The sequence below is a fragment of the Hordeum vulgare genome, chromosome 7H (assembly GCF_904849725.1).
Source record: "Hordeum vulgare subsp. vulgare chromosome 7H, MorexV3_pseudomolecules_assembly, whole genome shotgun sequence".
In the NCBI taxonomy this organism is placed as follows: domain Eukaryota; kingdom Viridiplantae; phylum Streptophyta; class Magnoliopsida; order Poales; family Poaceae; genus Hordeum; species Hordeum vulgare.
This window is the reverse complement of record NC_058524.1, coordinates 162,668,995-162,813,173: the sequence shown is the minus strand read 5'-3', so window position 1 is coordinate 162,813,173 and position 144,179 is coordinate 162,668,995. Positions and strand designations below refer to the sequence as shown.

The following is a 144,179-nucleotide window of genomic DNA, read 5'->3' as shown; positions in this document are numbered from 1 at the left end:
GCACTTTTCAACCAAAGTGGATTCATATCCAGCCCCATAATCATTAGGTTTGACACAAGAAAACAAAGATTCAATGGGAGTCACGCCAAGCACTTTAAGATCTTTGTGATTATCATCACGAGAACACGCCTTTTAAGCCATTCATGTCTAGCACAAATTTGGGCGGTTCTTTCTTGGCTCTCAATCATGGAAACACGCATAGCTTTCAAAGTTTTATCCATGTTGATATTGGGAGGAGCACATCTAACTTTCAAAGCATCAACATCATAAGAAATTATATCAACGCTCTTAGCCAAATCGTCAATTTTGAGTAGTTTTTCCTCTATGGACGCATTGAAAATCTTTTGAGAGTTGATGAACTCTTTGATATTACTCTCTAGATCAGAGGGTAATCTATTGTAATTTCCATGAGTATTGTTGTAGGAATTGACAAAGTTATTAGAGGAGTTACTAGGAAAAGGCCTAGGAACATAGTTTCCTCTAAAAGCATTGTTGTTGCCAAAGTTATTCCTACCAACAAAGTTAACGTCCAAGCTAGCGTTGCTACTCTAAATCAAAGAAGACAAGGGCATATCATTAGGATCCAAAGGAGTACTTCTACTAGCAACCAAATTCATTAACTCGTCCATCTTAGCACTTAACGAGTTAATTTCTTCTATAGCGTGTACCTTCTTACTAGTAGGTGACCTTTCAGTATGCCACTAAGAGTAGTTTGTCATGATGTTGTCTAAGAGCTTTGTGGCTTCCCCTAACGTGATTTCCATGAACGTTCCACCTGAGGCGGAGTCCAAGATATTTCTAGAAGCGAAATTCAAGCCAGCGTAAAAGATTTGAATAATCATCCAAAGACTCAAGCCATGAGCGGGACAATTTCTAATCATTAATTTCATTCTCTCCCAAGATTGTGCAACATGTTCATGATGAAGTTGTTTGAAATTCATGATATCATTAAGGAGAGAGATCATCTTAACCGGCGGAAAATAATTGGATATATAAGCATCTTTGCACTTATCCCAAGAATCGATACTATTTTTGGGCAAAGAAGAAAACCAAGTTTTTGCGCGATCTCGCAACGAGAAAGGAAAAAAGCTTCAATTTAATCACGTCATGGTCCACATCTTTTTTCTTTTGCATATCGCAAAGCTCAATGAAGGTATTGAGATGGGATGCGGCATCTTCACTAGGAAGGCCAGAGAATTGCTCTTTCATAACAAGATTCAGCAAAGCAGCATTGATTTCGTATGACTCCGCACTAGTGGCGGGAGCAATCGGAGTACTAATAAAATCATTATTATTAGTATTCGAGAAGCCATGAGCGGGGTTAGGGTTTCCAGAATGGTCCAGAAATGAAGATTGATATATAGGATGGTTTCATTTGGTCACCGGAAAGTTTCGCGCAATTCCGGTAGTGTACCGGGAGTGATGAATGGGTTCCGGGAGTTCACCGGGAAGGCCCCACCCACCCGGGAGTGAGCCCAAGGCCATAGGATGGCGCCACAAGTCCCTAGTGGGCTGGTGGAGTCCGCCCAAGGGGCCCATGGCGCCACTTAAAGGGAAACCCAAAGAGAAAGAAAAAAAGAAGGGGAGTGCTACGGTAACAAAAGTCCTTCCTTGGCGCTAGGAATACTTCTTGCTACTTCTCTTGTTTGTGTCGGTTTTTCCCTTCAAGAGGAAAGGGTGATGCACCACAGGACCAGTAAGTATTTCCCTCAGTTTGAGAACCAAGGTATCGATCCAGAAGGAGGTTCTCGTCAAGTCCAGAGTACCTACGCAAACACAAACAAGCTTACACCCAACGCTTCAAAGGGGTTGTCAATCCCTTCAAGATTGTTTGCAAAAGTGAGATCTGAAGGCGGAAAGTGCAACGAAGTAAAAATGTAAGGCTGAAAATATGGTGTGGAGTAGACCCTGGGGGCCATAGTGTTTACTAGAGGCTTCTCTCATAATAGAAAATAATAGATCTGAAGACTCAAATATAATTCATAGATAATCTGATCACAAATCCACAATTCATTGGACCTCGACAAACACACCGCCAAAGAGGATTACATCGGATAGATCTCCATGAAGATCATGGAGAACTTTGTATTGAAGATCCAAGAGAGAGAAGAAGCCATCTAGTTACTAGCTATGGACCCATAGGTCTATGGTGAACTACTCACGCATCATCGGAGAGGTCATGGTGTTGATGAAGAAGCCCTCCGTGTCTGAATCCCCCTCCGACAGGGAACCAGGACGTGCCCCAAATGGGATCTTGCGGAGACAGAAGCCTGCGGCGGCGGAAAAGTACTTTCGATGATCTCCTCATTTTTTTGGTATTTTTAGGGAATTACCCCTAGGTCAGGGGGCGCTCAGGGGGCCCATAGCCTGGATGGCGCGACCTCCCCCCTGGCCGTGGGGTGAGGGTTTGTGGGGCCCCTGAGGCTCCCCTGCCTTGGCTCCCAAGCTTCCCGATCTTCTTCCATTCCAGAAAAAATCTTTTCGGGGATTTTCTTCCGTTTGGACTCCGTTTCAAAATCTCCTCTGAAAGGGGTCAAAAACATGGAAAAAACAGGAACTCGCACTTGGCACTGAGTTAATAAGTTAGTTCCAAAAAATAGATAAAAGGCATGCAAAACATCCAAAGTTTGACAAGATAATAGCATGAAACCATCAAAAATTATAGATACGTTGGAGACGTATCACACCCACATATCAAACTATCAAAGTAACGAACGTGAATCGTATGAACATGATGAAAACTAGCATGACAGGAATTCCCGTATGTCCTCGGGAGCGTTTTCCTCCTATAATACTTTGTTCAGGCTTGTCCCTTGCTACAAAAGGGATTGGGCCACTTTGCTGCACCGTTGCTACTTTTGGTACTTGTTGCTTGCTACGAATCATCTCACCACACAACCACTTGTTACCGATAATTTCAGTGCTTGCAGATATTTCCTTGCTGAAAACCACTTGTCATATCCTTCTGCTCCTCGTTGGCTTCGACACTCTTGCTTATCGAAAGGACTAGGATTGATCCCCTGTACTTGTGGGTCATCAAAGGACATCACCATGATAGGTATCCGTGTGCGTATGAATTTTTTTGTTTCCCATGCAACGTTCCCCAACAGTGGCATCATGAGCTAGGTTCATGCGTAGATATTATCTTGAGTAGAACACAAAGGGTTTTGTGGACGGTGATGTTTGATTTGCTTCCCTCCTTGGTCTATTCTCGATTCGGTGGTATTGTTGGATTGAAGAGGCCCGGACCGACATTATTCGTACGCTTACGGAAGACTGGTTTCATCGATTGACATGCAACCTCGTTGCATAAAGATGACTGGCGGGTGTCGGTTTCTTCAACTTTAGTTGAATTAGTTTTGACCGAGGTGGTCCTTGGAGAGGTTAACTAGCAATTTGCACATCTCTGTTGTGGTTTTTGCGCTAAGTAAGATGTGATCATACTAGATACCCATAGCAGCCACGTAAAACATGCAACAACAAATTAGAGGATGTCAAACTTTCTTTTGCAGGGTATGCTTGTGATATGATATGGCCAATGACGTGATGTGATATATTGGATGTATGAGATGATCATGTTGTAATAGTTAATATCGACTTGCACGTCGATGGTACGGCAACCGACATGAGCCATAGGGTTGTCTTTAAACTAACGTTTGTGTTTGCAGATGTGTTTACTATATTGCTAGGACATAGCTTTAGTAGTAATAGCATAAGTAAAACGACAACCCCGATGGCGAACATTGATGGAGATCATGATGGTGGAGATCATGGTGTGGCGTCAGTGACAAGAAGAGCGTGCCGGTGCTTTGGTGATGGAGATCAAGAAGCACAAGATGATGGCCATATCATGTCACTTATGAATTGCATGTGATGTTAATCCTTTTATGCACCTTATTTTTCTTAGAACGGCGGTAGCATTATAAGGTGATCTATCACTAAAATTTCAAGATCAAATTGTGTTCTCCCCGACTGTGCACCATTGCGACAGCTCGTCGTTTCGAGACACCACGTGATGATCAGGTGTGATAGACACAACGTTCACATACAACTGGTGCAAAATAGTTGCACACGCGGAACACTCGGGTTAAGCTTGACGAGCCTAGCATGTGCATACATGGCCTCGGAACACATGAGACCGAAAGGTCGAGCAGGAATTGTATAGTTGATATGATTCGCATAGAGATGCTTACCACTGAAACTATTCTCAACTCACGTGATGATCGGACTTGAGTAAGTGCATTTGGATCATGTACCACTCAAATGACTAGAGAGATATACTTTTTGAGTGTGAGTTCTTAAGTAATATGATTAATTGAAACTAATTATCATGAACATAGTCTAATGGTCTTTGCGAATTATGATGTAGCTTGCGCTATAACTCTACTGTTTTTATATGTTCCTAGAGAAAATTTAGTTGAAAGTTGATAGTAGCAACTTTGCGGAGTGAGTCCGTAAAACTGAGGATTGTCCTCATTCCTGCGCAGAAGGCTTATGTCCTTAATGCACCACTCGGTGTGCTGCACCTCGAGCGTCGTCTGTGGATGTTGCGAACATCTGACATACACGTTTTTGATGACTACATGATAGTTTAGTGTGTAATACTTAATGGATTAGAAGCAAGGCGTCGAAGACGTTTTTGAAAACGTCGCGGAACATAAGATATGTTCTAAGAGATGAAATTAAGATTTCATGCTCGTGCCCTTCTTGAGAGGTATAAGACCTCTGACAATATTCTTTGCCTACAAAGTGAAGAAGAAAAGCTCAAATCGTTGAGCATGTTCTCTGATTGTCTGAGTACAACAATCGCTTGAATCAAGTGGGAGTTAATCTTCCATATGAGATAGTGATGGTTCTCCAAGGTCACTGCCACTAAGCTGCTAGAGCTTCATGATGAACTACAACATATCAAGGATAGATATGATGATCCTTGAGTGATTCGAATTGTTTGACACTGCGAAAGTAGAAATCAAGAAGGAGCATCAATTGTTGATGGTTAGTAAAACCATTAGTTTCAAGAATGGCAAGGGATAGAACGGATACTTCATGAAACGGCAAACCAGTTGCCGCTCTAATGAAGAAACCCAAGATTGAACCCAAACCCGAGACTAAGTGCTTCTGTTATGAGGGAAACGGTCACTAAGGCGGAGTTACCCTAGATACTTGGTAGATAAGAAGGCTGGCAAAGTCGACAGAAGTATATTTGACATACATGATATTGATGTGTACTTTACTAGTACTCCCAGTAGCACGAGGGTATTGGATACAGGTTCGGTTGCTAGGTGATTAGTAACTCGAAATAATAGCTATGGAATAAATGGAGACTAGCTAAAGGCGAGGTGACGATAAGTGTTGGAAGTGTCTCCAACGTTGATGTGATCAAACATCACACGCTCTCTGTACCATCGGGATTGGTGTTGGACCTAAATAATTGTTATTTGGTGTTTGTGTTGAGCATGAACATGATTGGATCGTGTTTACTGCAATACGAGTATTCATCCAAAAGGAATAATGATTATTCTATTTGCTTGAATAATTACCTTCAATGGTTTATAGAATCTCGATCGTAGTGTTACACATGTTCATAATATTGGTGCCAAAAGATAGAAAGTAGGAATGATAGTACCACTTACTTGGGGCACTGCCGCTTGAGTCATGTCGGTATAAAGTGCATGAAGAAGCTCCATAGTGATGTATCTTTGTACTCACTCATTTTCGAAACGTTTGAGACATGCAAACCATACCCTGTTGGTATTAACACATGAAGAAACTCCATGCAGTTGGATTGTTTGGACTCACTTGATTTTGAATCACTTGAGACATGCAAGTCATACCACATGAAACAAGAGAGTAACTTGTTGGGAGTAATACATTTTTGATGTGTGCAGTCCAATGAGTGCTGAGGCACGTGATACGTCCATTTTGCATCATGCTTTGATGTTGATATTTATCGCTTTATGGGCTGTTATTACAATTTACGATACAATACTTATGCCTTTCTCTCTTATTTTATAAGGTTTACATGAAGAGGGAGAATGCCGGCAACTGGAATTCTGGTCTGAAAAAGGAGCAAGTTTGAGATACCTATTATGCGCAACTCCAAAAGCCGTGAAAATCAACAGGGAATTATTTTGGATTTTATGAAAAATACTGAGCGGAAGAAGTACCGGCGGGGAGCCACCAGGAGGCCACAAGCCTGCCAGGCACGACCTACCCCCGTGGCCACGCCTCGGTGGATTGTGGGCCCCCTATTGCCCCTCCAGCTCCCATCTTCTGCTATAAGGAGGGTTTCGTCCTAGAAAAAAATCAAGAGGAGGCTTTCGGGAGGAATCGCCGCAGCCACGAAGCGGAACTTGGGCAGAACCAATCTAGAGCTCCGGCAGGGCCATCCTGCCGGGGAAACTTCCCTCCCGGAGGGGTAAATCATCGGCATCGTCATCACCAACACTCCTCTCACCGGAGAGGACTCATCTCTATCACCCTCTTCATCAGCACCATCTCATCTCCAAACCCTAGTTCATCTCCTGTAACCAGTCTCGCGACTTCGATTGGTACTTGTAAGGTTGCTAGTAGTGTTAATTACTCTTTGTAGTTGATGCTAGTTGGATTACTCGGTGGAATATTATATGTTAAGCTCCTTAATGCTATTCAATACCTCTCTGATCATGAACATAATTATGCTTTGTGAGTAGTCACTTTTGTTCCTGAGGAGATGGGATAAGTCTTGCTATAAGTAGTCATGTGAATTTGGTATTCGTTCGATATTTTGATGCGTTGTATGTTGTCTTTCCTCTAGTGGTGTTAAGTGAACATCGAATACATAACACTTCACCATTACTTGGGACTAAAGGAAGGCATTGGGAAGTAATAAGTAGATGATGGCTTGCTAGAGTGATAGAAGCTTAAACCCTAGTTTATGTGTTACTTCGTAAGGGGCTGATTTGGATCCACTAGTTTAATGCTATGGTTAGACTTTGTCTTAATTCTTCTTTCGTAGTTGCGGATGCTTGCGAGAGGGGTTAATCATAAGTGGGATGTTTGTCCAAGTAAGGGCAGCACCCATGCACCAGTCCATCCACATATCAAACTATTAAAGTAGCGAACGCGAATCATATGAACATGATGAAAACTAGCTTGACAGAAATTCCCATGTGTCCTCGGGAGCACTTCACCTCAAATAAGAGTTCGTCCAGGCTTGTCCCTTGATACAAAAGGGATTGGTCCATCTTTCTGCACCTTTGTTACTATTGTTACTTGCTACTCGCTACGAATTATCTTATCACACAACTATCTGTTACCGATAATCTCAGTGCCTGCAGAGAATACCTTGCTGAAAACCACTTGTCAGTTCCTTCTGCTCCTCGTTGGGTTCGACACTCTTACTTATAAAAAGGACTACGATAGATCCCCTACACTTGTGGGTCATTAAGACTCTTTTCTGGCGCCGTTGCCGGGGAGTGAAGCGCCTTTGGTAAGTGGAATTTGGTAAGGGAACATTTATATAGTGTGCTGAAATTTATTGTCACTTGTCACTATGGAAACTAATCCTTTGAGGAGCTTGTTCGGGGTATCTTCACCTCGAACAGAAGCACAAGGAGTTGCTCCTCAACCTACTGCACCTATTGAAAATATTTATTTTGAAATTCCTACGGGTATGCTAGAGAAACTGTTGGCTAATCCTTTTTCAGGAGATGGAACATCACATCCCGACTTGCATCTAATCTATGTAGATGAAGTTTGTGGTTTATTTAAGATTGCAGGTTTTCCCATGGATGAGGTCAATAAGAAGGTCTTTCCCTTATATTTGAGGGATAAAACATTGACATCGTATAGGCTATGTGATGATACTGGATCATGGAACTAGAACCGATTGAAATTGGAATTTCATCAAAAGTTTTATCCTATGCTTCTGGTACATCGTGATCAGAATTATATTTATAATTTTTGGCCTCATGATAGAGAAAGTATCTCTCAAGCTTGGGGGAGGCTTAAGTCAATGTTATATTCATGCCCCAACCATGAGCTCTCGAGTGAAATAATTATTCAGAAATTTTATGCTCGGCTTTCTAATGATAATCGCACCATGCTTGACACTTCTTGTACCGGTTCTTTTATGAAGAGAGATATTGACTTCAAATGGAATTTATTGGAAAGAATTAAACGCAACTCTGAAGATTGGGAGTTTGATAAAGGTAAGGAGTCAGGTATGAATCTTAAGTTCGATTGCGTTAAATCCTTCGTTGAAACAAATACTTTTTGTGATTTTAGCGCTAAACATGGACATGACTCTGAGATGGTAGCTTCATTATGTGAATCATTTGCTGCTCATATTATTCTCCCTAAAGAGAAGTGGTTTAAATAAAATCCTCCCATAGAAGTCAATGTAGTTAAACCCAATCCACTTGAAGAGAATGTCATTGCTTATAATGATCCTATTGTTCCTAGTGCTTACATTGAGAAACCACCTTTCCCTGTTAGAATAAAGGATCATGCTAAAGCTGCAACTGTGATACGTAAGGGCTACATTAGAACACCTACACCCCCTGAGAAAATTAAAGTTGAACCTAGCATTGCTATTATCAAAGATCTCCTATCCGACAATGTTGATGGGCATGTTATTCACTTCTGTGAAGATGCTGCTGGAATTGCTAAACCTCATGCTAGAGACAAACATAAGCTTGTTGTTGGCATGCCTGTTGTTTGTGTTAAGATAGGAGATCATTGTTATCATGGCTTATGTGACGTGGGTGCTAGTGTTAGTGCAATACCTCGATCTTTATATGATGAAATTAAAAACGAGATTGCACCTGTCTAGATGGAACCTATTGATGTTACTATTCAGCTTGCCAATAGAGATACAACTGCCCTGTGGGAATTGTTAGAGATGTTGAAGTCTTGTGTGGTAAAACTAAGTATCCTACTGATTTTCTCGTTCTTGCTACCACACAAATAGCTTTTGTCCCCTCATATTTGGCAGACCTTTCCTCAATACTGTCAATGCTCATATTGACTGTGTGAAGCAAACTGTCACTATTGGCTTTGAAGGTCTGTCACACGAATTAAATTTCTCCAAGTTTGGTAGACAACCTCATGAAAAATAATTGTCTATTAAGGATGAAATTATTTCCCTAGCTTCTATTGTTGTGCCTCCTACTGATCCTCTAGAGCAATACTTACTTGAGCATGAAAATGATATGCATATGGATGAAAGGAATGAGATAGGTAGAGTTATCTTTGAACAACATCCTATCCTTCAGAATAATTTGCATGTTGAACTACTTGGAGATCCACCCCCACCAAAGGGTGATCCTGTGTTTGAGCTTAAACAGTTACCTGATACTCTTAAGTATGCTTATCTTGATGAAAAAGAAATATATCATGTTATTATTAGTGCTAGCCTTTCAGAGCATGAAGAAAAGAAATTATAGAAAACTCTAAGGGTTAAAATTAGCAATGCCCCCTTGACAAAAGAAGTGAAAGGAACCTGGATTATGTTGCTCCCTTGGTTGGAGTCCCCTTCGAAATTGATACAACTACCTTACATCGCCCAACCTCTGCTAGGGTGAAGATTGGATGTAGAAGAATAGATGATATTCTTTTAGTGGTTGAATCTGTTTTGGGTGGGCACTTCTATGATTTCTATTATGAGGTGGATCGGGTGCTGGTGAGGAATCCTAACAGAGATGAATACATCAATAACACTGTGATGAGCAAGGATAAGAATGAGCAAGATGAAAATGGTAATGATTTGAGCAAGAAACCTAAGTTATATGGAGTATCTGGTGGGCTTGAGGAGAAAATGCCTTCTACCACTCAGGCTGGGGGAAGCAAGATCAGATGCAAGAGTCCCAAGAGAGTAGGTAATCAGATGTCTCATTGCACACCTCTTTGTTGATTGATTCCATAACTATGGATTACATGGAGGAGCAAAAACATCTGAGTCTTGAGAAGCTGAATAACAAAACTAAAAAGGTCATATCTCCTCATAGTGACAAAAAATCCTTTGTTGACGTGGTGATAACTTCTCAAGGAATAATTAGCAAAAAAAATTAATATTTTTTTTATTATTTTTGAAAAATATAGCGCTATTTTGAAAAATTTCAAAAATATAGTGGTGTCGGCCTAGGTGTGGCCAATTGGATCCTGTCGGCCCAGGTGAGGCCGATTGGAACCTGTCGGCATTGGTGTGGCCGAATAGTGCCTAGTCGGCCACATGGAGGCCGACTATTGGCCCAAACACGTCGCCCCCATCCTCTCGGCCTGGAGGATGGCCAATCGGCCTCAGCCTGGCCGATAGGCTTGTCGGCTGTGGCGTGGCCGATAAGTGGCCGACCAGCCAGCCAACAGCCCGCTCGCACCCCTCTCCTTCTTCCTCCTCCTCCCATTCTTCCTCCTCCTTATCTCTTTCTCCTCTTTCCTTCTCTCCCCACCCAAAAAATCTCTCATCTCTACAGTTAATCCTAGCCGTTTTTTCCACATTTCTCACTGTAGTTCTATTGTATAGGATTAGGGTAGCCAAACCATGTGTCTCACTCGCGATGGGGTAGTTCGTGGTGGTTGTTTTCAACCTTTTTTGGTGGTGGTGGTGGAGGTTGAGGTGGAGGTGGTGGTAGTGGTGGTGGTGGTGGAGGTGTGGGTGAAGTTGGTTGTTGTGGTGCAATTGGAGGTGGTGGTGGTGGTTGCTGCGTTCGTCATTTTTCTCGGTGTTCGTCGTTTTTGCGCACGCTTCAAGGGTAAAATATTTTTAGGTTTGTCAATTAAGTAGTTTAAATATTTGTAGGTGCTCCGGTAGATTTGAATATATTTAGTTTAGTGAATTAAGTAGTTTAAATATTTTTAGGTGCTCCGGTAGACTTGGTTATATTTAGGTTAGTGAATTAAGTATTTTAAATATTTTTAGGTGCTATGGTAGATTTGGATATATTTAGGTTAGTGAATTAAGTAGTTTAAATATTTTTAGGTTGTCCGGTACAATCGGATATATTTAGGTCAGTCCATTTAGTAGTTTAAATATTTTTAGTTTCTCTTGTTAGATTCGAATATATTTAGGCCTGTCAATTAAGTAGTTTAAATATTTTTAGGATCTCCGGTAGATTTGGGAAATATATTTAGGTTTGTCCTTCCTCTATAATTTGTCCTTGTTGAATAATTTATTAGGTCAGCACAGATGCCTGATTTAGTGAAGTTATGTTTACATTATGGTCCTGGTACTGTTCAAAAAAATGAGATGGGAGCTGATCTTAGTGAATTTCAATACAATTAGGTGAGAGTGACTTCCCGTGAAACATGGTCTATTAGTCAGTTGACAAAATGGTTGGCCAGCTGTTTAGGGTTGAATATTGAAACACACACCGTCGGTGTTCATGCATTATGGACCCGGTCCAGTGAAAATATTTTCTCGTATTTGAAGCATATAGAGCGATACGACCAGTGGGTGCACTGGTTAAAAGCTTGTGAGCGTAGGGGATGTAATCCTGCGGCCTTACTGCTCCCCGTGCTAAAGCCGGTGAGTGAACCTCAAGCCGAATATAGCTACGAGTATGGTCAGAGCAGTGAAGGGATGCATGATTCATAGTTAATTCATGCGTCCCATGCTGGAGATGATGTTCAAGAAGCAGACCAGAGTGGTCAGGCAGAAGGAGGATATGCAGATGATTATGCCAGCGGCGAGGCGGATGTTGACGAGATAGATGGGCACATGCAAAACCAGATGCATGAAGAAGATATAGAAGGTGATATTTCCGATGATCCCGCCGAGTCAGATGAAGAAGAGAACGCACATGTAGTGCCTATTCCTGCATCATGGAATCAGGACTTCTCATCTGCAATGTTGGTGAACGACGGTCATGATTCTGCCTGCCAGTATCACCAGAACAACATTGCAACAGGTGTCGTCTACCCAAACAAACAAGCTATGAAGGATGCCATCATTTATTGGGCAATGTCCACTCAAAGGGTTTTTGTAGATGAAGTTTCAAATCCAAAAAACTTCACAATGGTATACAGAAAGCAGGGTTTTCACGCAAGGGTGCATGGCTATCTCCCTAAGTATGGCACAAGTTGGGTCATAAGTGACATAATTAGTCATACTTGTGTTATTCCATGTATCCCTCAAGATCATCCTAACATTACTTCCACAGTGATAGATCACTTGCTTTACAGCGAGATAGTGGAGAGCAAGGCAATGGAAGTGAAAGCTATCCAGACAAAAGTATTCATGCGGTTCAAGTAAAACATATCATATGGCAAGGCTTGGAGGGCTAAGCAGAAGGCACTTGAGACCAGATTCAGTTTGTATTTTCGATGCATATGACTCTGTTGTTCGGCTCCTCCAGACATTGCAGAACCGGAATCCTGGCACCTATATTGACATCCAAGACTTGTACCTGCTAGAGTTCCCAACTCTTAGGGTGTTGCATCGGTTGTTTTTCTCTTTCGGTGTATGCATCGAAGCTTTCAGACATTGTCGATCGGTGATATGTGGAGATGGCACTTTTCTCACTGGTAAGTACAAGGGTCAGATGCTCACAGCCATAGGTCAATATGGCCAAAATCAAGTCATCCCACTTGCATTTTCTTTTGTGGAGAGCGAGAACATCGAGAGTTGGACATGGTTCTTCACGCAGTTGAAAATAGCAGTTGTGCATGATAAGCAGAATGTGTGCATCTTTCATGACAGACATGCAGGTATACTCAGCGCGATCAAGACATTGTCAAACCCTGGGCCCAATGAACAAACTCCATGGCAGGACATTCAAAGCCATTGGTGCATGCGCCATCTAGGGGCAAATTTCTTATCGAAGTTCAAAAATAAGAACCTCATGAATCTATTCAAGAAACTCTTCAAGCAGAACCAACAATGGAAGTATGACCTCATACGTAACAGACTAAATGTTTGCACACAGAAACATGTTAGGGACAGGAGAGCTACAAGAGATGTTGCTGTCAGGGCACATGTTGAAGCAGTAGCTGCACAACTAGCAACAGGATCTGCTACCGTGGAGGAAGAGTCGGTTGGGCTTTGTGACTTGCCAGGATTTGACCCTCCTGGTACAAGGAGAAGGCTTGTGAGGATGATTAAAACCTTTGATCAGTGGATAGAACATGAGCCGTTGGAGAGGTGGTCTCTGTTGCATGACACACATGGAGCAAGGTACGGTGTCATGACTACCAATCTGGCTGAAACATATAATTTCGTCCTCAGAGGAAACAGAGCTTTGCCACTTACAGTGATCGTCGAGGGCATTTTCCATGGCACAGTGAAGTATTTCAGAGAAAGACGTCAAAGTGTTGCGCTGCATATCACAAACAATCCGAACACACGTTGTTGTGAAAGGGTTATGAAGTACATGGATGAAAAGATGAATAAAGCCTGGTCACACAGTGTTGTCGCCATTGGAAATCTAGAGCGAAGGTTCGAGGTCCGCTTAGCTAACAACAAATTTGGATGTGCAAATGAGATGAGAACGCATGAGGTGAAAATTGGGCATAGGGTTGATGGGTTTCCAATCAATGGGTAACTTCAACACTGTTGACCCTGTTGAAAGGCGATACATTCCACACCCTCGGAATATGTGTACAAGTAGAGGGAGACGACGGTGTCAGCGCATCCAGGATGACATGGATGAATCTGAAGTCGACGGGCGCACCATGCAATGTATTCTATGTAATGAATTTGGGCATAGGGATCCTGATTGTCCCACTTTCGTCACTGCAAGGGGCACTAGGCGTGGAAGAGGAAGTCGGGGAAGAAGAGGATGAAGAGGGAGGGAAAGTGAGGGAGGAAAAGTTTAATATTTATGTAATGATGGCACTATCTTGTTTTATGTAATGATGTACTAAGTGTTGGACCATGTTTTAAGTTTGTACTAAGTGTTGCACTATGTTTTAAGTTTGTACTATGTGTTGCACTATGTTCTAAGTTTGTACTAGAACTATGTTTTGTATTGTATATTTACTATATTTCATTAGTATGGCAATGGAGGGGGTGTTTCTTCTTAATCCGGACGTAGATAGTAAGCATCGTGCGGCGCTATTAAGTGAGCAGAAGCTCGTACCACTTGTCACTCACATTTCTAAGGTGGACTGGAGTATACATCCACATTGGGTTGAAAGGTAAATGTTTTATTTTTATCGCAAACATGAAGCATTCGTATTAAAGATACATTGTAGGTAACATAATTTTTTATGTTGGTGGATATGCAGACTCAAATGGGCCGGGTTGTTACCTTTCGCACGTCTAGTTGAGGCCACTGAGGCATCGAGGCACCTCAGCGTTGACTCTTCTTTGCTCACTTGCTTAGTGGACCGATGGAGTCCTGAGACCCACACGTTCCACTTCCGCTGGGGTGAGATGGATCCTACTCTCGAATATGTCTCAATGTTGCTCGGACTACCGTTGGCGGGAAATGCCATTGGACCGTTGGAGGACCCGCCAGATTGGCAACAATCTTTGGCAGCACGTTTCTCGAATATATATGATCGGACTCCGGGTCTAGCGTTAGAGCCACACGGACCTAAGTATGACTGGTTACAACATTTTAGGGTTAGTTCCTAAGCCACATATCTTTCAATGCACATGATTCAAGTTATTAACTAAGAGCATCTCCAATAGATGGTCCAAAATTTGGCGGTCCAAAACCGAAGATGTAAAATTTGGACCGCCAAAAAGTGCGTTTTGGAGCTTCGAAAAAAAGGCCAACTCCAACAGATGGTACAAATTCTCATGGTCCAAAAGACCAACTCCAATAGATGGCCCAAATTAATGGTCCAAAACTGGCCAGTAGTCTCGCGACTGCTGTTCAGCCGTTGTCCAGCCACTGTATAGCCGCACATATTGCATAAAAACATGTTTTGAAACAACATAAAAAAATTAATCCACGAAAGAGGAGTCAACCGAGCTCATCTACATTGCACACAACCACCGTCAAACATACTATCCAATCCCAAGTTAAATCATCAAGTTTTGTCATTTTTTTACCTTGGGGAATTCCGTCGAACACCTAGTGCGCGCGGTGCAAGAAGATGGCCGCCGGTTCGATTGGCTGCTGCGGACGGCTGCGGTGGGCTACTCCGGACGGCAGCGGTGATAAGAAAAGAGCTTCGAGGCCGGCCAAGAGGAGCTCGGCGGGTGGCGAACAGTACTTCGGCAGCCGGGCAGAGGGCTTCGTGTAGCGGTCCTGCGGCCAGCGCAATGGTCGTGAACAAGCTCACGGCCGACGGGGACGAGGTCGGTGATACGTCCATTTTCCATCATTCTTTCATGTTGACATTTATCGCTTTTTGGGCTATTATTACACTTCACGATACAATACTCATGCCTTTTCTATCTTATTTGCAAGGTTAACATGAATAGGGAGAATGACGGCAGCTGGAATTCTGGCCTGAAAAAGGAGCAAGTTTGAGATACCTATTCTGCACAACTTCAAAAGCCGTGAAAATCAACGGGGATTTATTTTGGAATTTATAAAAAATACTGGGCCAAAGAAGTACCAGAGGGGCGCCAGCAGGAAGCCACATGCCTGGTAGGAGCGGCCTCCCCCCTGGCTGCGCCTAGGGGGCTTGTGGGCTCCCAGTTGGCCCTCTGGGCCCCCTCTTTTTCTACAAGAAGCGTTTCGTTCCAGAAAAAATCAAGAGGAGGCTTTTCGATGGATTCGCCGCCGCCACGAGGCGGAACTTGAGCAGAACCAATCTAGAGCTCTGGCAGGACGATCCTGCCGTGGAAACTTCCCTCCCGGAGGGGGAAATCGTTGCCATCGTCATCACCAACACTCCTCTCATCAGAGGGGACTCATCACCATCAACATCTTCATCAGCACCATCTCATCACAAACCCTAGGTCCTCTCTTGTAACCAATCTCCGTCTCGCGACTCCGATTGGTACTTGTAAGGTTGCTAGTAGTGTTAATTACTCTTTGTAGTTAATGCTAGTTGGATTACTTGGTGGAAGATTATATGTTCTGATCTTTGATGCTATTCATTACCTCTCTGGTCATGAATATGATTATGCTTTGTGAGTAGTTACTTTTGTTCCTGAGGACATGGGATAAGTCATGCTATAAGTAGTCATGTGATTTTGGTATTCGTTCGATATTTTGATGTGTTGTATGTTGTTTTTCCTCTAGTGGTGTTATGTGAACGTCGACTACATAACACTTCACCATTATTTGGGCCTAGAGAAAGTCGTTGGGAAGTAGTAAGTAGATGATGGGTTGCTAGAGTGACAGAAGCTTAAAGCCTAGTTTATGCGTTGCTTCGTAAGGGGCTGATTTGGATGCACTAGTTTAATGATATGGTTAGACTTTGTCTTAATTCTTCTTTCGTTGTTGCGGATGCTTGCGAGAGGGTTTAATCATAAGTGGGATGCTTGTCCAAGTAAGGGCAGTACCCAAGCGCCGGTCCACCCACATATCAAACTATCAAAGTACGAACGCGAATCATATGAACATGATGAAAACTAGCTTGACAGAATTTCCCATGTGTCCTCGGGAGCGCTTTACCTCCTATAAGAGTTTGTCCAGGCTTGTCCCTTGCTACAAAAAAGATTGGGCCACTTTGCTACACCGTTGTTACTTTTGTTACTTGCTACTTGCTACGAATCATCTCGACACACAACTACTTGTTACCGATAATTTCAGTGCTTGCAGAGATTACATTGCTGAAAACCACTTGTCAGATCCTTCTGCTCCTCGTTGGGTTCGACACTCTTACTTATCGAAAGGACTATGATAGATCCCCTATACCTGTGGGTCATGAAGACTCTTTTCTGGCGTCATTGCCGGGGAGTGAAGCGCCTTTGGTAAGTGGAATTTGGTAAGGAAACATTTATATAGTGTGCTGAAATTTATTGTCACTTGTTGTTGTGGAAACTAATCCTTTGAGGGGCTTGTTCGGGGTGTCTTCACCTCGAATGAAAGCACAAAGATTTGCTCCTCAACCTGCTGCACCTACTGAAAATATTTGCTATGAATTTCCTTCGGGTGTGCTTGAGAAACTGCTGGCTAATCCTTTTACAGGAGATGGAACATCAGATCCAGACTTGCATCTAATCTATGTAGATGAAGTTTGTGGTTTATTTAAGCTTGTAGGTTTGCCTGAGGATGATGTCAAGAAGAAGGTCTTTCCCTTATCTTTGAGGGATAAGGCGTTGACATGGTATAGGCTATGTGATGATAGTGGGTCATGGAACTACAACCGGTTGAAATTGGAATTTCATCAAAAGTTTTATCCTATGTATCTAGTACATCGTGATCGGAATTATATTTATAATTTTTGGCCTCGTGACAGAGAAATCATCGCTCAAGCTTGGGGGAGGCTTAAATCAATGTTATATTCATGCCCCAACCATGAGCTCTCGAGAGAAATTATCTTTCAGAACTTCTATGCTCGGCTTTCTCATGATGATCGCACCATGCTGGACACTTCTTGTATCGTTTCTTTTATGAAGAGAGATATTGACTTCAAATGGAATTTATTGGAAAGAATGAAACGCAACTCTGAAGATTGGGAGCTTGATGAAGGTAAGGAGTCAGGTATGAATTTCAAGTTTGATTGCGTTAAATCCTTTGTCAAAACAAATACCTTTTGTGATTTTAGCGCTAAGTATGGACTTGACTCTGAGATAGTAGATTCTTTGTGTGAATCATTTGCTGCTCATATTGATCTCCCCAAAGAGAAGTGGTTTAAATATCATCCTCCCTTAGAAGTGAATGTAGTTAAATCCAATCCAGTTGAAGAGAGAGTCATTGCCTATAATGATCCTATTGTTCCTAGTGCTTACATTGAGAAACCACCTTTCCGTGTTAGGATAAAGGATCATTCTAAAGCTTCAACTGTGATACGTAGGGGCTACATTAGAACACCTACACCCCCTGAGAAAATTAGAGTTGAACCTAGCATTGCTATTATCAAAGATCTCCTGTCCGACAATCTTGATGGCCATAATATTCACTTCTGTGAAGATGTTGCTAGAATTGCTAAACCACATGCTAGAGACAAACATAGGCCTGTTGTTGGCACGCATGTTGTTTCTGTTAAGACATGAGATTATTGTTATCATGGTTTATCTGATGTGGGTGCTAGTGTTAGTGCAATACCTCAATCCTTATATGATGAAATTAAATACGAGATTGCACCTGTTGAGATGGAGCCTATTGATGTCACTATTCAGCTTGCCAATAGAGATACTATCTGCCCTGTGGGAATTGTTAGGGCTGTTGAAGTCTTGTGGTAACAAAGTATCCTGCTGATTTCCTCGTTCTTGCTACCACCCAACATAGCTTTTGTCCCATCATATTTGGCAGACCCTTCCTCAATATCGTCAATGCTCATGTTGATTGTGAGAAGCAAACTGTCACTGATGGTTTGGAAGGTGTGTCACATGAGTTCAATTTCTCCAACTTTGGTAGACAACCTCATGAAAAAGAATTGCCTAGTAAGGATGAAACTATTGCCCTAGCATCTATTGTCGTGCCTCCTACTGATCCCTTAGAGCAATACTTGCTTGGCATGAAAATGATATGCATATGGATGAAAGGGATGAGATAGATAGAGTTATCTTTGAACAATATCCTATCCTTAAGAATAACTTGTGTGTTGAACTGCTTGGAGATCCACCCCCACCAAATGGTGATCCTGTGTTCGAGCTTAAACAGTTGCCAGATACTCTTAAGTATGCTTATCTTGATGAAAAAGAGATATATCCTGTTATTATTAGTGCTAGCCTCTCAGAGCATGAAAAAAATAAATTATTGAAAACTCTAAGAAAGCACTGTGCTGCTATTGGATATACTCTTTATGATCTTAAGGCCATTAGTCCCACTCTATGCCGGCACAAGATTAAAACCGATCCTGATTCCAAACCAGTTGCTGATCATCAAAGGATATTAAATCCTAAGATGAAAGAGGTAGTAAGAAAAGAAATACTAAGCTCCTGGAAGCAGGTATTATTTATCCTGTTGCTTATAGTGATTGGGTAAGTCCGGTGCATTGCGTCCCTAAGAAGGGAGGTATTACCATTGTCCTTAATGATAAGGATGAATTGATCCCATAGAGGATTATTACTGGTTATAGGATGGTGATCGATTTTAGGAAATTGAATAAAGCCACTAGGAAATATCATTACCCTTTGCCTTTTATCGACCAAATGCTAGAAAGACTGTCTAAACACACACACTTCTGCTTTCTAGACGGTTATTCTGGTTTCTCCCAAATACTAGTTGCACAAGCTGATCAGGAGAAAACCACTTTCACCTGCCCTTTCGGTACCTTTGCTTACAGACGTATGCCTTTTGGCTTATGTAATGCACCTTCTACCTTTCAAATATGTATGATGGCTATATTCTCTGACTTTTGTGAAAAGATTGTTGAGGTTTTCATGGATGACTTCTCCATCTACGGGTCTTCTTTTGATGATTGCCTCAGCAACCTTGATCGAGTCTTGCAGAGATGTAAAGACAGCAATCTTGTCTTGAATTGGGAGAAGTGCCACTTTATGGTTAATGAAGGCATCGTCTTAGGACATAAAATTTCCAAAAGAGGTATTAAAGTCGATAAGGCTAAGGTTGATGCAATCGAGAAAATGACATGCCCCACAGATATCAAAGGTATAAGAAGTTTCCTCGGTCATGTTGGTTTCTATAGAAGGTTCATTAAAGACTTCTCTAAGATTTCTAGGCCTCTTACCCATCTCTTGCAAAAGGATATTCCTTTTGTTTTTGACGATGATTGTGAAGAAGCCTTCGACTGCACCTATTGTTCAACCACCTGATTGGAACTTACCTTTTGAAATCATGTGTGATGCTAGTGATTATGTTGTTGGTGTTGTCCTAGGACAAAGAGTTGATAAGAAATTGAATGTTATTCACTATGCTAGTAAAACTCTAGACAGTGCCCAAAGAAACTATGCTACTACAGAAAAGGAATTTTTAGCAGTCGTGTTTGCATGCGAAAAGTTCAGATCTTACATAGTTGATTCCAAAGTCACTATTCACACTGATCACGCTGCTATTAAGTACCTCATGGAGAAGAAAGACGCTAAACCTAGACTTATCAGATGGTTTCTCTTGCTACAAGAATTTGATTTGCATGTTGTCAACAGGAAGGGTGCCGATAACCCAGTAGCAGATAACTTGTCTAGGTTGGAGAATGTTCTTGATGACCCGCAACCTATTGATGATAGTTTTCCTGATGAGCAGTTGAATGTCATCAATACTTCATGTAGTGCATCGTGGTATGCTGATTATGCAAACTATATAGTTGCCAAATATATACCACCTAGTTTCACATACAAGCAAAAGAAGAAATTCTTCTTTGACTTGAGACATTACTTCTGGGATGATCCTCACTTTTATAAGGAAGGAGTAGATGGTGTTATTAGACGTTGTGTATCTGAACATGAACAGGGACAGATCCTACAGAAGTGTCACTCCGAGGCCTACGGAGGACACCATGCGGGAGATAGAACTGCACACAAGGTATTGCAATCAGGTTTATATTGGCCCAGTCTCTTCAAGGATGCCCGTAAGTTTCTCTTGTCTTGTCACGAATGTCAAAGAATAGGTAATATCGGTAAACGTCAGGAAATGCCTATGAATTATTCACTTGTCATTGAACCATTTGATGTTTGGGGCTTTGATTATATGGGACCTTTTTCCAAAATCCAATGGGTATACTCATATCCTAGTTGTTGTTGATTACATCACTAAGTCGGTAGAAGCTATCCCAACTAGTAGTGTTGATCACAACACCTCTATCAGGATGCTTAAAGAAGTTATTTCCCTAGATTTGGAGTCCCTAGATATCTAATGACCGACGGTGGTTCACATTTCATTCATGGTGCTTTCCATAAAACGCTTGCTAAGTACGATGTCAATCATAGAATTGCTTCTCCCTATCACCCTCAGTCCAGTGGTCAAGTAGAGCTAAGCAATAGAGAGATTAAACTAATTCTGCAAAAGACTGTCAATAGGTCTAGAAAGAATTGGTCTAAGAAGCTCGATGATACACTGTGGGCTTATAGAACTGCTTATAAGAATCCCATTGGCATGCCTCCGTACAAAATGGTTTACGGCAAAGCATGTCATTTACCTCTTGAGCTAGAGCATAAGGCTTATTGGGCAATCAAAGAGCTCGACTTTGATTTCAAACTTGCTGGTGAGAAGAGGTTATTTGATATTAGCTCGCTTGATGAATGGAGAACTCAGGCATATGAGAATGCCAAGTTGTTCAAAGAAAAAGTTAAGAGGTGGCATGATAAAAGGATACAAAAGCGTGAGTTCAATGTAGGTGATTATGTCTTGCTATATAATTCTCGTTTAAGATTTTTTGCAGGAAAGCTTCTATCTAAATGGGAAGGTCCTTACATTGTTGAGGAAGTATATCGTTCCGGTGCCATCAAGATCAACAATACGGAAGGTAATTTTCCAAGAGTGGTAAATGGGCAAAGAATCAAGCATTATATCTCAAATACTCCCATAAATGTTGAAAGCAATGTTACCAATACCATAACTCCGGAGGAGTACATAAGGGATATTTGTTAGCCTGTTTCAGACTCCGAAAACGAAGAGGTATGTGATTCGGTAAGTAAACAGACTCCAAAACTTTTCCAGTAGGAATTTTTCTCCATTTTGGATTTTTGAAAAAATAGAAAATTTTGAAGTAGTCCCGAAAGCGCATGACGAGGCGACAAGCTTGGGTATGGGCAATTCCCTTGGCTTATGCCAAGCTTGGGGGAGTTGCCCCGGTATCGTATCACCATCACATCTTTTGCCTTTACCATTTCTTAGTTCAATCCTTTTTGGTTTTATCTTTCTCTAGCAGAATAAAGGTCTTAGTGTTTTTGGCTTGAGTTTTGCTTTGTGTCACCCCCGATGTATTCGAGCTCATGAGTCATATAATAAACAATGTCTTAGTTAAAGGGCCTTACCTCATGCCATGATCCAGAGAATGATAAAAGAACAAAAGCATGAAAGATCATGTAATGATCTTATGGGAAGTGATGGCTTCACATATAAAAAGAATGTTGATTGAAACTTGTTGAGGGTAGACAAACGTAGACCTTGATCATTGTTGCAATTAATAGGAAGTGATAAAGAAGGAGAGGTTCACATATAAATATATCATCTTTGACACCATCTATGATTGTGAACACTCACTAAACTATTGCATGCTTAGAAGTAGATGTTGGACAAGGAAGACAACATAATGAATTGTGTTTGCTTGGTTCCAAACAATGTTATATGACTAGAGATCCCTTAGCATGTGACGAATGTTTCCACCTCATATTAGCCAAAACTCCCGCACCAAGTAGAGATACTACTTGTGCATCCATAAACCTTCAACCCAGTTTTGCCATGAGAGTCCACCATACCTACCTATGGATTGAATAAGATCCCACAAGTAAGTTGTCATCGGTGCAAGCAATAAAAATTGCTCCCTAATATGTTTGATCTATTAGTGTGTAGAAAATAAGCTTTGTACGAACCTGTGATGAGGAAGACATAAAAGCGACAGACTGCATAATAAAGTTCTTTGTCACAGGAGGCAATATAAAGTGACGTTCCTCCACACTAAGAGGTTGCACATCCAAACCTCAAAAGCGCATGACAGCCTCTGCTTCCCTCTGGGAAGGGCCTATCTTGTACCTTTACTTTTTGCCCTTGAAAGAGTCATGGTGATCTACACCAATTCCTTATTTTGCCTTTTTCTTGGCTAACCTCGTATGCTTGGGAAAGATCTATATTCATATGTCAACTTGGAGGTAAGTATTCATGAATTATTATTGTTGACATTACCCTTGAGGTAAATGGTTGGGAGGCGAAACTATAAGCTCCTATCTTTCTCTGTGTCCGACTGAAACTTTGATCTCGTGAGTACCATGTGAGTTGTAGCAATTGTAGAATACAAAAGGATGATTGAGTATGTGGATTTGCTTTACAATCTCTTATTTGACTCTTTCCGATGTTATGATAAATTGCAATTGCTTCAATGACTAAAGGCTATCGGTTGTTAATTCTCGGTAAGGTTCTCGATCCATACTTTACTTTGTGAAGGAATTGTCACTTTAGCATAAGAGATGGTATGATGATATTGTTGTTCTGACTATGATCTTGATGCCTGCATGTCCGTATTTTGTTTTGTCGACACCTCTCTCTCTAAACATGTGGGCATATTTATTGATCTCGGTTTTCGCTTGAGGACAAGCGATGTCTAAGCTTGGGGGAGTTGATACGTCCATTTTGCGTCATGCTTTCATGTTGATATTTATCGCTTTTTGGGTTGTTATTACACTTCACGGTACAATACTCATACCTTTTCTCTCTTATTTTGCAAGGTTTACATGAAGAGGGAGAATGTCGGCAGCTGGAATTCTAGCCTGAAAAAGGAGCAAGTTTGGGATACCTATTCTACGCAACTCCAAAGGCCGTGAAAATCAACTGGGATTTATTTTGGAATTTATAAAAAATACTGGGCTGAAGAAGTACCAGAGGGGCGCCAGCAAGAAGCCACAAGCCTGCTAGGCGCGACATCCCCCCTAGCCGCGCCTATGGGGCTTGTGGGCTCCCAGTTGGCCCTCTGGCCCCCCTTTTTTCTACAAGAATGGTTTCGTTCTGGAAAAAATCAAGAGGAGGCTTTTCGGAGGATTCGCCGCCGCCACGAGGCGAAACTTGAGCAGAACCAATCTAGAGCTCCGGCAGGACGATCCTGCCGGGGAAACTTCCCTCCTGTAGGGGGAAATCATCGCCATCGTCATCACCAACACTCCTCTCATCAGAGGGTACTTGTCACCATCAACATCTTCATCAGCACCATCTCATCTCCAAATCCTAGTTCATCTCTTGTAACCAATCTCCGTCTCACGACTCCGATTGGTACTTGTAAGGTTGCTAGTAGTGTTAATTACTCTTTGTAGTTGGTGCTAGTTGGATTACTTGGTGGAAGATTATATGTTAAGATCTCTGATGCTATTCATTACCTCTTTGGTAATGAATATGATTATGCTTTGTGAGTACTTACTTTTGTTCCTGAGGACATGGGATAAGTCATGCTATAAGTAGTCATGTGAATTTAGTATTCGTTCGATATTTTGATGTGTTGTATGTTTTTTTCCTCTAGTGGTGTTATGTGAACGTCGAATACATAACACTTCACCATTATTTGGGCCTAGAGGAAGGCATTGGGAAGTAGTAAGTAGATGATGGGTTGCTAGAGTGACAGAAGCTTAAACCCTAGTTTATGTGTTGCTTCGTAAGGGGCTGATTTGGATCCACTAGTTTAATGCTATGGTTAGACTTTGTCTTAATTCTTCTTTCTTAGTTCCGGATGCTTGCGAGAGGTGTTAATCATAAGTGGGATGCTTGTCCAAGTAAGGGCGGTACCCAAGCGCCGGTCCACCCACATATCAAACTATCAAAGTAGCGAACGCGAATCATATGAACATGATGAAAACTAGCTTGACAGAATTTCCCATGTGTCCTCGGGAGCGCTTTACCTCCTATAAGAGTTTGTCCAGGCTTGTCGCTTGCTACAAAAGGGATTTGGCCACTTTGCTGCACCGTTGTTACTTTTGTTACTTGCTACTTGCTACGAATCATCTCACCACACAACTATTTGTTACCGATAATTTTAGTGCTTGCAGAGATTACCTTGCTGAAAACCACTTGTCACATCCTTCTGCTCCTTGTTGGGTTCGACACTCTTACTTATCGAAAGTACTACGATAGATCCCCTATACTTGTGGGTCTACAGTCAGCGGCAGCCTTAGACCCGGCGGAGGCCTACCACGGCACCCTTAGGCACCGAATCCCGCGTCGGCTGCCTCCCGATTCGGTGTCGTCCGGGCGGCTACAAGCCGATTACCGGCAAGGGAGGCGACGGCGGCGGAGGGCGGCGGCGGGGATTTGGGGTGGTGGCGGCGCCGACGGTGTGGTTTTCTGCGGTCGCGGAGGCGGATTCGGGCCGGCTGGTCTTCGGGCGGGCGGACGGGCGCCGGCGGGAACAGAAAGGAAGTGGCGGTTGGGCGTTCGCGGGTGGCGGCTGGTTTTGGACTAGATGCACCTGTTGATGAAAATATGCACCGCGAGGTGTTGGATTTTACATCACGAGGAGGCCACGGTCCAAATTTTTTTTGCATATGGACCGTCTGTTGGAGCACCGTTTTTGCCCCAAACGGTCCAAAAGTTAGTTATTTTTACATTTGGAACATCTATTGGAGATGCTCTAATACTTTCTCCTTACGTGATTACAGATCGAGAAATTTCCAGGGTATCCACAAGTCCCTTTGAGTGAAATACAGATTACTCGTAGCCTGGAGGCGTACCTTATGTGGCTTCTTTGGAAGGTGATGTTCACAGAGAACCATGTCACCACTTTGAATGCGCGCAACATCCCCATTGCCCTGGAAATCGCGAGCGCCGAGACACCGGAATAGATCACACCGAGGAGTTGGGGTTATGCGGTTTTAGCAGCTACATACCGAGGTATGTGCAACGGTTGCCAGCTTTCCACGGCCAAGTCGGCCATTCTTGGTTGGCTCTGTTTTTACAACTGTCGTCCTGGGAGAGGTTCTCTATAGGCGAACAAACATAGATGTCGACCACGGTTTTGATGTCGGCAACACGTTTGATGATCAAAAGATCGACATGCCTACTTTCGGTCTGTGTTGGACACATCGCAAGGTATGTCTCTTGGTATACTGTTATGCACCTTCTTTGTGTACACTATGGTTGAAACTCACTTATGTCCGGCGCAGAGACGCTATGCTAGCGAACAGACTAGGCGAGCCTACACTGCACTAAATGAGCAGTTTGATACGTACACTGGAGTTATTTGGCAACCGTACACGCAAGTGATACGTCTCCGTCGTATCTATAATTTTTGATTGTTTCATGCCAATATTCTACACCTTTCATATACTTTTCGAACTTTTTATACTATTTTTGGGACTAACATATTGATCCAGTGCCCAGTGTCAGTTCCTGTTTGTTGCATGTTTTTTCGCAGAATATCCGTACCAAACGAAGTCCAAACGTAATAAAAACTTACGGGGATTTTTTTTGGAATATTCATGATTTTGGGGAAGAAGAATCAACGCGAGACGATGCACGGAGGGCCCACAAGCCCTGTAGCCGCCACTAGGAGGTACGGCGGCGGCTGGCAGGCTTGTGGCCACTCCTTAAGGCGGTTGGAGCCCTTCTTCCACCGCAAGAAATATAATATCCGGAAGAAAATCGTGTTAAAATTTCAGCCCAATCGGAGTTGCGGATCTCCAAGAATTTAAGAAACGGTGAAACACAGAATCTGGGAGCGCAGAAACCGAAGGACACAGAGAGAGAGATCCAATCTCGGAGGGGCTCTCACCCCTCCACCGCCATGGAGACCATGGACCAGAGGGGAAACCCTTCTCCCATCTAGGGAGTAGGTTAAGGAAGAAGAAGAAGGAGGGGGCGCTCTCCCCCTCTCTCCCAGCGGTGCCGGAATGCCGCCCGGGACATCATCGTGTGACAGCGATCGACACCAACACCTCTGTCATCTTCACCAACATCTCCATCATCTTCCCCCATCTATATTCAGCAGTTCACTCTCCCGCAACCCGCTGTACCCTCTACTTAAACATGGTGCTTTATGCTACATATTATTATCCAATGATGTGTTGCTATCCTATGATGTCTGAGTAGATTATCGTTGTCCTATCGGTGATTGATGAATTGCTATGGTTGGTTTAATTTTCTTGTGGTTATGTTGTTGTCCTTTGGTGCCCATCATATGATATCGCGCATGGATCACACCATAGGGTAAGTTGTATGTTGATAGGACTATGTATTGGCAGGCTAGAGTGACAGAAGCTTCAAACCTAGCATAGAAATTGATGCATATGGGATTGAAGGGAGACCAATATATCTTATTGCTATGGTTGGGTTTTACCTTAATGAACGTTAGTAGTTGCGGACGCTTGCTAATAGTTCCAATCATAAGTGCATAGAATTCCAAGTGAGGGATGACATGCTAGCAGAGGCCTCTCCCACATGATACTTGCTATCGATCTAGTAACATAGTCAATTTCTTAGGGACAATTCCGCAACTCCTACCACCACTTTTCCACACTCATTAGATACTCGTAGTTGTTTCTTTATCTAACCAGCCCCTAGTTTTATTTACGTGTTCTTTACTTTCTTGCAAGCCTTTCCTATCACTCCTACAAAGTACATCTAGTTTCATACTTGTTCTAGGTAAAGCGAACGTAAAGTGTGCGTAGAGTTGTATCGGTGGTCGATAGAACTTGAGGGAATATTTGTCCTACCTTTAGTTCCTCGTTGAATTCGACACTCTTACTTATCGAGAAAGGCTACAATTGATCCCCTATACTTGTGGGTTATCAGCAAGCAGCTAGAACTTTGAGATATCCCGGTGGTATTTCTGAGCTATGCACGAGAGATCGGGGTTACTGGATGACGAAATCAAAGATTATCTTCGATGTCTTCGTTGAGGAGATGGCGGAGCAATGAGTAATGAGATAGTTTGGTATTCGGCAGCTGAGGGATCCACCCCGTACAGAGAACCTGCTGCAAGGAGTAGTCCACAGGTATTATATACTTACTGTATATTACATTTTCTTTCACTATGCTATATGGTTAAACAACACCATCAATTACAAGATGACAAAGAAGGGAGCCAACATGACACAGGCTCACTGGCTAACCAGGCTTCAATAGTACGTTACAGAATGGGATACTACCACTTAACCTCTAACATGAACATGTTGCATTTGATCTTGCTGAATACAATGCCTATTTGGATCGATACATGAGAGGGACACGATTACACATTGTTCAACACTCCAATACAGATGAGATATCGGACCCTCATACTCTGATATGTACCCGACCTATGATACTTATGGCTCCAGGAAGTACGCGGTAATATTTGTTATCTTTACCTAATACAACTTCTTGTTACATACTTTGTCTTCCATACTTATTAATCATCATGACAATTTCAGGGTGAGTTGGCATACAGTCTTCATACTGAGGTGATGAACTTTGATCGATAATTGTCTACTGGACCTCTTCTGGTACCGAGGTCTCAGATTCAGCCATGGGTCAAGCACTTGGAGCACAACATACTAGATGTCTATAGAGCTATCACGTGCACCCGCACTTCGGACGTTGTTCAGCAGCAGCACCAACATCAGGAGTCGCGTCCCTCCGTGCATCGACATCAGCCGCGTCCACGTCTAGAATAGCAACCGATGCCCCATCCACCCCCTCCTGACCAGGCTGGTAGTTCGGCGTGGCATCAGCCACAACACCATGCTCCCTCATCGAGCTTCGTGTTTCAGCCAACTCCGCAACATCACAGTCCCACTGCGGGTTTCATGTTTCAGCCACATCCAACTGTTATGGTCCCTCCCGCAGGATCCTATGCATATCATGAGGCGTCGGCGTCCATATCTGGGTGCGCGAGTGAACAAGAAGATCCACCTGCGGAGCAAAACATGTGCTTGTACATGTTCTCGACTCCTCCACCATGTCCCACACAGGATACACAAAATGACCAGGGCGGGTCCGAGATTCCTCCTCGTAACATTACCCCCCCCCCCCCAGGTTTGGATGGAGTACACCTCCCACACCACCAGAGCACCAAGGCAGACGTCGTGAGTGATGCACAGCTCTAGCCCTTCTATCTATCACTGCAGACATGGCTATCTAATTATGTATGAGACATATGTCTATTTTATGTATGAGACAAATTCATATCTATTTCTATGCTCAGTTGGTTCATCGCGGATAACAATTATACTACCAAAAACTTCATATTACAAACAAATACTACTGAATACATGTGAATTAAAAAGCACGACTAAACTTAACATGTTCAAACTAAGATACAACTTGCTTAAATTAAGATACAACGTGCTGATACAACTTGCTGAAATTAAGATTCAACAATTTTAGGATACAATAAAATAAATCTACTCCGTCCAAAGTGGATATTTTCCTTTTCCATCATGAGCCTCTTCTGCAGCCTTGGTCGCACAAGCCCTTTCTTTATTTCTCTCCCTCTCAACATCACGGGCCTCCTGCCGCTGTCTATAAACCTCAGCCAGTTGAAGTTTCTCTTCTTCGCTTTTCCTGATCATCTCATCAAGAAAAGCCCTCTGCTCCACACAGTACTTTTCCCACTCTCTCTTCTCCTCTGCTTTCTCCTCTGCTTCGGCATTCGCTCGGTGCTCTTCCAAGTCCAAACTAGCCCATGCACGACGACCTCTTTCACGAATCTCGGTCACCGCCCAGTCCGGCATTTCCGTGTCGATAAAACAATAGTACATGCACAGAGGAGGAGGAGACTACAACAAAAATAGAAATATATATATCAAGCTAACAATAATATCTACAACGTGTTTATTCTTGATGATCAAACCATACCGGAGGACTGATGTACGGTGAAGGAGCAACGGGTGGATCTTCCTCATAATTGGCGCACATGTAAAACTTCATGCCCTACCAATCTTCCGTCAACTCCTTCACCTTGCATATATCACCGCACCAACAACGAGCTGCTTCCACACCCTGAGGCAAACTCGCACTCTTCATTTTCTTAGGCCTAATGCTTTGATCCGAGCAAGGCAAACTCATAATGACTAAAGCGTTTGTGTTTTCAAGTGTGGCTGGATGGTGGAGGAAGACTGTCCAACGCCTCCTTTTATAGGCTCGGATGACAAGGGCGATGGCAGGAAACAACTGGCGGGAAAAATTTGGTGGGAAAAATTTGGCGGGAAAGGAGGCGGGGATAAATTGGCGGGAAACGGGGCGACAAATGAAATGGCGCGAAAGTCTAGCGGGAAATGGAGGCGGGGAAAATTCCATGCAAAAAAAATCCATGCACCTATTGGCCTAGCCAACACCAATTAGTCCATATTGGCCTAGCCAAGGCCGATAGGGACTAAATGGCCTAGCCAAGGCCGACACAAACTTATTGGCCTAGCCAAGGCCGATAGGGACTAATTTCCCTAGCCAAGGCCGACACGGACTTATTGGCCTAGCCCTGGTCGATAGGTTGCCAAATGCCAGGACGACAGGCCTATCGGCCTAGCCAAGGCCGACTGGGACATATCGGCCTCACCAAGGCCGACAGGGACTTATTGGTCTTCGCTAGGCCGACAGGATCACATTTTTTGAAAAAATTCAAAATAGCACTATATTTTTCAAAAAGAATAAAAAAGTAATATTTAAAAAAAATTGTGAATAATTATTGGTGCTGCTCTAGAGGAGCTTGAAACTGGAAATTCTAGTTACATAGTGGAATCTCGTGAATCATCTTTGGGCAGTGAGGTGGTTCCTACTCCTCCCCTGGCTACTCAAGAAAACTTGCGATTCAGTCTTCGTAATGTGCAGAGAAAGATGGAGAATGTTCAGGTGAAGGTTGTAGCTGCTACTAAAAAGAGAGACATTGGAGGTAACACCCACATTCCTAATTCTTTTGATGCTCTATCTAATCCTGAGATGATATTAGCTGCGATTAAAATGGGGGTCCATATACCTAATGCAGATTTTGCTAATATTGATGTGATTAGGGAGTTAGAGAAATTTAGGAACAATAACTCTAAATATGAAAAAGTTGAGACAGTAGATGCTGAGGGGGAATGGGTGATATGGTTTTGCTTAATGCTAATGGTGAACCGACTCCTTTAGACCTAAATTGGAGTGCGGAAAATAATGGTGAAGATGAGGAGTATATGGTGGTTAGGTCTTGAAAGAAGAACAAAAGGAAAAAAATCTGTTACGATAGCTAGACCAGTAACCCGGAGTAAAAAAAGTGAGGTCTCCTTGAAAAAAGATGAGGGTGCCCCTACTTTGCTTCCTAGTAGGGTCACCAAGGAAAAGAAAAAAACCCAAGTTATAAAATGAATGGGGTCTTCTGGAATTGTAGGGGAGCGGGTAGAAGGGGGATGGCTACCTGTTTCTCTGATATTGTTAAGGGTCATTCCCTTGACTTCATAGTCATTCAATAGACTAAGAAGAAAGAGTTTCCTCCAAAATTCTTGAACAAAGTGGACCCTTTTGGTAATTTTATTTGGAATCATCTACCGTCTGTGGGTAGATCTGGTAGTGTTTTATGTGGGATTAGAAAAGAGAGTCTGGAAGTGGTTTCATGGGCGATAGGGAACTTCCTAGTTCAAGCCAATGTGTTTGATGTAAAAAAGAAGTGTGTGTGGGCTTTAATTGTGGTTTACGGGGCAGCTCATGATGAGCGTAAGGATGAGTTCTTAGATGAGATGCTCAATACTTGTAGCAGTCTGGATATTCCCTACATCATAGGGGGTGACTTCAATATCATTCGGGGGATGGACGAAAAAAAACAAGAACCCTGGCAACTTGAAGTTCACACACAAGTTCAATATGTTCATTAATTCCTTGAGTCTTAGGGAAATTCACATGGGAGGGGGTATATATACTTGGACTAATAAATAGAATCATCCTACCTTGGAGAAGTTGGACAGGGTGCTTACGAGTTTAAATTGGGAGGACTTGTATCCTTTGATTTCTGTTCAAAAGCTTGTTAGGGATGTGTTTGATCATAATCCTTTACTTCTATCCTCGGATCCTATTAAGCGGGGGTCTCCTGTGGTCCGTGACTTTAGGTTTGAGCTATCCTGGTTAAAGAATGAAGATTTTTATCCTAAATCTAAGAGTATTTGGGAACAACCTTTTAGGGCGGAGGATCCTATTGATATTCTTAATATCAAGTTAAAACGAGTTAAGAAATATCTTAAAGGCTGGGGTTCTAATGTCTTTGGCCATGATAGAAACAGGAAAGCTGAGATCAAGAGAGAGTTGGAGGAGATTGAAAGTATGGAAGAAGCTGACCCTTTAGACCCCTGAGATTTATGAAAAGAGAACCTTGGTGTATGCTGAACTTAATGAGATTTTAGCCAAAGAAGAGCTTTTTTGGCTTCAACAATCTAATGAACGTTGGTTGCTTAAGGGAGACCAAAACACTGCCTTTTTCCATAGGGTTGCTAATGGGAGGAAAAGGAAGAATACTATTCACTCATTCACTAATGGGGATGTAGTGATTGAGGGGACCTCAAATATTTTGGCCCATGCCACTGAATATTACAAAGAGTTGTTCAGCCCTGCTAGGGGAAACATGTTTCACCTAGACCCTGACACGTGGTATGCGGGGGAAAAGATCAGTGTTGAGGATAACAATCTTCTCACTGGAGAATTTACTGAGGAAGAAGTGAAGAAAGCTTTGTTTTCCATGGATAGTAATAAAGCACCTCGCTCTGATAATATTCCAGCTGAATTTATAAGCATTGTTGGGAATTTGTGAAATATGACTTGATGAAGTTGTTTGAAGCTTTTCACAAAAACTCTTTGGATGTGGCGCGTTTGAACTATGCGGTGATTACCTTGCTCCCAAAGTTGAGTGGTGCAAAAAATACAACAATATAGACCCATTTGTTTATTGCGGTGCCCATACAAGTTCATGACTAAGGTCCTGAATGACAGACTTGCTTTGTATTATGATATTATGATTAGTAGACATCAAAATGCATTCATTAAGCATAGGAACATTATGGATGGCATTCTTACTCTTCATGAGGTCATCCACCATGCACAACGCGGAAAGAAAATTGGGATATTTTAAAGTTGGACTTTCAAAAAGCTTATGATAAAATCAACTGGGATTTCCTTTTGGAGTGTTTTAGAAACCGGGGGTTTGGAGATACCTGGTGTGGCTGGGTGAAGAAAATCATGTATGATGGCACGGTGTGTATCAAGCTTAATAATGAGAAAGGACCATACTTCCAAAATCATAAAGCGGTGCGCCAGGGAGACCCCTTCTCTCCATTTCTATTTAATCTTGCGGTTGAAGCACTTTCTAAGATGGTTTAAATGCCCAAAAAGTGAGTCTACTTACTAGTCTTGCTCCAGACCTAATTGAGGGGGGTGTAGCGATCCTTCAGTATGCAGATGACACGGTTATCTGCTTTGAACATGACTATGATGCGGTTGCTAATATGGAACTCCTCCTGTATATGTTTGAGTTGATGGCTGGACTCAAGATTAATTTTGATAAAAGTGAAATCCTTTGTGTGGGCGGTGACGAGGGCATCTTGAAAAGATATGCTGATTTGTTTAATTGCCAGATTAGACATTTTCCTATGAAATATGTCGGGGTTCCAGTTAGCTATATTAATCTCAGAAATCTAGATTGGTCTTTTGTGGATGAGAAGTTCCTTAAATGATGTGAAACTTGATTGGTAAGGCGGCATCCTCGGGGGTAGGTTGATCTTGTTGAATTCCTCCCTTACCAGTATTGTTTATTATTACATGTTGATGTTCTTGCTTCCTAAGATGGTAATATATAAACTGGATAAGCATCGGAAAAAATTCTTCTAGCGCGAGTATGAGGGAAATAAAAGGTACCATTTAGTGAGATGGGAACGTATATGTAGATCTAAGAAGAAGGGGGGGTCTCGGAGTGAAAGATCTCCACAAGCAAAATGTCAGTCTCCTCACTAAATGGTGGTGCAAGTTGGAAACCCAGAAAGGGTTGTGGCAAGATGTGATAAAAGCCAAGTATTTTAAAAAAGAGATAATTAGATTTATGCCCCTAGTTGTGTCCCACTCGGCTATTTTACCCCTAATTTCCAAAAGTCACCGGTTCTGTCCAAGTCACTTCGCTCCTCTTATTCTTTTGCCCTTTGACCGTTTGACTGTCAATTTGAAAACTTCATAACTAATTCATACTAAATCATAAAAATGCAAATAAGATACCAAATTTTTCGAAAAAACATCACCTATATGTCAGTGTCATTTTAATTAATGACAAAGGTGTTGGAAAGTGCCCATCCGAGTTTTGGCTCTTATGATACCATCATGAATAGTAAAATCTAAAAAAATCTAAAAAATATTTGGTGGCAAAGAATGAAAAATGTTTTAAGTGCTTGCCAAGTTTCATGAGGGAATGACATTCGTGGATGTCATGGCAAAAAAATAATCTATTTTGGAGTGTTGATTGTTTCTTTTGCCACGACTTCCACGAATGTCGTCCGCTGTGGAAAGCACTTAAAATATTTGTCCTTCTTTGCCACCAATTTTTTTTAGAATTTTTCGTTTTTTTTATATTTTACTATTCTTGATGGTATTATAAGAGCTAAAGCTAGGTTGGGCACTTTACAACACCTTTGTCATGAATGCAAATGACATTGACATATAGGTGATGTTTTTTCGAACATTTTGGTATCTTATTTGCATCTTTATGAGTTAGTATGAATTAGTTATGAAGTTTTCAAACTGGTGGTCAAACGTTCAAAGGGAAAAAGCACAAGAGGAGCGAAGTGACATGGACAGAACAGGTGACTTTTTGAAATTAGGGGTAAAACAGCCGAGTGGGACGCAATTAGGGGCATAAATCTAACTATCCCTTTAAAAAAGATGATGTGGCCTCGGTGACGAGCAAATTTGCAGACTCCCCAATATGGAAAGCCATTATGAAAGTGAAACCTCAATACATGGCTGACAGAGAAGTGATATTAAATTCTGGTAACATTGCGAGACTATGGCATGATCCCGTTCGTGGTAACCCACCTTGTCGTGGTTTTGTCACGGCAGATGTCCTCGTGAAAGGACTTAGTGTTAGAGCCATCGCACCTTGGTGGCGACTTAAAAGGGGTTGATTGAGAACCTTGGGGTCCATTGCTAATGATAGACCTCCGAGGCAGCCCCCATGTAGAGACTGAATTGAATCTGAGTCGCCCATGGATGATTCGTCATCAGTGTTGACCGGCGTGGTCTCCTGAGTTGCCGATCGTTCTGGTTCCTCAGATCCCTGTGTGAAACCAACAAAGACCGGGCGGGTTAGGTTCGACGTCGCGACAGGGCGAACATACCTGGCCAGCTCGACGATGTCGGTGAAGATGTCCGGCTCAGGCACAGGCGATCCAACCATGCCGACAAAGATGTTGATCTTGCCGAAGGGGACTCTGTAGCCGGATTCGATTGAATCGGCCTCGGGCCCCCACAGCGAGTTATTGATGTAGTACTTCCCGCGGCGGCTTTGAGTCATGAGCCCCGCCGCATAGCTCCCTGACTCTGGTAGGGCTCCCTTTGAAAACTCAACTCCACCGTGCGCAGGCCCCACTGTGGGCGCCAACTATCGTGGTTTTGTCACGGCAGATGTCCTCGTGAAAGGACTTAGTGTTAGAGCCATTGGACCTTGGTGGCGACTCAAAGGGGTTGAACGGGAGCGAGACAGAGATTTACCCAGGTTCGGCCCCTCGTAAGGAGGTAAAAGCCTACGTCCTGCTTTGTGTTGTATTGAGGGTGTTTTGATTACAAGGAGGGCATAACTCGCCTGACCTAGCACTCGATGATTTCTAACCTACCTTCTCCTTCCCCGGGACTCACCTTTATATACAGGTCGAGCCCTTAGGGTTTACAAGAGTCATTACCATCATGTAAGTCATGATCCTTTCTATCTCTAAATCGCCGTGCTTTCCAAGACTTAGAGGTCTTCCCAATGATTGATTCTCCACGAGGATCCTGAACCGCCATCTAGCTCCTGGGCTCACGGGCCAAAGCTTGAATCGCCAAAAGATGAGTCGCCCGCTTGGTGACCCGGCCCAACTAGGGCGGGTCACACAACAGATAATATCCCCAACATTAGGCCCCAGATCGACCTGAACCTGTTCATGTCAACTCTCACCTAGCGAGGGGCGACTCACTCTGCTCTTTTTACGCATCATACGCTTTATCCGCCACCTTATTGTGGAGATATCCAAGTCACTGAAACGCTTCTTGTTGACATCATATTATCCCTTTAATCTTGGAGGAAATGATGACCCGATCCCCAACGGATCCTTCGGTACAGATATCCCGAAAATTCTGGGCACCATTATAGCGAATCTTTATCCTGTCGTCAGTTCCCGCGCGAGGCGCCTCGATTCCAGCGCCCGACCCAATAAATAGGCTGGGGGAAGGGGGTAGGGAACATCCCCACCTACCCATTTCGTCGACCCCTTCTTCCTTGCGACCGCACCGAGAACTCCATCGCCGCCCGAGGACCTGCGTCTCCGGCCGCCGTGTCCAACGCATCCCCAGGCCGACTAAGCGCCCAACACTCGCCGCGGATCTTCCTCGGTCGCCTCCAGTCGCCATCATCAGGTCAGTCATTCGCCATTAGAGGTAGATCTTAGCTCCTCAAGGTTCATCGCTTGCCGGTTTCTTAGGACACCTCGAATGCCCCCATAGACGTTGATTAGATCACAACGATAATAATAGGTACGGTAGTATCGACCATATCCTTAGTTGATTAGCTCCTGTTTGAAGATCCAAAAAAGGCTCCTGTCAAATCAGCTTCACTATTCTTACCCTAGCCATAGGCTGTTCTACTTTATCCAGGCTTTTTTCATCCATTTTTGCATGCTCCGTAGATCTTTGTGTTACTGCCTGCTGTATAAAATCTGTTTGTAAATCCACCCTTCACCATTTTAGCGAACATCTCTGAAGCTCCGAGTTGTCTCCTTTTGAGAAATAAGAAATTCCTAAATCACCCTTGTATGCTGACCCGGCTCCTTGTTGGCGAGTCCACAGACTCCCGTAGTTACCTGACATACGTTCGGCGAGTTAATTGACCTTTTAACCACTCAGTAAGCACTCGGCGAGTTAACTTATCCGTAATCTTTTCCTTTGTAGCCATGGGTACCGTTTTCAAAGCCGATTGGCTCCCAACCAAAGTCACTGAAGCCTTTCTCAATGACTGTGTGAAGACGGGAAATCTCGACCCGAAAGAGGTTATCAGATGGCGATTCGGGTTTGGAGAAGAAATTCCCAACCCGAAGGAAGGGGAAATAGTTGTCTTCGCTGAGCACCTTGAACGGGGTTTTAAGCCGCCAGGGTCAAAATTTCTCAGAGATGCCATGACTTTCATGAACGTCCGCCTCCAAGACTTAGGGCCTAACTCAATTAGTAACTTATGTCAGTTCCAAGTGTTCTGCGAAGCTTACTTGCGGATGGAACCTTCAGTTCCTTTGTTCTCGTATTTTTTCCATTTGAATCGCCAGACCGAATTTTCCAATGGCCCTAGCTTGGAACTTGGAGGTGTCAACGTTCAACGCCATAGGGACAGCTCATTCCCATCACTCGCCATGCCAAGTCATCCCAAAGGCTGGGGTGAGTCTTGGTTTTATTGCCAAGAAACTTCTCCTCAGGGTGAAAACAAGCTCCTTGGCTATAGGGAGGAACGCCTTCCTATAAACTTTAAACTTCCAGACAAGCTTACTAAAGAAGAGGAGTCAGATTTTATCCCGGTGTTATCCGAGTTACGATCTCTGACAAACAACGGTCTTACTAGGGTTGATTTGATCCGCTGCTGGGTTGAATGGCGCATCCTCCCCTTAAGTCACCGAGACGGCTTAATGTGTGAGTTTTATGGCACCTCGGACCATCCCCAGTGCTACTTCCGTATAGCACTGACATAAAATGACATTGTGTCCATCTTCAAGAAGCTGGCCGGCGAGCCCTTGGCCAAGTGTGGCCAAATAGGTCTTAAGCCATTCTGCAAGATCAACCCGGCTCCTAAGGTAAATAACTTAACCCGCCTTTACTTTATTCTTTCCGAATTACTTGAATTCTGATTCTCATAATAAAAATGCCACTTCAGAAAGGTGACAAATTCTGGTCCAAGAGGCCGAAAAAGGTGGCCCTGAAGCAAGGCAGGCCGCCCCCAAAAAAGAAATCCAAGAGCAAAGGCAAAGCCGCCGTTACTGAACCGTCTGATGCGGACGAATCCCAAGTCGGCGATGTATTTTCAGAGGTAAAATTCTATCTTCTTTGTCTTGCCATTCATTGCTATAGTTTTGTGTTTACACCTGTGTATCTCTTGTGTAGAATGAGGGCAACGAAAGCCAAGAAGACTCCGTAGAGGTAATTTCTGTTTCCTCCGACTCATCTTCTTCTCCGCCTAAGCCGGCCAGGCGGATTTGTGGGAAGGTTCCCATGTCTCACCCAAATGCTTGTTTGGATCCTAATTTCCTTTTGAAGAAAACGCAATATGCTTCCAATCAGAAAACTCGGAGTCACTGTGGACACTTGGTGTCCGGGTTACCAGCGAAAACTCCTACCAAGAAGAGGCAGAATGAGGTATCCTTTTAACAACGCCCCCTTTTGTTTCCTTTTGGATCATACTTATAACTTGCTCATATCCTCAGGTATTACTTTTGCAGAATTCTCCCCCTTCGGCAGGCGACTCAGTGATGTCAGCCCTTCCGCCGATGATCCGCGTTCCAGGGTAAATTCTTATAATACTTACATTGTCCTGATGATGATGATGTCTGTTTTTAAGCGCACCCCCTTCTCTTTTTAGGGCACAAGCAAAGAAAAGGAAAACTGGCGGGTCAACTTCAATTACAGCTCCAGAGCCTATTGAAAAACCGGCGCCGACTCAGGATAACCCGGCAAAGGATAAATCTGATGACCAAGCGGATCTCCCGAATTCTCCCAAGGAAGGCACGGAAACGCCCAATCCGCCGAGTCCGTTGAAAATGGCAGAGGATCCAGATGTTGTAACCATCACTGGTACTAGCTTCTCTAAGCCGGCTCCGGCAGTCTTGTGGAAGCACGTATCAACATCAACCCAGCCTTCTATTGAACATGAGATTTCCAAGGCATGAAATGTAGAAGAGTCTACTCCTTATGATGAAGAATAGACATGAGGTACGCCTTAATGCATACCATCCTCATTAACCCCCAAGGGCTGGGTCATTTGTTAAAAGATGAGTCGGGTCTTGATATTAGAAAAAATCTTTCAACCTGTAACCCACAAGGGTCGGGTCATCTGTTGAAAGATGAGCCGGGTCTTGATATTAGAAAAATCTTTCAACCTGTAACCCCCAAGGGCCGGGTCATCTGTTGAAAGATGAGCCGGGTCTTGATATTAGAAAAAATCTTTCAACCTGTAACCCCCAAGGGTCGGGTCATCTGTTGAAAGATGAGCTGGGTCTTGATATTGTATAATTTTGTCTAAAAAATTATACATTAGCCCCCAAGTGTCACAGATGTTGCTTGCAATAATTCTGAGACTTGTCCCTTGATAATATATTTTGGCAGGAATCTCTTGCCCAAGCTGAGTCGGCATTTGGCGACTTAAAGAAAAATTTAGCCGACCAGCAAGATGCGCGGGCAAAATCAGAAGAAAAATATGAAGTCATCTTATCTGAGATGGAGAAGCTGAAGGCCGCCCACAATAAGGCTCAAGCTGATCAAGACGCCGCGGTAAAGCGAGCGGAAAAGGCTGAACCAAAACTGGAAGCCGTGCAACAAGAGCTGGCTGGTTTAAAGCAACATATCTCCAACATGGCACAGGCTATCTTTGGTAAGAAGCAAAACCCTGATCTTGTACTTTGTAAAAAATAACTTAGTATGAAGAAGTTACTGACCATCATTATCCCTTATATAGGTCCAAGAGTCGCCAACCTTCAGAATGGTTGTGTCCTGATGCTGAAGGCGATTTACACATTAACAGAGCAACTGTATACCGGAAGCATGCTGACTGTGAAGGCAGTGATGGGCTCCAAGGAACCCATAACATCAATCAAAAAGATGCTTGGCTGCTTATCTACCCTTTTGCCTCAGATAGGTGAGCTAACCCGGTCAGCTGCCCGAAAAGGGGTACTGACTATGTTGAGTTGGTGCTTAGCATACGCTCCAGAGTTAAAACCCGAACAAGTAGTAGCCGACTTTCCCCAGCTCAAGGAACACGAGTCAGAATTTACTCAAGAGGATTATCAGCGCGTTGTCAAACAATCTCGCTTGGCGACGACTCAGCTTGCAGCAAGCTTAGATTTATCAAAGTATCAAGCTGCTTATGATGACAAGAATAAGAAAATAAATCCGCCAACCTTTGTGACAACGAGCTTGACTCCGCGTCGACCCAAGAACCCTTTTGATTTGGAGGCGGATCTCTCGTCATTTTTGAACGATGAAGATGAATTCGCCGCCTTATCCAAGTGTAATTGGGTATTGGGCGACTTGCAAGTTGAAGTCGGTCAGAGCTCAAAGCAAGCTGGCCCAGGGACATCAGCGGAGTAGTTCTTCATGGATTTGGCCATCAGAGCCATGTAATAGGTCATTCGTAGAAAACTACCTTGTTCCGTGATTTCTTTAAAACCCTTGTGTCGCCCTCAGGGCGTCTTATGATGCTTGACCCACCAAGGAAATAGTGATTTTGATCATCAACCTGTTAGGCTAAAAGCGTAAATCAAACCACCTCAGTGAGTAACGGATGATAATAAATAATAACCGACTCGGGATGTTAGGGTGAGTCGGAAAATTTTGAAAAACCTTATGGCAGTGCCAGGAAGGTGAAAGTAAGAATTTCGCCGGCTTGTTCAAGTCGCGACAGGATAGGACGAGTTATATAAACTCAAGTGCTACCCGAGGGAGACTTTTTGTGTAAAAAAAGCTCAAGTATTTAGACCGGCTGATCAAGCATGAGTCAAGCTTCAATGAAGCACGTTCAGTGAACTAATGGTTTCTCTATTTTCCATGTGGGGCGCTAGCCGGTACCAGACATGTTTTAACCAGGGCGAGTTCAGGGTCCATAAAGCGGAGTAACTCGCCAAGAGTTCATGGGTCCATATGGAGATTCAGCCAACACACAGTCCAGTATAGCCATTTGTAATGCGGTAATTTTTCGCACGCCAAATGGGTAGTAAGGCTGATCTCACTGAAAGGAACCCCCCAAGTGACCTATGATTAGGGGAAAGACCGGTCATAGGATTGTAGAAGCGTATACGCTCTTACCACAAAACGACTTGGGAACAAATAGCCCCCAAGTAAGCCGGCCTAATCCACAGAATCATATAAGGCACCTATGTTTGAATCACGTGCTTGTGGCGACTTGATCCTCTTTGGCTTATCGATACCCAGAGTTGTAATAAGTGCATCATGGCGACTTATGCTCTCTGGTATGGATAGCGTCCATGCTTGGGCGACTTGTTAAGGAGCAAAATAAAAGATCCATACTTTCAATAAGATGAAATAGCAGGAAAGCCCCCGAGTTCGTGGGCATCAATTTTATTGCTTCATAAAAATAAAAACTTACAATTTTTCAAGAGAAGAAAAAACAGAGCCAATAGCTCAAGTGTAATAAGGCTGCAAGTGGGCTATGTTCCAGGGGCGAGTTGACTCAGCCTCCGTGGTTGGCCGATCAGGCCGAAGATCCACCAGATAGTATGACCCGTTGCGAAGGCTTTTGCTGACGACGAACGGTCCTTCCCATGGTGGTGATAACTTATGCATGCCAGTGCGATCTTGGATCAATCGGAGCACTAAGTCGCCCTCCTGAAAGGTTCGGCTCTTGACCCGACGGCTGTGGTAACGACGCAAGTCCTGCTGATAAATAGCCAATCGGGCGGGAGCCAAGTCGCGTGCTTCCTCCAAAGCGTCCAAAGAATATTGACGCGCCAACTCGTTGTCCTGTTCCACATAAGCAGCAACTCTAGGCGAGTCATGCCTAATGTTAGTGGGAAGAACAACTTCTGCTCCGTATACCAGGAAAAAGGGAGTAAAACCCGTAGAACGGTTTGGGGTGGTCCGGATGCTCCACAGTACTAACGGCAACTCCTCAACCCAACACCCTCGGGTGCGTTCCAGGGGAACCATAAGTCGGGGTTTGATTCCTCGCAATACTTCCTGATTCGCCCGTTCCGCGTGCCCATTAGATTGTGGATGAGCAAGTGCAGAGACATCAAGCCGGATGTACTCACGGTGGCAAAACTCCTGCATCGCTCCTTGTGATAGATTAGTACCATTATCAGTAATAATGCTGTGTGATATCCGAACCGGAAGATCAGTTTTTTCAAGAACTTGACCGATGTCTCCGCATCACAAGCACCAACAGGTTCTGCTTCGACCCACTTGGTAAATTTATCAACCGCCACCAGCAGATGAGTTTTTTTGTTGGACGACATCTTAAAGGGGCCAACCATGTCTAGCCCCCAGAACGCGAATGGCCAAGTAATAGGTATCATCCTTAGTTCTTGAGCCGGCACATAAGCCTGTCGTCCGTAACGTTGGCAACCATCACATCGACGAACTATCTCTTCTGCATCTGCATGAGCCGTCAACCAAAAGAATCCGTGACGGAACGCCTTTGAGACCAAGGAGCGTGACCCCGCATGATGCCCACAATCTCCGGCATGGATGTCGTTCAGAATCACGCATCCTTCTTCGGAAGAAACGCATCGTTAGAATACCCCAGAAGTGCTTCGCTTATACAATTCGCCATTGATGATGACCATGGATTTGCTCCGACGGACAATTTGGCGAGCCAACACCTCATCTGAAGGTAACTCGCCTCGTGCAAGATATGCCAAATACGGAAGAACCCAATCCGGCGTAACACGGAGAGCCGCCACAAACTGGGACTCAGGGTCTAGTATTGCCAACTCCTCTTCTGAGGACAACTTTACGGAAGGATTATGCAAAATATCCAGAAAGACATTGGGAGGAACCGGCTTACGTTGTGAGCCGAGACGTGAAAGGGCGTCAGCTGCTTTGTTAAGGCGCCGGTCGATATGATCAACTTGATAGCCATCGAAATGACCCGGCACATGAGACACAGCCCTTCTGTAAGCTGCCATCAGGGGGTCCCGAGAATCCCAAGTACCTGAAACTTGCTGAGCCACCAGATCAGAATCGCCGAGACATCTGACATGCGTGAGGTTCATCTCCTTGGCGAGTCGCAAACCATGAAGCAAGGCTTCATACTCTGCAGCGTTGTTGGTGCATGGAAACATGAGTCGGAGAACATAACAGAATTTGTCTCCCTGGGCAAAATCAACACCACGCCATCCCCCAAGCCTTCCAATTGCCTAGACCCGTCAAAGTAAATAGTCCAGTACGTGAGGTCGGGCCTGTCTTCCGGAATCTGTAATTCGGTCCAATCGTTGACGAAGTCAACCAAGGCCTGAGACTTGATAGCCGTGCGAGGGGTGTATCGCACGTGGTGCAGCCCAAGTTCGATCGCCCATTTGGCGATTCGCCCTATCTCTTCTCGGTTTTGGATGATGTCCCCGAGAGGAGCGGAGCTAACCATCGTGATGGGATGCTCTTGGAAATAGTGTTTGAGCTTTCAACTCGCCATAAAGACCCCATAGACCAGCTTCTGCCAGTGCAGGTATCGTTGCTTGGAGAGAGTTAGCACCTCACTAATGAAATACATCGGGCGTAGTACCGGATATTCCTTTCCTTATTCCTTCCGTTCGACGGCCACTGCCACGCTCACCGCCTTGGAGTTTGCCGCAATGTACACAAGCATAGGCTCTTTTTCAGTCGGGGCGGCCAAAACTGGCGGGTTGACCAACTGCTGCTTCAAGGCTTCAAAAGCTTCATTGGCCTCGTCTGTCCAAACAAAACGGTCAGATTTCTTAAGCAACTAATAGAGGGGAATAGCTTTTTCTCCCAGGCGGCTTATGAAGCGACTTAAAGCCGCGATACGACCCGCCATCCGTTGAACTTGATTGATATTCGCTGGTTTCCCAAGCGAAGTAATCACCTCGATGTTGTCCGGGTTGGCCTCAATGCCGCGCTCAGACACTAGGAAACCCAACAACTTTCCTACGGGAACGCCAAAGACACACTTGGTGGGTATGACGCCCAAGATGCGACCCTATCCTCAATTTGGCACGAGGGCCTCGTCAGGGATAGAAGCGCATCTTGTCGTGTCGCAAGAATGGATATCGTTACAAGTACATGTACTCAAAAGAAGAGATATATATATATATAGAATTGGCTTACACTCGCCACAAGCTACATCAGAGTCACAGCAGTACAATACATAATCATCATGAACAAGAGCAGGGTCCGACTACAGACGAAAACAAATGAGAAAAGAAGAACGACGTCCATCCTTGCTATCCCAGGCTGCCGGCCTGGAACCCATCCTAGATCGATGAAGAAGAAGAAGCAACTCCAAATGAACAATCAACGCGCTCGCGTCAAGTAACCTTTACATGTACCTCCAACTGGGGTTGTAGTAATCTGTGGGCCATAGGGGACTCAGCAATCTCATTTCCAACGGTATCAAGACTAGCAAAGCTTAATGGGTGAGGTCTGGTTAAGTGGTGAGGTTGCAGCAGCGGCTAAGCATATATTTGGTGTCTAAACTTACGAGTACAAGAAATAAGAGGGGGGAAGATCTACGCATAACGGACGTAAACTACTTATGATCAAAGGAATGATCATGAACACCTACCTACGTCAGACATAACCCCACCATGTCCTCGATCGGAGAAGGAACTCACGAAAGAGACAGTCACGGTTGCGCACACAGTTGGCATGTTTTAGTTAAGTTACTTCAAGTTATCTAGAACCAGTGTTAAACAAAGTTTCCACGTTGCCACATAACCGAGGGCACGGCTTTCTGAAAGATTTAACCCTGCAGGGGTGCTCCAACTAGTCCATCACATCTTACCACAAGCCGCATAGAAATCCTCAATCACGAAGCTCGCGATCTCGTCGGATTCCCTAGTGGAAAACCTCAACTCTGAGATTACCCAAAGCATCACCGGAATCCCGATGCACAAGATATCTCGTCAAAGGTAAAACTAATCCAGCAAGGCCGCCCGGCGTGTCGACGATCCCGATAGGAGCCGCGTATCTCGTTCTCAGGACACGACGGATAAGCAAAGTGTACGGTGGCCTGATAGAAATCTCTCGAGTTGCCCCGGGTTGGCCCCGTACGGTGCTCTGTTTTGGACCAGCACCATCAGCACTGGCCCTCCCTGTATTATGTAGAATTACTCCTCGGGGAGCGCTAACTCCCTATGCATTTCAGTATTATCAAAATTATTATGTTGGGCAAATGTAGAACCAATGTTGGGCCTTGTCAGACCAGCTTTAATCAAAAACGAATTATCAAGGGGGTCCCCATAACAACCCCGATCGTGTTAGGAGCGCTCAAATATGGAAAATAACACCGGTAGCCGAAACTAAGGGGCAAAGGTGGAACAAAACACCACACTAGAAAGGCCGAGCCTTCCACCTTTTACCAAGTATATAGGTGCATTAAATTAAATAGCATTAATATGGTGATATGACAAGGAACCCATGTTTCCACATGGAAGCAACTACACCTGCAACTAGGAACGCTAACAACAAGGTTAAGCAAGCAGTAACATAGCCAATCAGTGGTTTGCTAGGTCGAACAGGTTGAAGGTTATCATGGCATTGTTGAGAGGCTGATATTTAACATGTGGTAGGCAATGAGACATAATCGATAGAAGCGATAAAACTAGCATGGAAATGATAGTAATGGTATCTGGGAAAATGGTCATCTTGCCTGAGATCCCGCTTGGAAGAAGAATGCCTCCATGAAGCAGACGAACCGACGTAGTCGAACGGGTCCTCACAATCCGACATGCTTGCGGAACTCTATCGGGACGGGGGAAACCGGGAACAAGCATCAACACAAATATTCACCACACGATGCATGCACATATGATGCATGAACAGGCTGAATACAGGCAAGTCATGGCATGACAATTCACGACAACCAAACACTACACATTAAGTGAAGTTCAATATGCAACAAGTTGCATATTGATGAAACTTCACGTTTATTTATTTAGTTCTATCTGATTAGGTACACGGCAATATTAAATGTGGTTACATATGGCAAGAGGTGAAGCGCAATTAAACTACCTATCTAGGCATTTTAAATGTGGTCGGAAATGACTTATAGCACCTCCGGGACGACCTCACGTGTTAATTTTCAATTATGTTCAGATCTGAACTAACACATTTAATTAGTTGTTAAACAGAAAAACAAATAGGTTCACGTGATTCTACGTGTCGAGACAAGAAATTTACACATAGAGAACTTCTCCAACGGAGCTACGGTTCAAAAGATACAAGCACCGCAAGATATGATGGCATGAATGCAATATGTGTCCAACGACGGTCACGAGCACTTCAAAACATACAACCCGCAAGAGAAAATGAAACTACACAGGATTCTAAGAAAGTTTCATATAGGACACGATCAAATCGGAGCTACGAATCAAAAACTACGAGCTAAACAAGAAATCACTACAATCTGCCAAAATCAGCCACATAGCATTTTCTACACCCCACAACTACGAGCTACTCAACTCAAATATAATCAATCAAGGCATGACACGAAAGAGGGTAAGAAGCACTACAACAAACAACCAACAACAACTAGAATGGCATCATGGAACACTACAAAAAGAAGACACAAAATGGCATCTCACACACTATTTCAGACTTAGTGAAAATAACACCTCATGGAAGTGCAGTTTTCGATCTGAAGCCATATTGACAGCAGCAAAAACATAAGCTACAGGACTCCAAATGGCATGAAAATTCGCAGCACGCAAGAGAAACACAAGGTCTACAACTAACTCCATTGCACCAACTTCAAAAGAGCTACAGATCATAAGATAGAAGCAAGACAAGACAGCAACAAAATATAACAGATTCCAGACTTAGAAATATTTCAGCACCTCCAAATCAACACTATTTCTAGCAACTTGAGAGCAAGTCAACCACACCTAAACATGCATTTCTATTGCAACCAAAAATACCAGGGGCAAGAGTAAACATCAAAGAACAACTCCCGAGTTGACAACTTAATCAAACGAAGCACGGAATAAATCCTACGGAATAGACAAGAGGGCGACATAGCAAAATATCACGCGAACTAACTTGCTCAAAAGCTAAAACTAATTGCACAGAAAAATCCCATGGATTTTTCTACCCCGAAAACATATAAAATATGTGGGGTTGCGCAACAAAAATATTGCCACACGAAAATGCGAGATAATCACCTATACACGGCAAAATAAACTAGCGGCAATCCCTACACGCAAAAATACCAACGTCTACTCTAAAATACATGGAAACGTGGTTCCTAAAACATGAACATTTCTTCTACGGCATCCGAGCAATCCGGACTTGCGCGAAAAATAAATAAGGGCACTATCCTATTGAGACAGCACGTAAATCTATGCATTTGGCACGGCAAATGACGTCAAACAAATATGCAAGTTTTATAATCGGATTCTACGCGCAAAACTACATGAAAACCATATACTACACGCATCGTTCCGACACACGGATAAAAAGTTACGCACGTTTATATATTTAGCTAATTCCTGAATACAACTAAACCGAAAAAAATAAATCTAAAAGCCTATCGGGCCGAACTGGGCACAAAACGACTACGGTGCGCTGGGAGCGAGGGAGTAGAGGCTCACCTCAGCTCCTGGGCCGGATGCGAGGAGCAGGCCGAGGCCTGGGGCTTGGGGACCATGGGTCGGCTACGGTTGGGCCGAGCCAAGGCGGGGGCGAGGTGGGCCGAGGCCCACGCGGCCAGGCTGCGGTCAACGAGGCGGTTGCCTCGTCCTCCCGTGCTGCTCGGGACGCAGCGACGGCGCAGTCGCCGGAGAGGGCCCCTGGATCGGTGGAGAGGCCGGGGAACGGAGGGGGAAGGCAGATCCACGGCGGAGATTGCCGGATCCACCCATTCCCGGTGGCGGTCGGGGCACAAGGCGGCGCTGGCGAGCAGATCGGCGCGGGAAATGGAGCTGCGGGGCCATGGCGGTCGGGCTGGCGGCGACCTGGCGCGGGCGGCGGCGAGCTATGGCAGAGGACGCGCGGGACTCCGGTGAGCTGCAGGGGCGTGGCGGCGGCGCTCCGGCTACCGGCGAGGGAGCCGCTCCGGCTCGGGCTGGAGAGAAGCTCCGGGCAGGAGCTCGGGAGGTTGAACGGGGCGGCGGCGGCTCGGGCCCCGGGCGGGCCTGCGATGGGCTCGGCGGGCCCGCGGGGCTGGGGGAGAGAGGCTGTGGGAGAATTAGGGTTAGGGTAGGTGGGCGCGGTTCCCAAGGTAGGAGGAGAGGGGGCTGTTTAAAAAATACCCGGGGTCTATTTATAGAGAAAAAGGGTGGCTAGGTTAACCGGAATTGCGTTCCGGATCCAACCGTGGGGTCGGATTCGAACGATTCCGCACGCGGGAACGGGTAAGTGGCCGTGTAGTCTAGATATCCGGAGACGGTAGGGGAAACGGGCGACGCGGCAACGATTTTTAAAACATCAACAACCATCCGACGGTAGACCGAATACGGTGCCACTACGGTCGACTGTTCGGGTACCAGACGGTCTCCGATCGCGATGAAATTCGACAGGCGGCCGAGCTATATCTAATCACGACCGCATGCCAAGTTTCACCTCGATCAGAGAAAGTTTTACGCACACTTTTAAAACAGGGTTTTGATGATGCCGCGGGCGCGTGCGTGTGCGGTCGGGCTTAGAATGGACAACGACGCGAACCGGCAACTAACAACAGATGCAAGTTTTGAAAAATGGGGCCAACGAGATGCCGATGCAATGCTGATGATGCGCATGATGCGATGATGATGCGACAAAAGAAAATAGACACACGACGAAAACGGAATAAAGGGGGAATCTTTTGGAACGTCGGTCTCGGGCTGTCACAACTCTCCTACAGTACAAGAGGATCTTGCCCCGAGATCCAAGAATGAAAGGGGGAGAGGATGAGAAAGAAAACGAGGTAAAACTTAGTCGCTTCTTTGACAAACGAGTGAAACCAACGATCCTTGAAGGTTGCAAAGAGATGAGGAATGATATGAGAAAGAAGCAAGAATTCACGGAAAATTTCGGCAGCACTTCGGTAGGAAAAAGGGGACAAAAAATTTCGATAAGATGGTAGAATTAGACAATATTCACAACAAACAAGTAAATAGAACAAGGGAACACCATGACCTTGGTAGAACAACATAATAGACCCAAAAGTGCAACATCACAATGCCTCCGGAAGAAGAGAATATGAACTAGCTCATACGGAAGAAGAGAAAGAAGAAAAGAATGACAACTACTAACTCCAATGAACTTGACAAGCACCCTTGCAAGAAGAATTGAACGAAGTTGTTGGAAAAACAACAACGAAAAGAACAAGATAGAAGTGGACTTATGCAAACGTTTTCAAACAAATGAAGTGACAACCAGCCACTAACAGAAACAAGGATTGATTGGGAGAAACAAGATATGGACAATTCTTACACCAAGAGGATACATTGAGAACTTGGATTAATGACAAGCACCATGATAGCAACAATCCATAGGAAAAGCTTTAGGTGAAATCCAAACCATATAGCTCAATGAAGAAACCATGGTTTAAAAAAATTACATGAACATAGAATTGGTGGGTTTAATTATCTCATATTTGAAAGGAAATCTCTTCGAGGCTCCTACACTAACAAGAATGCAATAATATCACCTCAAAGGATAAAGGAAGAACAAATGCACTTGGAAATGCAAGAGAAGGATACTTGAGGTTCTCCAATAAGATTCTTGAAGAACACTTGAGAATGAATTGATATCATGAGCCACTCCGGAAGAAGAATTCAGATTACTATGAACAAGAATAAGAATTATGTTATGCTTATCCTTCATCAAGTTTAATTGATGACAAGCAACGGATTTAGCATACAACTTACTCCTCTTGAAAGAATCTTGAAGAGACAAAGATATAAGCACCACTTGAAGCATAATTGAAGGAAGCACCGGTAAGAATTCACAATTGAATTGGAAAACCAAGAATTAATGAAGATACATGAGAATGAAGAGATCATGATCCACCTAAAATAAAACTAGAACAAGGCATCGGATAAACGAGAGACGAACGGAGAGACAACAATGGAGAAGAATTGAGGATGAAAGCTGAAAGCTGAGAACGAAGAATCTTCTAAAATGATGGCCTTCGGAGGAACGAGAAATAAAAACAACTCAGAAATTCACCGGATAGCAAGAAAGGGATTACTCATGATTGGAACAATTAAGATGACGACACCAAGCTGAAATGATGAATGTGCAAGAAAATGAACCAAGATTTGAGAGAAACACTCCTTCGAATTTGCAAGGCGAGAATGATGATGAGGAACAACACCAAGAATAGGTGAGACACTCCGGAATAAGAACAAGGAAAAATTTAGCCAATGACGACAAATAAATTTGAAGCGATCTTGAAGAAGGAATATGACTGATAAAATTCATGCTGACGTCATAGTTGAAAACAATTAAAGATCTTCGAAAAAATTACAAGAGCCAGATAAGATCCTGGGAAAACCTGTGGGTTATGGGCCCACTCAAAGAAATCACCGTTGAAACAATTGCTAACAAAGAAAGATACTGCACCGGTACAATGAAAACTTGATGAGGTTGAGCACCTTGAAATAATTGAACGGATTGAAAACAAGAAATTCTGAGATAACTTCAACGCTCCGGATAGAATAGAGATAATGACAACAGAAGACTTGATAAGAATCTCCAACACGGGAAAGAATTTAAAGGATGAAAAGGATATGATGACATGGACAACTAAATTAAATTCACCGGAAAATACCACAAGAATGAATAAAGATGAACATGGAGCTCCTGGGAATCTTCACAAGAATCACCGGATAGGACACGGAAGAAAAGATAGCGGAAGCACAAGAAAGAAAACTCTTGGATAAAAATTGAATCACTCAGAAAAAGGGCGGGAGGGTGGGGAAAAACAAAGACAACTTGGGCTAGATGAGATGAACTCCGGAATAAAATGAGAGAATGATCTTGCAAAATTGGAGAGGATTGAGTTCACTTAAGAGAAGCACACCGGTTTAAAAGAATTGACAAGATGACTCCGGTTGAAAAAAAATTGATAAGGCAACTGATTGAGAAAAAGAATTAGCGCTCACATAAAAATATGAGAACACCTCTTAGAAAAGATCTGAAACACCACTTGACATCGAAGCAACTTGAATTACCATATTCCAATAAAACAAAGGGTGAGGCCTATGAAACAAGCCAGAACAAACTCATGAGAAAGATTTCATTCGATATTTTCGTGGACAGGATCGCACGGGCTCGAACCTTACAGTAGCCATCAAGTGCAAGGCAGTGCACCCGACATACGAAGCGTCCCCGGGTCGTAGCAAGCTACAAGGACTCTTTAAGACACAACGTGTGCCGCTGTAAGTCGACCGTCAACAAACAAATCCACTAGATGTCGAACCTCAACCTAACATCATGTATTTGTTGGAAGATTGTCCTATAAGCAACTACTTGAATTCCCACCTAAGAATTCCCAAAATATCTGGTCATGCAATCTGGTACACGGATACAAGGAGTAATATCACACAACTCCTATACTAACCCGTCACATGTATCACATCCGTCAACACACAACCAGAATCTCGGACCTTCAGCTACTACAGACCCTCGTGATCACAACGATACAAAGTATGGCAGTACTCCCGAACAATCTGCACCAGTACTGGGGACATCGGGGTTATCTCGCCACTACTAGTATTGAAGCAATTACGAACATCCTTCGTCCTGAGATATTAAGAAATCTGACTGACAACGATGTGCTCGAGAATCCCCTGGAGTTCAACTCCCCGGAAGAAAATCAAATCAGACAGGAGGCACCAAGACAGAACTCTGTCACATCGGCATCATATAGATTCCAAAAATATCCGCGTGATCCTAAATATTTTTTTAGTGGGAAGAGGAGTAGAATTAAATTATTACGTCAAGATTCCTCACGAGAGCATAGAAGAGGAGAAAAAAGAATCCAACTCTCCGATATATAACTAGACTCAAATAGTTTTTCACTAGACTCGACTCGGCCAAGTTCGATCAATCAAGGGGGCTCCTAGGTCGGTACTGCTCTGATACCAACTTGTCACGCCTAAGATGCGACCCTATCCTCAATTTGGCACGAGGGCCTCGTCAGGGATAGAAGCGCATCTCGTCGTGTCGCAAGAATGGATATCGTTACAAGTACATGTACTGAAAAGAAGAGATATATATATAGAATTGGCTTACACTCGCCACAAGTTACGTCAGAGTCACAGCAGTACAATACATAATCATCATGAACAAGAGCAGGGTCCGACTACGGACGAAAACAAACGAGAAAAGAAGAACGACGTCCATCCTTGCTATCCCAGGCTGCCGGCCTGGAACCCATCCTAGATCGATGAAGAAGAAGAAGCAACTCCAAATGAACAATCAACGCGCTCGCATCAAGTAACCTTTACATGTACCTGCAACTGGTGTTGTAGTAATCTGTGAGCCACAGGGGACTCAACAATCTCATTTCCAAAGGTATCAAGACTAGCAAAGCTTAATGAGTGAGGTATGGTTAAGTGGTGAGGTTGCAGCAGCGGCTAAGCATATATTTGGTGGCTAAACTTACGAGAAATAAGAGGGGGGAAGATCTACGCATAACGGACGCAAACTACTGATGATCAAAGGAATGATCCTGAACACCTACCTACGTCAGACATAACCCCACCGTGTCCTCGATCGGAGAACGAACTCAGGAAAGAGACAGCCACGGTTATGCACAGAGTTGGCATGTTTTCATTAAGTTACTTCAAGTTATCTAGAACCAGTGTTAAACAAAGTTTCCACGTTGCCACATAACCACGGGCACGGCTTTCCGAAAATTTAAGCATGCAGGGGTGCTCCAACTAGTCCATCACAAATTACCACAAGCTGCATAGAAATCCTCAATCACGAAGCTCGCGATCTCGTCGGATTCCCTAGTGGAAAACCTCAACTCTGAGATTACCCAAAGCATCACCAGAATCCCGATGCACAAGATATCTCGTCAAAGGTAAAACTAATCCAGCAAGGCCGCCCGGCGTGTCAACGATCCCGATAGGAGCCGCGTATCTCGTTCTCAGGACACGACGGATAAGCGAAGCGTACGGTGGCCTGATAGAAATCTCCCGAGTCGCCCCGGGTTGTCCCCGTACGGTGCTCTGTTTTGGACCAGCACCATCCGCACTGGCCCTCCCTGTATTATGTAGAATTACTCCTCGGGTAGCGCTAACTCCCTATGCATTTTAGTATTATCAAAATTATTATGTTGGGGAAATATAGAACCAATGTTGGGCCTTGCCAGACCATCTTTAATCCAAAACGAATTAATAAGGGGGTCCCCATAACAACCCCGATCGTGTTACGAGCGCTCAAATATGGAACATAACACCGGTAGCCGAAACTAAGGGGGCAAAGGTGGAACAAAACACCAGACTAGAAAGGCCGAGCCTTCCACCTTTTACCAAGTATATAGGTGCATTAAATTAAATAGCATTAATATGGTGATATGACAAGGAACCCATGTTTCCACATGGAAGCAACTACACCTGCAACTAGGAACGCTAACAACAAGGTTAAGCAAGCAGTAACATAGCCAATCAGTGGTTTGCTAGGTCGAACAGGTTGAAGGTTAACATGGCATTGTTGAGAGGCTGATATTTAACATGTGGTAGGCAACGAAACATAATCGATAGAAGCGATAGAACTAGCATGGCAATGATAGTAATGGTATATGGGGAAATGGTCATCTTGCCTGAGATCCCGCTTGGAAGAAGAATGCCTCCGTGAAGCAGACGAATCGACGTAGTCGAACGGGTCCTCACAATCTGACACGCTTGCGGAACTCTATCGGGACGGGGGAAACCAGGAACAAGCATCAACACAGATATTCACCACACGATGCACGCACATATGATGCATGAACAGGCTGAATACAGGCAAGTCATGGCATGACAATTCACGACAACCAAACACTACACATTAAGTGAAGTTCAATATGAAACGAGTTGCATATTGACGAAACTTCACGTTTATTTCTTTAGTTCTATCCTGATTAGGTACACGGCAATATTAAATGTAGTTACACATGGCAAGAGGTGAAGCGCAATTAAACTACCTATCTAGGCATTTTAAATGTGGTCGGAAATGACTTATAGCACCTCCAGGACGACCTCACATGTTAATTTACAATTCTGTCCAGATCTGAACTAACACATTTAATTAGTTGTTAAACAGAAAAACAAATAGGTTCACGTGATTCTACGCGTCGAGACAAGTAATTTACACATAGAGAACTTCTCCAACGGAGCTACGGTTCAAAAGATACAAGCACCACAAGATATGATGGCATGAATGCAATATGTGTGCAACGACGGTCACGAGCACTTCAAAACATACAACCAGCAAGAGAAAATGAAACTACACAAGATTATAAGCAAGTTTCATATAGGACACGATCAAATCGGAGCTACGGATCAAAAACTACGAGCTAAACAAAAAATCACTACAATCTGCCAAAATCAGCCACATAGCATTTTCTACACCCCACAACTACGAGCTACTCAACTCAAATATAATCAACCAAGGCATGACACGAAAGAGAGTAAGAAGCACTACAACATACAACCAACAACAACTAGCATAGAATCATGGAACACTATGAAAAGAAGACACAAAATGACATCTCACACACTATTTCAGACTTAGTGAAATTAACACCTCATGAAAGTGCAGTTTTCGATCTGAAGCCATATTGACAGCAGCAAAAACATAAGCTACAGGACTCCCAATGGCATGAAAATTCACAGCATGCTAGAGAAACACAAGGTCTACAACTAACTCCATTGCACCAACCTCAAAAGAGGTACAGATCACAAGATAAAAGCAAGACAAGACAGCAACAAAATATAACAGATTCCAGACTTAGAAATATTCCAGCACCTCCAAATCAGCACTATTTCTAGCAACTTGAGAGCAAGCCAACCACACCTAAACATGCATTTCTATTGCAAACAAAAATAGCAGGGGCTAGAGTAAACATCAAAGAACAACTCCCTAGTTGACAACTTAATCAAACGAAGCACGGAATAAATCCTACGAAATAGACAAGAGGGCAACATAGCAAAATATCGCGCGAACTAACTTGCTCAAAAGCTAAAACTAATTGCACGGAAAAATCCCATGGATTTTTCTACCCCGAAAACATATAAAATATGTGGGGATGCGCAACAAAAATATTGCCACACGAAAATGCGAGATAATCACCTATACACGGAAAAATAAACTAGTGGCAATCCCTACACGCAAAAATACCAACGTCTACTCTAAAATACAAGGAAAAGTGGTTCCTAAAACATGAACATTTCTTCTACGGCATCCGAGCAATCCGGACTTGCGCGAAAAATAAATACGGGCACTATCCTATTAAGACAGCACGTAAATCTATGCATTTGGCACGGCAAACCACGTCAAACAAATATGCAAGTTTTATAATTGGATTCTACGCGCAAAACTATATGAAAGCCATATACTACACGCCTCGTTCCGACACACGGATAAAAAGTTACGAACCTTTATATATTTAGCTAATTCCTGAATACAACTAAACCGGAAAAAAAATCTAAAAGCCTATCTCGCCGAACTGGGCGCAAAACGACTATGGTTCGCTGGGAGCGAGGGAGTAGAGGCTCACCTCGGCTCCTGGGCCGGATGCGAGGAGGAGGCCGAGGCCTGGGGCTTGGGGACCATGGGCCGGCTGCGGTTGGGCCGAGCCAAGCCGGGGGGGCGAGCTGGGCCGAGGCCCACGCGGCCAGGCTGCGGTCAATGCGTCGGTTGCCTCGTCCTCCCGTGCTGCTCGGGACGCAGCGACGGCGCAGTCGCCGGCGAGGGCCCCTGGATCGGCGGAGAGGCCGGGGAATGGAGGGGGAAGGCAGATCCACGGCGGGGATCGCCGGATCCACCCATTCCCGGTGGCGGCTGGGGCACAAGGCAGCGCTGGCGAGCAGATCGGCGCGGGAAATGGAGGTGCGGGGCCATGGCGGTCGGGCTGGCAGCGACCTGGCGCGAGCGGCGGCGAGCTGTGATAGAGAGCGCGCGGGACTCCGGTGAGCTGCAGGGGCGCGGCGGCGGCGCTCCGGCTCGGGTTGGAGAGAAGCTCCGGGCAGGAGCTCGGGAGGCTGAACGGGGCGGCGGCGGCTCGGGCCCCGGGCGGGCCTACGATTGGCTCGGCGGGCCCGCGGGGCTGGGGGAGAGAGGCTGCGGGAGAATTAGGGTTAGGGTAGGTGGGCGCGGTTCCCAAGGTAGGAGGAGAGGGGGGCTGTTTAAAAAAAATACCCGGGGTCTATTTATAGAGAAAAAGGGTGGCTAGGTTAACCGGAATTGCGTTCCAGATCCAACCGTGGGGTCGGATTCGAACGATTCCGCACGCGGGAACGGGTAAGTGGCCGTGTACTGTAGTTATCCGGAGACGAGAGGGGAAACGGGCGACGTGGCAACGATTTTTGAAACATCAACAACCATCCGACGGTAGACCGAATACGGTGCCATTACGGTCGACCGTTCGGGTACCAGACGGTCTCCGATCGCGACGAAATTCGACAGGCGGCCTAGCTATATCTAATCACGACCGCATGCCAAGTTTCACCTCGATCAGAGAAAGTTTTACGCACACTTTTAAAACAGGGTTTTGATGATGTCGCGGGCGCGTGCGTGTGTGGTCAGGCTCAGAACGGACAACGATGCGAACCGGCAACTAACAACGGATGCAAGTTTTGAAAACTGGCGGCAACGAGATGCCGATGCAATGCTGATGATGCGCATGATGCGATGATGATGCGACAAAAGAAAATAGACACACGACGAAAACGGAATAAATGGGGGAATCTTCTGGAACGTCGGTCTTAGGGTGTCACAATGGGATTAAGCTTCATCTGGTATACCCGCAAGTTGTCAAAAGTTTCCCTTAAATCTTCCAAGAGCGTCTCCTTCCTATGAGTTTTAACCACGATGTCATCAACGTAAGCGTGGACGTTGCGTCCGATTTGGCCACGGAGACAATTTTGGATGCAACGCTGGTAAGTCGCCCGAGCGCTTTTGAGCCCAAATGGCATGGACACATAACAAAAAGCCCCGAAGGCGGTTATAAAAGATGTCTTCTCCTGATCTTCCACAGCCATCTTGATTTGGTGATATCCGGAATAAGCATCCAGGAAACACAAACGCTCGCAGCCCACCACTGAATCAATGATTTGATCGATGCGGGGAAGGGCGAAAGGGTCCTTTGGACAGGCTCTGTTAAGATCTGTGTAATCAATGCACATTCGGAAGGTGCCGTTCTTCTTGAGCACTAGGACCGGGTTAGCCAACCACTTGGGGTGGAAGACCTCTACGATGAATTCGGCGGCCAAAAGACGGGTGACTTCTTCCCCGATTGCCTTGCGTCGTTCCTCATTGAACCTGCGAAGATATTGCTAAATCGGCTTTGCTTTTGGGTCAACATTAAGATGGTGCTCAGCGAATTCTCTCGGTACACCAGGCATGTTAGAAGGTTTCCACGCGAAGATGTCCCGATTCTCGAGGATGAATTCGATGAGCGCGCTTTCCTATTTGGGGTCCAGACCCGCCCCGATAGTAAACTGCTTGGTTGAGTCGCCAGGGACGAAATCCACCATCTTAGTGTCATCCATTGGTTTGAACTTGAGGGGCGGCTCAGCTTCTGTTGTTGGCTTCTTTAGAGGTGACATATCTGCTAGATCAACATTGGTCTGGTGATATTTGAGCACTTCTGCAGCGCAGGCGAATTCTGCGTAAGCCGCACCCCCTTCCTCACACTCTCTTGCTATCCTCCTGTCACCATCAACCGTTATGGGCCCCTTAGGGCCGGGAATCTTGAGTTTAAGGTAAACATAGCAGGGACGAGCCATGAAACGGGCGTAAGCCGGTCGCCCGAACAACGCATGATAAGGGCTCTTTAACTTGACCACCTCAAATATAAGCGACTCACTCCTGTAATTGGATGTTGTTCCAAAAGCAACTGTGAGTTTAACCCGGCCTATGGGGTATGCCGATTTACCTAGGACAATTCCATGGAATACCGTGGTTGACGGCATTAAGTCTTTCTCCAGCAGGTTCATCCTTCGAAAAGTGTCGAAGTATAGTATGTTGATGCTGCTACCAGCATCCATCAGTACCTTCGATAAGGTATATCCCCCGACTTGAGGAGCCACGACCAATGCTATGTCGCCGGGGTTGTCAACTCTGGGCGGGTGATCCTCCCTACTCCATGATATAATCTGCTCGGACCAGTGGAGGTACCTAGGGAGTGCCGGCTCAGATACACTGTATGCTCGGTGATTCACCTTTTTATCACGCTTGCAGGCATTGGTGGTGAAGACATGGTATTGCCCGTTGCTTAATTGTTTGGGATTGTTGCGGAAACCGCCATGATCATCTTGCCCCTGTGGAGCCCCCTATGGGGGTGGCTGCTGAAAAACCCCGAGCGGGTTATACCACTATTGGTTATGCACTGGTTACTAGCCGCTGCTTGGCTGCGAGCCGCCCTGAGCCCCCGGTTCGGGGAAGCCGCCGAACGGGTTCTGGCGTTGATTAGGTGCACCGTACTGTTCCTACCATTGGTCCGGGTCACCGTTTTGGCCCTTTTTGATCGCCTCCGCCCGAAATTCCCGCATCACGTAACAGTCCTCCCAGGAGTGAGTCGCCGGTCCGTCCGCCGTGGCGTGGTGCAGGCAGGGGCCCTTGAGTATCCCGTTATAATTGCGCGGATTCTTGCCACTGTAATCCCTCTTCTTCTGGCGCTGGTTGCCGTTGTTGGCATTGGTGTTGGCGACGAAGTCCGTGGATCCTTCATGTTGCCTTCTCTTGTCGTTCCCTCCGTGATTATGGTGGGCGCGTCCCTGAAGCAGGGTATGATTTTTGGATGACTCGCCTTTCCTCGGCGAGTTGGCCTTGCCGCCATCCTCTCCTGGATCTTTGATATCGTCCGCCTCGGCGTACCTAGTGAGGGTGTCCATCAGTTCCCCCATATCCTAGACCTTTCGCTTGAGTCGCCCCAACTTCTGTACCAAGGGCTCATAGTGGCAGTTTTGCTCCAAGATCAGCACAGCCTGAGCCGCCGTGATGCCGTCCGATGAGTGAATGATTTCTGCGACCCGCCGCGTCTAGTGGTGAGCCGACTCATCGGGGCGCTGAACGCAGTGCTGTAAATCGACTATTGTCATTCGGCGCTTGCAAGTTCCCCGGAAGTTTTTGATGAAACGCTCTTTCAATTCAGCCCAAGTTTGGATGGAGTTGGGGGGCAGGTTTTTCAACCAAGTATGCGTCGTCCCCTCGAGCATCATTGTGAAGTACCTGCGCAGATTGCTTCATTTACATCGAGCATGTCCATGGCGATTTCGTAACTCTCAACCCATGACGCCGGCTCAAGGTCTGGGGTGTAGTTAGGCACCTTTCTTGGTCCTTTAAGATCCTTCGGCATCCGCTCATTGCGAAGGGCGGGGGCCAAGCATGGCACCCCTACCTGTGTGCCGCCTCCAACAAGCGGCGTTGGGCTGGTTTGGATGTCCGGATGATCCCGACCCGGCGGGTCCCGATGGTCAGGCGGGTTAACCTGGGGAAGGGGTCGCGGTCCGCTGGTTATGGCGGGATGGTCTTCTGGCCGGCTCCTGATGCGGCTTGCTTGGGGGTGGAGTGCAGCCGATCGAGGCTGTGTGAGAACTGGGCGTTTTGAACCACCGCCGTCTTCAACATCTCAATGGTGTTCCTTGCTTCTATTTCGGCCAGGGTGTTGCCATGAACCGGAAGGGATTCTAAATGGTGAGTCGCAACGAGCACGTTGTCCACCGGGTTGGAAAAGTGACCCCGAGGTGTCTGGAATCGAGGGATGCGATCAACCCCTGGCTGAAGCGGTGGGTTTGGCGGCTGGCCCGGCCCTCCTCCCGGAGCGTCTCCGGCCCCGGGGGTGCGTGGAGTGTCGAATAGGCGGGTAGGGTTGAGATCAGGGGTAAACGCCCCTGGTGCCTCCTCTGGTGGACAGCGTCAGATGCGCGCTGATGCCTCTCAAGCCGCCAGTTTTTGGTGTTCAAGCGGGTTGTCTCAGCGGTGATTTGAGCTTGTCGGGTCTCGATCCTGGCGGCTTCTGCTTCAGCGTCTCGCTGAGCCTTTGCCACCCCATCTCTTAGCTTTGTCAACTCGGCATTTATCGTGTCCTGGTTTTCTGCTGTTACAGGGGTCACCGTGAGCCTTGTTATCTCCGCCGCCAAATCCACCAAGATCGCAGCTGGGCTTCTGGATGTTTCGCCAGTCCCCTCGTTGCCTGCAGGGTTTTGCTGGGGCTGAGTCGCCCCTGCCATGTAAACGGCAATCTGACTGCGGGTCCGATCGAGAACCTTGGGGTCCATTGCTAATGACAGGCCTCCGAGGCAGCCCCCATGTAGAGACTGAATTGAATCTGAGTCGCCCATGGATGATTCGTCATCAGTGTTGACCGGCGTGGTCTCCTGAGTTGCCGATCGTTCTGGTTCCTCAGATCCCTGTGTGAAACCAACAAAGACCGGGCGGGTTAGGTTCGACGTCACGACAGGGCGAACATACCTGGCCGGCTCGACGATGTTGGTGAAGATGTCCGGCTCAGGCACAGGCGATCCAACCATGCCGACAAAGATGTTGATCTTGCCGAAGGGGACTCTGTAGCTGGATTCGATTGAATCGGCCTCGGGCCCCCACAGCGAGTTATTGATGTAGTACTTCCCGCGGCGGCTTCGAATCATGAGCCCCGCCGCATAGCTCCCTGACCCTGGTAGGGCTCCCTTTGAAAACTCAACTCCACCGTGCGCAGGCCCCACTGTGGGCGCCAACTATCGTGGTTTTGTCACGGCAGATGTCCTCGTGAAAGGCCTTAGTGTTAGAGCCATCGCACCTTGGTGGCGACTTAAAAGGGGTTGAACGGGAGCGAGACAGAGATTTACCCAGGTTCGGCCCCTCGTAAGGAGGTAAAAGCCTACGTCCTGCTTTGTGTTGTATTGAGGGTGTTTCGATTACAAGGAGGGCGTAACTCGCCTGACCTAGCACTCGATGATTTCTAACCTACCCTCTCCTTCCCCGGGACTCGCCTTTATATACAGGTCGAGCACTTAGGGTTTACAAGAGTCCTTACCATCATGCAAGTCATGATCTTTTCTATCTCTAAATCGTCGTGCTTTCCAAGACTTAGAGGTCTTCCCAATGATTGATTCTCTACGAGGATCATGAACCGCCATCTAGCTCCTGGGCTCACGGGCCAAAGCTTGAATCGCCAAAAGATGAGTCGCCCGCTTGGTGACCCGGCCCAACTAGGGCGGGTCACACAACAGATAATATCCCCAACACACCTCTAAAGAGTACTTATGTTGATTTGTTTTACATCTGTAACCACCAGAACATAACCGTGGGAAGATTTAAAGCTAGGGTGGAAAATGATTCTTTAGAAGACAGACGAACTATTCTTTGGTTTGTCAATGGGAAGAGCTTAAGAGAACTGTTGATAGTTGGACTATGTCTGAGGCTCCAGAACAGGTTATCTGGACGCTGGGGAGTGGGAAAATATTCTCTACTAAGTTTGTTTATGAGTACCTAGAAAGGAATGTTGTTGGTTGTAACTATAGATGGATCTGGAGAGCTAGAATTCCTCTTAAGATCCAGATCTTTCTGTGGCAATTGTTCCATGATGCTATTCTTACTCGGGATGTGATGAAGAAAAAGAAATGGGGAGGTAATCCTAGGTGCTCGTTTTGTAAGGAGAGGGAAACTTCGCAACACTTATGCTTTACATGCCGAGTTGCTAGGGTGACCTGGAGAACTATTGGTTGCATGATTGGTACTATCCTGGGCCCTAACAATTTATGGCAATTCTATTCGTGGTGTTTTATATATCTTCCTAATGGGGCTAGATTTTATACATGTGGTTTAGCTGCTGTGTGTTCTGTCGTATGACTTGTTGGCTCTAGCCTATTTGGTTGCGTTTGCTAGGTGTTTTTAGGTTTACGCCCTGGGGTAAGCTGTTTGCTAGGTGTTTTTAGGTTTACGCCCTGGGGTAAGCTGTTCAGGATCCGTTATGCTAAGTAATGAAAAGGGGTTTGCCCGGTTAAAAAAATAGAAATTAAACTATAGTACTGTACTTCCTAGGTTCCTAAATATATATATTTTTTAAAGATTTTACTAAATGAGTACATATGGAGCAAAATGAGTAAATCTATATTCTAAAATATGTTTACATAGATCCCTACATAGTCTTTTATAAAACCTCTAAAAAGGATTTATAGGAGTATTTAGAAACGAAGGGAGTACATAACAACTCAGGTTACACGTGGCGTCATCACGAAGCTTGGCTATGGCACAGATCACTGACAAAACTGTGGCTGGCATCACAGCAGAGCTTCAGAAACCGCGAGACATGAAAATTCCTTGAAAACCCTTCTAATAAGGGCTTGCGCATCAGAAGAGCTCGCAGGGGCTTTGGGCGTCACCTCATACCTTGCTCCTGTATCTGACCAGCTTCGCCAGCGTCTCCTGGGCGGCCACCGTCTGGGCGTCGCCGTGCCCGAGCATCACGGTCCGGATGCTGATGCAGGTCCGGCACAGCTCCTCGCCGGTGTCGAACAGCCCGCCCCGGAGCAGCAGCTTCGCCCTCGTCTCCAGCAGCGTCGCCTTGAGCAGCGTCACCTCCTGCCAGATGAACTCGTCGACGCGGTGGTTCGGCTGCAGCTTCTTCCTCCACGACAGCGAGCCGCGGTTCCAGTCCTGCATCCGCGACGTGTAGGACTTCTCCACCTCCTCCAGGATGTTGGTGCACACCTTGAGCAGCTCCAGGGCCGAGCCGCACCGCGAGAACGCCATGAAGGACTCGATCGCCAGGGGCAGGGCCGTCTTCCTTATGAAGAGCACCATGTCCACCGCCTTGAGCTGAACGACCGGCGGCTCCGACTTGAAGCCAAACACGAGGAATGCACTAGCCCACAGGTGGTCGGAGTACGCCGAGGGATTCCCGGCCCTCATCACCCCGTTCACGGCCGCGGTGGTCGGCGCCAGGCCTCCCCTGATCTTGCCAAAGAGCTGCGTGATTGGGTGGAACTGGATCCAGCAACCAGGATGTCGGGTCGCCTTTCTTGCCAGCCCGAGCTTGACAAGTAAGAGCGCCGACTCCACCTCGGCCTTTCGGCCGTTGGGAGCTAGAAAGCAATGTGTGCCACATAGAAATGCAGTCTTCAGGGACTCACCCCAGAGGTGAATGCTGCCTTTCATCGGTAGCTTGCTCGCCGTGGCGGCCAACAGCGTCGACGACACGGGAGCAGGTGCTAACCAAGAACCGGCGATGATCATTTTAGACGTCAGGTGTCCTCCTTTCGCGCGGTCCATCAAGGCAAAGCAGAAGACCAGGACCTTTATCAGGAAGGAATTGTTACGGCAGAAGCCGTCGTCGTTGGCATCATGGGGGAACAAATTCTCATTCAACGATATTCTCTCCACTGCCTCAAACAGAGTGGAAGGAGCGATCATGAGCTCGGATAGCAGGGAACCGACGACCGACAGGCCAAAGCTCAGCCTGCCCAACCGCTCGTCCAGCTTCCTGAGTACTTCCGTTTCGTCGGCCGGATAGTCATTCTTAAGCTTGCCCTTCATCAAGATCATGGCATCAATGTACGATAGCTGCGGCAGCTGCATTGGCTCAAGATTCATCACGCGTGGCAACCGTGTGGTGATAATGACATTCGTCGCTCCGGTGTTCCTTGGGATGAAGTCATGGAGGTCCTTGCCCTCCCACCAATCCCTCTCGTTCTCAAGGTTGTCAATGATAAGCAAGTAGGGCACATCCCGGAACAGCTCCCGCTTCACCCTCTGGAACGCATCTATCTCCTGCTCCTCAAAGCTCCTGATCCTGCCCCTCTCCTTCTCAGCCTCAGCACTGATATCCAACCCCAAGTTCATGGATAAGTTGAGTATGTTCTGCCTCATGTACCGAGCCTCCCCTCCAATCCACAGCACCATTTTGTACCGCTGTGAATACCGGTAAGCAAACTCCAATGCCAGCTCTGTCTTGCCAATACCTGAGGAGCCATTGATGCAGACCACACTGGCACCCCCGCAGCCCTTGCTGTTGCACCGGAACCTTGACCTCCTGTGCTTTGATCTCTGCTTCTGAAGGCTTCTACCTTTCCCCGACGACAGCTCGATCACCGGATCGATCCAGGCCTCCAATGTCGGCTCCTTGCATTTGTGCATTTCCAAACTGATGTACTTGGCATTGGATGTCCTCACAGTGTCGCTCTCCTCATCGGCAAAGCCATCGGACACGCCGCTGGATCTTTCATTTGTGGTGGAAGCCCTTGAGCAGTCCAACACTTCTTGGATATCCACCGAGGATCCGAAGAATATCGCCTCGATTTCACTCAGCTCTTTCTCCCTTCCGACGAAATGCCGGTTACGTGGGAAAGGTATGCCTCCGGACCCCTCACTCTCCTTCTCAGCAATGTTCTTCCGGCCAAGTTTGGACTGCAGCAATCCGACTGTCTTTGACACGCAGCTTCTCCAATTGGTCTCATTCGCCTCCAGCTTGAACTCATGGCACCGCATCAGCCCTTCAAATGCTTCCTTCCCTTCCTTGTCCTCCAATTTGCCATCAAACAGCCCGGCAATCTCCGACGGCTCGGTGTCGAACAGTATAGGGATCAGGTTCTTCTTCTGAGCAAAGAACCTGATCTCCTCGAGGCTGAAGGGGTTGAGGAAGCTCGACATGGTGACCACCACCACGCCGAACGCCACGGAGCAAATTATCCGGTCGGCAATCTCGTGAATCTGCGTGTCGGAGTACTTTGCACGGTCGGCCACGAAGGAGGCGATGCCCTGCAGCTCGAGCTCTGCCTTGAGCCACTTGCAGAACCTGCCGAGGTTACCGTTGTTGTGGTAGCCGATGTACACGTCGCAGCTCCGGAGCTTGGCGTTGGACGACGGCGACGCCACGGGGCCCCTGGTGAAGGACACCCGCGGCACGGGGAACGAGAAGGACACGCGCGGCGGCGCACCGCCACAGCCGCCGCCGCCGCTGTCTGAAATCTTGGCCACCGGGTCGATGCCGCTGGAGTCGTACCGCTCGGACGGCGGCGTGCGGGACGCGCTCGGCGCGTCGGTGTCCTCCGACTGGGACCCGTTGGAGCAGGACGCCGGCGACTGCGCCATGGTGGTGGTGACGCTGGAGGCCTTGCTTTCTTGATGCGGCTGCCGGTGCGGCGGCTGCGCCGCCGGTGGCTCCGGCGGCTCGAGGACCCGGGGAGAGATGTAGGGGGACTGGAGCGCCGACACGAACGCGGAGGACGGCGGCGACGGCGAGTAGAGGTGCGGGGTGAAGGAGATGGCCGGCGAGATGGGGTTGGACCGGTCGGAGCTGCTGCAGAACCCGGCATTGGTCCTGATGGTGAGGGGCTTGGTGGCGACGAGGATGTCCTTGGGCACCTCAAGGAAGCCCGGGGCCTCCTTCTGCTCCTCCTCCATCTCCATGGCTACCAAATCAGAACAAAGCTCGGTGGTTCTGCTGGAAAGCGCGGCATGATCTGGAGCTCCTCATGTCCCTACCAAAGATTCAAAAAAGAAAGAAAGAGAGGGGAATGATAAGAACAGATTCTTCCTCATAGGAGCCAGAAAGAGAAAGCATTTGGTCACATCTCATTCGAAAAAACAACACATAAACACTGTTCCAGCAACCTGCCGCAATCTGCAGATTCTCAACTTGATTCCATCCAGAAACGTGTAAAGGAAGCGGGAGCTTGAAGAAGCAGGCCAAACCAAAAAAAGAAAACTTACTGGTATACAGAGGTATCCTTGAAGAAGAATCCAGTGCAAATGCCAATGCGAATGCCAATGCCACCACAGAAGGAGAACTGGTGAAACCGCTGAAGCTTCAAGGACCAAAAATGGCAGGGGAGCCTGCCTGGAGCCGGATTTGAAAAAAGTCCTAGCTTACCGACTGGGGCGCCATTGAATGGATGGGCATAACTATGCCCCCTCCCTCCGTGATCTTTGTCCTAGGACTAGGAGGAGCGGCCCATTGGTGCCGAGAAAGTACAGCTCCAGTTCGGGGTCCTCTCTTGAGATGACCACCAGCCCCTAAAGAAAACCGGAAACCAAATGTGGCATCAAAAGGCGCAGGCAAAACGTGGATCTACTAGTGTCTACTAGTAGTAGCGCCAGTGGCACTGCCACACAACACACAGGCCAGCGCCATTTCCCATGGCGCGAGAGACGCCCACCAGCAGCGGGACAGGGGCCGAACGCGGCGCCATCCTGTCCGTCCAATTTCAAGATCACAGCCAGCTGCTGGTACTCATACTGGGAGCTTTGACCGTGTACAGTACAGTGCAGTACAGCACTGGATGCGGGAAAGCAAGCGTGATTCTCATCTGGAGCTGTGCGTGGAGGGATTATTATTATAGTGGTGCTGGTTTGGCTGGGCCATTGAACAGTGGAATCCGCCTGCCTGATCCCTTGTTTTATGTGCTGTGGGTGGTGCCCCTCCTCGCTGTTTATTTTACCGTGTCCCAAGCTTAGCCATGGCCCCGGCGCTAAACTACTAGTACTCCCCTAATGCAGTCCGATGCAGTGCAATGCCTACGCAAAACCCTAGACCTAGTAGAGTACTACCATGGAGGGGAGATCCTACAATGGATAGAGCACAAGAAGACATGAAATCTGAAATGGTGCAGGCATGGCACGGGCTCAGCCTGCTGCGGCATAGAAATCTGGACCCACAAGAGAGAGGGAGAATAACACCGGTCCAAGTCCAACTGCAGCTGCATTCAAATCAAATCCTACCATGTCACCAGGAAACAAATACTCCCTCGTCCCAAAATCCTTGTCTTAGATTTGTCTAGATTAAATGTATCTAGTCATGTTATAGTATTTAGATATATTCATTTCTAAACAAATTTAAGACAAGAATTTCAGACGGAGAGAGTATGTTGCAAAGCAGAAACCTTTCCCCTCTCCACGGGATTTTTTCACGATTTTGACCCATGGGTGAAAGTATTTCACGGAATGAACTCTGATTGAAACTATTTCACGATCTGATTTTTTTGAAACGGCAGAGCCCGTGGCGTTGCAGACGCACACAGAAACGTCTGTCTAATGTGGCGTTGCAGACGTACATAGAAACGCCAGTCTAATGTGGCGTTGCAGACCCACTCAAACGCCAGTCTAATGTGACGTTGCAGGCCACGAGTGAAACGTCATGGTCCATGACGTTTCAGCAGTATACATGTTGCTGGCAGCATGCCGTGGGCTGGCTGGATGTCGTCGCTGCGTTTCATAGTGGGTCTGCAACGCCAGCACTGTTGGCGTTTCACAATCGGCCTGCAACGCCACATTAGACTGGCGTTGCAAGAAAGAAAAAACGCCACGGTAGACAGGCGTGTCACTGTACGGTAGCAACGCCAGCACTGTTGACGTTTCACAATGGGTATGCAACGTCACTGTAGACTGACGTTGCAAAAAAAAAAAAAACGACATGGTAGACAGGCGTATCACTGTAGGCCAGCAACGCCACGGTAGACAGGCGTTGCATAGTGAGGCAGTAATGCCACGGTTTGTGACGTTTCTAAAAGGATCAGATCTGTTTCAAATTTGGTTCACTTTGTGCTCATGTTTAGAAAAAAAGTTAAAATAGTAAAAAAAAAATCCTCCTCCACGCGCGCAAGTGAACAAAGCACGCAGCAACGCTCTTTCTCTCTCTAACGCATGTGGGAGGGCAGATGTGGCAGGCAGGCAGGCAGGCTGGTAGTGTGTAGTGTGGTGTGGCTTGGTGATGATTTGATTCTCTCCATCCGGCTCCTTTCCAGGGGGTGAAGGTGACTCACATGTTGACCGACGGCGATGATGGATAGCATCGGCATCTCCGTTTCTGTTTTCTTTCTGGGGCTTCCCTTGGCGGCGGGAATCTCGAAATGGACGACTTCCTTCGAGCGGCATGGGCTCAACTTCAAAACTCAAATTGCTCTTCGGAAAAAGTGGAGTACCTGTTGGGCTGAGTAAATATACACTTATTACTGTGATCAAGATCTCAACCAAACCGAAGCTGATAAAGCGTTTTTGTACTGCCTGCAGTATAAATAAGGCGTCAGATCAGATCAGTAACCTATCGGGCGTTACAGTTCAGATTAAGGGTAGTGTCGGAGCTCTAGTAACGGATGAACAGCACATATCATGAATCGTCTGCCTTCTTTTCTAAAAAGGATAAGCAAATGTGTTCCACATCCCATGCCATCTACTCCCTTCGTTCCTAAATATAAGTCTTTTAAACAATTTTATTAAGGGACTACATACAGATCAAAATGAATGAATCTACAATCTAAAGTATGTCTATATACATCCGTATATAGTCCTTTAGTGGAATATGTAAAAAGACTTATATTATGGAACGGAGGGAGTATACTTCATCAATTTGTGGACATTTTTTTTCTTCGAACCTCCTGATGGTCATGTTTATAAAGATTGTTTGTTGTCTTTCGCCTCCAATGATGAGCACCACAATCCAGAGATGCTTCGTCATTATTAAAAGGGTAAAACACGCTTTGCCGTGTTGTTGGTGTTTTTTTAAAATACTCATGTTGTTTCAATATATGAGATGCATTACCATTTTGAGAAATCAAATATTTTAAGTTTGGTTAAATTTGTAGAAAATATATCAATGTTCATAATACCAAAATGATAGATTAGATTCCTCATGAAATCAATTTTCATAATTTTTCTGTTTAATATTGTGGGTGTTGATATTTTTTGCTCTAAACTTGGTCAAAACTAATACCACTTATATTTAGAATTGATGAAATATTTATTTTGGCAGGTAAGGAAGATAATGGAGTGTGTTTTATTTTTGTTTATAATGCGGTGATTTATTGGTCTTTTGTGGTGTGATTTTGTGCTATCCGTTAACCAACCTATATTTATGTGAGGATTTATGCGTCGGTGGTTGCATGTACAATATCGGTATTACAATATCACATGGTGATGCTTTTTATCGGAGTGATGGGAGGGTGCGTGTGATGATATCTTTTTATAGGTCGGTTGGTGAAAATTGATTTGCAAAATAGGTAGCCCGGTCGAAATCATAAACCTAATCCAAAATGGATCCAAAATTGAATACATTGGTTGAATGTAAGAGTTTGAAAATTAGAGAACATAGTCAATTTAAGAATCAAATAGTAGAGCTCTTTGAAAAATTATTGACCAGGTCAAAATGAGGTACCCGATTCTAAATTAAAGACCTCAGTTACTTGTGAGACTTTAAAAAATAGGAAGCATAGTATATAGTATAAAAGAATTGAATGGGGTAGTTTGGAGAAATTCTTGACCAGATCAAAGTTGTTTCGGGCTGTTTTTCCTCACAGATTTGGAGGCAATATGTCATCACAAGATTCACAGGGAGAAATCTACGTTTCACACCTCATTGCCAATCCCCAAGTTTATGGGGATGTGGATCCCTATGGGTGGTCAACGAAAGAAGTGGTGGAGCCTGACTTAAAAAGGATTGAGCCTTGAAGTGATGATGACGATGAAGAAGAAACACCACTACCTCAACCTGGAGATATCACGTGGAATTCAAAAAGTCAAGCTTATCAAACAAGGTTATACCTCCCAATACATGTTTTACCCCTTATTGTCATACGTAGTTGCATACCATCGCTGCCTCCTCGAGTAAAACCCATCCTTTGATGAAGACAACATTGATCGTCACCAACAAACTTCGCAAGGAGAATCTCGACCTTAAGCGAGAAGTTGGCAAGCTTAATGAGGAGATCAGTATCCTAAGGAGCATCATTGCAAAAAGGAATACATCATCACCATGATCACCTAAGAAGGACATTTGAGTACACAGGTATGGGCACCACTCTTAGCTTGTTACAAGCTTTGGGAGGTGCCCCGACATTGTATCACCATCACTTTCACCTTCATCATCTATCTTAGTTCGATCCTTAGCTATATCATGATTTAGAGAAATAAATTTTAGTTTTCTTTGCTTAAAGTTTTTGCTTTGAGATCTATCTAACCTTGTAATCGAGTATGAGAGTTATATAATAAAGATTAGTTTGAGTTGCTTTTTTACTTTACTCTCGTGCATCAATCATAGCATTGAAATAAAAGAAATAGAAAAATAATATCCTAATCCCATAGGGATAATGGCTTCACATAGAAAAAGTATGGTAGATAAAAGTTGTTGAGAGTGAACAAACATAGCATTGGTCATTGATATAATCCATGCAAAATTATGATAGAGGAGAGGAGATCCACATACAAATATACTATCTTGGACATCTTTTATGATTGTGAGCCCCCACCAAATATTATATAATGATCGAAGTGTTGATGTTGGACAAGGAAGAGAGCGTAATGGTTATGTTTGTTTACATTCACATAGAAGTTATATTATCATGGATCCTCTAACATGTGGTGCTTGATTTAGATCCTTTGATAGGCCAAAAATTTGCACTAAGTAGAGATACTACTTGTGCATCCATAATCCCGAAACCCAGTTCCTTGCCATGAGAGTCCATCATACCTACCTATGGATTTAATAAGGTCCTTCAAGTAAGTTCTCATCGGTGCACAAAGCAATAAAAATTCCTCTTAAACGTGTATGTCTTTTATTGTAAGGTAAAATAAGCTTTGTACGATCTTGTGATGGCAAAGAAATAAAAGCGATGGACTGTATAATAAAGTTTGCTATCACAAGGGGCAATATAAAGTGACGTTCCTTTACATTAAGAGTTTGTACATACAAATTAAAAAGCGCATGACAATCCCTGCTTTCCTCTACGAAGGGCCTATCTTTTACTTTCATGTATTTACTTTTATGAAAGAGTCAATAAATGTTTAGCCCTATTCCCACCTATTAAATCTCTAGTTGGTAAGCATCAAGTGTTGGGGAAAGATCCAGATACATATATCCAGTCGTATGTAGGTGATCATGATTCATTATTGTTGACATTATCCTTGAGGTAAAAGAGTTGGGTGACAAAAACAATAAATCCCATATCTTCCTATGTGTTCGATGAAAACATTAGATCCAAAAATATGCAATGAGTGTCAGCAATCCTAGAAGATTAAATTATAGTTTAGTATGTGAACTTGCTAGAATGAAAGCTCTTACATAGATTCTTCTCTAAAATGTGATGAATTTTGATTGTCTTAATGACTAAGAACATAGTTTGTTGATTATCAATAAAGTTTATGCTTCATGCTTCAACAACTATGGATAGATTATTACTTGTTTATGAGAAGCTATATGATGAAAAACTTGCATCTATGTTAATATTCATGATGCTTTCATGTACGTATTCCATTTTTATCCACACCTCTCTCTCAAATTATGTGATCATTATTATCGAGTTTAGCTTTCGCTTGAGGACAAGCGAGGTCTAAGCTTGGGGAGTTGATACGTCAATTTTGCATCATGAATTCTTATTGATATTTATGACCATTCTTGTCCATTATTCTCATTATTATACAATTCTTATGCCTTTTCCCTCTGAATCTGAATTTCCGGAAACTCGAATTCTGGACCCGAAAAAACAAAGAAAAAGGCTGAAAATCACGAGACTCCAAATGGCCTAGAACTTCACGGAGAATTTTTCTGGAATATATGTGAATTATTGGGCCAAAAATAAAAAATAGGGGGGCCACCTGCTGGACACAAGCCAACAGGGCGCGCCCACCCCCCTAAGCACGCCCTGTTAGCGTGTGTGGCCCCAACACGTCTCCCGACCACCCTCTTCTCCTGTAAGGTGTGTTTGACCTAGAAAAAAAATTCAAGAATATACTTTCAGGATGAAGTGCTACTATTTTGAGGCGGAAACCTCGGCAGAGGCCCTTATGCTCCCCGGCACAAAGATTCTGCCAGGGAAACTTGAGATCGGATTCCTCGTCATCACCAATGCTTCCTTCATCTTCGGAGGACCAATCTTCATAAACATCTTCACCAACACTATCTCATATCAACCCCTAGTTCATCTCTTGTATTCAATCTTTGTCTCAAAAACCCATATTGGTATGTGTGGGTTACTAGTAGTGTTGATTACATCTTGTAGTTGATGCTTGTTGTTTTACTTGGTGAGATCCCTGATCACCATTATTATACCTCTAATCTTGAACACGTTGATGATGTGTGAGTAGTTACTTTTGTTCCTGAGTACATGGGACAAGTCCTGTTATAAGTAATCATGTGAAATTGGTATTCACTTGATATTTTGATGATATGAATTTTGGTGCTTCTCTTAGTGGTGTTGTGTGAACGTCGACTACACGACATTGTACCATGTTATGGGCCTAAGGGAAGGCATTGTGGAGTAATAAGTAGATGATGGATTGCAAGAGTGTGGGATCACTGAAGGGACATCTAGAGGGGGGGTGATTAGACTACTTGACCGACGGGGATACTACCCCTCGGTATACCAAGAGCGGATATTAGCCGTTGATACGTCCATTTTGCATCATGCTTTCTTGTTGATATTTATTGCTTTATGGGCTGTTATATTACTTTGTGGTACCATATTTATGCCTTTTCTCTCTTATTTTGCAAGGTTTATTTGAAGAGGGATAATTCAGGCAGGTGGAATTCTGGACTGGAAAAGGAGCAAATCTTAGTCCACTATTCTGCACATCTCCAAATTCCCTGAAAAGTTACGTCGATTTTTTTGGGATTATATAAAAAATACTGGGCGAAAGAAGTACCAGAGGGGGGCTGCCAGGGCGCCACAAGCCCTGCCACCGCCACCACCGTGGTGGCGGAGGGCAAGCTTGTGGGCTCCCTGACGGCCCACTAGCCCCCTTCTTTTGCTATATGAAGGGTTTCGTTCCAGAAAAAAATCAATCGGGAGCTTTTTCTTGGTTTCGCCGCCGCCACGAGGCGGAACTTGAGAAGACCCAATCTAGAGCTCCGGCAGGACGATCCTGCGGGGAAACTTCCCTCCCGGAGGGGGAAATCGTCACCATCGTCATCACCAACACTCCTCTCGTCAGAGGGGAGGCATCTTCATCAACATCTTCATCAGCACCATCTCCTCTCCAATCCCTAGTTCATATCTTGTAACCAATCTCCGTCTCGCGACTCCGATTGGTACTTGTAAGGTTGCTAGTAGTGTTGATTACTCTTTGTAGTTGATGCTAGTTGGATTACTTGGTGGAAGAGTTTATGTTCAGATCCTTGATGCTATTCATTACACCTCTGATCATGATTATGATTATGCTTTGTGAGTAGTTACTTTTGTTCCTAAGGACATGGGATAAGTCATGCTGATAATAGTCATGTGAATTTGATATCCGTTCGGTATTTTGATATGTTGTATGTTGTGTTACCTCTAGTGGTGTTATGTGAACGTCGACTACATAACACTTCACCATATTTGGGCCTAGAGGAACGCATTGGGGAGTAGTAAGTAGATGATGGGTTGCTGGAGTGACAGAAGCTTAAAACCCAGTCTATGCGTTGCTTCGTAAGGGGCTGATTTGGATCCACTAGTTTAATGCTATGGTTAGACGTTGTCTTAATTCTTCTTTTGTAGTTGCAGATGCTTGCGAGAGAGGTTAATCATAAGTGGGATGCTTGTCCAAGTAAGGGCAGTACCCAAGCGCCGGTCCACCCACATATCAAACTATCAAAGTAACGAACGTGAATCATATGAACATGATGAAACTAGCATGACAGAAATTCCCGTGTGTCCTCGGGAGCGTTTTTCCTCCTATAAGACTTTGTTCAGGCTTGTCCCTTGCTACAAAAGGGATTGGGCCACTTGCTGCACCGTTGCTACTACTTGTTACTTGTTACTTTTTGCTTGCTACGTTTCACCTCGCTACACAATCACTTGTTACCACTACTTTTAGTGCTTGCAGTTATTACCTTGCTGAAAACCGTTTATCAGAGCCTTTTGCTCCTCGTTGGGTTCGACACTCTTACTTATCGAAAGGACTACGATTGATCCCCTATACTTGTGGGTCATCAAGACTCTTTTCTGGCGTCGTTGCCGGGGAGTGAAGCGCCTTTGGTAAGTGGAAATTGATAAGGAAACATTTTTATACTGTGCTAAAATTTATTGTCACTTCTCACTATGGAAACTGTTCCTTTGAGGAATTTGTTCGGGGTATCTTCACCACGAACGGAAGCACGAGGAGTTGTTCCTCAACCTGAGGTACCTACTAAAATTATCTTTTATGAAATTCCTTCGGGTATGCTTGAGAAACTGCTGGCTAATCCTTTCACAGGAGATGGATCTTCACATCCAGACTTGCATATGATCTATGTAGATGAAGTTTGTGGTTTATTTAAGCTTGCAGGTTTGCCCGAGGATGAGGTAAAGAACAAAGTCTTTCCTTTATCTTTGAAGGATAAGGCGTTGACATGGTATAGGCTATGTGATGATACTGGATCATGGGGCTACAATCGGTTGAAATTGGAATTTCATCAAAAGTTCTATCCTATGCATTTAGTACATCGTGATCGGAACTTTATTTATAACTTTTGGCCTCTTGACAGGGAAAGCATAGCTCAAGCTTGGGGGAGGCTTAAATCAATGCTATATTCATGCCCCAATCATGAGCTCTCGAGAGAAATCATCACTCAAAACTTTTATGCTCGACTTTCTCATGAAGATTGTACCATGCTTGACACTTATTGTACCTGTTCTTTTATGAAGAAGGATATTGATCACAAGTGGAATTTATTGGAGAGAATCAAACGCAACTCTGAAGATTGGGAGCTGGAGGAAGGTAAGGAGTCAGGTATGAATTTCCAGTTTGATTGCGTTATATCTTTTGTTGAGACAAAAACTTCTAGAGATTTTAGCGCTAAGTATGGACTTGACTCTGAGATAGTAGCTTCTCTATGTGAATCTTTTGCTGCTCATGTTCATCTTCCCAAAGATAAGTGGTTTAAATATCATCCTCCTGTAGAAAGCAACATAGCCAAAACCAATCTAGTTGAGGAGAAAGTCATTGCTTTTAGTGATCCTGTTGTTCCTTGTGCTTACACTGAGAAACCACCATACCCAGCTAGGATAAAGGATTATTCTAAAGCTCCGACTGTGATACGTAGGGGTTACATTAGACCACTTGCACCCCCTGAGGAAATTAGAGTTGAACCTAGTGTTGCTATTATCAAAGATCTCTTAGCCGAAGATGTAGACGGGCATGTTATCAGATTCTGTGAGGACTCCGCTAGAATTGCTAAACCTCATGCGAAAGACAAATATGGACCTGTAGTTGGCCTGCCCATTGTTTCTGTCAAGATAGGAGATCACTGTTACCATGGTTTATGTGATATGGGAGCTAGTGTTAGAGCAATACCCCGTTCTCTATATGATGAAATCAAAGATGAGATTGCACCTGCCGAGTTAGAACCCATTGATGTCACTATTACGCTAGCTAATAGAGACACTATCTGCCCTCTGGGAATTGTGAGAGACGTAGAAGTCCTGTGTGGTAAGACGAAGTATCCTACTGATTTCCTCGTCCTTGGTACTGCACAAGATAGCTTTTGTCCCATCAGATTTGGTAGACCCTTTCTCAACACTGTCAATGCTCACATTGATTGCATTATGCACACTGTCACAGTTAGTTTCGAGGGTGTGTCTCATGAATTTAACTTCTCTAAGTTTGGAAGACAACCCCATGAAAAAGATTCGTCTGAAAGGGATGAAATTATTGCTCTTGCCTCTATTGTCGTACCTCCTACAGATCCCTTAGAGCAATATCTGCTTGAGCACGAGAATGATATGCATATGGAGGAGAGAGATGAGATAGATAAAATTGTCTTAGAACAATTTCCTATTCTCAAGAATAATCTGCCTGTTGAACTGCTTGGGGATCCTCCCCCACCAAAGGGTGATCCTGTTTTTGAGCTTAAACAGTTGCCTGATACTCTTAAGTATGCCTATCTTGATGAGAAGGAGATATATCCTGTCATTATTAGTACTCTCCTCTCAGAGCACGAAGAGAAGAAGTTACTAAGAACTCTGAGGAAGCACCGTGTTGCTATTGGATATACTCTTGATGATCTTAAGGGTATTAGTCCTACTCTATGCCTGCACAAGATTAAAACCGATCCTAACTTTAAACCAGTTGCTGATCATCAAAGGAGATTAAATCCTAAGATGAAAGAGGTCGTTAGAAAAGAAATATTAAAGCTTCTGGAAGCAGGAATCATTTATCCTGTTGCTCATAGTGATTGGGTAAGTCCAGTACATTGCGTACCTAAGAAGGGAGGTATCACTGTCGTTCCTAATGATAAGGATGAACTAATCCCACAAAGGATTATTACTAGCTATAGGATGGTGATAGACTTCCGGAAACTAAACAAGGCAACCAGGAAAGATCATTATCCTTTGCCGTTTATCGACCAAATGCTAGAAAGGCTATCAAAACACACACACTTCTGCTTTCTAGACGGTTATTCAGGTTTCTCGAAAATACCTGTTGCACAATCTAATCAGGAGAAAACCACTTTCACCTGCCCCTTCGGTACCTTTGCTTATAGACGTATGCCTTTTGGCTTATGCAATGCACCTCCCACCTTTCAAAGATGTATGATGGCTATATTCTCTGACTTTTGTGACAAGTTTGTCGAGGTTTTCATGGATGACTTCTCCGTTTACGGGTCTTCCTTTGATGATTGCCTCAGCAACCTTGATCGAGTCTTACAGAGATGCGAAGATACCAACCTCGTCTTGAATTGGGAGAAGTGCCACTTTATGGTTAAAGAAGGTATCGTCTTAGGACACAAAATTTCTGAGAGAGGCATTGAAGTTGATAAGGCTAAGGTTGATGCAATTGACAAAATGTCTTGCCCCACAGATATGAGAGGCATACGAAGTTTCCTAGGTCATGCTGGTTTCTATAGAAGGTTCATTAAAGACTTCTCTAAGATTTCTAGGACTCTTACCAACCTCTTGCAGAAGGATGTTCCTTTTGTTTTTGATGAGGATTGTGAGGAAGCTTTTGAAAAACTTAAGAAGGCTTTGATAACCGCACATATTGTTCAACCACCCGACTGGAACTTGCCCTTTGAAATCATGTGCGATGCTAGTGATTATGCTGTTGGTGCTGTTCTAGGACAGAGAGTTGACAAGAAGTTGAATGTTATTCACCATGCTAGTAAAACTCTAGACAGTGCCCAAAGAAACTATGCCACTACGGAGAAGGAGTTTTTAGCAGTCGTGTTTGCATGTGAAAAGTTCAGATCTTATATAGTTGACTCCAAAGTCACTATTCACTCTGATCATGCTGCTATTAAGTACCTTATGGAGAAGAAGGACGCTAAGCCTAGGCTGATCAGATGGGTTCTCCTGCTACAGGAATTTGATTTGCACGTCGTTGACCGAAAGGGTGCTGATAACCCTGTAGCAGATAACTTATCTAGGCTAGAGAATGTCCTTGATGACCCACTACCTATTGATGACAGCTTTCCTGATGAGAAATTGAATGTTATCCGCACTTCACATAGTGCACTGTGGTATGCCGATTATGCAAATTATATCGTAGCCAAATACATACCACCCAGTTTCACCTATCATCAAAAGAAGAAATTCTTCTTTGATTTGAGACACTACTTTTGGGATGATCCTCACCTTTATAAGGAAGGAGTAGATGGTGTTATTAGACGTTGTGTGCCTGAACATGAACAAGGACAGATCTTGCAGAAGTGTCATTCCGAAGCCTACGGAGGACACCATGCTGGAGATAGAACTGCCCATAAGGTATTGCAATCAGGTTTCTATTGGCCCACTCTCTTCAAGGATGCCCGTAAGTTTGTCTTGTCTTGTGACGAATGCCAAAGAATAGGGAACATCAGTAAGCGTCAGGAAATGCCTATGAACTATTCACTTGTCATTGAACCATTTGATGTATGGGGCTTTGATTATATGGGACCCTTCCCGAGTTCCAATGGGTACACTCACATCTTAGTTGTTGTGGATTACGTCACTAAGTGGGTAGAAGCTATCCCCAGTAAAAATGCTGATCACCACACCTCTATTAAGATGCTTAAAGAAGTCATTTTCCCAAGATTTGGAGTCCCTAGATATCTGATGACTGATGGCTCTTCACACTTCATTGATGGTGTTTTCCGCAAGATGCTCGCTAAGTATGATGTCAACCATAGAGTTGCATCTCCTTATCATCCTCAGTCTAGTGGTCAAGTGGAGTTGAGTAATAGGGAGATCAAGTTGATATTACAAAAGACCGTCAATAGATCTCGAAAGAACTGGTCTAGCAAACTTGACGATGCACTATGGGCTTATAGGACTGCTTATAAGAATCCCATGGGCATGTCACCGTATAAAATGGTTTACAGTAAGGCCTGTCATTTACCTCTTAAGCTGGAACACAAAGCTTATTGGGCAATCAAAGAGCTCAACTTTGATTTCAAACTTGCCGGTGAGAAACGGTTGTTTGATATCAGCTCGTTAGATGAATGGAGGGCCCAGACATATGAGAATGCCAAGTTGTTGAAGGAAAAGGTTAAGAGATGGCACGATAAATGAATACAGAAACGGGAGTTCAATGTAGGTGATTATGTCCTGCTATACAATTCTCGTTTGAGATTCTTTGCAGGCAAGCTTCTCTCTAAATGGGAAGGTCCTTATGTTATTGAGGAAGTATATCGTTCCGGTGCCATCAAAATCAATAAAACGGAAGGAAATTTTCCTAGAGTGGTAAATGGGCAAAGAATCAAGCATTACATCTCTGGTACTCCCATAAATGTTGAGACCAATATCATGAATGTCATAACTCCAGAGGAGTACATAAGGGATGTTTATCGGCCTGTTTCAGACCCTGAAAACGAAGAGGTATCTGTTTCGGTAAGAAATCGGACTCCGACGCTTTCCCAATAGGAAATTTCCTCTGTTTTGGAATTTTTGGAAAATTAGAAAAATAAAAGGCAGTCCGGAGAGCGCACGAGGCGGCCACAAGCTTGGACACCGCCCCCTACCCCCTGGTGGCGGAGGGAGGGCTTGTGGGCACCTCGTGTGCCTCCCGGACTCCGTTTTCTTGCGAAGCACTCCTTCTGGTCCAGAAAAAATCAATATATATATTCGCCCGAAGGTTTTGATCTTCGTATCGCGCAGTTTTCCTCTGTTTTCGTTTCGAGCATGTTTCTGCCGCAGATCTAGGTCAAGATGTCTTCTTAGGATTCAGAGGGGGAGAGCTATGTGGCTTACTACCTTGCTAACCCCAAGGTCTATGGGGACATGGAACCATATGGCTGGAACACTGATGAGGAAGAGGACTATGAGCCCAAGGGGAAGGAACAAACGAGTTCCGATGAAGTGGAAGCTCCTCTACCTCAACCTGGACGCACTCATGTGGAGTTCAAGAAGTCAAGCCTCCCTGACCATAGGAAAAAGCCTAAGACCTTGTTTATCCCTTCTCGTTTCTTGCAGGAGAGTAAGCAGGAGCTTTGCCATAGAGTGTTGAAGCTTGAGGAGGAAAATGACGATTTAAGGGAGCAGAACTTTTTGCTCAAGTGGAAATTAGACAAGCTCAAGACTGATTCAACAACTCCACCACCATCACCACCAAAGGAAGACAACTAAGCATTGGTATGGGCAATCCCCTTGGCTTCTACCAAGCTTGGGGGAGTTGCCCTCGTATCGTATCACCTTTATATCTTTTGCTTTTAGCTTTGTTTTAGTTCTTTCCTTTTCAGTTTTTATTTTCTTCTCTTAGAGGAATAAGTCTTTAGTATTTAGTTTGAGTCTTTTGCTTTTGTCTCTCCCCCATTGTATTCGAGCTCACGAGTTATATAATAAAGAGTATCTTAGTCAAAGGCTTTACTTTGTGCCATGATCAAAAGTATGAAAAGAACGATAGCATGGAAGATCATGAGACGATCTTATGGAAAGTGATAACTTCACATATGACACGTATGATGATTGAAACTTGTTGAGAATAAATCAACATAGACCTCAGTCATTGTTGCAATTAATAAGAAGTAATAAGGAAAGAGAGGTTCACATATAAATAAATCATCTTAGACACTTTTTACAATTGTGAGCACTCACCAAACTATTACATGCTTAGGAGTAGATGTTGGACAAGGAAGACAACATAATGAATTGTGTTTGCTTGGTTCCAAACAATGTTATATGATTAGAGATCCCTTAGCATGTGACGATTGCTTCCACCTCATATTAGCCAAAACTCCCGCACCAAGTAGAGATACTACTTGTGCATCCATAAACCTTCAGCCCAGTTTTGCCAGGAGAGTCCACCATACCTACCTATGGATTGAATAAGATCCTTCAAGTAAGTTTTCATCGGTGCAAGCAATAAAAATTGCTCTCTAATTTGTATGATCTATTAGTGTGTGGAAAATAAGCTTTGTACGAACCTGTGATGAGGAAGACATAAAAGCGACAGACTGCATAATAAAGTTCTTTATCACACGAGGCAATATAAAGTGACGTTCCTCTGCACTAAGAGGACACGCATTCAAACCTCAAAAGTGCATGACAACCTCTGCTTCCCTCTACGAAGGGCCTATCTTGTACCTTTACTTTTTTCCCTTTGGACTGTTGTTGGTTACTTCTCGGTAAGGTTTTTGCTTCATGCTTTGCTTTGTGGAGGAATCGTTACTTTCCCATAAGAATCTTTATGATGTATTGTAGTCCTATGTGTGATCATGATGCCCTCATGTCCGTATTATGTTTTATCGACACCTTCGTCCCTCAACATGTGGACATGTTTATGGAACTTGGTTTTCGCTTGAGGACAAGCGAGGTCTAAGCTTGGGGGAGTTGATACGTCCATTTTGCATCATGCTTTCATGTTGGTATTTATTGCTTTATGGGCTGTTATATTACTTTGTGGTACCATATTTATGCCTTTTCTCTCTTATTTTGCAAGGTTTATTTGAAGAGGGAGAATTCAGGCAGCTGGAATTCTGGACTGGAAAAGGAGCAAATCTTAGTCCACTATTCTGCACATCTCCAAATTCCCTAAAAAATTACGTGGATTTTTTGGGATTATATAAAAAATACTAGCCGAAAGAAGTACCAGAGGGGGGCTGCCAGGGCGCCACAAGCCCTGCCACCGCCACCCCCTGGTGGCGAGGGCAAGCTTGTGGGCTCCCTGACGGCCCACTAGCCCCCCTCTTTTGCTATATGAAGGTTTCGTTCTAGAAAAAAATCAATCGGGAGCTTTTTCGTGGTTTCGCCGCCGCCACGAGGCGGAACTTGAGCAGATCCAATCTAGAGCTCCGGCAGGACGATCCTGGCGGGGAAACTTCCCTCCCGGAGGGGGAAATCGTCGCCATCGTCATCACTAACACTCCTCTCGTCAGAGAGGAGGCATATTCATCAGCACCATCTCCTCTCCAATCCCTAGTTCATCTCTTGTAACCAATCTCCATCTCGCGACTCCGATTAGTACTTGTAAGGTTGCTAGTAGTGTTGATTACTCTTTGTAGTTGATGCTAGTTGGATTACTTGGTGGAAGAGTTTATGTTCAGATCCTTGATGCTATTCATTACGCCTCTGATCATGATTATGATTATGCTTTGTGAGTAGTTACTTTTGTTCCTGAGGACATGGGATAAGTCATGCTGATAATAGTCATGTGAATTTGATATCCGTTCGGTATTTTGATATGCTGTATGGTGTTTTTCCTCTAGTGGTGTTATGTGAACGTCGACTACATAACACTTCACCATATTTGGGCCTAGAGGAAGGCATTGGGGAGTAGAAGTAGATGATGGGTTGCTGGAGTGACAGAAGCTTAAACCCCAGTCTATGCCTTGCTTCGTAAGGGGCTGATTTGGATCCACTAGTTTAATGCTATGGTTAGACGTTGTCTTAATTCTTATTTTGTAGTTGCGGATGCTTACGAGAGAGGTTAATCATAAGTGGGATGCTTGTCCAAGTAAGGGCAGTACCCAAGCGCCGGTCCACCCACATATCAAACTATCAAAGTAACGAACGCGAATCATATGAACATGATGAAACTAGCATGACAGAAATTCCCGTGTGTCCTCGGGAGCGTTTTTCCTCCTATAAGAATTTGTTCATGCTTGTCCCTTGCTACAAAAGGGATTGGGCCACTTGCTGCACCGTTGTTACTACTTGTTACTTGTTACTTTTTGCTTGCTACGTTTCACCTCGCTACACAATCACTTGTTACGACTACTTTCAGTGCTTGCAGTTATTACCTTGATGAAAACCGTTTATCAGAGCCTTCTGCTCCTCGTTGGGTTCGACACTCTTACTTATCGAAAGGACCACAACTGATCCCCTATACTTGTGGGTCATCAGCCGTCTCCAAGACATTGAGGGGGGGGAGCGCCTGGCCCCCAGGCCGACTGTCAATAGCCGTCACGTTCGGCCAACGAGTGCGACTGGCTCGCGATAACTGGCCCATTCGGCTAACCAGTCCGACCGGCTGGGATGGCCGGCCCCTTCGGCCAACACAGGTCCGACCGGCTGGCGATAACTCGCCCCTTTGGTCCACACATACCTGGCCGGCAAGCGATAGCCGGCCACCTATACAATGCGTGCCCAACCGCGTGGCGGGGCTCGCCCGGCCGGCTGGTCTGCCGCCAGCCGGACGGCCGGCTCCCGTCCCATTTGTCCATACTGTCGTACACAAACAAGACAAGACGAATGATCAGAGGCTATCACGGCAGCAGTACACGCTGACATGTTTGGCCGTGCTACTGCGTGATGATGGGAGGGTCAGCGGGGCTACATGGACCCCGACCCTGACCGGGCAAGACAGTACTGTAGCCACGTTCCCCTCTATTGTCTATGCCCTGAATGTTCGACGCGCCGGCCGCTCATGCACACGGTCGGTGGGCCTCGCAACAAGACTCAACCGCAGGTGGGCCCAACAGCCGACCCGAGAGGCTGGCAGCCGCCCCCACCTCCTATCCTACTATTACCACTGTATCGCCTTGCTGCACTATAAAGCTTCATCCCCGCCCACCGAGAGAGGCGGGTTGACACGGCTCAGATGCTCACATCTACACACCACACACACGTAGAACACCATCTGAGGTAGCGAGACAGGCAGCCAGCGCTCCGTCTCCCTCCTCACGAACAGTTCAAGGAGCAACCTTTGTATTGTGATTCTCATATAGTCAGACAGGCAGGACTAGGGGTTTTACCTCATTGGAGGGCCTTGAACTTGGGTAAATCGGCGCCATGTGTGTTGTGCGGCCCCAAACCACGAGTTAAGCCACCCCATGGCATCTATCCCGTAAATACCACGACATTGACCAAATAAAAACTTAGCCTTTTCCCAACTTTAGTAGTTGACAAGTGTTTAACAATTACACGAAGTCAAGCACACCCTACACATGCAATTGTAAGAGTATAGCAGCGGAAAGTAAAGACATGCACATGTAAGTATAGGGTAGGGATAGGAAGATCAAACGCAAAGATGACATAGAGATTTTTGGCATGGTTCCGATAGGTGGTGCTATAATACGTCCATGTTGATGGAGACTTCAACCCATGAAGGGTAGCGGCTGCGCTAGTCCATGAAGGTCTCCATCCACAAAGGGTCCACGGAGAAGCAATATTGTCTATTCCACCATGACTTACATCCACCAAGGACTAGCCTCACTCGGGGTAGATCTTCACGAAGTAGGTGATCTCATTGCGCTTACAAACTACTTGGTTCATATCCCACAAAGTCAGAGGCCCCCAAGCGACGCCTAACCAATCTTGGAGACACCACTCTACAAAAGGTAATAGATGTGGTAAGTATGAAGAACTCCTTGATCCTGTGCTTCAAACATAGTCTCCTCATCATTAAATCACTCTCTCACAGATTTGGCTTGGGTAGAAGAGATTGATTGGGTGGAAAGCAACTTGAGGAGGCTAGGAATCAAGATCCATATGGTTGGAGTGGAATATCTTCATCTCAACACATGAGTAGGTGGTTCTCTGTGAGAAAATGGATGGGTCAATTGTTGGTTTCTTCTGAGTGCTTCCTCTCCAAGTGAGAGGTAGGTGGAGGGGTATGATGTCTACTATGCAATTGTATTCTTATAGACGTTGTTGGGTCTCCAAGTGCAGAGTTTTGTAGGGAAAAAGAAAATTTCCCTCAAGTGGATGACCTAAGGTTTATCAATCTGTGGGAGGTGTAGGATGAAGATGATCTCTCTAGAGCAACCCTGCAATCAAATACAAGAAATCTATTGTGTCCCCAACACACCCAATACAATGCAAAGTTGTATAGGTGCAATAGTTGAACGAAGAGATGGTGATACAAGTGACTATGGATAGTAGAAATATATTTTTATAATTTGAATAAATAAAAACAGCGAGGTAACAAGTACTAAATATTGAGAAAAATGTTATATGAATACTTGGAAATAAGGCCTAGGGTTCATAGTTTCACTAATACAATCTCTCAACAATGCTAACATAGTAGAATCATATGTTCACCCCTCAACGTGCAACAAAGAATCACTCCAAAGTTCCTATTAGCAGACAACAAAATAAGAATTTGTTGTAGGCAACAAGCTACCTCAAAATTATTATTTTTGATCAATCTATTGAGCTATTCTGATAAATGTCACAAATGGCCCTAGAGTTCGTACGAGAATAACAAGTGTGGTACATATCAATCAACCCTAATGTCACCTAGATACTCCAATGCCACCTCAAGTATCCGTGGGTTAATTATTCGACATGCATCAAATAATTTCAGATTCATCACATTCAATCCAACACAAAGAACTTTAAAGAGTACCCCAAGATTTCGGTCAGAGACTATAGGATGAAAACGTGCAATCAACCCCTATGCATAGATCCCCAAGGTCACCGGAATACGCAAGTTGACACCATAACATGTATCAAGTGAATCAATATAATACCCCATTGTCACCACGGGTATCCACATGCAAGACATACATCAACTGTTCTCAAACCAAAATATTCAATCCAACATAACGATATCTCAAAGGGAAAGATTCAATTCATCACAACAAGATGGCAAAGGAAGAACACCATATGATCCAAATATATTAACAAAGCTCACGATACATCAAAATCGCGCCATCTCAGGAACACAAGAGAGAGAGAGAGAGAGATTAAACACATATCTACTGGTAAATACGCTCATCCCCGAGGATGCACCACTCCCTCCTCATCATGGTCTCCGTCGGGATGATGAAGATGGCCACTAGTGAGGATTTCCCTCTCCGGAAGGGTACCGGAAAGGCTGGAGATGGGTTTTTATTTGATACAAAGAGTTGTGGCGGCAGAGCAGAAGTTCTCTCCTAATTTCTAAGGGTTTTGTTATATATAGGATTTTCAGCTTTGGAAACACGCTAAATGGAGCCATGTGGGCCCCACAAGCGATCAGGGTGCACCCAGGGGGTGGGCGCGCCCTGTTGGCTTATGGACCATAGGTGGAACCCCTCTAGTGGCTCTGGATTCTGTCTAGGGTAAAACTCGGTAGGGTCGATTTGGAAATATTGGTGGCATCGAATTTGAGTGTTAGGATTTGAACAGAATATTTGTGGGAGAATTTCATGATGGTTTTTGGTGGCTAACTCTAAGCACTTGACCAACTAGATCATCATAGATACGTCATCCCTTTTTAATAGTATTGGCTTTCCTATGGACTTAATTGTGATTTGTCACATAAAAGCAAAATGTAGAGTCTTGAATCTTGAAGCTTGACCAATCCTATTCTTCTCTTTCCTTTGGGATTCTCCTCACAATCCAGCCAATTTTCTATGTGGACTTTATCTGAAATATACTAGATAAAACTATTAGTCCAAGAGACAATGTATGTTGTCATGAATTATCAAAACTACCAAAGGAGCATATGTGCTTTCAGTCCCCCCTTTTTGGTAATTCATGACAACATACAATCAAAGCTTGTATTTAATATATGGAGAAATATATGGTAGATTTGAAGGATACATGACTGATACATGCTCCCCCTAAATGTTTGGAATCCTTCTAAAAGGTTAGTTGCTTTGGAATGCATGGACACACACATAGTAGAAGGGGCATGATAAGCCATGTGTACCTTCCTATATGCATCAAATATTTGTGAATAAAGTGTCTCCATGTTCAAGACTCACTCTTGCAAACAATATGTGCAAGAAACAAGAGATCATTGACACATCTCCAATGTGTATCTATAATTCTTGATTGTTCGGTGCTATTATATTATCATTCTAGGATACTTTTGGGGAGTTTATATACCAACTAATATTATATTTTATCACTAACCTATTGACCTAGTGCCAAGTGACACTCGTTGTTTTCCACATGTTTTTGTATTTTCAGATTTATAGTACAAAACAAAATCCAATTGCCACGATTTTTTTTGCTGATTTTTCTGGACCAAAAGAAGACCTGGAAGCTTAGAGAGCAGGCTAGAAGCCTCATGGGGGAGACACGAGCCAATAGGGCACGACAAGGGCCTAGGGCGCGCCCTGCTGCCTCGTGCTCCCCTCGGTTGCCTCCTGGCGTACCTCTTCGTCCTATAAATTCGTAAATATCTCAAAAACCCTAGAGATCCTCCCGAAACACTTCTTCCGCCACCACAACTCTCTGTTCCTCCATGTGCCCATTTGGGGCCCTTTTTCAATGCCCTGCCGGAGGGGGGTCGATCACGAAGGACCTCTACATCATTCTTCCTGCTCCCATGTTGATGTGTGAGTAGTTCACCATAGACCTATGGGTCCGTAGTTAGTACCTAGATGGCTATCTCTATCTCCTGATCTTCAATACAATGATCATCGCATATTCACTTTGGTTTGTCTAATGTAATTCTTTTGTGTGATGCGTTAATTGGGATCCGATGAATTGTGGGTTTATGTTCAGATTATTCATGATAAATATTTGAGTCTTCTCCAAATTCTAAATATGATTCTTATGTGCATGATCATGATAGCTTCGTGAATCTATCTGATATGTTGATTTGCTTTGGCCAAGTAGATTGATCTTTCTTCTATGAGAGCGGTGCATTGTAGTGGGTTAAATCTCACGGATTTCTACATGCGAGTGACATAGTAGGGGACAAGATATGTCTTTGTATTGTTTCCAGTAAGGGTAAACCGATGGGGTTAGTTCATATTTATTTAAATCTCTTTGTCTACATCATGTCATCGATCTCCAAGCATTACTCTGGTTTACTTACTCTAGATGCATACTCAATAGCGGTCGATGGGTGGAGTAATAGTAATAGGTGCAGGCAGGAGTTGGCCTATTTTTTATGGACGTGATGCCTACATACACATGATCATTGCCGTGAATAATACATAACCATGCACTTTTCTATTAATTTGCCAACAGTAATTTGTTTACCCATCGTATGCTTATTTCATGAGATATGCTACTAGGGAAAACTATGGCCTCTGGGTCTATTCACTTATAAGTTTACAAATGATACAATTCCTCGCTGCCTTCATTTAGTTTTCATTTACTTTTCACTCTGCAACTTCTAACAACACTACTTACTTGCTTGCAAATAACGAGACAAGGGGATTGACAACCCTCTTGCTCGCGTTGGGTGCAAGTGTTTTCTTCTCTTGTGTGCAGTCGCTGAAGATGGAGGTTGGTTGTTATTCCTATTGGTTCAATAAACCTTGGTTCTCTACTAAGGGAAATACTTACCTACATTGTGCTCCATCGCCTATGCCTCTTCATGAAAAACCCAACGCAGATCACAAGTATCAATCATCTTGACCAAGGATATGATGCATATACTTACCTTGAAGTTCTTGAGCATTTTAACTGTAGGAACACACTTGAGAAAACAACTGTTAGATAACACAAGATTATTCTATTGTAAAGATGCAAATAGCTTTAATAGTACCAAGACATGGAATACATATTAAAAATACCATTTGATGATTGATATTTATCCCCCTATTTGTTAGTTTAGATATGCCTCCAAGAAAATTTAGAACTTTCTCCCCTAAGTATGGATTTGTAGGTGTTCCTCTCCCCCTGAATCTTAGCATGTAGATATTGGGAGTAGGTTTGGTGATACAAGTCTAATACAAGAAGGCAAATAAAACACTTTCTATCTCCTTTAAAGATAAATAGTAGATTTGATCTCTCTCTTTCCCTTAATATAGTGTCTCTCCCTTTGGGTGAGCTTAATATTTACCGCATTTGGGCAAGCATGAGCTTTGATATCCCCCTTTTCCATTAATTTCTTAAAAGGTCATGGGGTAAGGGATACTTGAGAGTAAGGGTCATTGAGAACTTTGTCAAAAAATCTCACAAGTATGGCAAAGAACTCAAGGAATATCTAAAGTTGGAAACTCCGAGTTGATATAGATCGGTTGAACTGATATGAATATTGGGTTCTGGGACAAATTGGTGATACCGAAGAGTTTTATGTCGGTTGTACTGAAGTAACTCTCAGTAGTTTATCTACTGCATCGATGAAGCCGATTTTCCTAATTCGGAGAGACCGAGTTGCAAACAAAATCTTGACAAAAACATTCTTGGCCATTTTGTCGAACGAAATTCTTGAGAAAGATTTGACACATTTTGCAATAATCTTTTCAAAATATTTGCAAGGAGTTTTCTCAGTTAGATGATTAGAAATTTCCCTACCCATGGTTTAAACTTGTGGATGATTATCCAAAACCTCTCTCTTGGACTAAAATTTGTATCTAGAAATCTTCTAGATTATGTTGTAGGTGGTATCTTCATGGAGGTGACCTTAGGAGAGGACACCAAACTTCTGGGCAACATCATGACCAACAACTCTCAATGGCATGCTGAAAGAGCTACAACTAGTAAGAAGGTAAACTATGTTGATGAAGTCGCTACTTGTAGTGAAAGAGTTGATGCTCTTATGAACTTGGTTGCTAATAAAAATGCTCGTGTTGATACTAATGGCATGCTGATACGTCCCAAACGTATCTATAATTTCTGCTTGTTTCATGATCTTTTGGGTGACATTGTTATATGTTTTGTTACACTTTTATATTATTTTACACATATTTGGACTAACATACTAACTCAGTGCACCCAGTGCCAGTTTCTGTGTGGTGATGTCTATTTTGCATGGGCTTTTACCCAATTTTCCAACGCCCGAAAAAATCCAGAAAAAATATATCAAAAATAAGCGAAACAGAAGCTTCCGGATCACCGAAGGAGGGCCAGAGGGGGGTGAGGGGCCTCCCAGGCGGCCTGCTGGCGCGGCCAGGCCCTAGGCCACGCCAGGAGGTCGCCTTGGTGGGTCCCACCTCCTCTGGTGCCCTCCTTTGGCCTATATTTAGAGCCCCGAGAGGAAACCCTCGCAGACTTTCTGGAATCGCGAATTTCTCCATCATTCCGCCGCCGCAGCGCTTCCAAGATCGGGAGCGTCAGGAGATCTCTTCCCGCACCCTGCCGGAGGAAGGATTGACCTTCGGGAGCTTCTCCACCACCATGGAAGCTTCCCGGTCTCAGCGTGAGTAGTCGTCCTTGGACCATGAGTCCATGACCAATAGATATGTGATGTCTTCTCTGCAATATTGTGCTTCAATGGTTAGTCCTTGTGAGCTGCCCTACATGATCAAGGCATCTTTGTAATTCTCTTGCTATTTCTATGCTCGGTTTGTTGGGATCCGATGGATTATGAGATTATATTCAGATTGTTATGAGTTATATATTTTATTATCCTTTTATATTATGTTCCTTAGTGATTCATGCATGTTCTCCGTTGCTTTTTATTGCTTTGGACAAGTAGTAGATTGTAACTCCAAGAGGGAGCGTTATGCATGATTGTTGGTTCATGCCCCTCAAAGTCTAGCTTGAGTGACAGAAACATGAGACTAGGGATGTGCTTGTTGCCACCAGGGAGAAAACAGCAATGCTTGTGACCACGGTTGCAAGGATTGTTTACCTTACGCATAGTTCGTTAATGCAGTTGTCTCTTGCTTTGAGTTTACACTTTGGGTGGGGCTCACAACTTAATGTCGGAGAGATGTTCTAGATAGATATCTCAAGGTGTATGATTAGTAAGTAGATGCTGATGAATAAACGGTTTACTTGTCTTGGCATACTGCCCATTACTATTGAACCTCTAACTATCAAGGAGCATAATTAACATTGCGGTGCGATCATAATTCTGTCAATTGCCCAACTGTGATTTGTTTACCCAAGCATAGTTGTTTATCGTATTTTGGGAGAGAGACATCACTAGTGAACAACATGTGACTTTGGTCCATATCACCATCATTGTTTACACCTCCATCATTTACCGCTTTCATTTACTTTTCTGTTGCAATCACTATTGCCTTCCTGCTTGTGTTTTGATCCTTTGGAAACTACAAGATCGGAGAGATTGACAACCTCTCTGTACTCATTGGGGGCAAAGTTATTTGTTGTGTGTGCAGGTCCACGTCTTCTGCTAGCGCCAGGGTGGAAGACACCTACTTGTTGAGCCTAGGAGTTCTCTTGGTTCGATAAACCTTACAGTCTCTGTGTAAGGGAAATCTGCTGCTGACTACATCTCCATCTTCCACTTGGGGTATCCAACGAGGGGAGAGAAGTATATCCATCAACTCGTCATCAAGCGAATTTCTGGCGCCGTTGCCGGGGACTCCAGTCTTCAAGATAGGGGAGTTGCATGCTATCTTTTACCTTTGCGTTTTAGTCTTGTTAGTTTGCTTTCTAGTTTTTGCTTTAGAGGCTTATACCAAAAACCACAAAAAATTAGTTGCTTTCTTCTTGCTTTTTGATGCTGCTATGGGTTCCACTGAGAACACTAAGTTGTGTGACTTCACTAGTTAGGCTTATGGAAAACTGCACTCTTAGTTCGCTACTTGGGGAAGGCCGCTTTACCACACCCATCGTAAAGAAGTCTCCTCCACCTAATGAATGTATCACATTCAAAATACCACTTCGGATAATTGAAATAATTAGGGATGATTGTTATGTAGGAGATGGAATAGTCAATCCTAGCATTCATTTGTTGAAACTTACAGAACTTTGTGAGTTGTTTAAGATTTCAGATTTGACAAGATATGGAGTCATGAGGAAATTATTTGCCTTGTCACTGAAAGGAAAAGCATTGGAATGATATAGGCTACTATATGATTCTCATCTACGGGATTGGGAAGAGATTCAGTCTCTCTTTTACTCCAAGTTTTATCCTCTTCATGAAGTCCATGTGGATCATGGTAATAATGCTTTATGTGATACTTATATTGTTGAGTTTATTCATGATCCCACTGAAAATTATTATGAGAAGGGAACATATGCTTATATATATTTCAATAATATCAAGTTCCATCTCTTTATGTTGAAGGTTTTGAAGCTGTAATTGTTTTGCCTTCCTATGCTTATTGCTTTGTGCTTCAATGAATTATTCTATTACAATATTCCTATGCATAGGAAGCATGTTAGACTTAAATGTGTTTTGTATTTGTTGCTTGATGCTCTCTTTTGTTCTACAACTCTTATTCATACGAGAGCATCATTAAAATCTTAAGCCTATCTTTATGGCTATAAAGAAAGAGCTCTAGGGAGACAACCCTTGTTATCTTTACTTTGAGTTTTTACTTTCAGTTTTAGTGCTCTTGATGCTTGTTACTACTGTAGCAACATCATTGTATCTTTATTTTTAAGCTTTGTGCCAAGTTTTAGCCTCCGATTGCAAGAAAGTTCAAAAATTGTGACATGTTGTCAAGAAACAGATTTTGTCTGCTTGACGAAATTTTTTGCCAAAAATCACCAGATCATATTTTTGAACTGAATGTTTTTGACAGCATGCTCTATATAATTTCCTTTCTATAATCTGTTGTGAGTTTTTCGATTTGAGTTTCAGACGTGCCCGGAATAAATTATTTACTACCTATTGTTCTGTTTTTCACAAATTCTGCCATGTTTTGCGTTTTCATTGTTTTGCAAATCCTAAGCTTGCTTTTTATTTGCAAAAACCTTTCGACATTCATAAGAAGCAGTAGATTTTCATGAAAATCTTTATTTCCAGAAGTTAATGAATTATTTTATTAAGGGAACTAACCACTCTAATCAGCTTATGATGAGTTTCGTATGAAGGGAGTTTTCAAGTATGCGATGGGAGATGATGAAAGAAGATACAAGAGTGGCAAGCGCTCAAGCTTGGGGATGCCCCCATGCACCCCAAGAAATATTCAAAGGAGACTCAAGCGTATAAGCTTGGGTATGCCCCCGTGCATCCCCTTCTCTATCAACAATCATCAGTTCGTCCATCTCCATGCTATATTTTTATCACTACATATGATATGTGCTATGCTTGGAGCGTTTCGTTATTTACTTTTTAGTTTGTTTTAGTTTTGCTTGCTGTTCATAATAAGTCAGAACCTAGCCTACCTTGTTTGGGAGATACACAGGCTCTATTCCACTCTAGAACACAACATAGGTTTTCATGCTTATCCTTCTTGTGTGTTCTTCATCTCTTCGTAGCTACTGTCATGCTTAGCTCTTAGTTTTCATGCTTATCTTTTTAAGAGCTATTAATTAGGTTGCTTCTGGAACTCTCTTGAGTTATCATGCTTATCTTGTTTAGAGATTTGGCTCGTTGCACTGAGTTGTGTGTCTTGCATGAGCAGGTAATTGAGGTTGCTATTTAAGTATAGTAGTAACTTGCAATAGTTTTGATGTATTGATTTGAGTAATGTTTGGACTATTTGTGCCAAGAGCTTGAGACTATTAGTGATAGATGTTGTATTTTGGGAAATCCGTGTGTTTTTCAAAAACTAAAATTAGTTGAGAACTCTAGCTACTAAATTCATCGCTAACCTCTCGAGGGGTTGGAATATATAGAGTACCCTCACGTTACCATGAGTCGAGGATGCGCAAGGATAACCAAACCCCCAAACACTTCTCCTCGGGGTACTTGTCTTTTTGTAAATTTCCTAACTAGATAGAGAGTTGCCGATAATAAGTGTATGAGTTTTTCAGACTAATGTGAGTATTCGAGTGTTGGCACTTCCACCATCCATATTTTGCTAGCCTCTTCGGTACCGTGCATTGCCCTTTCTAACATTGAGAGTTGGTGCAAACTCCGCCGGTGCATCCTAACCCATGACATGATACGCTCTGTCATACATAAGCCTCATTATATCTTTCCTCAAAACAGCCACCATACCTACCTATTAAGGCACTTCCATATCCTTTCTGAGATACATTGCCATGCAACATTTGGCTTTCTCTCGCCTATGGTTGTCCTCATTGATGTGAGACTTTCACACCTTTTTGTCTTCCTTCCTCATCATTATCCTATTTGCCATCCTAAGTGCCAACATATCTTGCTTACGCTCATCCATTGCATGAGTGCTCAATGTCGAAAGGGAGAGGATCATTTTGACTTGTGCCTCACTAGTGGTCCGGGGATGAGTCAAAATAAGATTCCGAAGGAGACTAAGTGTGAGTTTAGTAGATTGAGTTCTCAATTAAAAAAATATTTTCTGATCTCAACCCATCTCTCACTTCTTGCACGCAAACACCATTTGGAGACATACGAGTCACGGACAGCGAGAGCTCTTGCACCTTTATGTTCTTACTTTGCTAAATTCAATACTAGATATAGACTCTTGCTTATTATTGTCTTGACTTGAATTGCATATCTCACTTGCTTTACTTTGAAGTTCTTATATATGTGTTAGCATGTCACCATAGAAATTATTATGTTATCATTTATCTGCTCGAGGACGAGCAGAAATTAAGCTTGGGGATGTTGATACGTCCCAAATGTATCTATAATTTCTGCTTGCTCCATGATCTTTTGGATGACATTGTTATATGTTTTGCTACACTTTTATATCATTTTACACATATTTGTTCTAACCTACTAACTCAGTGCACCCAGTGCCAGTTTCTGTGTGCTGATGTCTATTTTGCAGGGGCTTTTACCCAATTTTCTGAAGTCCGAAAAAAATCCAGAAATAATATATAAAAAATCAGCGAAACAGAAGCTTCCGGATCACCGAAGGAGGGCCAGAGGGGGGGTCAGGGGCCTCCCAGGCGGCTTGCTAGCACGGCTAGGCCCTAGGCCGCGCCAGGAGGTCGCCTGGGTGGGTCCCACCTCCTCCGGTGCCCTCCTTTGGCCTATATTTAGAGTCCAGAGAGGAAACCCTCGCAGACTTTCTGGAATCGCGAATTTCTCCATCATTCCGCTGCTGCAGCGCTTCAAAGATCGGGAGCGTCAGGAGACCTCTTCCCGGCACCCTGCCGGAGGGAGGATTGACCTTCGGGAGCTTCACCACCACAATGGGCGCTTCCCGGACGTGTCGTGAGTAGTCCTCCTTGGACCATGAGTCCATGACCAGTAGCTATGTGATGTCTTCTCTCCAATCTTGTGCTTCAATGGTTAGTCCTTGTGAGCTGCCCTACATGATCAAGGCATCTATGTAATTCTCTTGCTATTGCTATGCTCGGTTAGTTGGGATCCGATGGTTTATGTGATTATGTTTAGATTGTTATGAGTTATATATATGATTATCCTTTTATATTATGTTCCTTAGTGATTCATGCATGTTCTCCGTTGCTTTTTATTGCTTTGTCCAAGTAGTAGATTGTAACTCCAAGAGGGAGCATTATGCATGATTGTGGTTTCATGCCCCTCGATGTCTAGCTTGAGTGACAGAAACATGAGACTAGGGTATGTGCTTGTTGCCACTAGGGAGAAAACAACGGTGCATGTGACCACGGTTCCAAGGATTGTTTACCTTACGCATAGTTCGTTAATGCAGTTGTCCGTTGCTTTGAGATTACACTTTGGGTGGGGATCGCGATTTAATATGGGAGAGATGTTCTGGATAGATATCTCAAGGTGGATGATTAGTAAGGATATGCTGATGAATAAACGGTGTACTTGTCTTGGCGTACTGCCCATTACTATTGAACCTCTAACTATCAAGGAGCATAATTAGTATTGCCGCGCGATCATAATTCTGTCAATTGCCCAATTGTAATTTGTTTACCCAAGCATAGTTGTTTATTGTCTTTTGGGAGAGAGACATCACTAGTGAACATCATGTGACTTCGGTCCGTATCACCATCATTATTTACACCTCCATCATTTACCGCTTTCATTTACTTTTCCGTTGCAATCATTATTACCTCCCCGCTTGTGTTTTGATCCTTTGCAAACTACAAGGCTGGAGATGTTGACAACCTCTCTGTACTCGTTGGGAGCAAAGTTATTTGTTGTGTGTGCATATCCACGTCTTCTGCTAGCGCCAGGGTGGAAGACACCTACTTGTTGAGCCTAGGAGTCCTCTTGGTTCGATAAATGTTACAGTCTCCGTGCAAGGGAAATCTGCTAGTGACAACATCTCCACCTTCCACTTGGGGTATCCAACGAGGGGTGAGAAGTATATCCATAAACTCATCATCACAGGCCCTTGTATACTTTTATTGAGCAAAATGATAAATACCATGGATGTGAATTTATCTCACGAAATAATTTTAGTAACAATGCTTATAGGGGTAATTTCAATGCTAGGCCATATCCCCGTAACACCTCTAATGGTTATGGCAACCCTTATGGCAATTGTTATGGAAATCCCTCTACCAATAATAACATGTGATCCTATGATCTTGAAAACACCATTAAAGAGTTCATTGATACTCAATATTTGCAATACTATGGTAGAGGAAAAGTTGCATAAGATTGATGATTCGGCTAGAAACGTGGATATGATTGCTCTTGATGTAGAAACTCTTAAAGGTAAAACTTTGACACGAGAGCATGAATTTAATGATACTATTAAATGTTGGAAATATGCCCTAGAGGCAATAATAAATTAGTTATTATTATATTTCTTTGTTCATGATAATCGTTTATTATCCATGCTATAATTGTATTGATTGGAAACACAATACTTGTGTGGATACATAGACAAAACACTGTCCCTAGTAAGCCTCTAGTTGACTAGCTCGTTGATCAAAGATGGCCAAGGTTTCCTGGCCATAGGCAAGTGTTGTTACTTGATAACGGGATCACATCATTAGGAGAATCATGTGATGGACTAGACCCAAACTAATAGACGTAGCATGTTGATCGTGTCATTTTGTTGCTACTGTTTTCTACGTGTCAAGTATTTGTTCCTATGACCATGAGATCATATAACTCACTGACACCGGAGGAATGCTTTGTGTGTATCAAACGTCGCAACATAACTGGGTGACTATAAAGATGCTCTACAGGTATCTCCGAAGGTGTTAGTTGAGTTAGTATGGATCGAGACTGGGATTTGTCACTCCGTGTGACGGAGAGGTATCTCGGGGCCCACTCGGTAATACAACATCACACACAAGCCTTGCAAGAAATGTGACATAGTGTAAGTTGCGGGATCTTGTATTACGGAACGAGTAAAGAGACTTGCCGGTAAACGAGATTGAAATAGGTATGCGGACACTGACGATCGAATCTCGGGCAAGTAACATACCGAAGGACAAAGGGAATGACATACGGGATTATATGAATCCTTGACACTGAGGTTCAACCGATAAGATCTTCGGCGAATATGTAGGATCCAATATGGGCATCCAGGTCCCGCTATTGGATATTGACCGAGGAGTCACTCGGGTCATGTCTACATAGTTCTCGAACCCGCAGGGTCTGCACACTTAAGGTTCGACATGCTTTTATGCGTATTTGAGTTATATGGTTGGTTACTGAATGTTGTTCGGAGTCCCGGATGAGATCCAGGATGTCACGAGGAGCTCCGGAATGGTCCGGAGGTAAAGATTGATATATAGGAAGTCCTGTTTTGGTCACCGGAAAAGTTTCGGGCTCATCGGTAGTGTACCGGGAGTGCCGGGAGGGGTGCCGGGGACCATCTGGAGGGGTGTCACGCCCCAAGGGGTCTCATGGGCTATGGGAAGAGATAAACCAGCCCCTAGTGGTCTGGAATAAATTCCCACTAAGGCCAATAAGGTTTGAGAAGGAAAAAACACAAGGTGGAAAGAGTTTCCAAGTGGGAAGGTGGAATCCTACTCCAAGTAGGATTGGAGTAGGACTCCTCCACCTCCAATTTCGGCCAAACCTTGAGGGTTTGAGGCTGCCTCTTCCCTCCCCCTCCCTCCTATATATACTGAGGTATTAGGGCTGATTTGAGACAACTCTGCCACGGCAGCCCGACCACATATCTCCACGGTTTTACCTCTAGATCGCGTTTCTGCGGAGCTCGGGTGGAGCCCTGCTGAGATAAGATCACCACCAACCTCCGGAGCGCCGTCACGCTGCCGGAGGACTCATCTACCTCTCCGTCTCTCTTGCTGGATCAAGAAGGCTGACATCATCGTCGAGCTGTACGTGTGCTGAACGCGGAGGTGCCGTCCGTTCGGCACTGGATCGTGGGACTCATCGCGGGACGGTTCGCGGGGTGGATCGAGGGATGTGAGGACGTTCCACTACATCAACCGCATTCACTAACACTTTTGCTGTGCAGTCTACAAGGGTACGTAGATCGAACATCCCCTCTCGTAGATGGACATCACCATGATAGGTCTTCGTGCGCGTAGGAAAATTTTAGTTTCCCATGCGACGTTCCCCAACAGTGGCATCATGAGCTAGGTTCATGCGTAGATGTTATCTCGAGTAGAACACAAAAGTTTTTGTAGGTGGTTATGTGCGTCTTGCTGCCCTCCTTAGTCTTTTCTTGATTCCGCGGTATTGTTGGATCGAAGCGGCTCGGACCGACATTACTCGTACGCTTACGAGAGACTGGTTTCATCGCTACGAGTAACTCCGTTGCTCAAAGATGACTGGCGGGCGTCTGTTTCTCCAACTTTAGTTGAATCGGAATTGACCGAGGAGGTCCTTGGATGAGGTAAAATAGCAATTCATATATCTCCGTTGTGGTGTTTGCGTAAGTAAGATGCCATCCTACTAGATACCCATGGTCACCACCTAAAACTTGCAACAACAATTAGAGGACGTCTAACTTGTTTTTGCAGGGTATGCTTGTGATGTGATATGGCCAACGATGTGATGTGATATATTGGATGTATGAGATGATCATGTTGTAATAGTTAATATCGACTTGCACGTCGATGGTACGGCAACCGGCAGGAGCCATAGGGTTGTCTTTAAACTAACGTTTGTGCTTGCAGATGCGTTTACTATATTGCTAGGACGTAGCTTTAGTAGTAATAGCATGAGTAGCACGACAACCCCGATGGCGACACGTTGTTGGAGATCATGGTGTGACGCCGGTGACAAGAAGATCGTGCCGGTGCTTTGGTGATGAAGATCAAGAAGCACATGATGATGGCCATATCATGTCACTTATGAATTGCATGTGATGTTAATCCTTTATGCACCTTATCTTGCTTAGAACGATGGTAGCATTATGAGGTGATCTCTCACTAAAATTTCAAGACGAAATTGTGTTCTCCCCGACTGTGCACCGTTGCGACAGTTCTTCGTTTCGAGACACCACGTGATAATCGGGTGTGATAGACTCAATGTTCACATACAACGGGTGCAAAACAGTTGCACACGCGGAACACTCGGGTTAAGCTTGACGAGCCTAGCATGTGCAGACATGGCCTCGGAACACATGAGACCGAAAGGTCGAGCATGAATCGTATAGTTGATATGATTAGCATAGAGATGCTTACCACTGAAACTATTCTCGACTCACATGATGATCGGACTTGAGATAGTGGATTTGGATCATGTACCACTCAAATGACTAGAGAGATGTACTTTTTGAGTGGGAGTTCTTAAGTAATATGATTAATTGAACTAATTGTCATGAACATAGTCTAATGGTCTTTGGGAATTACGATGTAGCTTGCGCTATAGCTCTACTATTTTTATATGTTCCTAGAGAAAATTTAGTTGAAAGTTGATAGTAGCAAACTTTGAAGAGGATTGTCCTCGTTGCTGCACAGAAGGCTTATGTCCTTAATGCACCACTCGGTGTGCTGCACCTCGAGCGTCGTCTGTGGATGCTGTGAACATCCGACATACACGTTTCTCATGACTACACGATAGTTCAGTGCAAAATACTTAATGGCTTAGAAGCAAGGCACCGAAGACGTTTTGAAACGTCACGGAACATAAGTGATGTTCTAAAGTGATGAAATTGTGATTTCATGCTCGTGCCCTTGTTGAGAGGTACGAGACCTCCGACAAGATTCTTCGTCCTCAAAGTAAAGGAGAAAAGCTCAATCGTTGAGCGTGTGCTCAGATTGTGTGAGTACGACAATCACTTGAATCAAGTGGGAGTTAATCTTCCAGATGAGATAGTGATGGTTCTCCAAAGTCACTGCCACCAAGCTGTGAGAGCTTCGTGATGAACTATAACATATCAAGGATAGATACAATGATCCTTGAGCGATTCGCGATGTTTGACACTGCGAAAGTAGAAATCAAGAAGGAGCATCTATAGTTGATGGTTTGTAAAAACCACTAAGTTTCAAGAAAGGCAAGGGCTAGAAGGGATACTTCGTGAAATGGCTAAACAGTTGCTGCACTAATGAAGAGACCCAAGATTAAACCCAAACCCGAGACTAAGTGCTTCTGTAATGAGGGGAACAGTCACTGAGGCGGAGCAACTCTAGATACTTGGTAGATAAGAAGGCTGGCAAAAGTCGAAAGAAGTATATTTGATATACATGATGTTGATGTGTACTTTACTATTACTCCTAGTAGCATGAGGGTATTGGATACCGGTTCGGTTGCTAAGTGATTAGTAACACGAAATGAAAGCTACGGCATAAACGGAGAGTAGCTAAAGGCGAGGTGACGATACGTGTTGGAAGTGTTTCCAAGGTTGATATGATCAAACATCGCACGCTCCCTCTACCATCGGGATTGGTGTTAAACCTAAATAATTGTTATTTGGTGCTTGCGTTAAGCATGAACATGATTGGATCGTGTTTATCAATACAATTATTCGTTTAAAGAGAATAATGGTTACTCTATTTTTCTTGAATAATCACCTTAAACCGTTTATTGAATCTCGATCGTAGTGTTACACATGTTCATGATATTGGTGCCAAAAGAAACGAGGTAATGATGATAGTACCACTTACTTGTGGCACTGCCGCTTGAGTCATGTTGGTATAAATTGCATGAAGAGGCTCCATGCTGATGGATCTTTATACACACTTGATTTTGAATCACTAGTGACATGCAAATCATACCACATCAGCAAGGCCTTGTTTTCATTGAGATGAAATAAGATAGTAACATGTTGGAAGTGATACATTTTGATGTATGCAGTCCAATGGGTGCTGAGGCACGCAGTGGATATCATTATGTTCTTACTTCAATGACGATTTGAGTAGATACTAGAGTATTTGCTTAATGAATCACAAGTCTGAAATATTGAAAAGTTCAATTCTGTTTCGGAGTGAAGTTCGTCGTAACAAGAGGATAAACTGTCTACGATATGATCATAGAAATGAATATCTGAGTTACGAGTTTTGGTACGCAGTTAAGACACTGTGGAAATTGTTTCGCGGTTCATGCCACCTAGAACATCATAGTGTGATGATGTGTCTGAACGTCATAGCCACACACTATTTGGTATGGTGCATGCTATGATGTCTCTTATCGAATTACCACTATCGTTTATGGGTTAAGCATTAGAGACAACCGCATTCACTTTAAATAGGGCACCACGTATTTTCATTGAGATGACACAGTATAGACTGAGGTTTAGAGAAATCTAAACTGACGTTTCTTGAAAGTTTGGGGTTTCGACACTTATGTGAAAAAGTTTCAGTCTGATAAGCTCGAACCCAAAGCGGATAAATGCATCTTCATAGGATATCCAAAACAGTTGGGTACATCTCCTATCTCAGATACAAAAGCAAAGTGTTTGTTTCTAGAGACGGATCCTTTCTCGAGGAAAGGTTTCTCTCGAAAGAATTGAGTGGGAGGGTGGTAGAACTTGATGAGGTTATTGAACCATCACTTCGACCAGTGTGTAGCAGGGCGCAGGAAGTTGTTCCTGTGGCGCCTACACCAATTGAAGTGAAAGCTGATGATGGTGATCATCGAGCATCGGATCAAGTTACTACAAGCCTCGTAGGTTGACAAGGTCGCGTACTACTACAGAGTGGTACGGTTACCCTGTCTTGGAGGTCATGTTGTTGAGCAACAGTGAACCTACGAGTTATGGAGAAAGCAATGGTGGGCCTAGATTCCGACAAATGGCTGGAAGCCATGAAATCCGAGAGAGGATCCATGTATGAAAACAAAGTATAGACTTTGGAAGAACTACTTGATGGTCATAGGACTATTGAGTAAAGATGGATCTTTAAAAGGAAGACAGATGATGATAGTGATAAGTCACTATTAAGAAAAGCTCGACTTGTCGCAAAGATGTTTCCGACAAGATCAAACAGTTGACTATGATGAGACTTTCTCACTCGTAGCGATGCTAAAAGTCTGTTAGAATTATGTTAGTAGTTTCTGCATTATTTATGAAATATTGCATGTAGGATGTCAAAACATTGTTTTCTCGACGGTTTCCTTGAGCAAACATTGTATGAGATACAACCATGAGGTTTTGTCGATCCTAAAGATACTAGCAAGTATGCAAGCTCCAGCGATCCTTAAGTGGACTGGTGCAAGCATCTCGGAGTTGGAATATACACTTTGATGAGATGATCAAGGATTTTGGGTTTGTACAAGGTTTATGAGAAACTTGTATTTCCAAAGAAGTGAATGGGAGCACTATAGAATTTCTGATAAGTATATGTGGTTGACATATTGTGGATCAGAAGTAATGTAGAATTTATGTAAAGCATACAACGTTGAGCATCAAAGATCTATGGAGATAGATCGAAAGCGCTTAATGGAAGTTTCAACAAGATGCATGCCTTGACAAGTTTTGAAGGAGTTCAAAATAGATCAGCAAAGAAGGAGTTCTTGGTTGCGTTGTAAGGTATGAATTTGAGTAAGACTCAAAACCCGACCACGACAGAATAAAGAGAATAGACGAAGGTCGTCTTCTATGCCTTAGCCGTAGACTCTAAAGTATGCCATGCTGAGTACCGCACCTGATGTGTGCCTTGCAGCAAGTCTGTTGAGAGGTACAGAGAGTGATCCATGATTGAATCACTAGCAGCGGTCAAAATTCATCCTTAGTAACTGATGGACTAAGGAATTTTTCTCGATTATGGAGGTGGTTAAAGAGTTCGTCGTAAAGGGTTACGTCGATGTAAGCTTTGACACTAATCCGAATAACTATAAGTAGTGAAACGGATTCGTATAGTAGAGTAGATATTTGGAGTATTTCCGAATAGCACATAGTAGCAGCATCTATAAGATGACATAAAGATTTGTAAAGAACACACGGATCTAAAAATTTCACAACCCTTGACTAAAACCTCTCTCATGAGCAAGACGTGATCAGACCCCATGACTATATGGGTGTTGGATTCGTTGGAATCACATGGTGATGTGAACTAGATTATTGACTCTAGTGCAAGTGGGAGACTGTTGGAAATATGCCCTAGAGGCAATAATAAATTACTTATTATTATATTTCTTTGTTCAAGATAATCGTTTATTATCCATGCTATAATTGTATTGATTGGAAACACAATACTTGTGTGGATACATAGACAAAACACTGTCCCTAGTAAGCCACTAGTTGACTAGCTCGTTGATCAAAGATGGCCAAGGTTTCCTGGCCATAGGCAAGTGTTGTTACTTGATAACGGGATCACATCATTAGGAGAATCATGTGATGGACTAGACCCAAACTAATAGACGTAGCATGTTGATAGTGTCATTTTGTTGCTACTGTTTTCTGCGTGTCAAGTATTTGTTCCTATGACCATGAGATCATATAACTCACTAACACCGGAGGAATGCTTTGTGTGTATCAAACGTCGCAACGTAACTGGGTGACTATAAAGATGCTCTACAGGTATCTCCGAAGGTGTTAGTTGAGTTAGTATGGATTGAGACTGGGATTTGTCACTCCGTGTGACGGAGAGGTATCTCGGGGCCCACTCGGTAATACAACATCACACACAAGCCTTGCAAGCAATGTGACTTAGTGTAAGTTGCGGGATCTTGTATTACGGAACGAGTAAAGAGACTTGCCGGTAAACGAGATTGAAATAGGTATGCGGATACTAACGATCGAATCTCGGGAAAGTAACATACCGAAGGACAAAGGGAATGACATACGGGATTATATGAATCCTTGACACTGAGGTTCAACCGATAAGATCTTCGGAGAATATGTAGGATCCAATATGGGCATCCAGGTCCCGCTATTGGATATTGACCGAGGAGTCACTCGGGTCATGTCTACATAGTTCTCGAACCCGGAGGGTCTGCACACTTAAGGTTCAACGTGCTTTTATGCGTATTTGAGTTATATGGTTGGTTACCGAATGTTGTTCGGAGTCCTGGATGAGATCCAGGACGTCACGAGGAGCTCCGGAATGGTCCGGAGGTAAAGATTGATATATAGGAAGTCCTGTTTTGGTCACCGGAAATGTTTCGGGCTCATCGGTAGTGTACCGGGAGTGCCGGGAGGGGTGCCGGGGACCATCGGGAGGGGTGTCATGCCCCAAGGGGTCTCATGGGCTATGGGAAGAGATAAACCAGCCCCTAGTGGGCTGGAATAAGTTCCCACTAAGGCCAATAAGGTTTGAGAAGGAAAAAACACAAGGTGGAAAGAGTTTCCAAGTGGGAAGGTGGAATCCTACTCCAAGTAGGATTGGAGTAGGACTCCTCCACCTCCAATTTCGGCCAAACCTTGAGGGTTTGAGGCTGCCTCTTCCCTCCCCCTCCCTCCTATATATACTGAGGTATTAGGGCTGATTTGAGACAACTTTGCCACGGCAGCCCGACCACATATCTCCACGGTTTTACCTCTAGATCGTGTTTCTGTGGAGCTCGGGCGGAGCCCTGTTGCGATAAGATCACCACCAACCTCCGGAGCGCCGTCACGCTGCCGGAGAACTCATCTACCTCTCCGTCTCTCTTGCTGGATCAAGAAGGCCGAGATCATCGTCGAGCTGTACGTGTGCTGAACGTGGAGGTGCCGTCCGTTCGGCACTGGATCGTGGGACTGATCGCGGGACGGTTCGCGGGGCGGATCGAGGGACGTGAGGATGTTCCACTACGTCAACCGCGTTCACTAACGCTTCAGCTGTGCGGTCTACAAGGGTACGTAGATCGAACATCCCCTCTCGTAGATGGACATCACCATGATAGGTCTTCGTGCGCCAATATTAAATCTATCCAAATATCTATGAATGAAACTAGGGAGAGGAGCGTCAAATTGAAAGCTAAGCAGGAATTCCAAGAAAAAGCTCTTCGACAAGGTTTTTACCGGAATCATGATGAAGATCTTAAAGTACTTGGTACTTATTATATTGAAACTTTGTTTACTTCTATGATAATAAATGATAAAGTTACTAGAGATGAGATAACTCTAGTTAGACAGCGTCCGAATTGCTTGGAGGGTGATGATTCTAATGCTAAAACTGAAAAATTGAGTTTGGAGAGGTTAAATCTTTAAGTACTTATTTGCCCACTATCTTGGATCACAAGGATTTTAATTATGGTAATTTCTCTTTAGTAGAATTTATTTCCTTGCTGCAATCCATTATTAGCTCACCCAATGCATATGAACAAAAGAAAGCTTTTACTCAACATATAGTGGTAGCTATGGTAAAAGCCTATAATAAAAAACTTGAGTTAGAAGTCTCTATCCCTAGAAAGTTGTATGATGAAGGGGGGACCTACTATTAAAATTAAGATCAAATAATATGAATTCAATGTTTTGTGTGATCTAGGTACTAGTGTTTGAACTATACCCAAATCTTTATGTGATGTGCTTGGTCTTACTAGTATCCATGAGTGTTCCCTTAATCTACATCCCGCGCGTTGTACTATCAAGAAACCTTTGGGAAGAATAAATGATGTTCTCATAATTTCTAATCGAAATTATGTTGTTAGAGCATATTTCTCCATATGTGGTTTTGGTAATTGATGACAATCCCTATGGACTAATGGTTGCCTTGAGTTATATTCGAAGGATTTGTCCATAGGCACTTCTTGAAGTCCATCTGTTGGGTTCAAGGAGTTTATATGATGACCAAGGTGGTACTCAAGGTTTTATACAAAGATTGGTTATAAAGACACAAGGTTGATCAAGATTAAGTCAAAGAGTGAATCAAGTTGATCAACACACAAAGCATATAAGACGAACCAAGAGGTATCATGTGATCCCATGGTATGGTAAGCATTGTCCATTACAGTTTGTGTACTAACACATGGTCTTCGTGAGAGTTGTATGTGGGGTTAGGTGTGTTTCCATGGGATTGCATCAAGAGGAAGATCTCATAAGACCCATGGAGGATGACATCAAGTGGTGATCGTCATCAAGATTGCGGTGTGCAAGTTCAAGTGGAGCATCACAGAGAGATCATGCTTGAAGCTTTCGGTCCATTGTGGTGACAATGGACTTGTGAAGATGTGTCGAAGTGTGGCTCACCCAAAATGAGTATGGGGGAGCAATCAACTAGTCTTCATCGAGCCAACGCAATCAAGAAAGGAAGTCAAGATCGTAATCATCTAGGTCAAGTGGACTATGTGCAAGTTATGGGTTTTCCCTTGATAGGTTTTCTATTTTACCGGTCTCGTGGTGGTAGTTGGGAGACTCGGTTATAGGATAGATTGCCGTACTATCAAGGGGTAGCTCTCAAGTGAGTAGCATGATCGTATCGTTCATTGAGAGCTCAAACCAGCTGCATCCTTGCATCATATTTCTTGGTTCTTGTTTGGTGTTTCTCTTTGTGAGTTGTAGAGCTTATGGTCATCTACATGACAAGCTCGAGTTCATCGAAAACGGAGTCCATATGCATCTTCTATGATGTTTTCGATGTTGGAGTTTTTGCCAGTTCTTCACTCATAGAGGTTTCACATCTCTATATCATTGGCATTTTTATACTGCCTCTTCATAAGATAACCAATAGAATACATCAAGGTCACCCGAATCCGCAAGTTGATGTCATAACATATATCAAGTGAATCACTAGAACACCCCATTGTCAGCACGGATATCCAGATGCAAGGCATACATCAAGTGTTCTCAAATCCAATATTCAATCCAACGAAACGAGATCTCAAAGGGAAAGATTCAATTCATCACAACAAGATAGCAAGGGACAAACACCATATGATCCAACTATATTAACAAAGCCCGTGATACATGAATATCGTAACATCTCAAGAACACGAGAGAGAGATCAAACACATAACTACTGGTACATACCCTCAGCACCGAGGGTGAACTACTCCCTCCTTGTCATGGCCTCCACTGGGATGATGAATATGGCCGCCGAAGATGATTTTTCCCCTCCGATAGGGTACTCGAAAGGCTCGAGATGAGTTTTTCATCGATACAGAAAGTTGAGGCAGCGGAGCGGAAGTTCTTTGTTTATTTCTGAGGGTTTCTGTATATATAGGATTTTTTGGCATTGGAATCATGCTAAACGGAGCCACATGGGCCCCATAAGCCATTAGGATGCGCCCACGGGGTGGGCACGCCCTGTTGGCTTGTGGCCCACACGTGGCTCCCCTCCGGCGGCTCTTCGCTCCAGTATTCGTTATTTTCTCCAGAAAAAATCATAAAAAAGTTTCGGGCAATTTTGAGAACTTTTATTTTTTGCAGAAAAACAACACCATGGTAATTCTCCTGAAAACAACGGCAGATCTAGTTAGTTCTAAATCAATTATATAAAGTGTATCAAAACCATATAAAAGTATTGTAAACATAGGAAAATATGGCATGAATACTGCATAAATTATTGATATTTTGTAGATGTACCAACATCCCCAAGCTTAATTCCTACTCATCCTCGAGTAGGTAAATGATAACAGAAATAATTTATGAAGTGTGAATGCTAGCATAGTATATAAGTTTGATCAATGATAATTCCAAACGCTTTTTCTAGCATCATAACCAACAACTTTTTCATGAAAATCATAATGGTTGAGTAGCAATCAATTCACATGTCATGGTTCAAACAATGCATTCTCTTCAAACTTAACAACCCATGTTCCTAGTCACCAAACAACTTCAATGCATCATCAAGTCTAAGTAAGAGCTCCACATACTCAATTATCATATAGTGTTCTATGATTGCTAATAATCAAGGCATATTTTTAGAACAAACAACATCCATCAAACAGAGGAAAAGATAGGGGCTTAAAGTTTCGCCTCCCAACATACTTATCATAAAGATAATTGTCAACAATAATGAATCATGATCAAATATATTTGACTGAATATATATGTTCGGATATTTCACCACCACATGATGATTGCCAACTAATAGATTTAGGTTGTAATAGGAAGTTGACTCAACTTGAAACGTAAATAACATGAAAGTAAATAGATTGTCCCTTCGCAGAGGGAAGCAGGGACTTGCATAGGTGCCAAAGCTCATAGTTTAAAATAGAGATTAATATGTTTTGGGTGGCATGAATTTCCTGTCAACGTTGCAACAACGGATTTCAATATCTTCCTTACTAACCACATTATTGGCGATTCCCTAACAAAATTGAAATTTAACCCCCTCCACAGTTCAAATAGATTCCATGGCTAGCCATAACCACGGGTACCATCCAAACAATCAAATTTCTAGGGGGGTTTCTTGTTTATTTATTTTCATATTATGTAGGACTTGGCATCCTTTTTACCAGCCTCTCTTGTGCAATGACAAGTGAATAAGCACTCTCCATGAGAATAACCCGCTTATCATGGAAGATATTGACTCCACCAATCGCTCCATGAGAGGTATGAGCACACAAAACATATGCTTATTTGAAGGTTTTACAAGTGGCACATGCAAATTTACTTGTAATGGTTATACGTCTCCAAAGGATCTATAATTTTTGATTGTTCCATGTTGTTATATTACCATTCCTGGATGTTTTATGATCATTTTATAGCAACTTTATATCATTTTTAGGACTAACCTATTGACATAGTGCCTTGTGCTAGTTGCTATTATTTTCTTTGCAGAAAATCAATAACAGATGAAGTCCAAATACCACAAAACTTTACGAAGATTTTTTTGGACCAGAAGGAAACTTGGGATCCAAGTATGATCACCAGAGGAGGCCCAGGAAGACCACTAGGCACGAGGGCACACCGAGGGCCCGTCGCGCGGCTTGGTGGCTAGTGGGGGCCTCAGGCGCCTCCTCCGCCGCCTCTGAGCTCTATAAATACCCCCAATATTCCAGAAACCCTACAGAAGTCGATGGAAAATTGTTTCAGCTGCCGCAAGCTCAACAAGCCAGAAAATCCAATCTAGAGCCCATTCCAAAGAGGAACACGATCACATAGGGGTTCACCATCCTTATTAGTGCTCCTGTCATGATGCCTGAATAGTTCATATCAGGCCTACGGGTCCGTGGGCAGTAGCTAGATGGCTTTCTCTCTCATTTTGCTTCTCATTACAATGATCTCTTGGAGATCTATTTGACGTAACTCTTTCTTTTGTGGTGTGTTTGTTGGGATCCGATGAATTGTGAGTTTATGATTAGATCTATGAAATTATATTCATGCTTGATTATTATAGCCTCATATTTGTTCTTTGATGTTTGGTTTTTGTCAGGCCAACTTGATCTTTTATCTTGCAATGGAAAGAAGTGCTTTGTGATGGGTTCGATCTTGCGGTGCTCAATCTCAGTGACACAAAGAGACATGACACGCATGTATCGTTGCTATTAAGGATAAAACGATGGGGCTCTATTCCTACATGAATAGATCTTGTCTACATCATGCCATCATTCTTAAGGCATTACTCTGTTTCTCCATGAACTCAGTACACTAGATGCATGTTGGATAGCGGGCAATGTGTGGAGTAATAAAAGTAGATGCAGACAGAAGTCGGTCTACTTGTCTTGGACATGATGCCTATATACATGATCATTGTCTTGGATATCATCATAATTATTTGTTGTTCTATCAATTTCCCAACAGTAATTTGTCTACCTACCGTTTGTTATTTTCTCGAGAGAAGCCTCTAGTTAAATCTACGACCCCCACGTCTATTTCACATCATCTATATGAAATCTCTACTTTGCTATTCATGTTTACATTTTATTTTCTCTTTTATTTTTAGATCTATATTAAAAAAATACCTTGCTGCATTTTATTTGCCATCACTTTATTTTCATCTACCATTCTATCTTTTACTTTACCCACAAGGGATTGACAACCCCTACACGCGTTGGGTTGCGAGGATTTGTTATTTGTGTGCAGGTACCGCTTACATAGTCTTTTGGATCTTTCTACTAGATTGATACCTTGGTTTCATAACTAAGGAAAATACCTTTAGTCGTTGTACTACATCATCCTTTAAGCATCGAGGGAAACCAACGCAAATTAGCGGAGAGTCAAGATTTCTGGCGCTGTTGCAAGGGAAGATCAAGTCAAGATCTATCGGGCTCCTATACACAAACTCTCATCTTATTGCAATTACATTATTTGCCATTTGCCTCTCATTTTCCTCTTCCGCCACTTCACAAAAATTTGCCGTTTTATTTGCTTTCCTCCCTTTTGCCTTTTTCTCGCTAGATCTTTCGTTGCTTCTCATAATCATGAGTGACTTTGGTATGGCCGAAACAGATGATGGCAGGACTCCTAATATTGGATGTCCTCGTAATCTCAATGCTAAAACTTTTGTTTTTGGACAAGGGAATGTTATGGGATAAGAAGTTATCCAAGAATTCTTTGATTGTGTTGGAACTTTGACTTGTGATAATACTGATATACTTAAAAGAACCAAAACTTATGTGGAAGCTATATCAGCACTAGTTCTCAAACTTGAGAATAGATTTATCAATACTCATCCTACTTTGCAAAGATTATTTTATGAATTACCTGTTATACAAGATCATAAATATAATAAGATAGCCACCCTTGTTCTTATGAATGAATTTGATCATATAGTGCGGGAAGCGTGTGAAATGTTTGATTTTTATGTTATGAAATGTGAAAAGAAGGTAATAAATGAGATCCACTATAATAGTGATTATGTTTTGAGACATTTTCTTGGTGACAATCAAATTTTGATAATAATCTTAAAAGGGAAATTCCAATTTTAGATGTGATTCAACAAGTTTTCAACAATGTTAATCAAAAATATTCTTGGATTGTTGTTGGTAATCAAAGGGGATATGCACATGGGTAACTTGAAAATGCTTAAATTTCTAGGGATAATGCATCTATGCAAACTAAGGATGACATTACTTGAATCCATGCTATATGCCTAGCTAGGGGCGTAAAACGACAACACTTGTTGGGAGGCAACCCAATGAATAAAAAAAATCTCACTTCTGCTTTCTGTTTTTTAGTGTTTGCACAATTATGCTACTGTTACGATTGTGTTTTTATGTTTTATTTAGTTTTTGTGCCAAGTAAAGCCTTTGGGATCATGTGGGGTGTTAGTTGCTTTAATCCTGTTGAAAAACAGAAACTTTTCGTCGAGTAGAAAAATCCTAAAAATCACAGAAGCATAAAAAGAGTCTGAAATTTATACACAAGATTTATATACAAATTCCCTATGTTCTCCTTAATGTTCAAATTTTTTGGAGTTACATAAGTATGAGTAAAATTCGAGTTTTTATAGAATGTTCTGTCTTTTCACAAATTCTATTTTCTTTGCGTTATGTGTTTGTTTTGATGATTCTATGGTTTGTATCGAGGGGTGTAAGCCATGGTCAAGTTAAAATACAGTAGTTATAAAGCAAACACAAAGTTTTAATAGGTTTTGAACAGAACCTAAATAAATTTTTGGTTTTCTTATACTAACGGATCTCACAAAAGTTTTATTGAGTTTTATGTGATTGAAGTTTTCAAGTTTTGGGTGAGATCATGATGGATGAAGGAATAAGGAGTGATAGAAGCATAAGATTGGAGATTCCACAAGGCACCCCAAGATAATATCCAAAGAGTACCAAGCAACTAAGCTTGGGCATGCCCCGAAAGGCATCCCCTCTTTCTTCTAACAGCCATCGGTAATTTTACTTGGAGCTATATTTTTATTCGTCACATATCATGAGTTTTGCTTGGAGTGTCTTGTATTATATGTGTATTTTCTTTATTTTTTGGTCAGTTTGTCATAATAAACCTTCATGGACACACCCATTGAAGAGAGCCTAATTATGCGATGATTTGTTAGAAGAGCTTTTTATTCTTCACATAATTTTTTAGAGCCATGTGTCGGGACCCCGATCCTAAGCCATAGGAATCCAGCCTATAACACATCGCATCCCTTTGCGGTCTCACGCACGGTTAACCCCACGGCTGCCACCTTACCTTAGCCGGGACCGTTTGCGCCTTTTGACTCACGTATGCAATTGTGTCGCTAGCATTCCAATCTCAAAGAACCCGGGTCAACATAACTAGTCATACACTCAAGTGGCTCAACTGTACAGAGATAAGCATACATAACCCAACAAAGAAGGTGTCGGTCATCAGCGAGTGTAGACCAGTCGTAGCAAGCTACAAGGACTCCATTACACCGCATGAAATTTCCCCGTAGGGACAGACACAACAACTAAGAAGGATACATGCCGGTCAACCAATGTGTCCGGAGCAGTAGGGAACTACCAAGGATCGGTGGAAACACAGAGAGGCATTTCTCTGTATAGAGAGCTACTAATGGCATACGACTAGGTGTCAAATCCCATAGATATCACATTACATCACACATACGCATGACATACTCGATATAAATAGATACAACAATGGCATCACAACATAACCATACAACATCACAACATTTATTTAGAAGACTCGGAAGAGTCTTGCATAATAAGTTCATATAGGTAGGGGTCACATGACCCGACACTCAAGTCATACAAGCAATGTCATACAAACCAAGCGGAAGCATTAAAGTTGTCTGAGTACAGACAGTTGAAAGGAAAAGGCATAAAGCCTGACTATCTACAGATCCCTTCTAAAAGGGGCGAGGTCGTAGCTGGGACACCAGCTACTCGTCATCATCGAGGTCTAGGTAGAACCCACCTATTGGCTCGTGGGTATCTTCTGCAACATTTATTAAACAAATAAGAGTACAAAGGTACTCAGCAAGACTTTAGAACAGATCTATCTACTCATACACATGTATCAACAAAGGGGGTTGTGAGGTTTCATGCAGCAAGCCGGCTTTGACTCTTGGCTAGACTATACTACAATTTTAAATAGTTTTAAACAACTTTGATAAGTCGTACACGAGTCCACTACCACCACAACAATACACTATCATGGATTCCTTTCCGTCTCCCTACGGAAATGCCATACATGATACTCACACTTATCTTGATACTTTTATGAGTAGTCATTAAAGTTATCTATGAACAACATATGTCTCCAAGTAGTCCATATCCGCGGACGCGGCTATCCGAATAGATCATAACCCTGCAGGGGTGTAGTTATTCACACACACTCTTGCCACTTATCGCCATGTGCACGTCATGCACCTCGGCAACCTTCAAGCGGAAGCCCAGCGAGGGAGTCGGCCACGACCGTTAACCACGATAATACCTAGTCCATGTTTATCGCCTATTTGTGAGTGAACCCGCACGGTAGTCCGGCCGAGGTTTCCGCTACGGCCCCAACCGATGTGCGCAGAGTTCCCAAGCCCACCATCCGGGTGCCACTTGGTACACCGTGCCACTGCCTACCGCATCATAGCCCACCTCTAATGTCAGCACCATGCACAGCCTCCAGCCTGACTATAAACACCAGAAACTACTTGCAACTCTTGGACCGAGTACTAGGCAATTAATAAGCCGAGAGGGTCAATTAAGTATCCCAACGTGAAGTAGTGTCTAGTCTTGGATTACATACAGGGAACTCAGTTCCTAAGGACGGTTCCAATGAAACAACCCGCCATGTACTCCTACATAGCCTTTCATCGGTACCTTTACCAAATCAGGTTCCACACTTGTTCTTTGTCACTAGAACACAGTCATCCATTCATGTTCATCACCCAGATGAAACAGATCTGACACAACTCTAGGCATAGCAAGCATAGCAGGGTAAGACACATCATGGCTCAAGCATCAACCAGGTATGCTAGGTTGCCAGGTTTAGCTATTTACTATGACAATGACAGGTCATGCAAAGGAATAGGTTCAGCTACCGAAGTAAAGCATTTGAAATATTTTGTCCTAATGCAATAAGTGAGAGTAGGAGCGGGAACATGGGATTATATCGGGATGATCAAAAGGGTGCTTGCCTTGTTGCTCAGCAGAAGGATTAAATCCGTCATTCGGATATTCGGACGTATCCGGAAGGGCAGAGCCTACCGAAATAATAACGACAATCAATATCATTCATATGCAACAATATGATGCATGATCATGGCATGAAATAAAATGTAGCATGGTTTGAGGTGACTAACAGAACCTTAGTATGAATCTGATTTGAATTCAAAATTCAAATATTTTTTGAAATAAGATATTTATCAAATTGATTTAATTGATTTGACCTCATGTTGTTTCATAACTTTGTTTGTCATGCATGAAAATAGCACCATTGTGTTCATTGAATTTTTCTGATCATTTTATATATATTATTTGTCAGATTTTGAGTTATATTTAATTTTCCATGAATTTTCAAAGTTTTGAACTTATTCTAGAATTATGTTAAAACAGAAATAGAATTACTGCATCAGCACGACATCAGCAGGTCAATCTGGCCGTTGAAAGTCAAACCTGACCAGTGGGATCCACTGGTGAGTGACTCTGGTAAGTTTTTAGTTAAACTTTAAGTTAACTTGTTAATTAGAAGTGGTTGGCCCACATGTCAGTGACTGTTTAGTATTCAATATTTTCCTTAATTCTGATTTGGTTAGTCCTAATAAACCAGGGGCTGGCCCCACTTGTCATAGACTCTGGGGAGTCAACCCACTGGCTCCGGGGGTCAAACCCACCGGCGATGAGCCGCCGGTGGCTCCGGGGACGGCGGACGGCATCGGAAATGCTCCTCCGGCGACCAAACAAGCGGCGAAAGGCACCAAAGGAACGACCCTTCACCCGGGAGTTCATTTTTGCAAGTCTTGGGGGTTGAAATGGCCGGAGTCGATGCCGGCGACGATCTCGGCGGCTGCCGGAGCTCGGAAAATGTCGAGGTGATCGAAACAGAGCGCACTATGGCTGTGGCTAAGCATATACGCGTCCTACTCGACGAGATAGAGCCGATGGTGGCCTTGGAATGACCAACCGATCATCGGAGCATCACCGGCGACGAGCTTCCGCGGTGGATCTCGTTGGGCTCCGGTGAAATCGAGGCTTAGAGCTCGGGATCGAGGGGGGTAAGAGGGGGAAAGGCACCCTGAGCTCACGGGGGTTTGCAACGGCGACAGAAATCTTCTGTCGTCTCTTGAGCTTGTGTTGGTTTTTCCCTTGAAGAGGAAAGGGCGATGCAGCACATGAGCAGTAAGTATTTTCCTCAGTTTGAGAACCAAGGTATCAATCTAGGAGAATCGCGTCAAGTCCAGAGTACCTGCGCAAACACAAAAGAGCTTGCGCCCAATGCTATAATGGGGTTTTCAATCCCTTCAAGATTGATTGCAAAGTGAGATCTGAAGGCGGAAAGTGCAACAAAGTAAAAGATTAAGGCTGAAAATATGGTGTGAAGTAGACCCGGTGGCCATAGTGTTCACTAGAGGCTTCTCTCAAAATAGCAACTAATACGGTGGGTGAACAAATTATTGTCGAGCAATTGATAGAACCGTGCAAAGTCATGACGATATCTTAGGCAAAGATCATACATATAGGCATCACGTCCGAGACAAGTAGACCGATACTTTCTGCATCTACTACTATTACTCCACACACCGACCGCTATCCAGCATGCATCTAGTGTATTGAGTTCATGACGAACAAAGTAACGCTTTAAGCAAGATGACATGATGTAGAGGGATAAAGTCAAACCAATGATGAAAACCCCATCTTTTTACCCTTGATGGTAACAACATGATGCGTGCCTCGCTACCCCTTTTGTCACTGGGTGAGGTCCCGCACGGTATGAACCCAAAACCAAGCACTTCTCCCATTGCAAGAATCATAGATCAAGTTAGCCAAACAAAACCCACAACTCGAAGAGAATTACAAGGATATGAAATCATGCATATAAGAGATCAGAAGAAACTCAAATAAGATTCATAGATAATCTGATCATAAATCCGCAATTCATCGGATCTTTACAAACACACCGCAAAAGAAGATTACATCGGATAGATCTCCATGAAGATCATGGAGAACTTTGTATTGAAGATCCAAGAGAGAGAAGAAGCCATCTAGATACTAGCTATGGACCCGAAGGTCTATGGTGAACTAGTCACGCATCATCGGAGAGGTCATGGTGTTGAAGAAGAAGCCCTTCGTATCTGAATCCCCCCTCCGGCAGGGCACCAGAACGTGCCCCAGATGGGATCTTGCGGAGACAGAAGCTTGCGGCGTCGGAAAAGTATTTTCGTTGATCTCCTTGACAGTTTTGGATTTTTCTGAATTTATAGGCGGAAGTGGTAGGGCAGACGTGCCACAGGGGCCCCACAAGCCTGCTAGGCGCGGCCCCCTGGTCGCACCTTGGGGGCTTGTGGGGTCCCTTGCTGGCCCCTGCCTTGGTTCTCAAGTCTGGCGCGTATCTTCTGTTCCAAAAAAATCTTTTCGGAAGTTTTATTCCATTTGGACACCGTTTAAAATCCTCCTCTGAAAAGGGTTAAAAACACGGAAAAATCAGGAACTGGCACTTGACACCGAGTTAATAAGTTAGTCCCAAAAAAGATATAAAAGGCATACAAAACATCCAAAGTTTGACAAGATAATAGTATGGAACCATCAAAAATTATAGATACGTTGGAGACGTATCAAGCATCCGCAAGCTTAACTCCTGCTCATCCTCGAGTAGGGAAGTGATAAAGACTAAATTTTTGATGTGGAATGCTACCTAGCATAGTTGTCCTCCGTAACTTCTTTCATGTGACATGAATGTTCAGATCCGTAAGATTCAAAACAATAGTTTGATATTGACATGAAAACAATAATACTTCAAGCAAACTAGCAAGGTAATCATGAACTTTTGAAATAACAAGGCCAAAGAAAATTATCCCTACAAAATCATATAGTCTGGCTATGCTCCATCATCCTCACACAACTAATGTAAATCATGCACAACCCCGGTTTTGTCCAAGTAATTGTTTTCGCACTCTTACTTTCTCAAACCTTTTACAACTATCACGCAATCCATGAGCGTGAGCCATGGATATAGCACTATAGGTGGAATAGAGTGTGGTGGTGGTTGTGAGACAAAAAGGAGGAGATGGTCACATTGACTCGGCGTATCAAAGGACTATGGAGATGCCCTTTAATAGATATCAATGTGAATGAGTAGGGATTGCCATACAAAGGATGCACTAGAGCTATAAGTATGTGAAAGATCAAAAGGAGAACTAGTGGGTGTACATCCAACTTGCTTGCTCACGAAGACCTAGGGCAATTTTGAGGAAGGCCATCATTGGAATATACAAGCCAAGTTATATAATGCAAATTCCCACTAATATATGATGGTGACAAAACAAGACGCTCTCAATCATGAAGAACATGGTGCTATTATAAAGCACAAGTGTGGAAAAAGACAGTAGCATTGTCCCTTCTCTCTTTTTCTCTCCTTTTTTTATTTGGGCTCTTTGGCCTCTTTTGTTTATTATTTATTTGGGCTCTTTGGCCTCTATTTTTTAATTTGGGCTCTTTGGCCTCTTTTTTTTCCTCACATGGGACAATGCTCTAATAATGATGATCATCACACTTTTATTTACTCACAGCTCAAAGCTTAGAACGATGATGACTCTATAGGAAATGCCTCCGGTGATGTACCGGGATGTGCAACAATCTAGCTTGGCGTATGACGTTGAAACATCTCGCTAGCTATCTTACGATCATGCAATGGCAATATGTGAGTGACGGCACAAGTCATGAGACGGAACGGTGGGAGTTGCATGGCAATATATCTCGGAATGGCTATGAAAATGCCATAGTAGGTAGGTATGGTGGCTGTTTTGAGGAAGGCATATGGTGGGTTTGTGCACCGGCGAGAATTGCGCGTTACTAGAGAGGCTAGCAATGGTGGAAGGTGAAAGTGCATATATACCATGGACTCACATTAGTCATGAAGAACTCAGATACTTGTTGCAGAAGTTTTTATTAGTGATCGAAACAAAGTGCTAAACGCATACTCATAGGGGAAGGGTTGGTAGGTGTAAACCATCGCGCGATCACGACCGCAACACAAAGGATGACAAACAATAGATCAATTATGCTCCGACTTCCTAACATAGTGGTTCACCATACGTGCATGTTACGGGAATCACTAACTTAAACACAAGTATTTCTAGATTCACAACACCGTACTAACATAACTCTTAATATTACCAAATCCACGTCTCAAAACTAATTGAGAGGAATCAAACTTTTCTTTCTACTCAATGCACATGAAGATGGAGGTTTTTGTATCCTCTTTGGGTACCTATCACCTTTGGGACTTCTTTCATAGCACAAACCAACTACCAAGTCACGCACCGCCGTACTCTAAAAGATCTAAGTGAAGCACATAGAGCAAAATTATCTAGCTCAAAAGATATAAGTGAAGCACGATGAGCATTGTAGCAAATCCACGATGAGTGCATGTATCTCTCAAAAGGTGTGCAGCAAGGATGATTGTGACACAACAAAAATAAAAGACTCCTACGATACAAGACGCTCCAAGCAGAACACATATCATGTGGTGAATAAAAATATAGCTCCAAGTAATGTTACCGATGGATTGAAGACGAAAGAGGGGATGCGTTCCCTTGGCATCCCCAAGCTTAGGCTTCTTGGCGTCCTTGAATTTGGCTTGGGATGCCTTGGGCATCCCCAATCTTGAGCTATTTCCACTCTTTATCCCTTTGTCCATGAGAACATCACCCAAAACATGAAAACTTCACAACACAAAACTTAAACAGAAACTCGTGATATCAATAGCACAAGAAAACAAACTACCACCTCTTGAGGTACTGTAGAAAATTTGATTTCTATTTATATTGGTGTTAGATTACTGTATTCTCACTTTTCCATGGCTAGTACCCCCCGATACTATCCATAGTTTCATCAAAACAAGCAACCAACTCAACAAAAACAGAATGTGTCAAAAACAGACCAGTCTGTAGCAATCTGTATACTTCGTATACTTCTGGTACCTCAACAATTCTGTAAAATTACGAATGCGTGGGAAAAAGGGATATCAACCAGCAGCAAAAATAATAAACTCAAAAGCTCTTTCTGAATAAAAAAGAAAAATAATCTCGTGAACGAAAAGTTTCTCTATTTTTCCAGCAGGATCAAACAACCATCACCAAGACTAGTCATAAAGGTTTTACGTGGCTCAAACACAAAAAGAAACACAAAAGGCACAATCATAACAGAATCATGATGGTGTGGATGCAATAAAACAGAAAGCAAAAAAGCAAAGATAAATTCATTGGGTTGCGTCCCAACAAGCGCTATTGTTTAACACCCTTAGCTAGGCATAAGGATTTCAATGATGCTCACATAAAAGACAAGAATTGAAGCACAACGAGAGCATCATAAAGCATGTGAAAATCACATCTAAGTCTAACATACTTCCTATGCATAGGCATTTTATAGGAGAACAAACTGGCAAGACAACAATAGTTACCAAATGCAAGGAAGAAGAAAGAGACAATAGCAATCTCAACATAACGAGAGGTAATTTGGTAACATGAAAGTTTCTACCACAATATTTTCCTCTCTCATAGAAATTACATGTGGGATCATAATCAAATTCAACAATATAGTATCACAAAGGATATTCTTTTCATGATCCACATGCATGCAAAGTTGACGCTCTTAAAAAATATTGGGATTATCATCAACTAAAGTCATGACTTCTCCAAACCCACTTTCAATATTATTGCAAATATCAAATTCATCATGAGGCTTAAACAAATTTTCAAGATCATAAGAAAAATTATCACCCCAATCACGATCATTGCAACAAGTAGTGGACATAGAAAAACTAGCATCCCCAAGCTTAGGGTTTTGCATATTTTTAGCATGATTGACACTAATAGGATTTATAGTGAAACCATTGCAATCATGCTTTTCATTCAAGGAGCCCTCGTGAATCACTTCATAAATTTCTTCATCACGATTTTCAAATTCACGCATCTCAAGCAAAACTCCATAGAGAAAGTCATGTGCACTCAACTCACTAGAAATTGGATCAACATAATTGGATCTCTTAAAGAGATTAGCAAGTGGATGAGGATCCATATCAATAGATTTTCAGCAAGCGAACATGCAAGCATATTGAAGGCACATAGCACACAAGCAAAGGAAAGGCAAACGAAAAAAGGCAAATATTTTTGTAAATTTTTGTTTTCAGAAGTGGGGGAGAGGAAAACGAGAGGCAAAAAAAGTAAATGCAAGAGATGAGTTTGCGACACTTACTTGGATGAGTCCTTCACTTGATCCTCCCCAGCAATGGCGCCATAAATTCTTCTGCTACGGCGAAAGAAATCTTCTGTCGTCTCTTGAGCTTGCGTTGGTTTTTCCCTTGAAGAGGAAAGGGCGATGCAGCACAGGAGCAGTAAGTATTTCCCTCAGTTTGAGAACCAAGGTATCAATCCAGTAGGAGAATCACGTCAAGTCCAGAGTACCTGCGCAAACACAAAAGAGCTTGCACCCAACACTATAAAGGGGTTGTCAATCCCTTCAAGATTGATTGCAAAGTGAGATCTGAAGGCGAAAAGTGCAACGAAGTAAAAGAGTAAAGCTGAAAATATGGTGTGAAGTAGACCCGGTGGCCATAGTGTTCACTAGAGGCTCCTCTCAAAATAGCAAATAATACGGTGGGTGAACAAATTACTATCGAGCAATTGATAGAACCGCGCAAAGTCATGACGATATCTAAGGCAATGATCATACATATAGGCATCATGTCCGAGACAAGTAGACCGATACTTTCTGCATCTACTACTATTACTCCACACATCGACCGCTATCCAGCATGCATCTAGTGTATTGAGTTCGTGACGAACAGAGTAACGCTTTAAGCAAGATGACATGATGTAGAGGGATAAACTCAAACCAATGATGAAAACCCCATCTTTTTACCCTTGATGGCAACAACATGATGCGTGCCTCGCTACCCCTTCTATCACTTGGTGAGGTCACCGCACGGTATGAACCCAAAACCAAGCACTTCTCCCATCGAAAGAATCATAGATCAAGTTGGCCAAACAAAACCCACAACTCGAAGAGAATTACAAGGATATGAAATCATGCATATAAGAGATCATAAATCCAAAATTCAACGGATCTCGACAAACACACCACAAAAGAAGATTACATCGGATAGATCTCCATGAAGAAACTCATATAAGATTCATAGATAATCTGATCATAAATCCACAATTCAACGGATCTCGACAAACACACCGCAAAAGAAGATTACATCGGATAGATCTCCATGAAGATCATGGAGAACTTTGTATTGAAGATCCAAGAGAGAGAAGAAGCCATCTAGCTACTAGCTATGGACTCGAAGGTCTATGGTGAACTACTCACGCATCATCGAAGAGGTCATGGTGTTGATGAAGAAGCCCTCCGTATCCGAATCCCCCCTCCGGCAGGGCACCAGAACGTGCCCCAGATGGGATCTTGCGGAGACAGAAGCTTGCGGCGGCGGAAAAGTATTTTCGTTGATCTCCTCGAGAGTTTTGGAATTTTTCTGAATTTATAGGCGGAAGAGGTAGGGCAGACGTGCCACAGGGGGCCCACAAGCCTGCTAGGCACGGGCCCCGTGGCCGTGCCTAGGGGGCTTGTGGGGTCCCCTGCTGGCCCCTGCCTTGGTTCTCAAGTTTGGCGCGTATCTTCTGTTCCAGAAAAAATCTTTTCAGAAGTTTTATTCTGTTTGGACACTGTTTAAAATCCTCCTCTGAAAAGGGCCAAAAGCACGGAAAAAACAGGAACTGGCACTTGGCACCGAGTTAATAAGTTAGTCCCAAAAAAGATATAAAAGGCATACAAAACATCCAAAGTTTGCCAAGATAATAGCATGGAACCATCAAAAATTATAGATACGTTGGAGACGTATCAGGGTTGCAAAGGCGTCGAGAGCGGGCTCGGGGATGAACTGGAGAGGGAGAATAACGGCGGCGAATGTCGGTGATCCGAGGAAGAAGACGACTTCGATGGGGCGATGCAGGGCTCGGGAGCTCGATTCCGTTGGCGTGGATGATAAACTCGACGAGGCGGAGAGGTTGAGGCACTCCGGGAGGCTTGCTGTGGCCGAAGACAATGGGGAGCTCGAGCTCGACTCCAATGGCGGCTGAGAGGAGAGAGGACAGGAGAGCGAATGGGGAGGTGGAAACGCGTGGAATGGGTTGCGGGGGAGGTTATCTGCCTCGCGAGCACGACAGGGCGACCAGGCAGGCACCCAGGTACGTGGCTTGCCGGAGGAAGCGGCGGCCACCTCCTTCTACCTACTGTCGAGGAGGAAGATGACATGAGAGGAGCTAGGTTGGGCCAAGGTGAGCGAGAGATATCACTTTTCTATTTTCTTTCCATTTATGTTTTCTGTTTAACCTTTCTCACATCTGTTTTATTTTATTTTGGCTCCAAACTATTCCTATAAATAGTGAATAAAACTCTAGGGTGTTATTTGTAATATCTCCAAGCCCACATAATTATTCCAACATTTTATGATATTCTGAAATATTTAAAACCACCTATTTAAGCAATATCAATGGCTTTTCTGAGATAATTAAAATACCAGAAGTATTTTTAAAATAAGTTCCACCCCTGAAATATTGTTTCCAATATTTATCAAAAAGGGTGGGCTTTTATGAAGGCCATTTTGGGTTCATTGAACTTTTGTTTCATTTGGATTGAGTTGAATATAGACGTGCTAAGGGTTTTTCTTTGATTCCTATTTTCACTTTTTAATGCAAGAATAAAACATGAGCACAATCTTGCTAATCGTCAAAGGGAATCTAGGGATGTGACAACTCACCCTCACTCAAAAAAATCTCGTCCCGAGATGTGGAAGTTGTCGGGAAGAGCGTGGGATACTCAAGTCAGAGACGATCTTCTCTTTCCCATGTTGCTTCTTTTTGAGAATGATTTGACCATTGAACTTTAAGAAACTTGAGGTTTCGATGTCGAGTGGTACGCTCAGCTTGATCAAGAATACGAATAGGGTATTCTCGGTATGAAAGGTTATCCTGGAGATCAAGCGTTTCGTGGTCCACTTCACGGATAGGATCCGAGAAGCAACGCCTGAGTTGCGAGACGTGGAAAACATCATGAGCCTTGGAAAGATGCGTAGGAAGTTCCAATTGGTAGGCAACTTCTCCTCGTTTGGCAAGAATGCGAAAAGGACCAATGTAACGAGGAGCCAATTTGCCTTTGATACCGAAGCGATGGGTACCCTTCAAAGGTGTGACCCGAAGGTAAGCCTTCTCGTCAACTTCAAAGGTCACAGCCTTATGACGACGATCATATTGGCTCTTTTGACGAGATTGGCCTGTTTTCAACTTTTCACGAATAATGTGAACTTGCTCTTGTGCTTCCTGGATCATATCCGGACCAAAGAATTGCCTCTATCCGGTTTCTGACTAATTAAGAGGTGTTCGACATCTTCGTCCATAGAGAATTTCAAAAGGGGCTTTGCCCAATCTTGATTGATAACTATTGTTATAAGCAAAGTCGGCGAATGGAAGACACTTCTCCCAATTCATACCGAACGATATAACACAAGCTCGTAGCATATCCTCTAGGATTTGATTGAGTCTTTATACTTGACCACTTGATTGAGGATGGAAAGCAGTGCTAAAAGATAGGTGAGTACCCATGGCATTTTGAAAGCTTTCCTAGAAACTAGAAGTAAAAATACTTCCACGATCTCAATTAATCTCCAATGGAACACCATGAAGAGACACTATTCGTGAGATATATAACTCTGCTAGCTAGCTAGCTGTTACACTCTCACGAACTGGAAGAAAATGAGCTACTTTGGAAAGACGGTCAATGACCACAAAGATAGCATTATGCCCTTTCTTGGTCCTGGGAAATCTAGTGATGAAATCCATACTAACTTTATCCCATTTCCATTTAGGAATAGCTAAAGGTTGAAGGGTGCCAACAGGCCTTTGATGTTCTGCTTTAACTCGACGACAAACGTCGCAGTTAGCAACGAACTCAACAATTTCTCTCTTCATCCTAGTCCACCAGAACCTCTGGCGTAGGTCCTGATACATCTTAGTACTACCAGGATGAATCGTGACACGAGAATCTTGAGCCTCCTTAAGGATCAACTGTCGCAGACGTTTGCTCTTAGGAACCACTAAACGGTTCTGGAAGAACACAACACCTTGCTCATTAGTAGAGAAATCCTTAGCGTTTCCGCTAGCAATATTCTCCTTGATCTGGGATATACCCTTATCATATCTCTGCACAGCTATGATTTGATCCCCAAGAGTAGGTTTCGCCACTAGTGTAGAAAGGAATCTTTGAAGAACAATGTGGAGGTTTAACTTCCGAAATTCCTCATAGGGACGTGGTTGACCTCGTTGTAACATCAGATTGTTACAATAAGGCTTACGACTTAGTGCATCAGCCATGACATTGGCCTTCCACGGGGTGTAAGTTATCCCTAAGTCGTAATCTGTGATCAACTCGACCCACCGTCTTTGCGTGAGATTCAAATCCGTCTCGGTGAAGATATATTTCAGAATTTGGTGATCAGTGAAAATTTCGAAATGATTACCAAGAAGGTAATGTCGCCAGGTTTTTAGTGCATGGACTATAGCTGCAAGCTCAAGATCATGTGTGGGATAATTATCCTCATGTGGACGCAACTGTCGAGATGCGTATGCAATCACATGACGATCCTGCATGAGAATGCAACCTAATCCTTGTTACGAGGCGTCACTATAGATAACAAAGTCCTTCGAAAAATCTGGTGGTAGCAACACAGGTGAGGAAGTCAGGCATCTTTTCAGTTCCTGAAAACTATGCTCACACTATGGTGTCCACTCAAACTCTTTATCTTTCTTGAGGAGTTCACTTAGAGGCTTTGCAACCTTGGAGAAGTTCTCGACAAAGCGGCGACGATAGCTCGCTAGACCAAGAAAACTACTAACTGGCTTAACCGATTCAGGTTGAGTCCAATCAAGGACGGCTTGAACTCTCTCGGGATTGACAACAATACCCTTACCAGAGATTACGTGGCCCAGATAGGTCACTTTTGGTAACCAAAATTCACATTTTGAAAACTTGGCACAAAGGCGATGCTCTCGAAGTTTCATCAATACCAGCCTTAGATGCTCGGCATGTTCTTGTTCGTTCTTCGAGTAGATGAGAATGTCATCAAGGTATACCATGACGAATTTATCCAAATACTCCATGAAGATCGAATTCATCAAGCGAGAGAAGGTGGCTGGGGCATTGGTTAAACTGAAGGACATGACGGTGTACACGTATTGGCCATAACGAGTGATAAAGGCCGTTTTTGGAATGTCCCCGTTCTTGATCTTGATTTGATGGTAACCCAACCTCAAATCCATTTTGGAGAAGATTGAGGATCCAGCGAGCTGATAATACAGATCGTTGATCCTGGGGAGCGGACACTTGTTCTTTATGGTGACCAGATTAACCGGTCGATAATCGACAACCATCCGATCCGTTCCATCTTTCTTCTTGATGAAAAGGACGGGACAAGCCCAAGGAGAAGAGCTAGGTCGAATGAAACCTTTATTTAAGGCCTCATCTAGTTGTTTCTTAAGTTCGGCTAGCTCTAAGGGTGCTATCTTATAGGGCCTTCTGGCTATTGGGACAGTTCCCAGAACAAGATCTATCACGAACTCTACATCCGTGTCAGGTGGCATTCCTGGCAGTTCTTCTGGAAAAACATCCGGAAAGTCACGAACTACCGGAATGTCTTCAAGTTCTGGAAGAGGATCAAAATTGAGGGAATAGAGCTGGCATTTGGCAACTCGAGTTGAGAGATTAACTATCTCACCCGAGGGATGGGTAAGCTGAACATTCCTAGAATGGGTATCAATCTTGGCGTAATGAGCTGACATCCAGTCCATACCCAAGATGATATTGATATTTGAGGATTTAATGGCTATCAATGATGCTAGAAAAACTAGTGTGTACACTAGAATTTCATTGTCATAACTTATCCTAGAAGTCTGCCATTTACTACCAGGAGTTTGGACAACTAATGGGATTGGCATATCACAAAAGGATATGTTATGCAACTGCGCATAACTTTCAGAAATGAAGGAATGAGATGACCCAGTATCAATAAGAACAGACGTTGGGTGATGATTGACAAGGAGCGTACCCAAAATGACGTCGGGGTCCTCTGCAGCTTCTTCTGCTGAAACATAATTCACGCGGCCACGTGCAGGAGTTGGCTTCACATAATATGCCTTGCCCGACTTGCCTTGCCCAACAGACTTCCCAGGTTGCTTGGCAGCGATATTCTGAGGACACTCACGCGAATAGTGTCTTGGTTCTCCACACTTGTAACAGATCACCTGATTGGCACGTGGTGCAGCGTTGGAAGCTGGACCACCATAGGTCTTGGCTGGGGGGTTGGTCTGTTTTGCCTGAGGCGCCACTTAGGATGGCCTCGGGGTATATCTTGGCGGCAGAGAACTATTCGGGACCCACACCCGGTGCTTCGGAAACGCTGAACGGGATGAGGAGCCAGAATCACGAGAGTGCTGCTTCATGGCTTCATAGTCAGTATGACCAGTCTCGGCACTGATCGCCTTGTTGACAAGAGCTTGGAAACTTGTATATTCATGAAGGCGCAGGTCACGACGAAGTTCGGGGCTCAGTTCCTTGTGGAATCTTGCTTGTTTCTTGGCATCGGTTGACACCTCTTCAGTTGCGTAGCGAGCGAGATTACCGAACTCGCGGCTATAAGCATCCACGGTCAACTTTTCGTGAGTGAAGGAACATAATTCCTCTCTTACGGTCCATCAGACCCTCTGGAATGTAATGTAGACGGAAAGGTGCACTAAAATCTTCCCATGTGTCTGCTGGTCCAGCAGGACGCATAGCTTCAAAATTCTCCCACCACAGATTGGCGGGGCCTTCCAGAAAGTACGCAGCGAATGTCACCTTGTCAGCCTCAGAAACGTTGGCAGAGCGTATCTTGCGTGATATACTGCACAACCAGTCATCAGCGTCGAGAGGATCGACGGAGTGATGGAACTTTAGGGGATTTAGCTTCACAAAGTCATTGAGGGACACTGCGTCATTTCGCGGCTCACGAGCCGTGTTTTGTTCAATACGCTCTAGCAGACGGTTGGTCTCTCTCTTGTTCCTTTCTGCCTCCAGCATAACCTCCGCCAGAGAAGGCGGGTGAGGTAGTTCCTCATGTGCTACCTGACTACCTTCTCCCTGCTCATGGCTAGGGGCACGGTTGTGCCTGGTAAACACCATCCTGGCAAACAAACTCACAACTTAGATCGGATCAACATCAATACTAACTATGGATTAAGAATGCACTGAACAACATGGAATGCGGAAATGAACATCCGAACAACATGGTAACAAGCAAACTGCTATATATACGCCATGGTTCATACACACCATAACATAGTTCAGTACAACCTCAAGCTGAGGAGAAAACTACTGAAAAGATGATACTACTCATCAGAGGCTTTCCAAGCTTCCTATACATTATTTATCAATGCCTCCAAAACTCATCTCACAACATAGTCATATTCCACAAGACGCACAGGACTGTGGAAATATAACCACTACAATACTACTATTCCACTCACGGGCTCAAGCATCCGCATAAAACATCTCATACAGATTGCCTCCACTAGCCTGAGACCCCTGGGAACCGTAAGGACACGGTTGTAGCCTTGGTCCCCTAACTGGTGGCAATAGAGGTCCCCGAAGAGGGGTGACACCTCCGATAGCAGGCTAGTCAACATGAGCTAGAAGATGAGTTCTAACTGGGTTCAACATCTCCATATCCCCATAGCCTGTCTGAACTACAGGTGTCAGCTGTGTCAAAGTTGTCCACACACGGGCACGAGTAGCATAAAGCTCCATACGAAGGGCACGAGCATCTCGGTCTCTATTCTCTAACATTTGAGTGGTAATCTGCAGCAGCGGATCCTCCAAAGAGGAATCAAAGTAGACTCCACTGAGATATCCTTCTTCTCCTGGCTGAGAAGCGGGAACATAACACAACTCTGAATTCTGCAGCAGTGCATGTGTGGCTCTCATGATGGTCAACATTGAATAGGCGTCATCTTGTACCGCCATGTCAACGGTAACCCCCAATCCATAAGACCAATGGATCGGCTCCTCGGCTCCAGGGTAATCTGGGAATACCCTAACAGTGCACAGGTACTGACTCTGGTTGAAATCCTAGTACTGCTCCTCCACTGTATACTCTGGGTGCCAGCGGTAATCGACTACTGACATCATCCTGACCAACATGGTCGTGTGACCCGGTACATCAATGCACCTAGTTAGATGGACCACCTAACAAAAAGGACGGACAGGCATCTGAAATAGAGAATAATGCAAAGGCATTAGAGCTCTGGAAATGAAATTGGGTAGCATAATGGTTGTAAATGTTCAAAATCAATTTTGAGACAACCCACAAAAGATAGGATAGCATGACCACTCAACTATCAAGTTCAAATTGCATGGTCATCAAATACTTATTTTCTTTTCCTTGGAACAAAAGAAAACTCGGATTAACTCTCGAACCGTTTTTCCTACAATCTACCAATTTGTAACACGCGATCCTGAGAGATAGATAAGAAACCTAGTTCTTAATCCCCGTAGAAAAGATGAGGATGACTAGAATAGAATGACTTGAGAAGAGAGGCAAGAGCATTACGTTCCCTTCCACAAACAACTCCCTTACATATAACTAAAGCATTTCTAGACTCGACTTTGACCAGTTTGTCTTGGTAATCCTATAGTTAGTCAGGCTCTGATACCAACGATGTCGGGACCCCGATCCTAAGCCATAGGAATCTAGCCTGTAACACATCGCATCCCTTTGCGGTCTCACACATGGTTAACCCCACGGCTGCCGCCTTACCTTAGCCAGGACCGTTTGCGCCTTTTGACTCACGTATGCAATTGTGTCGCTAGCATTCCAATGTCAAAGAACCCGGGTCGACATAACTAGTCATAAACTCAAGTGGCTCAACTATACAAAGACATGCATACATAACCTAGCAAAGCATGTGTCTGTCATCAGCGAGTGTAGACGAGTCGTAGCAAGCTACAAGGACTCCATTACACCGCATGACATTTCCCCGTAGGGACAAACACGAAAACTAAGAAGGACACATGTCGGTCAACCAATCTGTCCGGAGCAGTAACGAACTACCATGGCTCGGTGGAAACACAACGGGGCATTTCTCTGCATAGAGAGCTACTAAGGGCATACGACTAGGTGTCGAATCCCATACATATCACAATACACCACATGTACGCATGACATACTCGATATGCATAGATAAAACAATGGCATCCCAACATAACCATACAACATCACAACATTTGTTCAGAAGACTCGGAAGAGTCTTGCATAATAAGTTCATACAGGTAGGGGTCACATGACCCGACACTCAAGTCATATAAGCAAAGTCATACAAACCAAGCGGAAGCATTAAAGCTGTCTGAGTACAGACAGTTGAAAGGAAAAGGCATAACGCCTGACTATCTACAGATCCCTTCTGAAAGGGGCCAGGTCGTAGCTGGGGCACCAGCTACTCGTCATCATCGAGGTCTAGGTAGAACCCACCTATTGGCTCGTGGGTATCTTCTGCAACATTTATTAAACAAACATGAGGACAAAGGTACTCAACAAGACTTTAGAACAAATCTATCTACTCATGCACATGTATCAACAAAGGGGGTTGTGGGGTTTCATGCAGCAAGCCAACTTTGACTCTTGGCTAGACTATACTACAATTTTAAATAGTTTTAAACAACTTTGATAAGTCGTACATGAGTCCACTACCACCACAACAATACACTATCATGGATTCCTTTCCGTCTCCCTACGGAAATGCCATACATGATACTCACACTTATCTTGATACTTTTATGAGTAGCCATTAAAGTTATCTATGAACAACATATGTCTCCAAGTAGTCCATATCCGCACACGCAGCTATCCGAATAGACCATAACCCTGCAGGGGTGTACTTCTTCACACACGCTCTCACCACTTATCGCCATGTGCACGTCATGCACCTCGGCAACCTTCAAGCGGAAGCCCAGTGAGGGAGTCGGCCACGACCGTTAACCACGCTAATAGCTAGTCCAGGTTTATCGCCTATTTGAGATTGAACCCGCACGGAACTCCGGCCGAGGTTTCCGCTATGGCCCCAAACGATGTGCGCAGGGTTCCCAAGCCCAGCATGCGGGTGCCACTTGGTACACCGTGCCACTTCCTACCGCATCATAGCCCACCTCTAAGGTCTCCACCATGCACGGCCTCCAGCTTGACTATAAATACCAGAAACTACTTGCAACTCCTGGACCGAGTACTAGGCGATTAATAAGCCAAGAGGGTCAATTAAGTATCGCAACGTGTGGTAGTATCTAGTCTTGGATTACATACACGGAACTCAGTTCCTAAGGACGGTTCCAATGAAACAACCTGCCATGTACTCTTACATAGCCTTTCATCGGTACCTTTACCAAATCAGGTTCCACACTTATTCTTTGTCACTAGAACACATTCATACATTCTTGTTCATCACTCAGATGAAACAGATCTGACACCACTCTAGGCATAACAAGCATAGCAGGATAAGACACATCATGGCTCAAGCATCTACCAGGTATGCTAGATTGCCACGTTTAGCTATTTACTGTGACAATGACAGGTCATGCAAATGAATAGGTTCAGCTACCAAAGTAAATCATGTGAAATTTTTTGTCCTAATGCAATAAGTGAGAGCAGGAGCGGGAACATGGGATTATATCAGGATGATCAAAAGGGTGCTTTCCTTGTTGCTCAGCAGAAGGATTAAATCCGTCAGTCGGATATTCGGACGTATCCGGAAGGGCAGAGCCAACCGAAATAATAACGACAATCAGTATCATTCATATGCAACAATATGATGCATGATCATCTCATGAAATGAAATGTAGCATGGTTTGAGGTGACTAACAGAACCTTAGTATGAATCTGATTTGAATTCAAAATTCAAATATTATTTGAAATAAGATATTTATCAAATTCATTTAATTGATTTGACCTGATGCTATTTCATAACTTTGTTTGTCATGCATGAATATAGCACCATTGTCTTCATTTAATTTTTCTGATCATTTTACATGTATTATTTGTCAGATTTGGAGTTATATTTAATTTTCTATGAATTTCAAAGTTTTGAACATATTGTGGAATTGTTTTAAAACAGAAATAGAATTACTGCATCAGCATGACATCAGCAGGTCAATCTGGCCGTTGAAAGTCAAACCTGACCAGTGGGATCCACTAGTTAGTGTCTATGGTTAGTTTTTAGTTAAACTTTAAGTTAACTAGTTAATTAGCAGTGGCTGGCCCACATGTTAGTGACTGTTTAGTATTTAATATTTTCCTTAATTTTTATTAGGTTAGTCCTAATTAACCAGGGGTTGGCCCCACTTGTCATAGACTATGGGAAGTCAACCCACCTGCTCTGGGGGTCAAACCCACCGGCGATGAGCCGCCGGTGGCCCCAGGGACGGCGGAGGGCATCGGAAATGCTCCTTCGGCGACCAAGCAAGCGGCGAAAGGCACCAGAGGAACGTCCTTTCGCCCGCGAGTTCATTTTTGCAAGTCTTGGGAGTTGAAACGGCCGGAGTCGACGCCGGTGACAATATCGGCGGCTGCCAGAGCTCAGGCAACGTCGAGGTCATCGAAACAGAGCGCACTGCGGTTTCACCTAAGCATATACGCGTCCTACTCAACGAGCTGGAGCCGATGGTGGCCTCGGAATGACCAACCGATCGTCGGAGCGTCACCGGCGACGAGCTTCCGCAGCGGATCTCGTCGGGCTCCGGTGAAATCGAGGTTTAGAGCTCAGGATCGAGGGGGAAAAGAGGGCGAAGGCAACCTGAGCTCACGGGGTTGTAGAGGCGTTGAGAGCGGGATCGGGGATGGCCTGGAGAGGAAGAACAACAACGGCGAACGTCGGCGATCCGAGGAAGAAGACGACGTCGATGGGGTGATGCAGGGCTCGGGAGCTTGATTCCGTTGGCGTGGACGACGAACTCGACGAGGCGGAGAGGTTGAGGCACTCGGGGAGGCTTGTTGTGGCCGGAGACGACGGCGAGCTCGAGCTCGAGCTCGACTCCAATGGCGGCCGAGAGGAGAGAGGAAAAGAGAGGGTGAACCGCCTGGAATGGGGTGCGGGGGAGGTTATCTTCCTCGCCAGCACGACAGGGCGGCTAGGCAGGCACCCACGTGCGTGGCCTCGCCAGAGGAAGCGGCGACCACCTCCTGCTGCCTACTGTCGAGGAGGAAGACGACATGAGAGGAAATGGGTTGGGCCAAGGTGAGCGACAGATAGCACTTTTCTATTTTCTTTCCATTTTGTTTTCTGTTTAACCTTTCTGACATTTGTTTTATTTTATTTTGGCTCCAAACTATTCCTACAAATAGTGAATAAAACTCTCGGGTGTTATTTGGAAGATCTCCAAGCCCACATAATTATTCCAACATTTTATGATATTCTGAAATATTTGAAACCACCTATTTAAGCAATATCAATGGCTTTTTTGAGATAATTAAAATACCAGAAGTATTTTAAAAATAAGTTCCACCCCTGAAATATTGTTTCCAATATTTATCAAAAAGGGTGGGCTTTTATGAAGTCCATTTTGGGTTCAGTGAACTTTTGCTTCATTTAGATTGAGTTGAATATAGAAGTGCTAAGGGTTTTTCTTTGATTCCTATTTTCACTTTTTAATGCAAGAATAAAACATGAGCACAATCTTGCTAATCATCAAAGAGAATCTAGGTATGTGACACCATGGAATTTCTCTAGCGCTTCACTTATATATTTTTTAGCATGGAGGTACTGTTATTTTGAAGAAATCTGCTCTCATGCTTCACTTAGATTATTTTGAGAGTAGTAGAAATTTGAAGAAATCCTCTCTTGCTTCACTTATATTATTTTAAGAGTTGAAAATTTTAAAGAAAAACTCGTGCTCTTGTTCTTCACTTATATTTGTTTGAGAGCATGTTATTTGCAATGGCAACTTGCTTTAAATTAAATTAGTCCCAAAGTGATAAATATCCATGGGAGATATAATAAAAACTTTCATGAAGATCATTGGATATTAAACTTGATTCTTTGCAATAGTTTTGCGATATGAAGATAGTAATTTGTGAGTATGTTGATGAGAAATTATGCCTTAGTAAGAATATTGGGGTTAATGTTTGTGATTCCCTATGCATGCATATGAATTCAATAATTTTTCTATGAAATTACATCCTACTTGTGTTGCGTTATTCGATGTTAGTTATGTTTAATGTTCACTTATGATGATTTTCGTTCCTTGGTTGGGCGCTTCTCTATCTATTTGCTAGCCTTCACTTGTACTAAGCGGGAATACTGCTTGTGCATCCAAATCCTAAACCCAAAGTTGTGCCAAATGAGTCCACCATACCTACCTATGTGCAGTATTTCAACGCCGTTCTAAGTAAATTTGCAAGTGCCAACTCTAATGTTCAAAATAAATTTCTGTTTTGTGTGCCCGTACCGCTCATGAAGCGGAGAGGGGTGGCCGGTAAATTCCATGTTAAATAGGTTATTCTCAAGGTGAGTGTTTATTCACTTGTCATTGCACGAGAGTATGGTGGTAATAGGAATGCCCAATCCCAAAATGCAAAGAAAAACTATTTTACATTGTCAAATAATAAATTCCTTGGAATGTGTTGGTATGGACGGTACCCGTGGATGTGGCTAGCCGTGGAGTGTGAAAGAATGGTGTAAAATGGAATAACTTTATTTTAAGTTTGGGAACTGCCTATAATTTTTTTAGCATGGAGGATATTGGAAACTCTTAATTTTTTTCATTGACACGAAAAGCATACCACCCAAAATATTTTCTCCCTAATTTTTTCACTTTGAGCTCTCGCACCTCTACAAATCCCCGCTTCCCTCTGCGAAGGGCCTATCTATCTATTTTATGCAATTTTTATTTGAGTCTCCATCTTCTCTTATAAAGCACCAACTAAGGAACACCATTATCATACTTGAGCATTGGACGTAGTTAATATTTGGGTGTGTTGCATGAACGGATCAATGATGGAGCATGATGGGCTAGGGATAGCATTCTTTAGCATTGATATTTTGAAAGACTTGGTTGCTTGTTGATATGCTTGAGTATTGAAATTTTCATGTCAAACTACATACTATTGTTTTCAATCATCTACAAGTCCATATGTCCATGCTAAAAATAAAAAGAATATGATGAACATGTGAGGCAGCATTCCACATCAAAAATTTCTGTTTTTATCACTTACCTACTCGGGGACGGGCAGAAGTTAAGCTTGAGGATGCTGATATGTCTCCAACTATCTATAATTTTGTATTGTTCCATGCTGTTATACTATCATTCTTGGATGTTTTATGATCATTTTATAACAACTTTATATCATTTTTTGGGACTGACCTGTTGACATAGTGCCTAGTGTGAGTTGCTGTTTTTTCCTTCGTAGAAAATCAATATTAGATGAAGTCCAAATGCCACGAATCTTTACAGTGATTTTTTGGACCATAAGGTAACTTGGGAGCCAAGGATGATCACGAGAGGAGGCTGAGGCAGCCCACTATGAACCAGGGCGCGCCCAGGTCCCCCGGCGCGGCTTGATGGTTAGTGGGGGCCTCGGGCGCCTCCTCCACCGCCTCTGAGCTCTAGAAATACCCAATATTCTAGAAACCCTAGAGGAGTCGAGGAAAAAACATTTCAGTCGCAACAAGTTTGAGAAGCCACGAAATCCAATATAGAGCCCATTCCGGAGAGGAACACGATCATGGAGGGGTTCACCATCATCATTGGTGCTCCTCGATGTGTGGAGTAATAGAAGTAGATGTAGGCAGAAGTCGATCTACTTGTCTTGGATGTGATGCCTATATACATGATCATTATCTTGGATATCATCATAATTATTCGTTGTTCTATTAATTGCTCAACAGTAATTTGTCTACCCACTGTTTTCTATTTTCTCGAGAGAAGGCACTAGTGAAATCTACGCCCCCCGGGCTATTTCATATCACCTATTTACAATCTCTACTTTTCTATTTGCATTTCCATTTTATTTGCTCTTTTATTTTTAGATCTATGTTCTCAAAAAAACTAAAAATACCTCGTTGCGTTTTATTTGCCATCACTTTATTTGCATCTACCAATCTATCTTTTAATTTACCCACAAGGGATTGACAACCCCTACACGTGTTGGGTTGCGAGGATTTGTTATTTGTGTGCAGGTACTGCTTACATAGCCTTGTGGATCTTCCTACTGGATTGATACCTTGGTTTCATAACTGAGGGAAATACTTGTCGTCGTTGTGCTACATCATCCTTTAAGCTTGGAGGGAAACCAATGCAAATCAGTGGGGAGTCAAATGGCAGTGAAATACCATATATAGGTAGGTATGGTGGACTCTCATGACAGAAACTTGGCTCAAGGAGTTGGATGTACAAGTAGTATCTCTACTTAGTACGAAGTTTTGGCTAGCAAAAGGTTCTAAACAAGCACCACATGTTGGAGCATCCATAACAATATAACTTCTATGCAAATATACCGAAACATAACCATTACGTTGTCTTCCTTTTGCAACTTAAACTATTTGATAAAGTATGATAATAATTAATGGGTATTCATAATCATAAAATATGTCCAATATAATATATTCGTATGTGAAAGTTCTCTTCGTTATACTAATCATTCATGAATTTCTTGTACGACCAATATTGGGATTATCAAACTTCAATAGATTTACTTTTCTAAACCAAATGCGAAAATACTACTAAGCATAAAGAATATGGATAATTTTAGATTTATGATATTGAATTCATTCACAATTTACTCTTATGATATAAGTGAAGCACAAGAGTAAACATCAAACTACTCTCGAAAGGTATAAGTGAAGATCAATGAATAGTCAAACAATTAAGTAGCTATGTGAGTACTCAATAAAAAAATCAGATCTGAGAATTTTATTCAAACATCAATCTAAATAAAAATGCATTCCAGGAATAGGACATATCAGTTGGACAAATAAAAACTTAGGATCAACATAGGCTAATCGACATTTGTTGGCGAAGAGAGGTGGGATGCGTAGCATCCCCAAGCTTAGATGCTTGAGACTTCTTGAAATATTTACTTGGGGTGCCTCGCGCATCCCCAAGCTTGAGCTTTTATATCTATTTCAATCCTCTCATATCCCGGTTTCACCTAAGTCTCAAAAACTTCATCCACACAAAACTCAAAAAAACTTGTGAGATAGGTTGGTACACATAAGAATACGTCAACACTTCATGTACTTCCAAGACAAGTTGCATAATAATTTTTATATATTAGGTACCGTATACTATCATTTACATAATTTATATCTACCAATATAAGCTATGAGAACTATAGGATAAGTAGAAATAAATCTCTGGCAACAATCTGTCCAAATAGAAAAGTCTGTAGCAATCTATTTAAACAATATACTTCTCTATCTCCAACAATTATGAATATTTAGGTCACTCTAGATAATTTGTATGAAAGTATTTTGTAAATTTTTTGAAAACTTTCCATGTTCTAGTAAAATATCATAATTCAAATACTACAGCAAAAGTTTTTATTTTTGTACAACACACATTACACATGCAATTCAAGCATTCTAAAGGCAATTATTGTAATGTTTTTATTGAAAAACAAGATTCCAAATAACATATAACAAAGTACAACAAAATAAAATGTCGCTCCAAGCAAAACACATGTCATGTGACGGATAAAAATATATCTTCAAGTAAGATATATCGATAATGTTGGAGACGAAAGAGGGGGTGCCTTCTGGGCATTTTCGAGCTTAGACGCTTGAGTCTTCCTTGTATATTACCTTGGGGTGCTTTAGTCATACCCAAACTTAGGTTCTTTCTGCTCCTTATCTGTTATATACTTAAAATGATAGAAAAGGAACGGCTCAGATTTGACAGTAAAATATAACTAAAAAGAATGGTTGTGATTGCTAAGTACGCAAGCATGTGTCCCTATAACATACGCTTCCAGCCGGCCAGCGGGCCAAGAAAAAAACGAGTGAGAGAAATAAAAAGGAGAGCAAGAGTCTTGAAGGAAAAAAACGGTTGCTACCTACTGGAATCGCTAGGCACTTCTTCGTTTTAGAGTCAACTAGTAAGCATGCACGTGCAAGCGCACGTCTCAAATAAAATGAGTTCACATGATATCATACTAAAAAAAATTCTGATTTTTTTCGGACGGGTACAAAATGTTATCATGTCACTCAAATTGTATTTTCAAAATTATGACATATTTGTTATCCAACACATGTATCATAATCTATAGTAAAACATATTTGAGTTTTTTACCGAGCCATTTATCGGTGTCTTATATAAAACAATATGAGGTCGCGCGTAACACATGATCCACAAACATGTCTCCGCACAAAATTCATGATCACATAATAATTGTATTATAATTGTTACAAAAATATATTTTAAAAACCAGGACTAAACACGTCTTGATGGTTCATCTTTTGAAGCAATGAAAGTTTATCTATAGATGGGACCTATGATGCTTCCTTCAATGTATGGGATATTGTTTTGAGATTCATTTTCTTCAGACTTTAAAATATGCACCAAAAATTGCCTCCTCAGTTCAAAACAATTCTACATATGCATTAGAAAACATTGTTATAACAAGTTTGTATGTGCAATGTGTATACAAATAAGCATGGTGTAAATACTCAACTGGGTATAGGAAAATATAGCTTTCCATCACACAATGAGTGCATGCAGTTAAAAACCAAATACCCCGACAAGGCACCACATGTATGAAATAAACACATAATGTGCGTTGAATGAATGAATTAATTAATATTATAATGCATTAAAAAGATTCATACCAGTGTGAGTTTGTTGGAACTATGAGATATGAGATATGATACTCATTGCTGTTAGGCCAGCTATGAAACAATCGTTTGAACATAGCACTGTCCATATTTTCATGATGACTTGGGTCTCGTGCATAGTGGAACATGGACTAAAATAAAAATAAGAAAACAATAGTGGTATGAGAAAAAAGAATATGTAATACACAATTATAATAACTTACACAAAAGTTTAGATCCATGTAGTGAGATGGAATGTCTCTGAGAAGCTAGACTTCATGGTGTTAGTATCCGCACACCCATATTAAAGCAATCAATATCCATATATTCATCATTATTTGATATGTCTTTTATTTGTCTCAACTTTAAGTTGATAGGGTAAGGATGAGAGCTTTTCACCCATTCGCTCCTATAAAATCAAAATTCTGTCAATTGTAATGGCATCAGAGTAATTTATTAGAATACAAAATGAACTAAAAAAACATGGCTTACTCTAGTAAAGTGTCATCATCAAACATACTGATGAACAAGCACAGTTCGTCTATTAAGTCATCGTTTTTTGGGTTGACAGACGGTGAAAGGATATATGACTCGGAGATGAGCTCAACATCTAGAATCATACAATCCGTGGGATCCATATTGTTTTCGTCATCTTCCATGTCTCGATTTCTTATATTATCATATCATTCAATTCCGAGTCAACTAAAATGACAGCTAGTTTTGTTCGAAAATCTTCCATATGATCCTATTAAAGTAGAAATAAGAGTTAAGTAACAATACAACATAGAATAAGTATTACATAAAATTTACCTGCTTAAGAGTGTCAGACAAATCATTTCCAGTGAAGTACTCCATAAAATTTATCATCCAGAGACCACAAGATGACCTATATATGATTATGCAAATTAAATCAAAATTAACTGAAGTTTAAGATGGATAAGTAATTTACGAATGAAGATGTTAACACACACCTGCATTGCATTTGCATCCATGTGATCTCTATACACAAAAAGAATTGTCATATGCAAGAGATGCACAATTGCTTTGCTGTACTGCCATAGCATCACCGTTTCCACCCTGTTGACATAGAGACAGAAGTTAATTTTAATTTTAGCAACTCATGCTATAATAAATAAAAATGTGCAGCTTAAGACAAGTTACTTGCAACAGAACAGTGTCAATGAGACATAAAGTGCAAGAATGTAGTTACATTGAAATGATTCAGACGTCGCTAAATATTTTCCTTCTTTGTGGTCTTATCAATTAACTGAAGTTTCTATACAAAGTATGTGCAGCTCAAATTCACATGGTCAAAACAAATCACTCAAACATGAACAAAATATGGTGCATGGAACCAAGAATGCATGCATACACTTCTGTGTTCCGAGGATTTTATCAGGATAGTATACACACTTAAAACAGAAATACTTATGTTATTCCCTCGCATTATCTCTCAGCTCATCAATTTCGAAGGAGAAAAATAACCTATTGTCAGATAAGATATGTACCTTTGTGGCAGACATGAAGTAATGGTTCCGCATATGAGTGAGACGTTGCAGCACCTGAGCAGACATCTGGAATTCCAAGTGGGTATACTCTTTTTGCTATAGAAGAAAGCGGGTCAGGAAGCACATGTGAGGGATGTGATACTTACATGACATGTGAGGCAGGAAGCACGTGTGAGGGATGAAATACTACCACTTATTGGCACACAACAGTGGTCATTTGCAGAAGATTCGGATGAATTACTCGGCGATCTTTCCCGTGGTGAGTGCGACAGCAAACTCTGCACGTTTATGAGGAGAAAGGGGCGATGGAGGGAAGAGTTGCTAGTAGGGAGGATACCGGTGCAGATCTCAAACCGGCAGGGAGCAGAGGGCTCTACGCCGCCGCGCCGCGGGTGTCGGGACCCCGATCCTAAGCCATAGGAATCCAGTTTGTAACACATCGCATCCCTTTGTGGTCTCACGCACGGTTAACTCCACGGCTGCAGCCTTACCTTAGCCAGGACCGTTTGCGTCTTTTGACTCATGTATGCGATAGTGTCGCTAGCAATCCAATGTCAAAGAACCCGGATCGACATGTCTAGTTATAAACCAAAGTGGCAGTACCGCACAAGGACATGCATACATGACCCAACAAAGCAGGTGTCGGTCATCGGCGAATGTAGACGAATCGTAGCAAGCTACAAGGACTCCATTACATCGCGTGACATTTCCCCAAAGGGGACAGACACAGCAGCTAAGAAGGACACATGCCGGTCAACCAATGTGTCCGGAGCAGTAGCGAACTACCAAGGCTCATTGGACCACAAAGGGGCATTTCCTTGTAAGGAGTGCTACTAAAGTTCACGACTAGGTAATCGAACCCCATACATATCAAGTACGACACACGTGCGCATGGCATACCGATATGTATAGATACATCGATGGCATCACAACATAACCATAAACATGCAAGCTTTAATTAAGAGGCTCGGAAGAGCCACACACATAATATTACACCTTAAGGGTCTCACGACCCATGATAGCAGTCATACAATACAAGCCAGCGGAAGAGTTATAAACTATCTGGGTTCAGACAGTGCAACTAGAAGGCACATGGCCTGACTATACTACTGAGCCGACGTAGGGCCAGATCGTAGCTGGGACACCAGCTACTCGTCGTCGTCGATGTCTACGAAGAACCCTCCATTAGGGTCATTGGCAACCTCTGCAACATTTATTAAGCAAACATGAGTACAAAGGTACTCAGCAAGACTTTAGGAGAACTAACTACTCATGCAAGGTATCAAAAGGTATTGTGGGGTTCCATGCGGGAAGCCAGCATTTGACTCGTGGCTAGACAACTTGCCTTTTGAAATTAGTTTTGACAACTTGATTTCTCGCACACGAGTCCACTAACACCACAACAATACACTATCGTGGAATCATTCCGTCTCCATACGGAAATGCCGTCCACGACACTCACGCTCATCTTGACAATTTTATGAGTAGCCATTGAAGTTATCTATGAACAACATATGTCTCCAAGTAGTCCATATCCGCGGACGCGGCTATTCGAATAGATCATAACCCTGCAGGGGTGTACTTCGTCACACACGCTCCCGCCACTTATCGCCATGTGCACGTCATGCACCTCGGCAACCTTCAAGCGGAAGCCCAGCGAGGGAGTCGGCCACGACCGTTAACCACACTAGTACCTAGTCCAGGTTTATCGCCTATCTGAGAGTAACCCGTACGGAAGTCCGGCCGAGGTTTCCGCCACGGCCTCAAACGATGTGCGCAGGGTTCCCAAGCCCACCATCCGGGTGCCACTTGGTACACCGTGCCACTGCCTACCGCATCACGGTCCACCTCTCAGGTCAGCACCATGCACGGCCTCCAGCATTACTATAAACACCAGAAACTACTTGCAACTCCCGGACCGAGTACTACGCGATTAATAGGCCGAGCGGGGTCATATTTCAGGGCCCATCATGTGGTAGTATCTAGTCTTGGATTACATACACAGAACTCAGTTCCTAAGGACGGTTCCAATGAAACAACCCGCCATGTACTCCTACACAGCCTTTCACCGGTACCTTTACCAAATCAAGTTCAACACACGACCTTTGCTCACCGAACACATTCCACATTTTTGTTCATCTCCCAGATGACAGACCATACACAACTCTAAGCATAGCATGCATAGCAGGATAAGGCACATCATAGCTCAAGCAACTACCAGGTATGCTAGGTTGCAAGGTTTGGCTATTTACTGTGACAAGGTTAAGTCATGCAAAGGAAGTGGGTCCAACTATCGTGGCAAAAGCAGTTGAAGCATTTGATCCTAATGCAATAAATAGGTGCAGGAGCAAGAACATAGGAGTTATCGTGATGATCAAAAGGGTTGCTTGCCTTGTTGCTCAGAGGAGGAACGATATCCGTCAGACGAATATTCGGTGGAATCCGAGGGTGCGGAGCCTACCGATATGAATGGCAACATTCAATAACAATCATATGCAATCAAAATGATGCATGAGCATGGCATGAGAATGCAAAGTGATAAGTTATTATAATCAAGATGTTTTAGGTTTAGAGTTGATTTGAATCACATTCGAATAGCAATTCAAACGGGTATTCTCGGATACCGGTTTAATTGATTCGACCTGATGCTCAAATCAACCTAATGTTAACATGCATGAAATGTCATGTTATGGTACTGATTTATATCTAGGGCAGTGTGTGATCATTGCATTTATAATGAAATTTGGATATTTTTGCAAATTCCATTTATAAAGTGATTAAAGAATTGAATTATTCCTTATTTCACAATTTAGGGTTCTGTAACTTTTTCAAACATAGTTGAAAATATCATAATCAGAATCCTTGAATTTTTCTGATACTTTTTCATATATAAATTATTTTCATTGGAGTTACAGATTAATTTCTATGATTTTTTACAATTTTTAGCAATTTCCTGAATTAGTTTTAAACTGGAAATTCCATTTATTGCATCAGGCTGACGTCAGCAGGTCAGCCGACCTGTGCAGGTCAAACCTGACATGGGGGCCCCACTGGTCAGCCTCTCTGGGACTAATCCCGCGCTGACCAGCCCCTAATTGGGGTTTGACCAGGCGTGGGGCCCTCTGGCAGCGACTGAGGGGAGGGCGATTACGCCCTAATGGTCGGCCACCGGAGGGTGGTTGCCGGCGACCAGACCCGCGGCGGAGGGCTCGCCGGAGGCGACCTAGACGGCGCTGCACAGCACCAAAACGCACGCGGTTTGCAGCTACAGCATGCTCGCGAAGTGGCCGATCTGGCAGGACCATCTGGAGAGGCTAGGGTCGCCGGAAGAGGCGTCGACGACGAGCCGGAGCGGCGGCCGAAGCTCAGGCGTCGTCGGGGGCTTTGAATCAGAGGGATCCACGCTCAGTTCTTAGCTGCTACGACATCTACGCGTCGTCCTGGAGCTGCTGGTGCTCTCGGAAGGACGAGCTGATCACCGGAGGGCTACCGGCGACGAGCGGCAGTGGCGGTCCTCGTCGGGCTCCGGTGAAACTAGGGCTAGAGGAGGGGATCGAGGGGGAAAACTTAGGGGAAACGACCGCATGCTCACGGGGAGTGCAGAGCAGAGCTTAGACGGCTCGGGGAAGGCCTGGGGGCGACGAATCGACGGGAGAGGTCCGGCGGCCGGAGGAGGAAGACGACGGCGTTGCGGGCGTTGCAGGGCTCGAGGAGGCTTCGGCTTCTGCAGAGACGACCAGGGCGACGAGGCGGAGCTAATGGCGTGCTCTGGGATGGGATCCTATGGCCAGGGGCATGGCCAGCTCGAGCTCGAGCTCGGCTCTAATGGCGGCAGCAGGGAGAAGGAGGAGATCCGGGAGGAGGAGGAGAACCGAGGCGGGGAATGGATAGGGGAAGCTCTGGGGAGCTTATCCCCGTCGTCGCCAGCGCGAACCGGCGGCCAGGCAGGCATGCAGGTGCGTGGCCGCGCCGGAGGAGGCGGCGGCCACCTCCTGCTGCCTACTGGCGCGAGGGAGGGGACGAGCGGGGAGATGGGCCGGGCCTGACTTGGGCGACAGGTAAGTCTTTTTCCATTTCCTCTGTTTTTGTTTTTCCGTTTTGCTATTTATTGCTTTGCTAATTATTTCAGCTCCAAAACAAAAAGTAAAAGATATTTTAGACCTCCTGAAATATTTGTTATAATATCCCCACTCATTTCCAAGGTTTTCAACATTTTTGGAAAATTATAGTTTCTGATTTCAATTTTTAAATTTGAATCCAGTGGCTTTTGCATTTATTTAAAATGCTTAAAGTTTCAAGAAAATAGTTTTCTCCAATGCTCATTTACTTTCATGATTTATCAGAAAGTTTGAACATTTCTTGAGGCCATTTTGGGTTCATTGATTTGAACTAGTTTGAAATTTCCTTTAATTGGAATGGTGGCTAGGGTTTTGAGTTTTTCCTTTGCCACTTTGTTGTTTTTGTTGAAACTTCTTAGATGCAAATGCAAAGAAGACATGAGCACAATGCTATCTTGCTTAAGGGTTAGGGATGTGACAACTCACACCACTCAAAAGAATCTCGTCCCGAGATTTAGAAGTCGTCGGGAATAACGCAGGATATTCGAGTCGGAGACGATCCTCTCTTTCCCAAGTTGCCTCCTTTTCAGAATGATTTGACCACTGAACTTTAAGAAACTTGAGGTTTCGACGTCGAGTGGTACGCTCAGCTTGATCAAGAATACGCACGGGGTATTCTCGGTAAGAAAGGTTATCTTGTAGATCAAGCGTTTCGTGGTCCACTTCACGGATAGGATCCGAAAAGCAACGCCTGAGTTGCGAGACGTGGAAAACATCATGAACCTTGGAAAGATGCGGAGGAAGTTCCAACTGGTAGGCAACTTCTCCTCGTTTGGCAAGAATGCGGAAAGGTCCAATGTAACGAGGAGCCAACTTGCCCTTGATACCGAAACGATGGGTACCCTTCAAAGGTGTAACCCGAAGGTAAGCCTTCTCGTCAACTTCAAAGGTCACAGCCTTATGATGACGATCATATTGGCTCTTTTGACGAGACTGGGCTGTTTTCAACTTTTCACGAATAATGCGAACCTGCTCTTCTGCATCCTGGATCATGTCCGGGCCAAAGAGTTGCCTCTCTCCGGCTTCTGACCAATTAAGAGGTGTTCGACATCTTCGTCCATAGAGAACTTCAAAAGGGGCTTTGCCCAAGCTTGATTGATAACTGTTGTTATAAGCGAATTCGGCGAATGGAAGACACTTCTCCCAATTCATACCGAATGATATAACACAAGCTCGGAGCATATCTTCTAGAATTTGATTCACTCTTTCTACTTGACCACTTGATTGAGGATGGAAAGCAGTGCTAAAAGATAAGTGAGTCCCCATGGCATTCTGAAAACTTTCCCAGAAGCGAGAAGTAAAGATACTTCCACAGTCCGAGTTAATTTCCAGGGGAACACCATGAAGAGACACTATTCGAGAGATATATAACTCTGCTAGCTGGCTAGCTGTTATACTCTCACGAACAGGAAGAAAATGAGCCACTTTGGAAAGACGGTCAATGACCACAAAGATAGCATTATTTCCTTTCTTGGTCTTGGGAAATCCGGTAATGAAATCCATGCTAACTTTATCCCATTTCCATTCAGGAATAGCTAGAGGTTGAAGGGTGCCAGCAGGCCTTTGATGTTCTACCTTAACTCGGCGACAAACGTTGCAGTTAGCAACGAACTCAGCAATTTCTCTCTTCATCCTAGTCCACCAGAACCTCTG

General features: G+C 43.6%; 1 protein-coding gene across 1 annotated transcript; it reads right to left on the bottom strand.

Annotated features, from left to right (window-relative positions):
- Window positions 1-61,928: 61,928 nt before the first annotated feature.
- Window positions 61,929-65,954, bottom strand: LOC123408625. Its single transcript, XM_045101683.1, has 2 exons — window positions 65,550-65,954; window positions 61,929-65,317 (listed from the first exon to the last, which is right to left on the bottom strand). The coding sequence occupies exon 2, from the start codon at window positions 65,244-65,246 to the stop codon at window positions 62,223-62,225; it is 3,024 nt and encodes a 1,007-aa protein (XP_044957618.1). The 5' UTR covers window positions 65,247-65,317; window positions 65,550-65,954; the 3' UTR covers window positions 61,929-62,222.
- Between the last annotated feature and the right edge of the window lie 78,225 nt (window positions 65,955-144,179).

Coding starts and splice junctions, on each gene's coding strand:
- LOC123408625 (XM_045101683.1), bottom strand. CDS start 65,246: ATGGAGATGGAGGAGGAGCAGAAGGAGGCCCCGGGCTTCCTTGAGGTG.